Genomic DNA, 144,179 nt, shown 5'->3' on the forward strand with positions numbered 1-144,179 from the left:
CATTTGGACTACAGCAAGATTCCGCCCTTACCTATATGGCAGACCATTCAAAGTCGTCAGCGACCATCACGCGTTGTGTTGGCTAGCTAACTTATAGGACCTTTCAGGACGGCTGGCACGGTGGAGCCTCAGACTCCAAGAACATGACGTCATAGTAATCTACAAGTCCGGCAGAAAACACTCTGATGCCGACTCCCTATCACGCGCCTCCATCGATCCCCCGCCCCAACAAGACGAGGACGACGACGTCTTCCTTGGACTAATAAGCGCGGAAGATTTCACTAAAGAGCAACGAGCAGACCCGGAGTTAAAAGGCCTCGTCGAGTATTTGGAAGTTAACATCGACGTTGTCCCTAGGGCATTTAAGCGTGGATTGTCTTCGTTCATGCTATAAAACAACCTGCTCGTGAAGAAGAACTTGTCTCCAGCCCGCGCCAGCTACCTTCTTGTTGTTCCGTTAGCGCTGCGTCCAGAAGTACTGCGCGCCCTACATGACGATGGAACCGCTGGGCACATCGGATTCTCCCAGACGCTGTCGAGGATACAGGAAAGGCATTACTGGCCGCGTGTGACCACCGACGTCGCCCGTTACGTCAAGACATGCCGAGACTGTCAACGACGCAAGGCACCACCGACAAGGCCAGCAGGATTACTACCGCCGATCAAACCTCCCTTCCGACCATTTCAGCAGATCGGGATGGATTTGTTGGGACTGTTTCCGACGTCAACATCCGGAAATAAGTGGATCATCGTGGCGACGAACTATCTCACCCGCTTCATTGAAACTAAAGCACTGCCGAAATGAAGCGCAGCCGAAGTGGCGAAATTTTTCGTCGAGAACATCCTGCTGCGACATGGTGCCCCAGAAGTCCTCATCACCGACAGAGGAACGGTCTTTACAGCAGAGCTCACCCAAGCCATCCTGCAGTACAGTTAAACAAGGCACAGGAGGACAACTGCCTACCACCTGCAGACGAATGGTCTCACGGAGCGCCTGAACAAAACCCTCGCCGACATGCTAGCAATATACGTCGACGTCGAGCACAAGACGTGGGACGCGGTCCTGGCGCATGTAATCTTTGCTTACAGCGCGACGGTGCAAGAAAAAACGCACATCACGCCGTTCCAGCTGGTTTACGGTAGGAATCCGATTACTACTCTCGACGCCATGCTGCCGCACGTCTGCGACGAAGGGAATCTTGACGTCACCACCTATCTCCTGCGCACCGAAGAAGCGGAAGACCGACGGCCGACACTACAACATTCGACGATACTACGTCGAGTACCAGCCTGGCGACCGTGTTTGGGTTTGGACCCCTCTACGCCGACGAGGACTGAGCGAGAAGCTTTTACGCCGCTATTTCTGACCATACAAGATCATCAGACGCATTGGCGCACTCGACTATGAGGTCGTGCCAGACGGCATTTCGTTACCACTGCGGCACGGCTCACGACCTGAAGTGGCTCATATTGTGCGACTTAAGCCGTTCCACCAGCGCTAATGAACTTTGGGGACGACGCATAGCTGAACTTCGGACACTTTTTGGGTTGTCACCTTGGGCTTTGTTTTTGTTGTTTAAGAAGTAACCTTTTGTGTACCCGCCGTGTTTGCTCAGTGGCTATGGTGTTGGGCTGCTGAGCACGAGGTCGCGGGATCGAATCCCGGCCACGGCGGCCGCATTTCGATGGGGGCGAAATGCGAAAACACCCGTGTGCTTAGATTTAGGTGCACGTTAAAGAACCCCAGGTGGTCAAAATTTCCGGAGTCCTCCACTACGGCGTGCCTCATAATCAGAAAGTGGTTTTGGCACGTAAAACCCCAAATATTATAATTAACCTTTTGTGTTTCACTCTCCTGTTATGTTAGTAGCTTCCGGACGATGCCTTTTGAGAAGGGGGAATCGACACATGAACTCGCCTATGTTTTACGGGTGAGCGCTTTTATCGTCTGAGAAATGTTATCGCTCTGCGCAGGATGCATCCACATGTATCGGAAGTTTCTAGAGTGTTATCGATGCTTCTATCCGCTGTCTGTTGTCGCCGAACATTATGTAATCTGATTGCATGTATGCGGGAGGAGAATGGCGTTGAACTTTGTGGAAGGCACGTGGGTCGCAGCGGTCACTCTAGCACAATCGACGACTGATCTATAAAAGCCGATGCGCTTGACCCGCCGATCAGGTTCTGACGGTCGCCGACTGTGTTCGCCGTTGTCGCCGTTCTTTGAGGCCCAAACAATGAAAAGTTCCTTTCCTTGGAGCGCTTCCTAACCTTACGTGAGGCCTCCTTACAGCGAAGGAACGATGCAGGAAGCTAGCGTACTCTGAAAGCTCGCTACACCCGTCCTCACGTAAGCAGCGGTTGCCGCATGCCTGGGTTCGAGATTATCTCTTAAAATCTTTACGCGAACGCCATTATTCTATCAAAAAATTTTGTATCGTCGCACAATTTTTAAGTTGAAGAGCTGATATACAGAAGCGTGGACGCTTTTTTCTAGTTTTGTTTACTAAAGTTAAACAAGTTGCGCATTACAATGCAAAACTTGATGTGCTTGATCAACGCTGGCACGCCGGTTTCGTGCAACGCCTAGCAACACCTAGCAACGCTTTCATGACGCACGCGTGACTCAAACGAACATACCTGTCAAGACGTACCGTGCTCGCGCTTCTGCGCAGGTGGGCGACAGCGCGCATTCGCAAGCAAACGTCCCGTGGTTAAGCAGTGAGGTGAAGCGCTCGTTCAGGGTCAGGAGCGGCGTAAGGACGCATGAAGGTAGCTTTGGAGCTCCCTTATGCTGACGAAGCACCAAGGAAGCCTTCACCGAGGACCCCTCAGTAAGGAAGCTTTCAGAGTGACTTAAGATAGCCTCACCGCAATGAAGGCTTCCTTACTGAGGTAAGGAAGATTTCATTGTTTGACCCTAAGTGTAGCCTGTTTTTGTGGGCACAGGTTCGCCCAATTAAAGTTGGTTTCGTGTTTCACAGTATTGCAGCTGTGTTCTTCATACGTCACTCCACGTGACAATATATAAGACGTGCGTTCGATTCCACCTAGACTCGACGACATTTTATTGATTTTTTTTGTCCTAGAAGAGCGGCACATACCTTGTGGCACTTACTATTAAAATTGTCGGACGATCCCACCGCTGTCAAAGAGATGTAGGGTCGTCGGACGTTCTCGCCGCTTCCACCTTTTGAAGGAGTTGACGGTCGTACAGATGAACTCGGTGAACAGGATTTATTTACATATTAACATTTTGAAGAAGACATACATCGACAGTCTAGCGTGGCTCCCATATGGAGCCCGCAAGACTAACATACAGCAAACAGCTTACGAGCACACAGCTCACGAGTACATTTCGAGCATGACAACGAGCACTCAGCTCCCGACGACGAGCACCCTCTAGCACCCGGCAAACGCTGCTTATAAGCACTTGATCCTCTCTTGATTCCCAGTGGACGGAAACGTTCGTCCAGTCATCGTTCGACGTCACCGTTCGATGTCGCCGTAGATGACCCGCCCTTTCGGAGGAGGGCTCGCAAACACGTGTTGCACAGGTTTCAGTGCCGCACACACACATTTGTAAATGTCCGGCGCCGACGTCAGAGGCGCTTCGTAGAACTCTGCTTCGTCCCGGGTGGCGCGGCCGGGTACCACATTCCTGAGCTGACCCCGCGCCACGTGGCTGCCGGTTAATCGCAGTTCTCTGAAGTGCGCCCCGTCCGGTTGGATTGGAACACGTGCAGCGGGCTGAAATAGCTGGCACGTTGTCACCCCGTACGGCCGTTCCTAACAATACCCACTATCCAAAACTGCCGTCGAATAAGTTTATGACGAGTACCACAAATACAGCGTCACATGCCCATACCTACCGATTCCCTTGATAATTCCGGGAGACTTATGAATTCCGGACATTCCTCCTGATTGTGCGCGCACGGTCAAATCGCCGTAGAACTGCACCATCGCGCAACGAAATTCCCTCCTGTCACACAGTCGCATCGTAATTACCATTGTGCCCTAGGAATCTAGTGGAAGTCAGATTTAAATCCAAGCCATCTCTGTTTAGGTAGTGCAGACCTGACTCAGTTTGCTTCTGATCGCGACATGCCTTGAGGAGTGCGCGTGAGGGAGCGCTGAAAAATTGAGTTGCAGAATAACCGCTTCTTTATTTTCTTAGTCAGCTTTTTCGCAGTACTAACGTGTTACAAGGTGAAGCATATTGGGAGTGTAAAGGCGCCTTGGGCACGGGACATAGTACTTGTTCCTTAATTATAAACTTTTGCATAAGCGATATCCACTCACAGTACGAGCACCGGGGCGTATAATAATACTACTGGCAACCATTCAGACCTTCTTTCTGATGGTGCTGCAACACAGAAAAAAAGCGCAATTTTTAGTTTGATTGTTGCATTGTACTTTTCTTGTTTTCCCTGTTTTCGTGTCATTGTTCCGATCGGTATGTTGTTGTGAAGGTTGTTTCAGTATGCATTTGTTCCACGCGCGGTTGTGCATGTACAATGCGTCCTGTGCGTGAAGCTATGGGCCGTGTGGTCTTCGCCGTGTGGTGGCTGGCTGTACTCGTACTGATGAACTCTTTCCAAGGAACCATGAAGGCCAGCATAAGCGTCAAGACGCCCACCGAGTGACTGGAGACTTTCCGTGTTATCGCAGAGAGACCTCACCTGAAGCCCATCATCATTCGAGGAACGACATTCGAACATCACTTCAAGGTGACCCTAGCCTTCACCACAAATTTCTTCCGCAGTGTAGAAATATTATTATAAAATTTCATCTGTTTTTCAAAATAAAAGCTGTCCCACGATTATGACACTCCTTTATGGGAAATTTCAGCGCAGCTCGATACGTGTGCTCATTTCGCAATATATTCAGGCAAAGTATTTGATAAAGAAATCACCGTTCCCACTTGCAGTGGGCCAGTGCCGTCAGCGCCATCGCAAAGGGAGGGGCAGTATGGTAACGCTGGCATAGAGAGCGCCATTAGAGGTAGCTGTGGTAGAAGATGACAACAAACACCCGTGTGTGGCACGAGGGCCTTGCGCGGTTACGCTGAGGGACGCCGACGATCAACCAAGGAACAGGCGACTAAGAGCGGCGCTCTACAATATTGTATTGTTTAAGACGTGTGACTCGATGCGAATCTGTGTATTTTTCTAGGGTGCTGAACTTATGACCGGGGAGCTTAATCTGCGACTGCTCTGTGGCTCAGACTGGAAATGTGGCATCCTCTCACTTCGAGTCGTGCAAATCATGATGCAGGTTCAAAAATGCCGAGACAGGAGATGAGATGAAGCAGCTAATCGCCAAAAGTGTCGCAGAGTTTAACATCATACGGTTGTTGGAGTGTGGGCGAGGAGCGGCGTACCAGGATTCCAAAGGAAGTTTGGTTCTTGTACTTCTCACATAATTCAACTGAGCAATCATCTGCATAGGGAAAGGCACGACTAACATGCATTAAAGTAACACTTAAGAGAAATGTGGTATAAAGTTTGTAAACCGTTATTATTGTAAACCGTTAAAGTTACCGCTTTTAAAGATTTTAAAGTTTAATTGCCTACACCTGACAGGAATTAATTTGCCACGCGGCAACTTAGAATCTTTAAAAGCGGTAACTTAAATCTGAAACTCTCATATCATCAACCAAGAAACAAAACACATTAGGCCACCAGCTAACTTTAATTCTTAACCCCACCTACTCGTCCATTTCGAAAGAAATTTTGTTCCTGCCTACTACTCAATTTAATGTACTCTTTCAGGTTTTTACGTCTATACCAATTGTACAACCCCCTTCTTCCATGCACACTTGCCCCCGCACGCTTCTGCGCGCGTCACCCTCCTGTTTGTTATTCCGGTTTCGGTCCCCCCTCCCTCTCCCCCTTCCCTCCCCCCCCTTTTTTAAATCTATTTTTTTTTAAACCCCCTCATCAACACATTCCGAAGTCAATATGCCTTTTTCGGCGCCTCAACCCAGAGTATCGCCATTTCTGGATGCCGCCGTAACGACACCTACGATGAGCGACTGGGGCAGTGCCCCTTGAAAGACGATGCCGCTGTCTTTCAGTCACCCCATACATTGCACCGCAGACTCCTCGTCGCCATCCTAACTATTTCAAAATTACTCGACGTATTGCTGCTATGCTACTCAAGTCACTTTCAACTCATGGTTTTTTTTTTTGTGTCTGTTTTTCCTTTTTTTTGTCTTTTGTGTTACTCGCGCACTGACAGCTTGACAGGCCGTTCTAATGCCTCAAAAACATGCCGCCAACGACTCCCCCTGAATACCTCCTAACCTTTCGCATCCCCAATCGCTCTCAAGCCCCCGTATTTCTTAAAAAATTCAATTTTTCTCTTTCTTTTTCTTTCACTCTCCCCCCTCCCTTTTTTTGTCTGTCTTGGTACTGCCCTGGCTTCCCCCACCCCCCTGTCTTTCTCTTTTTTTCTTTTTTTCTGCTTCTATTTCTTGTCTTTTCTCCCCACGTGCCCACTCTCACGCTCTTGTCCCCTCGTCTTGGGAATGAAGCTCACAGACGTCGGACGACAGCGCTTGTTTCCTCTGGTAATCTCTCTCTTTAAAACCAGCCGCCAGCGACAACACCCGCACGTGACGTCACTGCATTAACCCTTTAAAACTAACACGCCAAGGATGACGAGGCCGCCTTTGACGAAGATAGGTCCTTTTATCGAAACGTTGGCGAGCCTTTCTGAGGCACGTTATCCCTGTTTACAAACTTTATACCACAGTGTGGTACTCCTTCTGTCAGCCCCTTTCTTGTTTTTGGACTTAAGAGAAATGAACACTCGGTTAGAGGTGGCCCTAAACGTGGGCATGGTTAAGCCATGGTGTCGCATTATTACATATTAAATTTTGGAGTATTCTCTTCTTATTTGAGCTTACGTAAATGCTGAGGCCCAACCTGCAGTATGCCTTGAAGTCTTAACAGTGTTTACGTTAATAATATATATCTTTATATATATTTCGGTTGTGTCGACGTATCTTTTTTTACAGGGAGTTGCTTTAAGCCCCTGATAACCGGTTTTGCCCCTGCTTTCCTTGCATCAACATAGCCGTATTTGTAGCTATATAAGGGGTAATCAGGGATCGCTGGGAGAGGCTTGCGTGTTGCGGAGGACATAAAGATAGGCTGACCACGAAGTATGCAAGAATTAAAAGAAGAATGTGTGTTCCAAGAGGTTTAAGGTTTGCACAGGTGTCTCGTGAACCAGAGTTACAGAAGATACTTTCCATGGCACGGCGACGACAATCAATCTTGCTAGCTTCAATCCTCTTCACGCGTCAGATTTTCGACGAGACGATTGCTGAGCGCTCCATCATTTTCATGGAAGATAACGTCATGCAGAACTACATTGCTGCTTTATATCCGCAGAAGCCAGGGGAGGGCCTGATCTACCATTCGAAGCAGCACACCATATCTGCCCAGTTCTGCATGCTCATGCGCAACACTCTTCAGCCTGGAGTCAAGAAACTATTTCACACAAGGTGAAGTTTACAAGCCATTGATTTTACGAGGCCGGAAGCGCTGCCGCAACGCCCAATAACGCCAACATACACGTTCGGTCCGTTTAGAAACATTAGCTGTAGTGGGTTTTTTTACTGCCCGAGTGTTCTATATGTTTAGGATTTGGAGGGCAGCTGCATTTATTTGTGTTAAGCCTGTGACCATATGACACAATTACAACAAAATCATCATGGCCATGAAATCTCATGCAAGGCACATTATTTTACGACCCCCAGTTAGCGTGCAGTGCTCCACCCAGGAGAAGTGAACAACGTTGGCGTGAAAGCTCAGGGCACGCAAGAAGATTAATGTTTAAGGAAAAGTTTCGATAAGCCGCATGACAAGCCGAAGGGAGAAAACTAGTTAAAGCTCGGACTGTACGACCTTAAGTGCACATGGGTGACCCCGGCAGTCAATCGTCTGTGGCCATCTACCATCAGCAATGCTGAGGTTATGCTTGAAAGGAGAGAATCATCGTAGTAACCTTGGAGGGTAGGAGTTTTTTGTAACATGGGGGCCCTTTTGTGGATTATACTTCCGTGCAGTCTACTTCCATGGTACTACTGTCCTGTACAAAAAGAATGCATAATGGCGCACCAGTAATCTCGGGTGTCTATAGCTTTGTCTCCCAAGTAAATGCCGTCACAATGGCTCCACTGGATCTGCATGCGGGGCCACAGTAGTCAACTCCTACCCAGGAAATACTGCCTGGCTCACAACACAAGAAATTGCCTGTTTTACCTTCAAAGGACCTAGCCCGCGGCAAGCGAAGTTTCCGAATTGAATCGAGTGCGAATACATGAGGGAACGTACCTTTGCACATCGAAAATAATATTGAAGGTTTTCTTATTTCTGAACGAAGTAAATTATAAAGGGTATTTTGAGTTCGTTACAAAAAGGACTAGTTACGTTATATAATACATGCAACGACGTTGCGAACCGAAAGACCTGTAACCTGCTAAACGAGGGACAGCTGAAAGTGATTTGGTACATCTTGTAAATAGCCGCAACGATAGCAAAGAACATCACGTTATCAAATGTACAAAGAGTGTTGTTCCCGTCAGAGGGGTTGCGTGCCATAATACAGTAGGGTTCCACATCGTTTTAAATAGATACAAACGCGGCTACCCTGAAACTAAATATTACAAAATAGTATGCTGTCTAGAATTTATCGCGACTGCAAATTGGTTGACGGTGGATCCCAAGCTATAGGTATCTAGCGCGTTCATCGGATACACTCGGCGCATCTAGCACACGCCCCGTATTCGCTGATGAAGGCCCCACTTACGTGCTTAGTGCTGGTATTGCAGCGGCGGCGGCAAATCGTCAACGTTGACCTGATGGCAGGGAAACCCACATTTTAATGCGAAAGCATTAATGCCCCATTATGCAAAAACGAGGCGTTGTGGGCGTCGCCACGGAGCGATGGTGGCACAAATTGTCGATGGCGCGAAGAGTAAAAACTCGTCAATAAGACTCGGGTTTACGTCAAGTTTTTCAGGGATGATGCTGTAAACAAAAGAAACCCGGGCCTCTGGCGGGCGAGAAGAGAACGCTTACTCGACGCGATGGAGGCTCCACAGATCTGGTTGACTGAAGGTGTGCTTGGAGCGTGCGTCATTGCACACGACACTTCGAAAGGTGTGGCCTAGTGCGTGCGTCATTGGGCACGTGATGACACAGCCAATCGGGAGGAAGTGGCGCCACGTCATGAGCGTATAAAAAAAATTGGAGGACGCTTAAGCTTCGCCTTCAAGAGTGGAACGCGACAGCGTTCCCGTCGACCCGCCAAGGGGTATTGGGCTACGGCGCAGCGACTACGCGCCCCGCATCGGACGCGGTGAGCGTCGAGCAACGCAGCGTTCGGCGCGACAACGAAATGTGCGCCTCAGCAAGCGACGCACGCCTGAGCCTTAGAAACAGCTCGTTTCTAAGGTAACACCGCGTTCACTAGAGGCGCTTTTGTACCGCTTTGAAGCATCGAACTCGTGGCTCAGTGGTAACGTCTCCGTCTCACACTCCGGAGACCCTGGTTCGATTCCCACCCAGCCCATCTTGGAAGTTGCTTTTTATTTATGAAGTGCCTGCCGTGATTTATCGCTCACGGCCAACGCCGCGGACGCCGACGCCGACACCGACGCCGACGACACCGGCTTTTCTGCGACACGAGCTCCTTAACGCTATCGCGTTAATAAAAACATTCATGTCCAATTAAACGCCACTGAGCAGTCCTTCGCGTTGTGAACTGTTCGCGGGCAAGCGAGCGCGTTTTGAGTTGACCTTACCGATGCTTAGTTAGAACGCCGCCGAGATGCGGGCAAGGAACGCGCGATAAAAAACAAACATTTCACCAAAGGGACCATAATGCTTTCGCATACCCACACTTAAGTAGCCTTAAGTGAATCTGCCGAATAGGTTTTCTTCCTGCTGTGATGACCTATCGTCGCACCTTGAAACAGATCTAGAAAATATAAGAGAGAATGAAAACAGCAATAAACGATTACCACTGCACGTATGCTAAGCTATGTTCGGGGACGGCAGCTCTTTATGTGACACTGCTGTACTGATAGAGCCACATTTCTATTGCCTGTTGCTGATAGCTCTAGGGGATAAAATTTTTCTGCCGTTGCCTGGTCTTGCCCTTGACGCAGCACACGCATGGAAACGAAGGCTGGAGTGCAAAGGCAAAGGCTACAGTAGTCTGCCAATTGTCAATCCCCCTCCCGCCCCCTCCCCTGCTACTTGCCCTTCAATTACTGCACGGTGCTCTCGCAGCCTGTAATAGAGACACAGTCAGGTTTTACCGATGTAGTATTTGCCGCAAGAAAGCGGTATCTCGCAGGCAACGTTTTTTTTTCTGCATGGAAAATGCGCGCGGCGTGCTTCATTCTGGTGCTCTTCCTCTCTCTTTCTCCCACAGAAAATAGAAGAAAAACCACGATGTGGATTTCTAAGGGTATCTCCGTAAATGACCGCAATTGCTTTTGATGTTCTGGCAGACTCTCTTCTGCAGTAAATATACCCTTCTATGAAATGATTGCAAAGCACTAATAGCAGCAGTGCTGATCAAACAGTAAGACCTGTTCTTTCGCTCCCAGATGTCGCTGGATGCGCGAGTCTGGACTAACGGAGCGTAAGCGGCTGCAGCTGCAGTTTCGTTCCTGGTACCTCATGCACCCACCGTCATCGCAAGTGCACTCGCTTTCCTCCGAAGATGCCGCAGCACTTTTCTACATGGTGATGCTGGGCCAAGCCGCAACTCTTTTTTGTTTTTGTCGGGGAATCGCTGTTTCACCACTTCATTTTCCGGACGCGGTAATTCCGTACACCATAATTTAGGGCATAGAACCTAGCCATGCAATGGCCGATTTGTTCGGTTTCCTTTTCACGTGCCTGTATCTGCTACATTCGCACACCTTCGCTTCATTGACAGCGTCCGTTCAAGGAGTACAAGGCCTAGACATATGTATTCGTTCACTGTTTATGCATGCTAATCTTAAATGCTTCAGGTTGCCTCCAATTGCACTGGAACTCGTCGATTGGTTAACACTTGGGAGCACTTATGCAGAACTTGAGATATAATGATTGTGTCCCGCGAGTCTAATGTTGACGAATCTCTATTTTCTATCCCGTAAGAGCGTTCGCCCGTTAAAGGTACTTCGTAAACAAGAGTGTCTCAGCTTTGCGCGTACTGCTTTTTATTATTTCCTTGATGTCCAACTCAGCTCATGGCGACTGACGCTTCACTTTTCATCTCGCGAAAAAAAAAATACAGCTCTAACTTGAAGCCTTACGCGTGCGCCACTATATATTATTACTTTGTTCGTCTTTTTCTTGTGAACAGTATATTTTTAAGAAAGCGGATGCTGCTTTGTTGGATGCCAGTATATCAACATGCACAGTCTGCTTGGCCTTTCTGTCGTTTCTCTACGTGCTTTCTCTCACCGACTAATAGCATGGATGTGAGCTGTCATCCAGGACAAATAATACAATGATCTGCGATCTGGTCACCTTACCTGCGTTTATAGTGAAACAGAACTGATTTTACCTGAATGAACTTTAAAGATGGTAATTTTTGCATGTATAAAGTGATTTGTAAGGCGCGTGTATCGAAATCAAGGCTTCAGCTACCATTGCCTCGTAGTAACAGAAACATATATCGATGGCTATGCTGGCTGCACACACTAGAGCCGATAACTGAACCTGGAAGACGTCATAGCATGCCACATTATAGGTATCACAGGTCAGTTTTTTTGGGTTAATGCGATACTGCTTGCCGAGTAGAACTCTCCATGAAAACGGATCTTATGCCGCTACACGTTTCTCAGATCTAAGGAGGTTATGCAAACTATGCGAAGCTCGCGTTAGTCAGCCATATTTGTGCTCAGAGTTTGTATGCTCGAGTGATTGAACTGAGCGATGTGCTCTTCCAACATTCCGTGTTCCCTGAAGTGATGAACCCTTTAGTTGGGTATCCGCTTACTCATTATTCGCGTTTCTTAATGAATGACAGTTTAATTATGCACCAGCGTGTGCTCTCTGCCATATTCTTTATTTTCGCAGGCAAAAAACGTAAATCACAATCAAATCGTCTAGCTATGAACTCTGTTGGTGAAAATCTATAGTACGCATAGCTCTGCCGAATGTTTTATTGCTCCATTTTCAAGCCCTGCGCCAGTCACAGCTCTAATGGCGATGCGTGCAAGGAAGGCAAGAGCGCCAGGCGGGGTACTGGTGCCAAGCTGTTGCACCTCGTAACGCTTCAGGAATTTTCGTGCTTCCGGATCCGCCCAGTAGTGATGACAAAAATTATTTAAACAACTTTGAGCTTAGCGAATGCGACGAAGCCGGTATTTTTTACCGAAACTTTCTGCGAGTGACGTGCGAGGGGAGTGCACGTTGGTTGTCGAAGCATGAATGCTGCGCTGCTGACCATGACTATGCAATTCGTTTGGAATTATAACGTCAACAGCTGCCCGAAAACACTGATACGCAATCTTAAGAAAAAAGTAAACAACGCCATTCGTATTCTGCTCCCAAGATACAGCAGGTGTTCCCCATCGCAGCTAATATGGCATATTTTTAATATTAGGATGCGACTGAAGTTATCAGCAACACCAACGCCATACTTGACTTTTGTGCTGACTGTGCGCTTTACGCTACCATTACTTATGTTTACTACCAAGTAGCGCATAATAACTTTCTTGCTGTCTTTTGCTAGGGGATTCAAACTTGGCCAATTTGAATTAATTTGAGAAAGCAGCGTACACTGGTTTCACCAGCAGAGAAATTTCACAGGAAAAAATTAAATAAAAACAGTCAATGAATTCATGCATCGTGGAGTCACTTTGACGACTTATCTAAAATGGCATAATCATATTAATCATGTCTGTTCAAAAGCACTTCAACAGCTTGGTTACCCCAAATGCACGCTGAAAAGAGTAAACTCACGGTCTATGGGAAACCAGCAGCTGCCCAGGGGGCGCTCGTGAAAGATGCACCTCCTCGCAGTGGGCGAGATAGCGCCGGCACTTTTAGTCCACCAAACAAACGCAAGACCAAAGGCATACCGGGGTTTTTAGATTTACGAAATTGTAACCTTAGCGAGTTTGGCGTGTTTTTCTTGTTCACTTCTCTCAGTGTGATTATTGAAATTGTTGGGGAGGCTACCCTCACAAAATGTTTTTGTAGAAAGTCTATACAGAGTCTTAAACATGTGTCTGTGAAGTCCATAGATTTCTATAGATATTTCTTTAGACCAGTCTTTGGACAGTCTGTGGACTTATGGCGTTGCACTTTTTGTAGGCTAGTCTACCTGATGTCTGAGTCTATAGACTGTGTATAGAATGATGAAAATTGATGCTTCTAGACAAGTGTCTGCAGTATCACTATACACAACAGTGTATAGGACCCGCAGTGGCTGTTCAGTGGCTATGGCGTTGGGCTCCTGAACACGAGGTCGCGGGATCGAATCCCGGCCAGGGGGCCGCATTTCGATGGCGAAAACACCCATGGACTTAGATTTAGCTGCACGTTATAGAACCGCAGTTGGTCGAAGTTTTCAGAGTCCTCCACTACGACGTGCCTCTTAATCAGAAATTGGTTTTTGCACGTAAAACCCCATAATTTAATTTAAAAATCTAAAGGCTCATAAAGTTCTACTTTAGTGGACTGAAATCTGTGAAATGTCTATAGGTGAGTGTTTATAGACTATAGAGTATTCTGTAGACCTGTCTAGTCTATGTACTTGTGGCCTTACACATATTGTAGATTGTGGTCTACAGACTGCCTATAGACAATTACTGTAGAGCAGTCTATAGCTAATCTGTACCGGGTGTTTCAGCTAACTTGAGCCAAATATTAAAAATACAAACAGGCACTACGTGTGTCGAATTGGCGCAGTATTGTTCTGAGCCATATGGAGCACATGATATTTTTCCGAATCCACCAAGCTGAGTAATTAACACAAATTGCTTAATTAACTTTTTAAATAATAACTCTTCAGAAAAGTCTTCGATATAGCAGTTATAGCGCTTGTGCACAAACAACAGACTATTTCATCTGTGCTAAGACAACTGCTCTTTTTAATTTTTTTCCAGCCTTTCTTTAAAGTGCGCGAAATGAAAAAAAAAAATGCCACTTGACTGCCGGCTAACGCGGCGCGATTTTAGTGCCATCACAAGTAAGTTGAACGTGTTAGCAAAGGCTGCTCCGCGCGCAGAGATCGATTGAGCAGGCTGTCGGTGACTGTGATGGGTGTTAAGTGACAAAGGGGACGTGCCGTTTGAAGAGAAAAACTCTTCAATGAAAATGCAGTCGCCACGTCCGAATGCGACATGGGACCGGTGGCTGCATGGTTTTCATCTCTGTCCTTCGTCTCAGTATCAGCCTGGCCCCTCCATCATGATTCTTCATTGGTTGGAAAAGAAAATGCCTGCGCTGCGTCAAATGCTGCTTCCACGTCCCATGTCGCATTCGCACGAGCGCCACACGGCGCGCATTTTTGAAACCCATTGGAATCGAATTTCTCGGCCGCAATTGGCTCCTTGGCGCAAGCTGCAGGAGGGAGCGAATCGCGGTGGAGGCTTTCAATCACGAGTGGGCTCGATGCGAACGAGTGGCCGGGTGTCAGCTGTCTTAGTATGCGGACGAGTGTGACGTGCCTGAACTGCGCACAGCCAATCGCGCCTTTAGCAGATCGTCTGTGCCGCCGTTCCCGGCGAGTCATTGCGATGCCGTCGTCTACGGACTTCGCGATCCGTCTTGTCGCGTGAATTCAGCTTATGGCATGCGCTGATCAGCTTTCCATTTAACGAGGAAGATAAGGCAAGAAAGTGCAACAGTAGGCTGCACCTTACGTAATATCCCTACTCAGAAGATATATGTGTGTTTCAATCACTTCCATGTGCGTTAAATCCCCCCCCTCAAAAAAAAAAGGAAGTCGCAGTTTCGCCCAAAAGGCGAAGCATCGATTACGATAGCAAATTAGCAGACAGCTATACGAAGTAAGGATGGTAGTTCTATCGGCAGCATAAACTTGCAAACATTCGTGCACTAACTGATTTACCAAGCATGGTGCCAGCGCGCACAAGCAAACATGAGCGTATCCCACTCGATGAGCGCGGACAATTGCTACAAAACGCTGGACGCTTGTGTGAGCAAGCGTGGCATGCAGCAGCGATCGAAGTGACCTCATTAAAATTCAACAAGAGGGGACACTCGGTGAAAACTGGCAACAGGAAACACTTCACGCCTAATGTTAATCACATCCATCAGTTGACGCGAGCATAGAAAAAAAAAATTGGAGGACGCTTAAGCTTCGCCTTCAAGAGTGGAACGCGACAGCGTTCCCATCGACCCGCCAAGGGGTGTAAGACAATGCGCTACGGCGCAGGGATCACTTACGAGGCGCCCCGCATCGGACTTTGCGCCCACCTATCACACGGAGAGCGTCAAGCAACGCAGCGTTCGGCGTGGCAACGAAACGTGCGCCTGAGGAAACGGAACGAACCAAAGAACTCGGTGTCTCGGAGGGGGAAACGATCTACGCCAGCCAAACGTCGTGATCGGCACGGGCACAGAGATAGATAGTAATCTAAAGAAAGGAACGGCGCTTGATTCTGCAACCCGCGTGGGAGCACGGCGAAGCGTCGTCAGGGGAGAGGGAGTCGGGGCCGCGACGCGCCTTGCACCGCTCCGCGCACAGCCCCAATGCGCGCATGGCGCGCCACCTGTCGGGGCAGCCCGTACATTGAGAGTAGGGGGTCTTCTGTGTTTGCCGCAAGATGGCTCTGCGTGTGCGGTAAGCGCCGAAGAAATGTAGCGGAAACGTACTTCGCTACTCGTGTAAATGCGACTTCTGGAAGTTACATGCTCATAATTACCGATATACACCGCAGTACAACTTTCTACGGCACGTTTTTAAGGCAACACCGCGTTCACTAGAATCGTGTTTGTACCGCTTTCAAGCATCGAACTCGTGCTTTTTTAAATTGCACACTGGAACGCTGACTGTCAAACCGTGGCTGGCTGAAAGAGGGTTCTTTGTTCCTTGGGGCACTCATTGTACAATTCGCAGGCGGGAGGAGACAATTGAACATGTCTTTCTGTATTGTTGGGATGCTGTTTTCCTCTGGGATGTGCTCCAGCGCACAATCAAAAAAGATTTCCCCCTAGATGCGTATGGGATTCGCTACTTGCCAATAGAAAGTGATGATGGTACCCCATTTGATATGATCATGCTTATGGCCCTGCATAGTATTTGGAAATGTAGAATGGCGGTAAGGCACACCGATCTCGATGCAAGAGCGGCTCGCCAGTATTTTAAAGAAAGCATACGGAACTTTGTAGAGGAACAAAAGTTGCTGGAGTGCATCCCAGAGTGGTTGCCACGTGTGGAATTATTATTGGCGATAAGGGAGTTTTAGCACAAGCGCGGCCGCACAAGTTGTGCGGTCGTTTTTAACATATTGTGAGTGTGCCTTTTGATTATTTGTGAATGTGTATTTTTTATCCGGGCCAATGACCGGCAATAAAGAAAAAAAAACTCGTGGCTCAGTGTTAGCGTCTCCGTCACACACTCCGGAGACCCTGGTTCGATTCCCACCCAGCCCATCTTGGAAGTTGCTTTTTATTTATGAAGTGCCTGCCGTGATTTATCGCTCACGGCCAAGGCCGCGGACACCGACGCCGACGACACCGGCTTTTCTGCGGCACGAGCTCCTTAACGCTATCGCGTTGAAAACAATGTGAAATGAACTTACAAAGTTGTATTTTTTGTATTCTTTCCCGATAAAACTAAAACGTTTTTCCTATAAATGAACTTGGACTTCGAGACCTATTTTTCTTGCGTCTCCTAGCAACAAGCTAGCGGCACGCCAGACGCGCCATATGATGCGTCACGCGCCAGACGTGCCACCGAAGCGAGCGAGGCTGGTTGGGCATGCGAAGTTCGCCTGTTCGGCGACCCGTCTCTATGGGATGTAACATATTTGTTGGGCTCCAGGCAAATTCTTGCGTTCCTTCTGAAACTTCGACACGGCAACACAGTACTATTGGACTATTGCAAGGTGAGAAATTTTGTGTGACAGTCTGCGACGCATTTCAAGTAATTTCGGCTTTTACAGCACGAGCCGTGACTTCTGACGCAGTTAGCGAAAAACAGCTCGGCCGTCCTGGCGTAGTTAATTGGAGTTAATGGCTCGTACTGGAAGATGTTTGCGACGCTTTCTATTAACTACAATATTATTATAACTTATTTCGGCAGTTCTTGGGAACACTCGCCACACCTGTCTTTGTGACGCAGTTAGCGAAAGGCGGCTCGACCATATGAAGCAGTTAGTATCGCGTGTACAGTCGCGATCAATTGGAAGGTGACCCGCCGTGGTTGCTCAGTGGCTATGGTGTTGGGCTGCTGAGCACGAGGTCGCGGGATCGAATCCCGGCCACGGCGGCCGCATTTCGATGGGGGCGTAATGCGAAAACACCCGTGTGCTTAGATTTAGGTGCACGTTAAAGAACCCCAGGTGGTCAAAATTTCCGGAGTCCTCCACTACGGCGCGCCTCATAATCAGAAAGTGGTTTTGGCACGTAAAACCCCAAATATTATTATATTATTAATTTGAAGGTGATCGCTCGAACGGCGACCAAAACTAGGAGCAGCGCCACGTTACGTCATCACCGTCGGTCGAGAGGGAAACATCAGATAGCTCCCCTCTCTTTTGTTGCTCCCTGAAAAGCTGTCACTCCCGTCACCGTTCACGGCATAACCTGCGAATTCATTTCAATTGCGTTATGAGCCTTTGCACGGAGACGTCATTGTTAGCCAAGATATGCATGAGGAAGCGACGCACACAGATCATTGCCATGAAAGGGAAACAAACGCAAAAATATGGCGAGTTGGTCTTGGGGGTGATGGCTGCAGCCTGGAAGAGCATAATAGGGGAAGAAAGCAGCGCAATTTTTGTCTTCGCCGTTCCGAAATCGGCCGCTATGCTGCTTGGAAGGCCCGCCGGTCGATGCTCGCGCGATTACCTTCAAATTGATCGCGACTGTACTGAATCTTAAAGCGACAAATTTTTGAACTTTTTCGGACCCCGCAAATTATTATTACTAGTTTTGTAACTTTTTGTGGTATTTTTCAAGCACAGTGGCCGCGCTGGGCGTTAGGAAGCAGTCAGCGAAAAGCAGCTCGGCCGTCGGCCGCACTGTTTCGCGTGTACTGAATCTTACTAGGACAAGTTCGTGACGCATTCTCTGACCCCCGAAATTATTGCAATTAATTTCGCTACTTTTTGGGATATTTTTAGCTGTGGTTGTGGCACAGCAAAAAAGCAAGTCGGTCGCGCTGACAGTTTGGCGTGTACTTAACCTTAGTGAGACAAGTTTGTGACGCTTTTTATCGCCCCGCAACATATACCTTCTTTCGTTTCTCACGCTTGTCGAAGGCGCGACGAGCGATTGCCAAGAGTTATAACACTCGAATGGGTTGCTTGCGCCGGCAGAACGCGCAAAGAATAGGGCCGAGGAGCTTCAAAACAAAGAACTCGACTGTTCTGAACGATTGAAAATTGACTTTGCACCCACGCATTTCTCTTGGGTGCGAGTACAAGGCATTCTGCGAGCGTCTAGCATGGTCTCGCTCAGAGCCTGTGTTGTGGCTACCTCTGTGTATGTAGTGTACAGTCGTCAGCACGTCTGTCTAGAGCGCTGGAAAGGGCCGCTTTTTCTGCCCGCGCGACGCCTACCGATAACACTCGATTCGACATACCTGCACCTGAGCATGCGCCGTTTAACTGGTTACACTGCCTGCTGCTTTATCGCCGCTTCGGTTCACAGCCGCGATTGCTAACGATCCCCGGTGAAGGCGCTGCAAGCCGCAATAGCGAGGTCGAGATAACACGTCTAGGAAAATTTTTTCATGTTCGAACTTTGACGCACATCATTTTCTTTGTCAATACATGCGCGCTTTTCGATGCGCAAACGCATTACTGCGCATTTGCAGTAGCTAGCAATGCATTTAAAAGCCATGTGCGGTTTCGAAAATGCTGCACACGGGTTTCAACGATGGCTCCGCGCTTGACGCTGCAGGAAAGGAAAGCCATCTGCCTAATGGGACGAACGATGTCTCAAAGAGCCATATGTGCAGCAACAGGGCGTCCGATGGCGACAGTGAAGAGTCCTGCAGGCCTATTACAGAGAAGGTCGTCTTGCTGATGCCGTCCGAAATCCACATCCAAGGAGGACCACGGATGAAGAAGACCGATGGATAGTGGCAGCAGCAGTTGCGGACCCCTTTCTCAGTGCCCGCGAAATTCGGGATGAATTTCAGCCGGGGCATGTTTCCACGGACACCATCCGACGCAGGCTTCACGAAGCAGGCATAAAGAACAGAGTCGCTGCACAGAAGACATACTTTCAAGGATCGCATAAGCAACAGCACCTAGAGTTTGCTTCAGTTGTGGAAGAATGGACGTCCGAAAACTGGAGGGCTGTAGTTTTTAGTGACGAAGCTACTTTCTGCACCCGCTGGGACCAGCAACAACGGGTGTGGCGCCCTGTGAAATGCCGGTAAGATATATATTCGTAAGACATTTTTTTATTGTAGCTAGACTTAGTCCCTAATGACCACAGTGATTAAGAAGGGTAAACGCGCAGAAATATAAGTCGGTAGGATTTTCATAGGCTGTAAAAAACCAGTGCACTTTTCCGCTCTAGTATTGCTTCTTAACGTTAAGGGTTCTTTAATTACCGCTTTAATCCACTATCTTGCAGGTACGGCCAGGACTATATGTTGAATGTGCGGTCCAGCGGTCGCACGTCAGTCAACGTCTGGGAAGCAATAAGCTACAAAGGACTTGGGCCCCTGCATAGAATCGAAGGAAGAATGACAGCTGCTTCCTACGTGGACATCATACAGACGGTCCTTGTCCCCTATGTACTGGATGGGCAGTTCCCGGATGGATTCTTCGATTTCCAGCAGGATGGAGCTTCTGCCCACACTACAAAAGTTGTTAGAGATTGCTTGTATAGCATCGACATTTATCCTTTGGATTGGCCGGCAAAAAGTCCAGATTTAAACATTACAGAAAACGTATGGGGGTGCATGAAAAAAGGCTTTCGCGACAGTCCGGCCTCACTACAGCGAACTCTGACCAGCTATGGGAGGCTATTCAAAGAGAGTGGGAACGTCTTCAGAGAGATCCGATGGTAGTAGAAGCATTTTATGACTCGCTCCCAAAAAGGATTTTAAGTGTGAAGGAGTTTGGAGGAGCCGCAATCGGCTACTAGGAGCCACGGACTTTTTCTTCCAGGGTAACAAGTGCTACCTGTTACTTTTTTTGGAAAGCGTCTTACGGGATTTTGTATTCGTTTTTTTGTTTTTCGTGCATCTTCACGCATGTGTATAGCTTTAATAAAGCGATCTGAATATCGGCACGTTCTGTGCGATGGTGTCTCTGAGCGTGAAAGTCAATCGGAGTGATCACAGTGTCTAATTCCAATAGCTCTTCGGGTTATATAATGATCATGCTCAACAGCACAGTCTGAGACATCCATAATATCCACCCACTTGCGACAACGAAAAATTGCCGACTTCTGAAAGCGAACTCGCACACAACGATAAATATGGAACGAAACTGCTGCGCATCAAAGTTCCAGGATGAAAAGATTTTTCCCTGACGTGTTATCTCGACCTTGCTATTGCGGCCAGCAGCGCCTTCACCGGTGATCGTTGGCGATCGGGGCTGTGAACCAGCATGGCGATAAAGCAGCAGTCTGTGTAATCAGTGTGGCGGCGCATGCTCAGATGCAGGCTATCTCGAACCGGGTGTTATCGGTAGGCATCGCGCCTGCAGAAAAAGCGGCCCTTTCGAGTGCTCTAGGCAGACGTGTTGACGACTGTACTATCGCGTCGGCTATGGCCAAGTTGTTTTGGAAACGCGCAGTCGCCCATGCATTTGTGCTCTTCAAGTGCAGGAAATAAAGCCCGGGAATGGTGAGTGCTTCATAATTTATTCTTCATATATCAATAGTACGACTTGGCATGGGTCGGGCATTTGCGAAGCCATGTATGTAAAAGCGAATTGCTTTTGCTTCTAATGTTGCCCATTCAGTCCTTTGGCACGTTTCGCCTCTTCACGCAGTATTCCTATAAGGTATAAATGCCAAAATTACACACCCGTTTAATTTGATTTCTTTTTTCAGCTGATGCCATTTGGTGGAGCTTGGTACGGGAACCACTGCTGCTTACCTCGTGCCAGAACATTGGATGAATGCTCGAAAAGCCGGGAACGAGCATTTGCACAGAGCGAAATAAACATTTCATCATTCAGAAGGCATCTTGCGTCTACTTTATGAAAGTGCACGTGACACAGATTCGATGGGGGCTTGAAAAGGTCGTTCGCAATCCTTTTAACTAAATAAAAGATTCCGCACTAATACCGCGCGCGATTAGCAGAAAAAACAAAAGCGCCGAGCAGCGCAGCCGGCGTAGCGCGTGCCAGCTAGCGTTCAAAAAACGAGAGCCCGAAACCGGAAGGAGTTAATCCCATCCGTTTGGTGCGCTACTGTCAATTCAGCCACTGGGCTCTATGGCAGTATGTGCTGTTGTTAAATGTCTTTCTCCATGGGGATGTTCGAGCGGTCTATCGATTCAGCGTAAGAGCGGCTAGAAGACGGCGCACGCAATGGTATGACCGTGTGCGGAGCCTGTTCTGGATACAGCGCGCACCACCACGCGCAGCCGTGCAATGTACACGCTTGTTACTACGCTCTGAGTAGTGGGAATTTACCGATCTTGATGGAAATCGTTTTGCGCCCTTCATACGACGGAAGCAATAAGTGTGGTGATAGTGTCGAGAAGCAATATGTGGCGCACGAGATTGAGCCCCGATCGTTAATTCCCCTTGCGGCCGGGTGAGGAATGCGCTGTTGCTGCCAGAGCACAACGCCGCCCCCTTCCCTCCCTCTTATCCCGCCCCATGGCCTTTCGCGCGACGGAACACAGCGCGTTTGCTCTCCGCTTTACTCCATCGCGCGCTCGATTGAGCCGCGATCGCCGGCTTCCACCGCGTTCTTTCACTCGCACGTGCAGCATACGACGCGCGGTGACGGTGTTATCGGCCTTGTACTTTATACGGAATGTCACGGCGGCGGCCGAAATGCGCCTTGACTGTCCCTATGATTGCTATCGCAACAATTGCTCTGGGCCTACTCTGGGGGGATATTACACTTAAAACTGAGCAGTTGACCGAAAGAAACAAGATAGCGGATATATTAGGCGATGCACAGAAAGATCCACTTGACCATTTTTCACAGCCCCCTCGGCTGATTTCTAGCGTAATCGACTCCTGTACAGCTTTATTGCCCTTGCGCCGAACACATCGCACACCGCTGCTACCTATTTAGTGCGAAAGCACTGCTTGGTTAATTCGTCATTTTGTCAGTGTCCGGCGGTGTCGCTAAATTTGTTGGTAGGAACGCTAAAATATTAGTACAGTATGTTGTAAATCGATGCAGACTATAGAAAAAGGTATTAATATATGAAAAGTGGGTATGTACACGTCTCCTGGTATCATGATCACCGTTGAGTTATTATGACATTGAGCTGTTTCTGCTCGTGTAGCTGCTGCTTGCGAGTCTAAAGTGACCTACGGTCAAGCAAATCACAACTGCACGGCGGCTGCGTTTTACAGCACTGAGAAACTGAGAGCTCGGTATGCCGGTATATCTGTAACATAATGGTTCCTTGTAACATCATGACTGCTTGTAACATGACGTTGTAATCTCGGTATCGCAAATAAAATAGCAGAAATTTTCGCTAACTTACGTGGGTTTGAACCACGAACACCACGGCTTTGAAGCGTGCGCAACACTACTATTCTGCAACCACGCTTTTTTGTGGATCCATGGGAAACAAAACTAATTACCATACTACAGAGGTAACCTCTCTATACACTCGCTCAAGACTGACGTGAACACATACATGCGTACAAGTGCATCGATTCCGGTGAAAATTTTTACTTGGTATACGCACTTCTTACTTAAGCTGAAGTTTTTCAAAAAAGCATCTAGTGTACGGAGTCCTTTACAAATGTCGATCACTCATATGAGAGTCAGGTAGAACTTTAGAAGATAGTGGCAATTGTTCCTCGCAGGCGGGTGCACACGAAGCTCCACCAATGGGCGCGCAGTCGAGACTCACTTTAGAGCCAGGTGAGTCACGGTGACCCTGCCGATGAAGTAGATGGCCGCCCGCGCTTCGAACTCGGCCGAGTCGCGTCAGCCGGGGGCATCAGCCCCTCGTCACAGTGAATTCCCAAACTTTTTGTGCACACTAAACATTTCAACACCCTTAAGGGTGTAAATCACATTGTCGTCAGACGAACACCCTAAGGGTGCTCTTGTCTACACCCTACATTTGGGGTGCAATTATAGCCCCCTAGAGGAAGGGTGTCCTGGAAAATAAATTTAGGGTGTAAGGGTGCTAGTCCAAATTAACACCCATCTGTATGGGTGTTGGAAGGGTGTACACCCTTTTATTTCTAGCGTGTATGGAAGGCAGGTTCGGCAGTACACGCCTTCAATTACTACTATGTACAGCGATCCACGCGCAACTCTTGCGTGTGCCAGAAGGTTCAAGTTCGGCTACCAAACGCACCGTCGAACAGCCGGCCTTGAAGCTTCGATGGGCATACACAACACCTATATTTATGGATCACATTACATATTAGTAATTCATGGTGTATATTGCAAAACCTGTCTTCGCTGCACAAATACAACCTAGCAAATTTGACACTTTTGAGCATGTATATCAACACCAACGGTTATCACGATTTCCAGATCCACATAACATGCAAACAGACTGGTGAGATATATGCTGCATTTTCAAGAAAAATGTAAATATATTTATTGCATGCTGCAATACAGAGTACAAGATATACATAAATCACATGAAATATAAACATGCACAATCACCAAACAGATCGGTAAGTACAAGAACATGTACATTTCCCACAAAGGTATCTAAAATATATGTATTTATCAAATCTGTTATTAGAGAAGAAACTGTATAGCGGCAATGAAAGAGCCTGAGTTGATCTCGCAGTGTTTTGGGCCACATAAAGGAATAAATTTTCAGTATTAGGCTCCAGTGAACGAAAATTCAAGTTTTGATGCCTTGAAAAAAAAAGGGATATTGCAAAGGTGAATTAGGGAAGCAATTGAAATGCAGAGCAAATTCACCAAAAAGCCACCTGTTATTATGTGCACTAATGTAATCGCTAAGCATTATGAAAAGTTCGGAAAGTCGATGTAAAGCATAACTGGCCAACATTTTTCAGACTGAAACAATACTTTCCAAGCATAGACGTGCTTTAAGTGAGGTTTAAGCCAGGAGCAGTATTGCTAATTTTCTCTTTCTAACAAGATTACTTGAGCACGAAAAATACGTAGAATTTTTAGTGCCTACATAGTTTGTCCTCTTTTTTGAAACGAGAGTTCTCTGGGCTAAAGGTGCAGTGTAGCGGATTTTGTAACTACAATTCCAGTTTCTATAAATTTTTGTTTTGTAACCCGAAGGCACTGGTACAATATGTAGTTTGAAAATAGGTTCTTTTCTTACTATAAATCAAGAGTGCATATTCCACAATTATTAGTGCCTGGGTGCAAAGTGCAGTAGGAGGCCTGATAGAAACAAACCACTATTGATTAAACGATTTTGCTGAGCACAAAATGGGGACAGTGTTTTAAAATACATGGTAAATTTCTGAATTCTTTGCACTTAGATGCAGTAATTCAAGATAAAGGCGTGCTGTAGCATGTGAGTATGCAAATTAGAAAATATGGTTTAATAAATTAGCGATACTCTGGCTACTAAAAGAACACAGGCAGTCATGCAAAAGTTCAAGTTAAATATCACACTGTTAACATTTGCCAGCAAATGGTCGTATCAAACATCATAAATATACTGAACAAGTGTAGTTTCTTGGGATAGTTTGCAATTAATGAGGAAAAATGACGTATAGCTTGAATGACAAGGACTGCGAGAGACGACAGACTGGGCTGACTTTCAACAATATTCTATTACGTTGCCACATCGTGTGTATATGTACAAAAGCTGGCATGCGCAGAAAATGAGTCACAAGGGGTGTGTAACAGCAAGTGATTGTACTAAGAACATCATCCCTTGAAAAAAAATAAACATTAGAATTTCTATCTGTTGAGATACAAGACTTCACTAGGGGTCAGCACGATAGAGGGGTCACTAAAGCACACACTACCCAGTTTTCTGGTGAAATATGCTTCTATAATTTCCTGGGTGACCTGTGTCTCACTAAAGCTTCCGTATCTTCAAAGAGGATACGCAGTCGCAGTCCCAGCATTGGATGCCGAAGTGGCCTTGAACGGTGTTATGGACGTTGTTATTGTGCACTCTTAAACAATTGTTTAGGCACCTGCCTGTCTGTCCAACAAAGTTACTGCCGCAAAACACGGGAATTTGATGAACCACATTCGTTGCACCTGTCACAAAACGTTTTCTGTGCCCGACAGAGCAACAACACTGACGTGATTTAGGCGCGTTTACACGCCTACAAAGCCTTGCCTGTTTTTCCAGGGCTGAGAAAAGGACTGATTCCTGCAGGTTGCCCAATCTTTTTTAGCCTATGGGAGACATCATGCGCATACGGTAGCACTGCAAACCTGTGCCTTCCAGCCGGCTGGTTCCTTGAGTGAGCAGGCTCATAACGGTTTGTGCACCTCATAAGCTCTTCTGCCATGGCTGAAATTAAGGCAAAAGGGTAGCCAACCCTAGAAAGGCGATCAACCTGTGCAGCAAGACTATCATGCATCTCGTGTGACCAAGATTTATTGAGGCTGTTATCGAGGCAACACTTTTAATACCTCTTTTAACGATATTTGAGTGGGCAGAGTTAAAGAGCAAGAGTGACTTTTTACTTCTTGGTTCGAAGCACCAGCAAACATGTTTGTTTGCGAGGCACAGCCTGAGATCTACAAAGCGCAAGGAATCATCAATGGAGACCTCATGCGTTAGTTCCAGAGGCAGCAGCTTTCTTAAAGATCTCCAAGGTTCCCGAAGCAGCAGGCTCGAAAGCGTGATCAGTGCAATCAATGCGAGGTAGTCGTCCACAAACCTTCACACTTTAACAGGAGACGCATCTAGGTGACCTTGAATGTTGCAATCATGATGAGCTAGATAATATCACTTAGTGGCGGCGCCAGGCATGATCCTGTACTAACACAATTCCTTTGTATATACTATAGGATCATGCCTGGCACCGCCACTGATTGATATTTATCTAGCTAATCATGAATGCAATATTCAACGTCACCTAGACGAGTCTCCCGTTGTCAAAGTGTGCAGGTTTGTGGACGACTACCTGGTATTTACTGATTGCACTGATCACGCTTTTGGGCCTGCCACTTTGGGAGTACTTGGAGATCTTTAAGAGCTGCAGCCTCTAGAACTAACAAATGATGGCCCCATTGATGATTCTTTACGCTTTCTAGATCTCAGGCTGTGCCTTGCAAACAAAACGGTGTGCTAGTGTTTCGAATCGAGAAAAAGTCACTCTTGCCCTTTAACTCTGCACATTCAAAGCTCGTTAAAAGAGAGATATTGTAAAGCTTTGCCTCCTTAACAGCCTCAATAAATCTTGCTCACACGAGATGCAACATAGTCTTGCTGCACAGGTTGATAGCCTTTCTTGGTTTGGCTACCCTTTGGCCTTAATTTCAGCCATAGTGCAACAGCTTCTGAAGTACACAAAACGTTATGAGCGCGCTCAGTCAAGGAACGAGCCGGTTGAAAGACACAGGTTTGCAGTGCTACCGTATGTGCATGTCTCCAATAGGCTAAAAAAGATTGGGCAACCTGCAGGAATCACAGTCCTTTTCTCAGCCCCAGAAAAGCTGGCAAGGCTCTGTAAGCGTGTAAACGTGCCTAAATCGCGTGAGAGCTGTTGCTCTGTCCGGCACAGAAAACGTTTTGCGATGTGTGCAACGAATGTGGTTTACCAAATTCCCGTTTTGAGGCAGTAAATATGTTGGACGGACAGGCAGGTGCCTAAATGATCGTTCAAGAGAGCACTATAACAACGTCCCTAACACTGCTCAAGGCCACTTGGGCATTCATTGCCGGGACTGCGGCTGCATGCCCCTCTTTGAAGATACGGAAGTTTTAGCGAGACACAGCTCACCCAGTAAATTACTGAAGCTGATTACACCACAAGACTGGGTAGTGTGTGCGTTAGTGCCTCCTCTATCACGCTGACCCCTAGTAAAGTTTTGTATCTCAAGATAGAAATTGTGATGTTTGTTTTTTCCAAGTGACCCTGTTCTTTGTACAATGACTAGCTGTTACAACACCCCTTGTGATTGGCTTTCATTTTCTGCGCATGACCCCTCTTGTGTACACACACACGATGTGGCAACGCAATAAAATATTGTTGGAAGTCAGCGCAGTGTATGTACCTCGCAGCCCTTGTCCTTCACGCTGTCATTTTTTATACTGAACAGCGAACATTAATTGATTCAAAATTAGAAAGAAATATAGTACAGATGTGAGCTGCAAAAATGCAACTGATGCAGCAAATGGCCTGTACCTTTCCAAAAGAAATAGAAATGTTCACGGTTAACCACGAGGTGCAGGGACTTCATTCTCTGAGCATCTTGACCAATAAATGCAGTGCATGGCATTGCTGGAATCTTGCATCCTGCATTAGCAAAATAAGAGAATCATGAGAATTCAGTCTATGCAATTACACATGTACTTTGTGGAAAATTTGATAAAGCAACAAGCTCCTCAAAGTAACAAACTTAATTAATGTGACTGAGCACAATGCAAAGCTCAGGCAACAGGGCAAGACAAGTGAAAGGTAGGAGAAATTTCTATTCTGCAAATTAAGGAATCGCATGTTACTGTGAATGCTAAACCACTATGTCATTGTGAATACAAGGCACATACAGCAGCAAAAACAAATAAATTTAGAGTAGCCTTTTCAGCATAGAAAATAAGAGTAAATAAAGTTTAAGGACTACCAATGACATCTCTCAACAACACACATTTGTGCAAGAGTGTGTATGCGACCTTAATACAACATTGACATTATGAAATCTGCAATATATCTCTGCATTACATTTTATAAGTACTGCAGCTGAGAACCTTACGGGATATGGCACATTAAGAGTGAGATGCACAAGGCATTAAAAATGACTGTTTTTACACAACATTATTACACTAGGAGACAAAGAGTACTGTTTTACAGAGTGCAGACAACATGAAAATGAGGAAATTCCCACTGGCATTCTCATTTGCCCTGCAATACATGCATCCAGCCCAACAATCTCCAACTCTCCAATGCAGTATATTAGACCCTTTCTGTATCCTAAAATTTATTGTGGATTTCTTATTTACTACTTTAGTAAGAATTGGCATTTTGGCATACTTTACTCGAAAATTTAGCATGTGTTGTCAACTATTTTCCTTAGAGCACGCTCCCTTCTTTTAATGGTTTAGCTTGGCAATTCGCTGACAAGTAGTATTCCCTTATTTAAACTTATGATCCTTCCTCATGCTCCCACTTCATGCTCTCAACTGTGATGCCCCTCCTACGCAGTTTATGTTAATCTGTGACTATTTACATGGTCCTTTCTGTAGCCTTTCAACTAGAGCCTGAAATTTGTTGTCTCCTAGAACAATCGTCTTTCCTGCCCAAAACATATTGCTCGGTTACCGCTCACGGGGGGGGGGGGTACTGCATATAGGTTTTCACATATTCAATGAACCTCAGAGACAACCATTTCTCATCATGTGTTGCCACTACCCACATGAGTCACAATGGTTGTAAATTGGCTACCCGCCCTCTCTCGCTTAAAAGTATATTTTGTCATGTGGAAAATGGCCACAAGCATTGCATTACATTGAATGAGTGCTCCCGTGCATGTTTTTTTCTCTCGTCTTGTAATGGCTAGGTTCAACATGGTCAAGTTTTCTGAAAACTGTCTAGCCTCAACCAATACTTTGTGTAGTTTCAAAATAATGAAACATTCATTTTTCAAGACTTGTCCCAAATTAAGCATGAGACATTTTCATGATGCAACTGAGGAACGGTTATGCTTAGAGAGAATGATAGGCCTGCTATATCCTGCAAAACTGTGTGAAATGAAATATGCTTGCAATTTTCATGAGCAGCTAGCTCAGTGCAAGAAATAGGCACCTTGCCTGCGGAAACGTTTTTTTAATGCTCCCGAGAGGTCCTGGTTTCTTGTAATTTCTTCAAATCCCTTGCAGTCTAGATTGCAATCCGGTGCATATTGATTTTGATATTGTATTCAAAATAAAAACAGCTGAAATTTTAAGGTTTTAAGAATTCTATGGGAATAAATTAAAGGTAGAAAAGTGTAATGCAATGAGCAAATAACAAGCTCATTGCAGAGTAAACAAATATTCCTTTCCTGCAAATAAATTGGTGGCAGGAAGGTCATACGAAATCAGCAGTGAATGCACAATAAAGAATATGATGCTGCAATGCCCCGGCATTCTGTGAATATTCTTGCACAAAGAAAATCCTCATTATGAAAGACCATCAAGAAAATGCAAATGTATACTTTGGATCAGCAGTAATACCTGCAGTATGCACTGTACCATCGGCAATATTTACAACCACACACAACTGCACATGATATCAAGCTTAGGCGGCCAAGGAGCCTCAGAGATATAATTTATAACTTGGCTAATTATATTACAACACACAACTATATCTACTTACAATGTTGTCTTCTCAACCGCTTTCAAGAAGACATTAGCCATCTGTCTGAAGGCGAACGCAAGTGGCTTGCACTTGATGGGGGGCACCAAGGCCGGGCGTTGTGAAATTGCTGCTACCATCTGCATGACCTGCGAGAAACGACGCTCTAAGTACAATATGAACAAATGCTATTAGAACAAAAAACAAGATCACTGGCAATGAGCGTCGTTTTCGTTTACAGAAGAAAAGCCAAGAATATGCACTTTGTGCAGCTTACTGAAGAAGCAAGCCTCCTTCCAGATGTTGGTAATGCATTAAGATTGTCACACAGCTGCATGCTTGTATGCTCATATGCTGCTGTTGCCACTATGCCAGCATGCTTAGCAGTTTATTATTTCAAGTTAAATTGATTATTGTGTTTTCTTGCGAATTCTTGGCAAACAGACCAGCAATGAAGTAGCTCACTTACACACATACTCCCTTTTGAGGAGCGAATTCACACACACGCACGCATGCACGGGCGCGCAAACACACACGCACACACAAACCTCTACCACATGAGCAGCTTCCTACGCTTGACACATACATTTTTTTTATCCTTTGACACTCCTACTGCTAAGGCATAAAAAAATCCTTTGTGTTACCAACCCCAAACTCCTCAACCTACACCTCCAGCTTAAACACTTTCTCGAGAGCCAGAACAAGCCTTCTAGCTTCCCCAGTGCTCCAAACTGTAGTTACGAATTTCAGTAGGGCTATAGGCGACAGCTCTCGAAGGGCATGCCAACTACCCGAAGACATAAAGCTTGTATATGATACCTCTAAAGCACAACACTTCAAGGCTCCTGAAGGCAATTGCTATATACGTAGAACGTCTCGAATAACCTGCCACTAAAAATTTCAGCAGTTGTCTGCATCAACAGAAATGTGGGCTAATGGGAAATCAACGTCTTTAAGATCAGAATTAGTGTGATGGCGAAACACACTACCAGATTTATTAATCATTTATTTATGCTCTGGATGTAACGTTCCTTTTACAATAACAACCAAGGATATCGATTCATCCGGGCATGGGAGGAAAAAGGACGAAGGAGGATACCTGACGCCTTCCCACTGGTCCTCCCGAGAAACGGCGCCTCATACAGCAGTTGTCCAGGGTGGCTTGAAACCAAACTCGGCTTTCAGGCGGGAACACTCGCTGCACCAAATCGGAAGTTTTATTGCGAGTAAAATTCTACCGGCCTTATGCAATATATACGCACGCACACAAAACGCACTCGCACGCACACACAAATATACGCACTCTCAAAGCGCACACACAAAAGCGTGCGCGCGCACATTGATAAACACAAACAAGCACACATACATGCAGGCAGACACGCTAACACGTGCACGCACACACAGCGACCCACAGAAGCACTCCCCAAACACGTACGCACTTGACACACGCAAACACGCCGGCCCATACAAACCGGTATGTACTGTACACGCGCGCACGCACGCACACGCGCACGCACACACACACACACACAAAGCGAGCTGAGCTGAGCGCACACACACACTAATCGAGCCGAGCGCGAGCACGCACACACGCACAGGCAAAGCGAGCCAAAAACATGCTGAAGGCGTCCGGCAAGCAGCAACAGCAGCACGCGACCGCATCAGGAAGAACCAATACCGCGCCGGTTCTTTCGAAAGGTGGCAAAGCCAGTCGTCCTTTTTCTACGCGACGCAAAAGTGGTCGATCACATTTAACTGAAGTGCGAACGACCGTATTACAAGAAGCCGTGCTGAACGCACAAGAGAATCACATCAATGAAGGCTCAAGCGCTGAGAAACAAAGCGTAACTATGCAGGCGCACCAAGTCCGATGTAGATTTGACAAACATTAGTCACACGAGACGCGATCGAGGTAGTTAACTTGCCCTACTAGGAGTGCAGCTGCTCTTGCTCTTACATTAGTGAATTATGAATTATACTACGAGATCACAGTGAGATACTTCTAAAGCGAACAAAACAAATACCAAATAAACGGGCACTTGCCTGAAAATTTCCATCATGCCAGTACTACCGACCTGGCACGTTGCAACTTCTCGTTTCAGCCTTCGTGGATCCATCTTCCAGTGCGTACGAACGCTTTGCTTTGAAGTGGGGCACGAGTAATACACAAAACACGGGCCACATCTTTTTCTACCCCGCGCACAAAGCTAATCACACGTTTAAAATTATTTCGCACAGCGCGAGACGCCAACGCAGGCGAAAACAAGCATGATGGCGCAGCTTCCGCCATCCCGTCCTGCCGCGCGCCAAAGTGACGATAAAGAGTCGCCTCGTCACTTCCGGTCGCTTTTCATTGGGCATGGGGCTCCCGCGCAAATTGAACGTTTATTCTGTCAGGTTCGCTTGCTCGCATGGCTGCCTGTTTGCTGCTGCTTCGTTGTGGTCTCTAACTAGAGCGGTGAGGCGGGTAGTTGCTACTACGTTTCGTTCCGAGCATTTTATTTTGGGGTGGGGGGGGCGCAGTCTGTGCTGCATCACTGAAGGTACAGTACACAAATCGGGACGGTGAGCGAGACGATCGGCGCTCTTCTGCTGCTGCGATTAGATTATTCGCTGCGTCCGAACGAAGCAACCTTGCGAGGTCACAGCGTAGTTTCAGCGATATCCTGGCTCGGTAAGGACGCTCACTACTTGGTCGGGCGACAGCCACGCGTAAACATTCATGAGGAGACTGAAGACTGCGTTTGCAAGCGCGTATGCTCTGGATAAGAAATTACAGCTTTGACGACACCAGCCCTTAATATATAGGCTCAACCTTACAAACTGTATTTGAGGATGCACTTAGAAAGCAGATCAGTAGCTTAGTAAACCTCTGAATAAATTAGGCAAGGTACGTGGAAATTCGGGTTTGAGAACTTCCAACGTGATCTCGCCTCTATAAGTCTTCTTTATGGATTCACCATGCAAATTGTACGTTGATGCCATTGTACCGCAGAGGCTCGTCTAACAGCACGTCCCTGTTTGTTCAGCAATGTATCCAAACAGCTTCTTCCATTTCGCCACTTTTTGTTGGGCTATTAAGGGCACCGAAATATTAGTGCAGAATTGTGCAAGTTGCTCTCGTGTTTTCGTTCTGCTACTGCAGTTTTTCTAGAAGTGTTTAATTGCATGTTAATATTCCTGTGAGCACGAAAAATAATGATAATTAGATTGCAAGTGAAAGGGCGTTCTTTTTCTGGATGATACATTTTTGGAGTGGCCGCCAACCAGTAACATCAGCATCCTTGAAAAAGGCGACAGTCACTTAGGAATGCGAAAACTTAATCCCTTCACGCATCTACACTTGCAATTGTCACGTGACCATGATACGTTAGTTCATACATTGTCACGTGTCCTTCACAATTCTACCTTAATCTCTCGTGATCCACCATGCTATAGTTTGTACTAACCTTAATGCAATTTATTCAAGCCTTATTCACATTATTTACCCATAATTGCTCATAGTTAACGTTGTTGTATTTACTACCTTCTGTATCACTACTGACGTCATAAAGGACGGTGATGACGTCACATTTTATTTATTTATTATACATACTTTCAAGGCCTAGTAGGCACAACAGAAAGAAGTGGTGAAAATATGCAATATTTCCAGTGCAAGGCAAGAATAGAAAATCAAACTGTAAGGCAATTTGAACGGCGACCTTGAATTAGTGCTGTCCCAAATTGAGACTGTAGAGACGGGAAGGCGGTTCCATTCAGTGGCTGTTCTTGGCAAAAAGGAAGAATGACACATCAATTTTGTGTTGATGGTCGATGTGAGACGAGAACTTGGTGTGGTGAAAAGATTTTCTTTACGAGGAGGGTTAAATTAGCATATTCCATGGAAAAGACAGAGACGAAAGTACTTGCGACGTAACCAAAGGTCAGGTTGACCTAGTGTTCTTTTCATGGACGTGACGATAGAATGACGTGAATAATTTGAGAGAATAAAACGGGCGGCGCGGTTCTGAATGCTTTCAAGGGAAATGACAAGATTGGAATGAGCAGGGTCCCGTATGGATTGTTGTTGCGGAGATCGCCAGCTTTCCTACCTCAAAGGCCATAAAATGCTTTCGCATTAAAAATGCAATACATACACACATTGCTCAATGCGTGGACGTGTACACGTTACTCAGATTTATGCATCAATGCTTTCAACACCCTTCAGGCGTCAGTTTAACACCCTTCTTCGAGCAAAGTCACACCTTATGCGTGGTATACACCCTTGTGATAGGGTGTGCTGGCCGTAAAGGGTGCTAAAAGGGTGTGGGCGTGGGTGTAGATGCAGAAAGCACCCCTTCTAACACCCATAAGGGTGTAAGAATGTTTAGTGTGTGGGGTTCTATCATACCGGAAACATTGCGAGCTTACGATGCACCATTCCTGCCACGTGTGTTTGTTTCAGTTTCAGTTTATTATTCTTTCGAGATACATGGTTGTTAAGAGTATACAGGCGAGTGTCCCAAAGTCAAACGACTGCAGCGGGGCTCTCGGTGAACAAGATTGGTACAAAATGATTAATTAATACAGCAGTGTAAAATTATGCAATATATAAGTAAATATTAAGTGAACGAAGTAGTGAAAAGGAATACATTCGATTTTTATGCAAGGAGTCATACATGAAAAAAGAAAATTCGCACATTATCAATCTCAATTATTATAACCTATTTAATAAAGGAAGTACACACTTTATATACAAAGTAAGTTAATCAGGACAACTAGTTATACAAAATTAAATTTTTAGGTTCACATTTGAATGCATGGAAGGATGATGATGCTTTAAGAGCATGGGGTAAGTCATTCCGCAGTTGAATCGCTTATCCGCCCTTATCCGGCGAAGAAAGATTACAGCGAGCATCGCTGACGCTGTTCTAAGCTTTGTCTGAAAACAGGACTCCGCGGTGACACAACACTGCAAACGAACATCCGGTGCGTTTATTCCATGGTGTGTCTAGTGTCGTAGGGCCCCTTAGTTGCGTAATTAGCAAAGCGATAAAGAGATGGCACCACTGTTGCCCGTACATATATCGGTGCTCGCGGGAATAAGGCGTCTTGCGTCTTGTGTGGTATGGGTTAACATCTATGTCGTTCTTCTCCTGATCGCACTGCTGGCCAACACTACAATTTGGCGACGAGGATCGGATCCGTTGCACTTTCGCCGCCGCCGATATTCGTCGCCACCCCGGGCACTCCAGCCATTCCATGGCCCCGCTGGGTACGCCTCTTCGAGAATTTTCTTCTCGCGTCTGGAGCTGCCGACCTGCCTGCGCCCCGCCGCCGAGCTTTCTTCCTACACTGCTTGGGGCCGGAAGGACAAAGCATTTTCGATGTGCTCCCATCACCAACGGCACCGAACGAATCTGCTTCAGCCGCTGATCCAGCGGACGCCGCGCTCTCCGAGCAAGACGCCACAGCGACGAGTTCCCCAGACGCATACGACGTGGCCCGCGAGACGATGGCTCGAAATTTCGCGGACACGCGCAACATTCGGCTAGAACGCAACCAATTCCGCTAACGCCGTCAGCTACACGGTGAGTCCATCTCTGAATTCGCCCTCGCGCTTCGAGAACTGGCTGCCTCTTGCGATTTCGGCGAGCAAGCAAACGAAAACATGTGCGAGCAGTTAATCACTGGCGTTGCATCTCCGCAGTTACGTTCTCGGTTGTTATTGGAAGGAGACGCACTGACTTTCGACCGTGCAGTTGAAATCGCGCTGCTTCGTGAGCGAGCTCAGCTTGAGTCTGAAGCCTTTGCTAACCCCATTCAGTGCATCATACAACAGCCACGCCAACGTGACGCTTTTGGAATAACCGGACAAGATAACCGGCTTTTTAGCGACAATGACACACGCGTCCCTAGTCAAGCCCGCGTTCGTCATGCTCGCCCGCCAACTTCAGACACGGCCACCGCCTTCGTTCCGTACAGCGGAATTTCAGGTGCCTGCGGTAATTGCGGCACAGCAGGTTGTGACCCGTCTGTGTGCCGCGCTCGCGGTAAGACCTGCTTCGCATGCGGCCGCCGTGGTCACTTCATGCAAGTCTGCCGTAGCGGCCGCAGCGCACGTGGACGACGCCCGGCTCGCGTCCACGAAGTAGTTTCTGAACAGGACACGTCAGACGACATCAGAATTCTCACTGTTTATGAAAATAAGCCCACAGGTGTCTACATTGAAGTGGTAGTCGCGCCAATCAACTCCAAATCGCAACCGCGCATTGTGAAGTTCTTGGTCGACACTGGATCCGCTGTGTCAATTATACGGGAACAAGAATTCCGAAGCGTGTTCGAAGACACGATACAATAAACCAGCTCCAAACTTATTTTGTTGGACTTCCAACGCCGGAAGATTCCTGTGCTGGGACAATTTAAAGCCGGAATCTCATACAAGCAAAAAACGGCCGTTATAGCGATTCATGTCGCACCCGGAGGGACTTCTTGGTCTGGACGCTGTGCAAGCTCTATAACTACATATTGTGGGTGCACAGCTCCGTTGCCTGCACACGGCTGCCGAAGAAGGTTCAGATGCCATGCTGGAAGGAGCAGCTAAAACTACGCAGGAACAACACAGTCCGCTAAGTCTACCAAAGTTCGTTATGCCAGCTATAGGCAAAATTTTGCCATTTGTTTTCACCAGGCCTTGGACTTGCCAAGGGCATTCAGCACAAGGTCAGGATAAAGTCATCAGCCTCTCCAGTCGTGCAGAAGTTCAGACGTTTGCCACTTTCTCTGCGCAAGCCAGTTAGCGACGAGCTTGAGCGCCTTCTTTCTGAGGATGTCATTGAAACGGTTAACACTTCCGAGTGCGTATCTCCTATCGTTGTAGTCCGCAAGAATGACGGCAGCATCTGCGTCTGCGTTGACTTTAGAGAGCCTAACAAAGCGATTGTAGTTGACAACTTTCCCTTGCCCCATACGGAAGAGCTGCTACACTCTCAATGGAGCACTCCACTTTTCAAAGCTCGATTTAGCTTCTGCCTATTACCAGGTGCTGCTTCACCCAGATAGCAGAGACCTCACTGCTTTCATAACGCACGATGGCCTTTTTCGTTTAAAAAGGGTGTGCTTCGGACTGGCATCAGGCCCAGCTGCGTTTCAACAACTTATGACAACGGTCCTACAAGGCTGCAAAGGGGTACTGTGCTACCTAGACGACATCATTATCTTTGGCAGGACTGATAAAGAGCACTTGAGAAATCTGGAGCAAGTTCTTCAACGCATCTCTGGAGCTGGACTTAAGCTCAATGAGAAATGCGTGTTTAATGCATCGGAGTTACCATTTCTTGGGCATCGCGTCAGCTCGGAAGGAATAGCTTCCCTTCAAGCCAAGGTTGATGATAGCAAATCGTTCATTTTAAGCTCGGAAAACGAGTAGTAAATGTTCCGTGTGCATGTAAATCAGCGCAAAAGCCATCCAGCGCTGCTCTTCCCGAAGATAGAGCAGATGACGAAATTTAAAAGTAGGCGACGCGCAGCTTTGTAGAAGGCACTGGGTTATTTTTCTCCGGTAATTCGGCATTTTCTGAAGCATTCCTCTCACGAGAGCTTTACTAAACCATTCATAAAGATACAAAAGCCTTATTTATACCCAGAATTACGCTTTCTATGAGCACTATTTTTTTGTGCGGGACTATTTCTTTAGTCGCGGAGGCAGTCGGCTGGTACGCTTTGGTCATCTGAGCAGAGCCTCTCCAGTCTTCTAAATTTCTACCCGACTGTAGATTCCCACAGACTATGTAGGCCCCGTAACATGGTCAATCGCCAGTATTTATACACAATAGAAAGCTAATTTTGTATGGCGTGATGTCAACACCCTTTTTAAGCGTCAGTTGGAAAATGGCTCAAAAAATATAGCTCTGCTAGTGTCTATAAAGAAAAAATGGACCTGTAGTTTCGGTGTGCACATAATCGGAAGTGTTTCTGATCCTGCCCAGCACAAAGCAGCCTCTCGAATTTAACCAGGTTTAGCAAAGAAGTGTTGCCGAGTGCTATTTAAAGGTTTTCTTACGGGAGTGGAGCACTCGCTACGGACTTGCCTAAGTACATCCTGTATAACTATCCTGTAAAGCAACCTATATAAGGCGCCCAATACAAGGTATCTAGGAAATGCGGGTGCAGTAGTGCAGTAGAAATCACTTTGCGACTCGGGGTCAAAAAGTATTCGAAGTAAAGAACGACAGAAAGCTGAGCTAGTTGGTAAGGATTCACTATGCAAAAAAGAAGTGAGGCGTGCAGACAGGACACAAGAGTAGAGAAGTGGACAACACTTCTCGTGTTGTCCACTTCTCTACTCTTGTGTCCTGTCTGCACGCCTCACTTCCTTTTGCATTCGAAGTAAATCTGATCTTCAAGAAAAAAATATGGTTTTACGACCTCCTTTAAGAGCCAGAGCAGCCTGTGGGATATATAAACAGCAGATGACATTCACAGATTAGAAAGGTAATGAATTAATCGGAGCTGCCACAATTCGCGCGATGAACTGGTGGCGAATGCCTGAACAGGTGAGAAGTTACCTGACGAATAGATGGACTAATCCTATATAGGCTACCCCATGAAAATGGAGGAAGTCATGATCGGGCAGCACCAATTGAGAATGCGAGCTAAAAATACATGACACAAATATGCGATGAAGTGCTTGCAGCCGATGTCTCGAGCAGTGCAACATTTGCGGTAATTACATAAGACGGGCCACTAAGAACGCATTCGTGACTTCAGCAAGACTGAGTATGGACAGATTGCGCGCCGCCACGAATTCGCTTTAAGATCTATTTGTCAAAACATGTCCCCATCCCAAGAGGATTGCTATTTCGATATTATGAAAGTGGTACTCGCAAAGAACGCAGGTCGTCTTTGTGTTGAATGTTTGCGAAGAGGAATCAAAGCAAAGTTTTCTTTGGCTCTGCGCCCGGCTTTGTTGGTGCTAGCTGCTCACTGCTGTTTTACTATGGAGACATAGGTCTAGCACCGACTATTCCCTTCTCATTATGTACAACAAATTACTGTACCATCGCCAAGGACTCGACCAGAGACGAGGAGTGGAAAGGAGGAGGGGGCAATCACGTGTCCAGTCTGCCACCTCCTGGTTACACCAATGGCCATTTATCACCTATCCCATTGCCCGCTACACACTACGCAATCACCGCAACCTCGTGATTCATTGTGACGCAAGGGACCCATCAGGCACGTATCCTGGATTTTTTTCGGGGGGGGGGGGCGGTCCAACCCAGGGCAACTTTCCTATGCAAATGAACGGAGGGGGGTACCTTTACTAGTACAAATGTGAATAGTGCACTCCGTTCACCGTAAAGACGCGTAAACCCGCAAAAGAGAAATGAAATAAGGTGTATCTCACAGGTACGCCTGTGAGATACACCTCTCCGTTACTTGACAAACAGGGAACCACATCAAATGGACTCGCGCAGGAACAACACTGCTAAAAAGAAGTAAAGAAGCGAAAGCGTAAAATAAAGATTTGTAGTAGTGTTTTTTGAATGAGCTCTGGAATAATTATAGAGAAATATATATTTGCGGAACAATCAGAGGTTCCTTTCGATCCCTAGATCACTGCTCTAACAAGTGCAAGAACCGACTCGTAGAAAGTTGTGTAACGATGCGCGGCCGCCAGTGCCGTACAACCACGTAGAGCGCAGGACACTGCGGTTCTAGAGGTACTGTGCCCACCGCAAAAGGATAGAAATACCACTCCCGTAAGCACAGCAGAGAAGTGGCTACGTCAGCCGGCTCGACTGATAACTGTAGAAGCGTGATTCAAAACACACGGAATTGTTGTCCGTTTGCGGCGGCGTTTTCTTTACTTTCTTTTTAAATAAAAGAAGCAATGGTTAAATTTGTTAATTTTCGCTTTTCATTCATATTTGGCTGTTGCATCGGCACTCTTCCTTAGTAGACTGCTTAATTTCTCAACCGCCTTGAGGCTCTTGTCCTCAGTTGCCAATTTTGCGCGAAAAGTGCTGCTATGAAATGAAGGGAAAACGAGATGAGGCAACGGATGAAATTCGTATTGTCTATAGATTTAGCGGTTATTGCAGGGCTTCATGATAGACGCTGTTTTGCATGATTTTATTTTCTACCTTATCTAACCCGTATCACGGTTATATGGTTCCGATGATCTGCCAGCGTCGCGGAGAGCTGTCACTCGAGGAGCAAAAGAAAAAGCAAAAGGAAAAGTTAAACGCAGCCGGCGTTTTCTCCGGCCACAACTCGTTCCACGAGCATACAAACCAGCTCACTATGAACCGAATCCTTCCTGGTTCCTGGATCAGTCTGAACCTCAGTCCCTGGATCAGTCTGAAGAAAATTGACTTAACGAAGCAACAGCGATGCGCGTGATCGTTGAATACATGGTGACAACTGAACGTATCTCGGTTTAACCACGCGGACACCGAATCGATGACAAAATTGTCCTTCATGCTCCAGGAGATGCCGATAGCTACTGCCAACCAAAAGGAGGGGAAAAGGCAGCAAAATGTTAACCGCCGAATAGCTGTCAGGTCTCAAGATTGATTTGGCGACAGTTTAGAAACGTGTGTGAGGAGTGGTGGCATCGGAGGGGGAGGTATGCCGCCTAATTTCCGGAGAGATGGGGCCCCCGAGCCCCCCCCCCCCCCGCCCCCCTTGTTACGTGCCTGGGCCCCATAGATGCCGCCACAAAGCCGTCGTGGCTTTCAGTTTCTTGCGTTGGGGTGCAAGGACAGAAAGAAACGGTCTGACGTGAAGAACTCACCAACGGAAGCAGTTGACTGTGTACGTAAATGGCAAAACCTCAATACACGTTAATGACTAAACAGGACATTGAGCGCGATAGAGGTGTGCGCTGGAAGGAACGTTTATACAGTTTTGTGCAAAAAGCTTCAGACAGGCACCAAGCGAAGGCAAGGCACACAATTTTATCAGACTAAATCACATTCACACGACACATACAATGGCTAACTGCCAACAAAGGCTTGCATGTGTGTTCCGTTTTGTTTGTTCTTCCCTCAACTTTCTCGTACTAGTAGAGAGCTACTAAAATGATGTGCCAACAAGGCCGAAAGCGCACCTTTCCAATGTATAAGTGTCAAGGTTAAGAGCGCCTTCATCGCAAAGGGAAGCACGGCGCAGAAAGGCATTTTAAAAAATCTAGGCTTTTACGGGCCACAACCACGATCTACATACGAAGCGGATCGCAGGGGGGGAATCTGCAATAATTCTAACCAATGGGGGCTCTTTTACGTGTACCGAGTGTGCCATCCACGGTGGCTTTGTCATCTCGCCTCTATTGAGATACGGCTGCCGCAGCCGGGGTCTCTGCGTCCTTGGGCTTAGCAGCACATCTCCAAAGCCACAACGTCACCACGGTGGGTGAAAAAAAGCACACATATGTCTCAATAAAGTTTTACCATACCATACCATACCATACCACATGTTTCTTCCTAAACGTGAAGGTAAACAGTGATATTTGCATGCGAACCAAAATGAATATTTGGCAATATCGAACAGTGAATTTTCGAATAAAATACGAATACATGAGCAGAAAGAAGCATGGAGAGCATTACGCACAGAAATGGAACGAAGATGCGCGGCCGCCATGAACAGTCAGCAGCAGGGTGAAAATAACACGCGCATTCGAAAAGCTAATCACATTTCATCATTTGCGTTGCTATGGTCGCTCATCTATGCTTGTATGAGCTGTCTGGTGGCGCCGCCTGTGTCGGGGCCGGGTTCGCGACGCGACAATAAAGGCGCTTGATGCTGCGACGCTCAAAGGGGCAGACCTGTCTTCGCACGCGGCGTTCGAGCTGCCTCAAGATTTGACATGGTGTCAGAAGTAGCCGAATGAACGCCTTCATTCGCTTTCATCGACGCAGAAGAATCCATGGCCAGGAAGCACCAGACTTCCTATTCCAAGTGGCTCGGTATTCTCTTTGGTAAGGCAACGCATTCGGCTTCACCAATGCTGCACCTTGGCCAACTGAGAAAACGCTATGAGTGCTACGCAGCTGTGTCCAGTTTGCCAGATTTTCGCCGATGTGCAGATATGCTGACTTTTACACTGTATGGGCCCTAAAAATCGTCTTTTCCCGGATACTTTCTCACTTTCTGCGGATGAACCGCCATCCTGCGAACCATCCTCTAGCATTTCACAAAGCTCTTTGCTCACTCGGGTACGAGCTCGATGAATGTTCTCGCTTTCACAAGCGTACTCAAGAATAAGGCGAAAGCGTTGACGCTTACTGCGCAGAACTGTGCAGGCTAGTGAAGCGTTGAAACTTCCCTCGGCCCAAGTCAAAGAGCGTCTCGCGAGGCAAAATTTTGTAGACGGCTTAAGAGGCACTCGTTCCTTGAAACAGCTATGCCGTAACTCCAAGCTGACGCTAAAGGATGCTTGGACACGAGCGCGTCAATGGGAGGATGCCAACCAAGAAAAAGCGGCGAACGGAACTGCATAAGGTTCAACGTCCGTTCAACAAGGCGCAGCCAGGTTTCACAGGGCCCTTAGACGCTTGGATGCCAGGTAGCGAGACGCGCCGCCCAGGATGGAGCGCTCCGGCGACACCACTAGCTCTTTCTGTGGCCGCTCACTGCATCCACGTTGAGAATGCCCAATAAGTGCGTCCCTCTGCAATCACTGTCGAAAGAAAGGTTATTTCGCTGAGGTATGTCGCTCCCGCAGATTAACGCCGACCAAGCTCTCTACTATATGCCTGGATACTGTCGTGGTGCCTGATAACGCAAAGTATGTGGACGTCACGGTAAACTATTATACTGCCTCTTTCAAGGTTGACTTTGGTGTGCAAGTCTCGGCAGTGCCAGAAAGTTTCCCTACTGTGCATTTGCAGCTTGACAAAGGGAACAACCTGTTCACAGGTCCAGGTGGTCAACCGCTTCGAGTGCTTGGATCGTACGTCGCCCAGCTCAATGGGTGAGGGAGAACAACTATTCAGCGACTGTATGTGGTACAGTCTCTTTCTGCTCCACTACAAAGTTTGCCAGCGCTCCAAGCATTCAAGGTTGTCAGATTTCTTGGAGGGGTAGCGACTGCTCAGCCGCCGCATCATGTGGAACTGTTCAAATGCTTCGGCATACTGAAGAATGAGTACCAGATCAGACATAAGCCTGGCGCCGTATTATTCTCACTTAGCGCTCCTAGACGAATCCCGATTCCATTGCATGGAATTGTCCGACAGGAACGGGGCATGATGGAAGCCGATGGAGTCATTCGTTTGGTTGATAAACCAATTTTTTTTTGTGTGTGTGCAGAATTCGTTGCACTTCCAAAGTATTCAGGTGGTTACCGACATTGCGTCGTCCTGACTAGTTGAATGAAGCTGTGCTCCGGGAGCGCCACATGTTGGCAACCATTGAGCTAGTTCTTGTTCTTCTAGGCGTCTCAAAGGTTTTCTCTAAGCTGGATGCTACGGTCGGCTTCCGCAAGATCGAGTTCTCTATACAGCCTCAGGAGCTAACGACTGTCGTCACGCTTTTTGGCCGATATTTCTTTTGTCGCCTGCCATCTGGTATCGCATCAGCTCCAGAATATTCTCAAAAACAAATGGCATGGATCCTAGATGGTCAAAAATGGGCAGCAAATATGATAGACGACATCCTTGGCTTCAGTCATAACAGAAAAAGAGCCTAATGCCATCTTCGAGCAAGTCCTGCGGCCTTTCCGAAGCAGGTGTAGCAAAGAAAAGTGCCACTTTGGTATGTCCGAAGTGTATTCATTGTGCGCAGTCGTCTCAGCTCATGGCGTCAGAGCCGTTCCAGCCTAACTGAAGGCTTTGAATACTCTTGAAGCTCCCAAGGACATCGCTAAACTTTGCCGACTTCTCGGGTTGGTGAACCATTTAGCCAGGGTTTCTTGCCGGCATCTCCGAGATAACAACTCGCACGGGCACTTTTGAGCAAGAAAACACCCTGGTCGTGGCTGCCTTATCAAGAGTCAGCCTTCAGCAGAATCAAGCTCTTAGTATCAGAGAGATATATGGGGAAGGGCCAGCTTTCCTGTGCCACAAAAATTTCGGCGGACATCAGTTTTTTTCTACTGGGAACTGTCTCACTTCTAACGCAGACCTCAGGAGAACGTCTACCTATAGAGTTTGCTTCTGGCTCCATGACAGCCATTGAACAAAAGCACAGTCAGACAGAGAAGAGAGCCCTGGCGGCGACATGGGCAATACGGGGATTTGATGAGTTCGTACATGATATTAATTTCGTTGTGTAAACGGACCATCTACCACTAGTCGCGCTGTTGTCAATATGGAACTCAATACACTTACTCCTCGTATCCAAAGAATGCACCTCAAACATATTCACTGTCAGTGCCCCACGTACTATGATCCAGAGAAACTACTAACAACTTAGGACGCTGTCTTGAAGATACCGCCCAAGGTTAGCTGTTCTCTGGTCACGGCGAAATTATTTGCAACGGAAATTGTTATCAGCGCATCCTCAACGTTGCCGTTTACTCCCGAAGTCATTATGAGGGCCAAAGCATGGGTGGGGAGTATACATCGCTAATATCATACACCCAACATCCTTCGCCTAAGTAGAAGAAATTGCCATGGCACTTAGCGAAGTATGCTGGCATGGCTAATTCACAGTCTGTGATGGTTTTCTACTCAAAGGCCAATGCATAGTGGTTCCCACTTCCTTGGGACCTACAGTTCTGAATTTACTGCACGGTGGTCATCAAGGTGTAAACCAGTCCAAAGCTAAAGCCTGAGATTCAGTGTGGTGGCCAGGAATTTCAGGAGACATAGATTCTATGGTGGCCAGAACGGAGCAGCCTAGATCACATATCACAGATGACAGCCTATTACATTCGCACAAATCCAGCAGATGCACTTATTTTCACACCTTTACCGGGTCGCTGATGGGAGGTTGTTGCTATGGACGTCTTACACTGGCGAAGGAAAAAATTTTTGCTTGTTGTGTATTACTACTTTCCCTTCTCCGAAGTTGTTACCCTTCCATCGTCAACAGCTTCTACGGTGGTCGAGGAACTTAAGAGCATGTTTCATCGGCATGGTATCAGGGAAGTCGTAAGATCAGATAATGGTCCACCATTTTCCTCTCATGAACTCAAAAAGTTTGACAAAGCCTATTATGGTTTCACCCTCGTGACCAACAACCTACGCTTTTCTCAGTTGAACGGAGAGACAGAAGGGATGGTCCGCACAGTGAAGAAACTGCTTGGCAAATCGAGTGAGCCACAACTGACTTCACTCAGTTATTGAGCTCACTGCACTGCAAATTTGAGCTGAACAAGTCGTGTCGCCTGTGACGTGTAGCGTTACCAGTCAGTCATTGCCGAGCGTAAGCGTGTCCAGGAGAAAGCATGGCACCCCGAAAGAACGACGCGGAATCGTGCTCAACTAGAGTGGAACTGCGTACGATTGCGTGTACGGCTGCCACAACCGCTACGGAAACACCACCGGTAAGCTCCCAAAGAAAAAATTTTAAGGATTTCCTGGGAAGTCTTACGAGAAATAGCAACGTGAGCGTTGGATACGGGCCGTGCAACGGGCGACGTAAACAACGACGCTCTTCATTTTATAGTGCTTTTTCGCTATCATTAGCGACGCGACGATGGCCGCAGCCAGAGTTGCGGCGCGTTTACAACATCCACGGCATTCAGACTTACATGTGCAACTCGCACCCTGAATATGCATAGGGTACAAGGACCTCTGGGTAATAAAGATCTGACTGCGGCTTAGCTCAGCTAACCGTGTATGCGCAAAGCGAAAGCTTTGTTTAGCCTGGTGAATTCTTGGTTTCACTTGCTAAACCTTTGATTTAGCTGCAATTATTACACTTCGGTACACAATCATCGGTAAGCCAGGTATGACGGCTGTGCCTAGGTCGGTGGCTGGACATCATTAGGCTTCGGTAGACACGCATCGTTTCACGGTGCGACACCTGTTGTGCCACAGGAGGAGCACAAGTAATAAAGATGCAAAGAGACGCCGTCGAAGCACAAACGAACAGGGCACGAACGCAGTCACTACTGATCCCGACATTGCGAAGCCTGTTGCATTCCGGACACTCTCCAGTGAAGCAGCTCGCCAGCCGATATCCGCGGGGTGGTCAGACTCAACTTGGCGACGATTGCTCAAATCCTCCCGCTTCCGTTCGACGTCTAGAAAAGACAGACCGGCCTTGCCCTTATCCGTGGCCAGGCTCGCACTGACTAGGCGAGCGCGGCGTTCCTCTTAGCTAGGCGCGCGGCGAATCACGTGGTCAGGCGACGACCCAACTTTGGATAGCGCATGCGGCAAGCCGGCAGCGGTGGCGGTGGAGCTCGGCGCGGCAAGTGACGTGATGCGTATCCAAGGCGAATTGTTCCCAAACCAGCCTTCGACATTCAAGTTTCTCCATGAGTAAGCAGCAACAGCTGAAAAATGCTCCCGTACTATGCAACGACTTCTTTTCGTCGTCATCAAGCCCTCGACAAACATCACTTGCTAAGCAACGCATAATAACCGAAGAATTCGCTCGACCCATATGCGCGAGCTCTTACCAAGTTTCGATTCCAGAACGTTCAGCTATAAAGAAACAAGGGTCCGAAATGCAGTGCCACGACACCATCCGGCCATCGAAAAGCCCATGGGTATCTGCTGTAGTCTTGGTGAAGAAAACAGATGGTAACCTGCGTTTCTGTGCAGATCATCGTCGGCTGAACAAGATGACCACGAAGGATGCATACCCGCTCCCACGGATAGACGACGCATTGAACCGGCTCTGGAACGATAAGTGTTTTTCATCAATGAATCTCACTAATGGTTACTGGCAAAAATAAGTTGACGAGAGCGATAGCGAGAAGACTGCCTTCATCACGCCGAAAAGCCTGTATGAGTTAAAGGTCATGTCATTCGTACTGTGCTCGGCACTTGCAGCGTTCCAGCGCGTGATGGACCCACTATTTGAAGGTTTGAAGTGGCAGACCTGTCTCGTCTACTTGGATGACGTCGTTGTTTTATCTTCGAATTTCGACGGTAGCCATGGCAGCGACGACACGCTACCATGGCTACCAGGCCGGAGCCTGAGTTCGAGCCACCAATACCACCGTTCCGGTCAAGCTACGTCGGCGCATGGTTGGCGCAGCTTCAGGCGGCCTATGAGCTCCTTGAAGATCTGCCGCGGGATCCCCAACTCCCCCTCAGCGCTGCATCGCTTGGCGCACGCCCCTAGACAAACGACGACAGGCTGTGCTGTACTTCCACGGCGCTAGATACTACCCACTTCCTGACGTTGAACGCGCGGTACGTCGCACAGCTCCTCAAATACGCTGAACAACGGCACCCAGAGCGCCCTTTCCCGTGCCTTCGTAATCAGGGCCGCCTTCCCTCGACCTGCGCTGATACCGGCTCGTGGACCGACAGACGCACTACTGCGTAATTCCCGGCCTCATTGCCTTTATCGCCACTAACGATGTCACGTGAGAGTGGTGACATTGCCGAACCAACACTGGCTCCCGTACCTCACGCCGTCGCGTCGGTCTCCAACATCGCACCTGCCACTCGGACCCCAACCAATGATACACTCTAACCGCCCGCGCCCTCCGCTGAGCGAGCCTCCGAGATGGCGCGCATGTTCTGTATTTTTCCGGCTCCGCTGCCTTGGACCGTGTCAACTGGAGCTGGGCCGCAGTACCTAGAAGCCACCGAGCGTGATGTAGCTGCAGCAATGATCTCCGTCGCTTTCCTACGCAGCCGCTCCTCTCCTTCGGCCCATTCGCTGTTGGTCCCCTCTGGCGCCAGCTCTGGCAGGTCAGACATTGGAGCCTGGGAGCAGTTGCCGAGCGACGCGGACAGGGCAGATCGTGACATCATCCTCCCGTTTCGCAAGTCCTGATAGTGTGTTGCATTCACCCCTAATCCTCTCCTTCGCGTCGTGCCTGCACTGGAGCTCGTCAACGAGCATGAATCGCCTGGTGCTGCCATGACTCTCAAAGATTTTCGGCAACCCGCGCCGGTGCCATCATCGAGAGTCGTCTGACGACGCCTATCTCGCCGTTTTTAGCGCCACTCGTGTCCAGCACTACTAACCGTGGTAAGACCCGAGCTCAGGCTGGTGCGCGCCAGATCATCTTGTAGTGACAAGGAAGATGTCACACGCAGAAGCCTCCAGCTTCCGACGTCAACCTTGAGTCGAGCAATACCGGATAAGCAGGCGAACAAGCTGAATCCAACAGGGCTCACACATCTGCGGCGGCGTTAGGATCAAGCTTGCGGCTTGTCGTGTCCGCCACCAAAAGCGCCCAGTCCCCGTTCGTTTCGCATGGCGTACGCTAACTGCTAGAGGGGGATCTGTTTTCACACTCTTTGTCAATACGTGCTATGTACCTTTCGTCTTGTGTGACACTCCCAGCCTCGTCCACCGGAGAAATTTATTGCTGCTCTTCGCTTTCCACATGCTCGCACTACTTGAACTGCCCATGGATCTTTTTGACACTTGGCTTTCCCTAATTTGCTTTATCGCCGTTCCCTCTGGGCGGGGGGCCCTGAAGCGCCCACTGACGCTCTAACGCGTGGTGCTTTGGCCGGCGCCCGGAAGAAAATAAAATTGCCTGGCGTGTGCTCGAGGCGCAAGCTCGGTACGCCCAGTGCCATTCTGGAAGGGTGCTACGTTGCTCGGCGCAGACGCTGCAGCCGCCGCTCCGCGTACAGCCTTTGCCCTTCTGAGACGACTGAAGGGCTCTTGGGCCGCCTTCATGTCCATCCTACAAGCATAAACGACGCCTGTATTCACAACCAGTGCTCGCCCGCTTCGACGAAGACGCCGACACCGAGATCCACACTAACACAAGTAACCTAGGCCTCGGCGCCATCCTATTCCAAACTAAACACAGATTTGAAAGGGTCATTGCTTACTTCCGCTGTTGGCTGTAGAAAGCGGAAGCTAATTGTTATACGATGGGAAAAGAAAGCCTTGCAATTATTTGACCTAATAAAAAATTCCGCCCTTACTTTTTGGGAGGCCGTTCAAAGTCGTAAGAAACCGTAAGGTATTGTATTGGCTGGTAAATTTAAAGGACGCTTCAGGTCGCCTCGCACGACGGAGTCTGCAGGCTCCAGAAATTTGACATCACCTTCGTCTACAAGTTGGGAAGGAAACACTCCTATGGCTGCTGCCTATCACGCGCATCCATTGACCCACCGCCGCAAGTCGACAAGGACGATAACGCTTTCCTCTGAACAATATGGGCGCGAGACTTCGCTGAACACCAGCCAGCAGACCACGAGCTTAAAAGCCTCGTCGAGTACTTGCAAAGCAACAGTGACATTGTCCCTAGCGTATTTAGGCGAGGATTCTTCGTTTTCTTTGCATAACGACGTCCTCGTAAAGGACTTCTCAACAGTACGCGCCAACTGCATTCTTGTGCCCTCAGCACTGCGTCCACAGGGTCTGCACGTCTACATCACTATATTACCGCTGATCACCTCGGATTTTCCCGTACGCTATGGAGCATACAAGACAAGTGTTACCGGTCGCGCCTGACCGCCGACGTCACCCTCTACGTCGGGATTTGCTGACACTGCCAGCGACGGAAGGCACCACAAACAAGGCCAGCGGGAATGCTGCAGCTTATCGAGCCATCTTGTCAACCATTCCAGTACATCGAATTGGACTCTTGGGGTCATTTTCGACGTCACCATCCGCGAATAAGGGAATCGATATGGCTGCTAACGATGTTACCCGCTACGCCAAAACGAAAGCCCTACCCAATGTTAACGCGACAGAAGTGGCGAAATTCCATGTCCGGGTGGAGCTTACTGAAACCATGCTGCAATACAGCCAGACAACACCATAAGATAACCGCTGACCACCTGCAGACGAATGGCCTTACGGAGCGCCTAGGACGCTTGTCGGCAAACATGTCATCCAAGTACGTCGATGTCAAGCACACGACCTGGGATGCGATCCTTCCCTACGTGACCATCGCTTACAAGATGGCGGTGCAAGAAACAACCCAGATCACACCGTTCGAGCTGCATTATGGAAGGAACCCGACGAGGACTGTCGACACCTTGCTGCCACACGTTGCCAACGAAGAAAATGTCGACGTCGCCACCTATATGCAGTGTGCCGAAGAAGCACGACCACTGGCCCGCCTGCGCACCAATAACCAGCAAAGGATGGACAGCCGACACCACAATCTTTGACGACGTTACATGGGATACCATCCCTGCGACCGTGATTAGGTATGAACTCCGATATGCCGACTAGGACGTATTGAGTACCTTTTGCGACGATATCTCGGACCCTACAACTTCATTCGACTTATCGGGGTACTGAACTATGAGGTCATGCTAGACAGCATTTTGCAATCACAGCGACGCCACGCATGACCTGAAGTCGTCGACATGGGGCATGTTAAGCATTTCGACACCCTCTGACGAACTTCTGGAAATTGTTTCTTCGTTGCTTTGTTCTTTACTTTACTACGGCTACTTTTGCTTTTCGCTCTTGCATTTGCAGCATCGGGACGATATTCCTTAAGAGGGGGGCACCGACACGTGAACGTGTTTATCATTTACAGGCAACCGATTTTCGCTGGCTAACAAATGTGAAACGTAATCTCTCGGCGCAGGACACGCTTGCATGTATGGGAAGTTTCTCGAATGTTATTGATAGTTTTACCCGCTGTCTATGTCACCGAACGTTGTGTTATCTTATTGTATGCACAAAGCGAATTTTGTAGTACTTTCCTGAAGGCACGTGCACGCTAGCGATTACGCTGGAACAATTCAGCTACACAAGCTTCCGTGAACTTTTCTTCATCCCATTGTGAACAAGGCTTGCGTAGGGAAGCCGAAACGTCTTTTAGATTTAATCCTTTTTTAGTACTTCTTTTGGTTGGTGTCCGTCGTTTTAGTGCTTCAATCCAACTAGTCGTGCTTAAAAGCTGATGCGCTTTACCCGCTTATCAGATTTTCGATGATCGACGCCTTCGCTCGCCGCTATTGTTGTGCTTGCTTGAGTGTTACTTATTCTAAAGGGTACAAGTTCGCCCAATATCGACTTAAATTTGTGATCTACAGTTTTGACAATGCATCGTTCTTCGCCGTCACTATAACGTGAGAGTATTTCTATTTATCTTCATTCATTAGGCAGAACAATCGGGGTTTCATCGTCTAAGACAGGCCGCGGTTCGGTCTGGCGTAGCTGTTGAGGTGCCTAATTAAGCTCAATGTTTGACGGAAACCCGTCTGGTCGGGATTGAACATGGTGAAAACGTAGACTATGCCGACCAAAAGGAAATTTAAAAGAAAAAAAGACGTTCCGGCTCCCACATGGGAGCCTTGTTCACAGGTAAAAGAAACAAATGTGTTCGAGCAGTTTCTTTAAATAGTCATGAACACGTGACGCAGGAAGTGCGCATACATTGGCTGCAGATTGTCGTCGCTCCTGTTGAGAATGTGTAGCGTAGCCTTAATGATGAGCAATCCATGAAAAAGGCGTCGAGATAGCCAGTTATTTCTTGCAAGGACACTTGCCTTCCCCAAGTCAATTGCATGCCTGCTTGAAGTGGCATGCTCAGCCAAAGCACTGGATTTCACATTTACTTTTCTTACGTCATAGTTATACTGTTTAAGACGCCTTTCAAAGTCACCTGTTTCGCCAATATACGCGTAGCCACAATCCGCACATGGCACAACGTAGACTACACCTGGGAATTTCTCTTTTGGTAATTTGTCCCAAGAATTGACGTGCCATTGTCGTAGTCTCTTGTTTGGAATGGGTGCTACTTGAACATTGCAAGAACGCTGAACATGGCTCAGAGCTTCACTTGTGGACGGGATATATGGTATTCCGGCGCGCTTTTCAGCAGGTGCAGCATAGGGTAACTGCCATTGTCGTTTCACAACATCCAAGAAAGAAGTTGGGTATTCACAGGCGGGATAGTTCTCGCCGTACCACGCTTACGTCGGCTGCGTAGTCTTCCTGTCTCGTGCAGATTTTCTCCGCGCAACGTAGAAGCGTGGAAACCACTGCCTTTTTATGAGAAGTAGGTTGCATAGACCCGAAATGCAAGTAGCGTCCTGTGGGAGTTGACTTTCTGATAACTTCAAACCACAAAGTGGACCCCTTTCTTTCAATCAGCATATCAAGAAATGGGAGGTTGCCGTCGACTTCCTCTTCCACCGTGAACTTGATCACTGCTGCTACGCTGTTCAGGTGCGAAGTGAACGAGTGAACTGCTTCTTTGTGAATGATGCAAATACAGTCGTCCACGTAGCGAAAAAATGCCTTCGGAGCAAGTCTAAACGAAGAGAGCGCTCGACTTTCAAATGGTTCAATTGTAAAATTAGCGGCCGTTAGCGATGTAGAAGCTCCCATAGCTGTTCTGTGGACCTGTTTGTAGAAACGCCTTTGGAGCGTAAAGTACGTGTTTGATAAACAGAACTGCAACAGCTGAGCTCGTTCCGGGGCATCGACATGCGATATTACGGGTAGAGTTGCATCCGACTCCAGAGTGGTCATGCATACATCCACAGCCCCTTGGCGCTTTATTGCAAAGCGATTTCACATCAGAAGAGACTATGATGTCATCTTGATCCAGTGCGACGTCAAGGACTTTGTCTATCAAGTCATAGGAGGTGCGGATGTGAGTGGCACGTTGTCCGACACAGGGCGAAATTACACGATGTAAAAATCCTGATAGATTGTGGAGGGGGGAGCGCATAAAACCTACAATTGGACGCATGGGGACGCCTGACTTGTGAACCGTGGCTAGGCCATACAGAACTGGGGTTGAATCATTGTGACAAAATAATGTGAAATACAGTAACTTGCGTTCTGGGGGGACCATGAACACAAATGTCCACTTTTCATTGATGTCCAATTATGAAATACAAGGCACAGTATCGTGGTGGTTTCACTTTTTAATACCTATAGCATTGTTTGTACTTCAGCCATTTTCAGCCTGCGTTTCTATCTATCTATCTATCTATATCTATCTATCTATCTATCTATCTATCTATCTATCTATCTATCTATCTATCTATCTATCTATCTATCTATCTATCTATCTATCTATCTATCTATCTATCTATCTATCTATCTATCTATCTATCTATCTATCTATCCATGTGCCTTTGAACGTGGCCTCAACGATGAGAGTGAAGGCTAGACATGAATCGACCCCAAAATCCAAGGACGTAACATGTATGCGTAGGTGAATCATGCCCTTCTGTGGACTGGTCGCGTCCCCATAGGAGTTGAGTTTGTAAAGCGCCAGGTATGGTGCTGAGGTTGTCAAAATTCGCTGTCGTACATTTTCAATATTGTTATTTTTCTTGTGTTTTGCCTCTTTCCGCTTTTTTATTCAGGCTTTTTTCAATGCGTCCGCATTTCTTGCAGTAGTTGCAGGAAGCTGTCTGAAACCTGGAAGTGTCCGGACTATGTTGTGCGTCACAAAACCAACAGCGTTGATTATTCCTTTGGGTACATGTACTGGAGCTGCCTTGCTTTTCTGTCTTGCAGAAAGTGCTGCTGGTCTTTTGCGCTGTTGCGTAATCAGTGGCTGTTTTACCGTGAAGTTCATCATGTCGTTGGAAGAGCTGTTTTACCGTGAAGTTGGTTATGCCAACCCTGCTGAAGACTTCAGAAGGTTGAGGATGAAAATGAGCTGTGAGCATCTCGACTATGTCCTCGTGATAAATTTGGCTGGGCTGCTTGGGGTTGTAGTAGTAGTATAAAACTTTTATTTAAAAAAAGAAAAAAAAATCACACTCAGGTCCAGTGGGTGGGTCCCTCAGTCCAGGGCCCCACTGGCGATCGCGGCACGCCGGGCTTGGTCGAGAAGGGCCAGTTGGTCCTCCCGCACCGTGCTGGCTAGCCACACCTCCCACTGCCTACTGTTGAAATTTTGCCCCATAAGGGGTGATTGGATTTCTTGTGGCCGACTCTGGCACGACCATGTGATATGGTCAAGAGATGGCCGCCCTCCGCACCAAGGGCAAGTGTTGGGATACCGGGTGGGGTGTATGTGGTGTAGTAGGAGTAGGTGTGGGTATGTACGGGTTTGTAGTCGGCGCCAGTCCCGCATTTGCGCTGAGTCCAAGGATGTGTCTGGAAAGCTATACCGTTGCCTTCCTCGTCTCTGTGCCTCCAAGATATCTTTTGCTGTGATCGGAGATTCTACGAGAGTGCGTTCCGTCGCTCGGATGCTATATTCTCGAGCGAGGCGGTCCGCCCTCTCGTTACCGCTCACTCCGGCGTGCGCCGGACACCACGTAATAGCGTGGTGTTCCGTGAGATTTCTTCCTAGGATTTTGACGGTGAGTTTGGGCAGGGTGCCTGCCATGAAAAGGCGACATGCCGACTGCGAGTCGGTTAGTATTACCGCAGACCGTGCTCTATTTTCAGCGTCACGTATAGCCAGAGCCACCGCAGTAGCCTCTGCTGTGGCCACCGACCCTGTTCTGACTGTTGCGGAAATAGTAGTTTGTGCGTTTGTGGCTACCACAGTGAAAGTTTTGCTATCCTGTTTGCACGCGTCCGTGTAATAAACCTCCGGATTTCTACCGAACCTGCGTTCGAGTGTCCTGGCCCGTGCAAGGCGCCGTTGTCTATGGTATTTCTCGCTCATGTTTTTAGGGATTGGGGACACAGAGATCTGCGCTCGTATGTTCGGTGGGAGTAGTTCTGTTTGGTCGTTACAATGTGCCGGTCTGAGTGGATACCCTAATCGACGGAGAAGTGTTCGACCTTGCTCCGTGGAATTGAGCCTTTCTCGTTGAGCGATCAGTGTTGCAGCCACGAGTTCTTCAAACGTGTTGCTAATACCCATTGCATTAAAAAGGGCCGTGCTAGTGCAAATCGGTAGACCAAGCGCTGCCTTATAAGCTGTGCGTATAAGGGCGTTTATTTTAGTTTCCTCTGAGTTTGAGACTTTTTGGAAAGGAAGGCCAAAGGTTACACGGCTTATGATAAATGCCTGTACGAGCCTTATCGTCTCTTCCTCCTTGAAGCCTTTTCTGTTTCTTGCTACTCTGTTTATCATTCTAGACACGCTGTTGCATGACAGCGCACACAACGTCGTATGTCTCTTGCCCGCACAAAGTTAGCAGATGACCACGTATATTAGAAGCGTCTGTATTCTCATTAGCTTTGAAAAACAATCGAAGGCTCCCATACCAAGCTCTCCAGGAGCCGGAGCTGCCACTGAATATGGGAAGCTGATCAAAGCCAGGAGTCGCCATGTTGATCCTTGACGTCGGTGAAGTGCCGGTGAGTCCATAGTCTTCCTCGTCGCCAACTCTTACCTCTCTACAGCCGTGGCTGGCTGCCTACAATATATATTAATTCAAGAGAACAGGAGCATAATAACAGACAGTATTTTAGGCGTAGGAGCCTGCACTGGCTCGGGCCGTGAGACACGTTCGGACCAAATACGCCAGTGCCTTCGCACGCGCGCCTATTGTTCACTAGGATTGAGGAATGGGCGAGTTGGTATTGCTTTCGAAAACTGGTTCAGTGCAAGAAAGAAGGAAAAGAGCGCCGACTTCAGTCAGTGCTCTCTCGTCGCTTCCTTTCCATGTTGCGCTGTACCAGTTTTAGAAAGCAGTTCGTCGTTGTCGTCTTCCGGTGATATATCAGTATGTGCTCCTGACCGTGATACATCATGGTCGTTCCACTGTCGTAATTCAAACTTCGTGGTATCTTACTCTCATCATGCTGTCACCGTCGCGCTTTCTATCCCGACTCAGTGGCCTACGTTGTCCACGAGCTTGGGCCACTGTACTCCGTTCCATACACAACAGTCAACGCCGTGGAAGCTACACAAGAAGTTTGGTCAGGAAAAGACCCTATTGCCACTGGCAAACAAACACCCTGTTATAGTTAGACCAATGACCTTACGCAGTGCCTCTACAATACCCTCGCCGACATGCTCACGATGTATGCCTGCGTTGAGCGCAAGGCGTAGGACGCCGTGCTTCTTACACAAATTTCGCCTACAAAAGAACAGTACAAGAAGGAACGCTCATGACGTACTTCCAGCTGGTTTGCGATAGAACCTCGCGGCTGCGCTTACCTCGGTGTTGCTGAACGTCACCGACGATCGACGTGGCTGCCGGTCTCCAGTGGGTTGTAAAAGCCAAGGTACTGACGTGCCTGAGCATTGAGAAGGGTCAAAGGAGCAGCAACCACACATTGAAACCTACGACGATGCTCTGTGGAATGGCTCGGGGTCAATGTTCAACACCAGTGCGCCGACATGGACTTTGTGATAAGATTCGTAGAGACAGGTACGCGATAGCATAGGTGGTGTCTCTCTTGGCATCTTTAAATGTGCGTGATCGAGTGTTCATTAAAGCGAAGCTTTCTCTGGGAACCCTCCCACTGCGGCGCCAAGGTGCTTCTGCATTCCTGCCGAAGCGCTCCACGCAAGACATTAACTAGTCGGCTTACGCAGCCATCTATCCTTACAGAAGGGACTCATTCTGTTCCCCACGAAATCACGCAATGAAGCCACCAACGCTGACTAAATATCTTCGCTGGATGGAGAAAATGTACTCCTTAAAGCACGTGATTCCCTTATTAAAGCGAACCATATATTAGTCTTCCTCACCACTGCAACCATTGAGGAGAAGTTGCACTTAGAACGTCAGCAACATTTGTTCGGGCTGCACAAAATATTCCAACGCATCGAGACGCGGGTCGACGGAGTCGTACCCGATGGCGCTGCAAAGTCGCAGCTTTGCCACGTACGACTTGAAGACTTGGCGTTGGCTTTGTCGTTCGCTTTAAACACTTTTACGAACGCTAACGAAGTGTAGAACATTTCCTTATACAATTTTTTATTCCATCGTGATGGCATTTAATGCTTATTGTCTGGGTTTTGATGTACCGTTTTAAGCATTCGGACAATACTTTCAGAAGAGGGGAATTTCCACGCGCCGTTCGCTACTCTTTGCCGCTGACCGCTTTGCGGAACTGTCGCTCTTATGGGTTACAATATTCGTGCAATGCACGCTTTCTTCGGCCAAACATTTCTGAACATTGTCGGGAATACTGTAGCGGGAAGGCGTGTTTGACCAGACTGTGCGTCAGACGGGAACGCCGCTGTACACGCTCGAATACACGTGAGCGCCAGCGATTGCTCCGGGCTGTGCGATTACGATGGTAATGAAGAGATGAGCTTGAAGCTGCCGATGATCACGCTCGCCGCTATCATTGTCGCTTAAATACTCATTTCGCTTCTGTCTCAAGGTCACAGAACGAATAGTTATATTTTTGGTAGGAATTTTCTGGTATTAGTCATGATTTTGCCCCGCCACCACAGCATGACTATATGCACTCTAAATTCGTCGCAATCGGCTACCTGCGGCCAGATCCGCGTCAAAGAAAAATCAGTAATGCTTAGCACGGTTCGAGGTTCCGAAAACAACTATCAACAGCAAACAGTTGGTAATAAGTTGGACATGTGAGCACAAATTTAGGATAGCCGCACTTTCGTGTTATGTTTAAACTTTGCCAAGTAAGCATTTACGGAGCTCTGTAAGCACTGGCTCATGCCAATAGGTACTACCTTGTATATGCTTAGGAGGACGATATCATGATTACTGAACCGTGAGCAGCTTTAAGTTCTATAACCTTGCGTTTTGCAAAAAAGAGCTGTGGTAGAATGAACACGTTCCACGCTGGCTACCTTAAGAAGTTCCTCAGACATCTCAGCAGCGCCGTATTTCTCCTATACTTGGAATATTTACAGACGAAGTGGTCGTAATAGATTACTGATCGTATAGTTTTGAGAAACTGCCGTGCATGCTTCCATAGTAATTAACATGGATTCTCGCTTTAATAACCCTTTTCACTGCATTAATAAGCGTGACAACAGCGTCACGCACAGCCAAGTTGCAGTTGCGAATAACAATTGAGTCGCGCACCTGTTTAGTCGCCTCAGTCCAACAATACGGGTTTTTGTCTCTCGCAAGGTGCAGGATGATTTACAGCGGCGAGGCGGCGCACAAAGCGCAGAACAAGTAATCGACTGCAAACATGAGTCACCCTTTTCGTCTTCGCACGCAGAGAGATTTCCCCCCGCGGAGCGTTTCACGCAGTGCACCACGCGATGAGGACGCGCCCGCTTGTTGCGTCGAGGGGGGCGTGCGTTCCTCGAAAAATTGCCTGTTTTCTTGATGGCGGTGGCTGCCTCGATATCGATTACGTGCGCTGCGTAATAGTCGGATGGCACGTGCCGAGCATTTTCGTACTCTGACTTTCAGCGGAGGTGTGCCTGCCGAGAACACCGTCACGTTTCGCGTTTCCCAACCGGCTTTAGTAATTATACGAACTTGCACTTTGCACTGTCACCGAGTCACTAACTAGATGATGGAATACCCGCCGGTTACCGTACCACACAGCAAAGGCCATTTTGAGTTTATAAAGCACTTCTAATTCATTAATAAAGTGCGGCATTCTAGGTGACCAGAGTGCTATATGAAAGGGCACAATACGAAAAAAAAAAGCCATTCAATGGGGGAGCCCCAAGCGTGTCAGGCTATTAAGAACTGGCACTGTTCATGCCTAAGGCCTTTCTTAGAAAAATCGAAGCTACGAAAAGAATATGAATTTACAAACTGCGACATTGGTCACACAAGTTATTTTATGTCGTTCTTTTTGCCTTCGTCATTTATCATTCTCTTCATCCATCTTCAGTACCCCTTTGCCTTTTCCCCTGTGTGGGGCAGCCAACCTGAGAAATCTACTGTTTACCTTCCCGGCCTTTTTCATTACTTTTATTTATGTCGCTCTCTTTCTCAAGATTGTGTGAACACGGGCTGCTTTCTACATAGCTCTGTGATGTTCGCATTAGCGTTGTCTTTTTTTGTAATAAGCCAATTTATTGTTGTGAGTTGATTCCGTGTGCTGTAGAAACTTGGCGAGCAAGTGTGGAAGCTTGCATTCACCTCTATGAGCATTCGCCAGAACACACGAGTACGTGTAACCTGCTCTCAATGAGGAAGTTATTTTTGCGAGATTTTTGAAACTCCCCCGAAAACAATTCGTTCCTTGTGTGTAAACATCGCATGAGAGAGAGAAGGCTGAGCGTTGTTCTCAATATTAGCCCAAGTGAACAACACTATAAATCTAGAAGACACACCGCGTTTATTTATGTTTCACATACAAATCGGTGGTTATTTTTAGGGGCATATTGCACAAATATGATAATTAAAGTGGATTGCGCAGCGAGGTTGGACATTATTTGCACGATAAATACAAATGCTTACTTGAGAAAATGAGGCAATGTCCCTAAATAGGCTTTTAACTAATTACTTTGCGGCATATATTGCACATATTGGAATGTACAAAGTGTAGCCAGGTACTTCACTAGGCATATCAACTTGGAGCGAATTGGAATTATGACACTGCTTTTTAGATTTTCGGCGTTGAATTTTTGGAGAAAATGCACTGTTGCTCAACTTACTTTTTTAACGAAACGGCGTTTTAACCACTGATGCGCCAAAGTAAGTGCAACACCAATAAATTTTACCAGGCGCATTGGAAAATGAAAACTCGAAAATGGTGTCATCTTGAAAATTTACTTCAAGGGGATACGCCTTGCAAATTCAGTGGTTATTCGTTAACTGTAATATATTCCGTAAAAGACGTAGCTAAAACCTAATTAGGCAAGTCTGGTAAGTAGTTGAATATAAATTTAAATTTGTAATCCGAGGTATGTCCGTCTTTTGGAATAACACAACTAAATGGCTATAATTGTCCTATCTGCTGCATGTACTTAAAGAAAGAACTCTGTGTAGTCTGAAACATCCCCTGGTATGCATTATGTTGAAGCAGAGAAAAGGGAAAGGCCAATAAAGTGCCAGAAAAACAAAAGCCAAGACTAGAAAGAAAAGTTATATAAGCAAGACTTGCACCAGCACTTGTAGAGGAGATATGTGACACATAATCGCCTATTTTATCCATGGGATCCGGAAAACGATGTCAGCTGGTTGTCAGTGACACATTCCCTAGCCGTGCTTAAGCACAAGTAGCTCTGTGTCTGCGAATCGTTTTATTGCTTTTCTGGTTAGCGCGGTTTCTGTGCTGACTTCCCATGACGGCTTCCGCATTGAAATACGTGCAAATAAATAGGCCGCCACGACTCGCCTTCTGTTGCATTGTCTCATATTGCCCGATTAGAATGTGCGTCTTGGGGACATAAAAACAGTACCACAAAAGGGTACACTTCACGAAGCTGCACGGAGACCACGCTCAACATTTTTCGGTTGCTTCATGTGTATCGTCCCAACTATCCTGTCAATCAATCCATCTGCGTGTGGTTGGACACTTGAACCCTGACCTCCTTTCCTGCTCCCTGATTGGAAGCCACCCTGTGCCGTCAATCATCAAGAATCGCTTTTATAGGGAAATAACCTTTTAAATGACACAGTACCTAATTGTGCCTTAACTTTTTTCCCTCGTGAGAACCAATGCACGCTCTTTATACGCTTCTAATTTTTGTTCGTTAAAGCTTCCTGATTACAGCATTTTACCTCGAGCTTTCCTCATAGATATCCTTATGCTGCATGCTTCATCAGTGTTTATTCCTTTTTTGACTTAAATACAAAAGTGATGTTCTCCCCACCATGTACTCATAATGTCTTTCTTTAAAGGTCACGTAGCACCGAGATGACTTGACGATGGCCTCGTGGATGGCCTCATGGAGGCCATCCGAATGATTTTAGTTGACATGGGGACACTGTCTGCTCGACGAGCACTTAAAAGTGCTGGACGCCTTAAACCCAGTGCTTGAATCCCTCAACTAGAAAGATGGCTACCCATACCCCATCCTTCCGAAAAGAAGTCAAGGCAGCGTCCGTCATCCAGTGGAACGCCATCACGAATTTCAGATTTCCGTCAGTATGTGTACACCAATGTGTTTCCACTCATCGTCATTTGTGAGCCCAACTTGTCGAAACCAATCAGACTGTCAGGGTACGAATGTATCATGTCATCAACAACCTTTCTTCGAGGCGTGACATACGGCAGCTGCCTCGACCTTGCTTTCGTCTCCAACTCTCTCGCCAGACGTGTGAAGTGGTTTGCAGATATTGAGACACATGGGAGTTATCACATTTCCACTTATCTGAACATCAAAGGCTTGTCGTCTAGACCTGACCCACGGAATACCATTCGGACGATTCAATGGGCTAACTTCAAATCTGATGTGGAAGATGCCTGCCGCGAGGGCCTACCCTCTGGGTTAGAACAAGCAATTAAAAATAGGATGCAAAACGCCACTCGCACGCTGACGATCTCTTACACGCGAAACGACTTCGACATAGAGTTAGAGCGGCTTCGAGCACTTCGTCGCCGGGCGGAACGTCGATATCGGCGTACAAAATCAATCCATGACCTTAGGGGAGCCAGGAGGATGCAAAAGAAGATTCAACGCCGAACGGATAGATTAGCGTCGGAACGTTGGGCAACGTTTTGCCAGACACTCGGCCCCCGCAAGCCACGGTCTCACATTTGGAAAACGGTGCGAGGTCTGCGTTCCCTCGGGAACAGCGTTTTCCATTCAAGGCGCCCGCGCTTTTCCAAGGGCGGCAAGACATCGATGTCGCAGAAGACTTTTGTGCGCGGATGGCAGACCAAGCGACACGTCCAGATCTTCCAACCCGAGATGACGTCCCCCATTCCCGTGATTGCCGCATGGACCTTCCTTTTACAATGGAGGAGCTCGAGGCAGCACTAGCTCTCTGCAGGCCCTCATCATCTCCGGGTCAAGATGGTATATCATACCGAGCCTTGTGCTATCTCGGAGAATCCGCACGGGTAGCATTGTTGAGTCTCTACAGCACCTCATGGCAGGAGGGAAATGTTCCTGACGAATGGAAAGTGAGCCACCTGGTGCCAATCTTGAAGCAGGGCCAATCCCCGCTAGAGCTCACCTCTTACCGCCCAATAGCGTTGGTCAGCTGTGTATGAAATATAATGGAACGGATGATCCTTGGCCGCCTGGAATGGTACCTTGAACACTACAAGATTTATCCGAATTCCATGGTTGGTTTCCGACGTGACCGCTCTTCCATCGACAATGCAGTTGATCTCGTTTCATATGTCCAGCACGAAAGGTCCCGTAAACGTTTATCTGCAGCTTTATTCTTAGATGTTAAAGGGGCATACGATAACGTATTACATGAGGTCATTCTCGATGCTGTTGTGACGGTTGGCCTAGGCGGTCGAGTATTGCAAATTACCTATCTGCAAGACCATTCTATGTGTTAACTGACGATGGCCCAACTACGCGACGCTATACTGTGATGTTATTGGGTGCAGGATCACTCCAGCAAAAGGCAGAAGCAGCACGCAGAAGCACAAACACACATGAGACTTGTATTAACGTACACAACATATATAAACGGCACACACACGCGACACTTCCCCAACATACCTCAGATGACATGCAGCTATATACTTGTAGCAGTCAATTATAATCGGCCTACAGTTCAGGCAGAAGCGCGTGTCGCCGTGTTGGAGACCTTGTGGAACCGATGTCGGCCAGTGGAGTCGGACGCAGCGTCGGCCGGCCGGGTTGGACAGCCGCGTCGGACGGCCGCGTCGGACGGCCGGGTCGGACGGCCGGATCGGACGGCCGGGTTGGACAGCCGCGTCGGACGGCCGGGCCGGACGACCGGGTCGGACCGCCTCGCGGGGCTCAGGTGGCCGGCCGCACTCACTGGGTCGCGTCCGCAGCTGGTGGAGTAGCCCTGTGGCCGCTCACTCGAACGCTCGATCGCCCCGGTTCGGGACCGCCAGCCTTCCTGGGCCAGTTGCCCAGCGGAAGAGCGGGGTGAGGTAACTTCTCAGCGGGCGACAGCGTTGGCTCGGGTGTGGCGCAGTGGCGCGGGCGGCGATAGCTCCTATGGGCCAGATGCCCAGCGAGGAAGCTCTTTTCCGTCGAACGCCGAACCTCGCGAACTGCTCACGCCACGGGGCCACGGGCCACACTCTCGCGCCACGCTTTTTGAGCGCCACTGCCGACGCTCCCAAATTGGTGTCGATGATGATGGTGGTCCTCTTCGCCACCGCACGGCGCACTGTCTTCATATGTTTAGACTTCGCACTCCCGCGTACCATATATTAACACATATACCAGCTGGGGCGTTCCTCAAGGCGATGCTCTCAGCCCGACGCCATTCAACCTCGCTCTTATTGGGCTTGCTGAATACTTGCCACCTACCACCAAAATTTCAATATACGCAGACTACATCTGTGTCTGGACATCGGCAGTCACACGTCCTCAGATACGTGCACGGCTTCAAAGAGTGGCTACTTAGATAGCGAGCTACTTGTGTGAACAAGGTCTCAGCATATCACCAGAAAAATGCGGCCTAGTGGCATTTACTCCCATACCAATGACCCCTGTCATCTTAATCAATGAGCGGACCATTTCTTTTGTCAGAACCCACAGATTTCTTGGCGTAATTATCGACCGGGACCTCTGTTGAGCCCGCACGTGGCCTACATGAAACGTCGCCTGACAGCAACCTCCAAGTTGTTTAAATACTTGACAGGAAAGATGTGGGGGATGTCAGTAGACGCAATGCATAGACTCTACAGAGCTCTCTTTCTAGGTTTTTTAGATATAGTCTACCTGTACTGAACAACACCTGCAAGACAAATATTCTTGTTCTGCAGGCAGCACAAGCTCAAGCACTCAGAGTTTGCCTTGGTTTGCCCACATGCACGTCAACAGAGGCAACTATGCGATTGCTCGGGACCATCCAATGCAAACTCACATAACGGTGGACGCCCTGAGAACACACATCAGACATTTCGCACGTGCCCCCTATCACCACCTTGCAGCACTGCTTTCAGACAGGCACCAAGCATCATTCTCTAAAACTATCGTCAAGTACAACGACAAACTTCCCTTGGGCTTCACCGCTGCATCTAAACCATCGATACCCACTTGGTGTCTTGTCAGCCCCACAGTCCATCTCAGCGTACCAGGAATTGGGAAATAGTCTGAGCTGTCGTCGCCGGTGCTGAAACAACTGTCTCTGCTTCTTCTGCATGAGAGGTACGCGGACAGTGCACATATATATACTGATGGTTCGACAAACATCCAGTGTTCGTCCAGTGTTGTGGTCGTCCCAGTAAGAGGTATTACCATCAGCTTTAGGACTGACCACCCAACGACATCTACACCTGCGGAACTAGCTGCTCTTCGCGCTCCACTTTGTTTCGTCAATCGGGACCCCGCAGGGGCGTCTGCGTCGGCAGGCGTTTGGTGTGTTGCGACACCACGTACCCCAGCACACGAGCGTTGGACCCTCCCGCGTGTAGCCGTGAGCGGCTTAGCCGTGTCCGGGGAAAGGGGGATCCTGGAGGTTGAGCCGATGCCAAGTGTTCGGACCTATAAGGCCCCCCGGCGGAGGCAACACACCTCTTTGGCCTCTGCTTCACGTAGAGAGCACCCCCTGACTGACCCACCCGGGGGAAATTGGTAGTTGCCTTTTCCTGTCTCTCTCTCCCTACTATCTTCGTCTTTCCCTTACTTTCCACCTTTCCCGTCTTCTTCTCGCTTCCCCTTTACTTCCAATTTTTTCTAGGCAGCAAGGGTTAACCTTGTGTGAACAGCCAACCTAGGTTATTTCATATTTGGTTATAGTGGTAATGTGCAGCTGGCGTTTGCAGGCCGTGTTTCACAGGTTCTCCAGCGTCCCTTTGTAGGACACCACGGTGGGTGGCTGGCGTTACTGCCCAAATATCACATATCTTTATGTATAGCTCCTTTCGTCAACTCCCTGATCGCCCTCAGAAAAGAGGGCGCACCGATGAAGTTTTTCAGTTTTTCGGACGCCAAGTCCACAACTTCCCACGTTTTCATGTAGTTCACTCGGAAAAACCAGGCAAACCAGTGCGCACCATTTCACCTTTCCTTGTATCGAAGACTTTGACTGATGTTTTTGGAGCCGGTTATAAGGTGACCAGGATGGCAAGCGGTGATCTCCTCCTGGAGCTCCGCGATTAGAAGCAATACGAGAAACTGCCTAAGCTTGTGTCATTTGGGGATAACCAACTAACAGTAACCCCGCACCGTACTATGAACACCACCCGCGGCGTTGTGCCGGACGATGACTTGCTGGAGCTCACTGAGGCTGAACTCTTGGAGGGCTTCAGTGAACAGAATGTATTCAATGTCAAAAGAATTAAGATGAGGCGAGGCGGCAAATAAATCCAAACCAAGCACTTGATCAATTGTCCTGCCCGAGTCAATCGAGGCAGGGTACATCAAGCTCCGTGTTAGGCCATATGTGCCCAATCCGCTCAAATGTTTCAAATGCCAACGTTTCGGCCACAGTTCGCAGAGCTGCCGAGGCCGTCAAACCTGTGCGAAGTGCAGTGCCCATGAACATACTTCTGAAGCTTGCAAGAAGACTCACCATTGTGTAAATTGTGAAGGGGAGCACGCCGCATACTCGCGGTCGTGCCCATCCTGGAAAAAAGAAAAAGAAATTGTGACGATAAAAGTAAAGGAAACTATTAGTTTCAAGGAGGCACGCAGGCGGGTATCCCACCTGCCCAAAAACACATTTGCCGAAGTGGCGCGTCAGGGGGCAGCGCCACAACGGTCTCTGGCGGCTGTCCGTCTCACACCCAGTGAGGCGGCAGAAACGCCATGCGCCCCCCCGGCGGCTGCAACTAGCGCTGCTACGCCAACCCCGCAGAAGGGGCCATCTACCTCCGGGCAGGTGACCTCAAATGCCTCGCCTAACGTGCCGAGGCCTTCACGCCAAACAAAACGCTCTGAAAAGCGCCTGCCCAGCGCCTCGCAAGAGGCGATGGACACAACCACCAGCAAGACGGCGCCACCAGCGCCTAAGGAGCGACGAGGCACTCTCGATCGCTCCAAAAGAGACAAAACTCCCGTCACGGCGCCTGAAAAAGGCCCGTGAGCTAATCCTTATCTCTTAAACACACAGCACCCAACACAATTATCATAATGGAAACACAAATACTACAGTGGAATGTATGAGGACTTCTACGTAACCTCGACAATATTAATGAACTGTTACACAAACATAATCCAAGGTTGCTGTGTCTTCAAGAGATACTTCTGAAACCTACAAACACTAATTTTCTTCGTAATTACTCTATCTTTGGGAATGGCCGCGACGAGGCTACCGCCTCTGGCGGTGTAGCAATAGTAGCCCACAGATCTGTCGTTTGCCGACTCGTCGCCCTTAACACGCCACTCGAGGCAGTGTCAGTTCGGGCCATTCTATTTCATAAATTAGTAACAGTGTGTTCCATTTAAATACCGCCAAACAAGCGTCTCGAAAAAACAGACTTTTATAACCTTATTGACCAGCTCCCCGAGCCTTACATACTCGTGGGAGATTTTAACGCACAGAACACAGTGTGGGGAGACTCGCGATGCGACACGAAAGGTCGACTTATTGAAAATTTCCTTTTAACCACCGGTGCCTGTCTCTTTAATAAGAAGGAACCAACGTATTATAATCCACACCATAACTCGTACTCATCAATAGACCTGGCGATCGGATCCGCTTCCATCTTCCCTGACTTAGATTGGCATGTAATTAAAGACCCATTCGGAAGTGATCGCTTCCCAGTAACGCTGAACTCCGTAAACAAACAGGACTTGCATCCACACTTTCCTCGCTGGAAACTGGCCTCAGCGGACTGGGAACGTTTTAGGGAATCCACCCACATATCACAAGATTTTATAGGTAATTTTACTATAGATCATGCTGTTTCATACTTCAGTGCTTTTTCATTCACGCCGCTGGAAAGTTCATTCCTCAAACAAGAGGCACTTCATCCAAAAGACGGGTCCCCTGGTGGAACGACGATTGTAGAGAGGCGCGGAAGAGACAAAGTAAAGCTTGGAGCAAACTACGCGAAAGTCCTACAGCGGAAAATCTTATAGAGTTTAAACAGATTAAATCGCAGGGAAGAAGGACACGACGACTGGCAAAGAGGGCAAGCTGGCAGAGGTTTCTGTCTGGTATAAATTCGTATACTCAAGAATCTAAAGTACGGGATCGGCTGAAAAGGCTTAAGGGGCGAGAAATTCATCCGTTGCCCCTCGTAAACGGGGAAGCAAACCGCTTGGAAGACCAAGCTGACGCCCTTGGCGAACACTTCCAACACGTTTCCAATTCCAACCATTACTCCAAGGCGTTTCTAAAACACAGACAAGTAGCAGAACACAAGGCTATCGACCGCAAATGCAGACAGAACGAACCCTTCAACGCGCCTTTTAAAATCGCCGAGTTGAGAGCCTCCCTGACTGCATGTCAGAGCTCCGCACCTGGACAAGACAGGATCATGTACGACATGATTAAACACCTCCCCAGTGACACTCAAATTACTCTGCAAGCACTTTTTAACACAATATGGGCTGCGGGATACCTCCCTACAGCATAGAAAGAAGCATTGGTTATTCCGATTCTTAAACAGGGCAAAGACCCCAAATTAGTAACAAGTTATCGCCCGATTGCCCTCACAAGTTGTATACGCAAACTTTTTGAAAAAATGATAAACCGTCGACTTTTACACTTCCTTGAATTAAATAAATTTCTTGATCCGTATCAGTGTGGTTTTAGAGTAGGACGATCTACAACCGACCATCTAGTGCGCATGGAAGCAAACATTCGAGATGCCTTCATGCATAAACAGTCCTTCTTATCCGTGTTTCTCGATATGGAAAAGGCGTACGATACAACTTGGCGCTACGGTATCCTGCGTGACCTATCGACGCTGGGCATCCGCGGCACTATGTTAAACATTATAGGAAGCTACCTGCAAAACCGTACATTCCGGGTGAAGATAGGTAATGTGCTGTCGCGAGCATTTATACAGGAAACTGGGGTCCCCCATGGGGGCGTACTGAGCTGCACGCTCTTTGTAGTTAAAATGAACACGCTTCGTAAAATATTACCCCCATCTATTTTTTATTCCGTCTACGTAGACGACATACAGCTAGGTTTCAAATCCTGCAACCAAACAGTTGCTGAGAGGCAGGTACAACAGTGTTTAAACAAAGTCTCTAAGTGGGCAGACCAAAACGTGTTCAAAGTGAACCCCAACAAAAGTTCTTGCGTTCTTTTTACCAGGAAAAAAGGGCTTGCTGCAGGTCCCACTGTTGACATATATGGACAACGAATACCCGTAAACAAGGAACACAAATTCCTAGGTGTTATACTTGACTCCAGGCTTACATTTATCCCGCACATAAAATATCTTAAAGAAAAATGTCTTAAAACAATGAACTTATTTAAAATCCTATCCCACACAACATGGGGTAGCGACAGAAAGTGTTTATTGAATCTTTACAGGAGCCTAGTTTGATCACGACTAGACTATGGTGCCGTGGTTTATCACTCCGCCGCACCGAGTGCGCTAAAGATGTTAGACCCTGTTCATCATCTGGGTATCCGCCTGGCCACTGGCGCCTTTAGAACAAGCCCTGTCGAAAGCCTATACGTAGAGTCAGATGAGTGGTCACTCCATTTTCAGAGAACATACATCAGCTTCACCTATTTTCTTAAAGTGCGCCTAATAAGGAACATCTGTGTTTCACGACAGTAAACGACTTGACGTGTGAAACACTTTTCTGTAGCAGACCCTCCATGAGACTTCCTTTGTCACTGCGTGTAAGAGAACTTAGTGAAGAAATGGATGTCCCGATATTCGAACATCGCCTAATGGCTCCTGTTAATCTATTACCGCCCTGGGAGTGGCAGGTGATAGAATGTGACACATCCTTTGTAGAGGAGAGGTCTCGAAGCACGCTCCTGAGCTTGAAATTGCTATGCATTTCCGAGAGCTTCAATCGAAGTACTCCTGCTACGAATTTCACACAGACGCGTCCAAATCCCATGGTGGCGTATCCTGCGCTGCTGTTGGTGACTCTCTTTCTGAATCTGACATTTTGAACCCCCTAACAAGTATCTTTACTGCAGAAGCCTATGCAGTACTGTCTGCGGTAAAACATATAAAGACACTGAAACTTGACAGAGCAATAATATTCACAAACTCGTTAAGTCTTGTAAAAGCACTCATTTCTTTACAAAAACATACAAGTCCTGTCTTCAATGAACTCACACACACTTATGCTACAATGATACACAATGATACACACACTTATGCAACATCTACTTATCACACAGACATGTAGCAATATGCTGGGTCCCTGGCCATAGAGCAATCGAGGGAAATGTGCTTGCTGACGAGATGGCCAAATCAATGGCATCGCAGGGTACTCTTTCTGCTGCAGTCCCTGCCACAGACATGAAGCCTTTCCTCAGAAACAAACTGCGAAGCCACTGGCAACGCTTGGGGGACGCAGAAACGAGTAATAAGCTTCACGTAATTAAGCCTAAGTTAGGTTTCAGGAACCCAACAACGAAAACACGAAGAAGAGACCTGTTCGCTTGACTAAGAATAGGACACACGTTCGGCACTCGTAACTTTCTCCTTACCGGTAACGAGCCTCCAACCTGTGGTAGATGCGGCGACAGGCTTTCTGTCCTCCACGTCTTCCTGGAGTACCGGGAAGCCGGAAGAGACAGGAGGAAACATTTTCCTTTTGCATACAGCCATCACGTTCCTCTGCATCCGGCCATGTTTGTTGGTATAGAACCGCTTTTTAAGACCAAAGAAGTCCTCGCTTACTTGAAAGATGTTGTGCTACACGTGACAAACCAATTATTCCGTAGTACATCCTCTTTCCAGAGGATACATCTACGATAGTGTTCATTGTATAGCACAGGCCTCTAGGTCCCTGGCTTTCAAGGGCTCTGGTGAGGCAGAAGTGCTCCAGACATTTTAACATCTCACGTATTTTATATATTGCATCATTCTTTCTCAATGCCTTCTAATGTTCATAGTACATACCAATAGTCATTCCCATAATTTTATTACACCTACATTTTATGGAATTTGCATCAACACTTTTAGGCCCCTTTAGAGCCACGGCACATAAAGATCACAGAACCCATCTGTCCACTGCGAACTCATTAACATTGGCATGGCGCTCTTTGGCCACACCTGGCCCTTGCGCCATTAAACACCAAACATCATCATCATCAAACGGGAACCACCTCGACAATGGTCAATCTTCAGTGACTCAAAGGCAGCCCTACAATCTGTGCTATCAGCTCTGCGTCCCGGGCCATTCGAACAGCTGGTGCTCGGTATTAGTTGCCCACTCCATACATCACATGAGAAAGGACATCACGTGACGTTTCAGTGGCTGCCAAGTCACTGCGGCGTCATAGGAAATGAAGACGCCGATAAAGCCGCTCGGACAGCTCTTGAAGACACAGAGGAAGAGGCCATACCACTTTCATGGTCCGACGCAGCCAACAGACTCCAAGTGCTTGCACGGGAGATCACGCTCTCTCTATGGTGCACACCAAGCAGCGATACCAACCGGAGAAATCGTCAACACGACCTGCCCTCCTTGATGCATCTCTGTATGCCAACTGGACTCCGCCGAAGTGAGGCCACCCTGCTTTATCGCTTATGGCTTGGGGTTGCCTTCACGAAATCTTACTCGTTTCGCATTCGGATGGCCGGCAACGCTCTCTGCAATGCCTGTCTTTGCAAGGAGACGCTGGAACACATTCTGTGTGACTGTCCTGAATATAATGTTCATAGACAGTCCCTGGCGTCCGTTCTAGCGCACCTTGACAATAGAACATTGTCAGTTGCAACTATTTTCACATATCGCTGACAGAAGACATCGCAGCTGAAGGCGACGAAGGGGTTACTTCGGTTTATGAAGAAGACGGGCTTGGACAAGCGGCTGTGACAGTGATATCACGTACCGCGCAAGAGCGACAGACTGTAACTAACGATGTGTGTGCCGTGTTATGTGCCCCCTATCTCTTCTCCCCATCTTTCATCCCCCAATCGCGCTCCCATGTGTAGGGTAGCAAACCGGTTAAGCTAAAGTGGTTAACCTCCCTGCCTTCCCTCTCCACTTTTTTCTTCCTTCCTTCCTTCTTTAAAGGTCGCTAAAAATGTGCAGTCAACCTTTTTTTTAACCTCCCATTACTAGAAATAGATTAAAGCATCTCAGAAATCGCAAAGCGTTTGTTAAATTACCGGAAATTACGCAACTATCAGCCTCATAACAGCGACGTGATCTACCACTATAGCAGATCAAGCGTGTGACCGTTATCCGTCTTCTTTTAAAAAAATTCATTATTAGCACTCGTCTACTTGCACAAACTTGCTAATCTGACAGAAAGAGTGAGTGTCTATGGCACGTGCGGCAGCAGCTCTTGTTTTTCGCTTTGGACTCGTGGTAACTTTCACTGACAAACGATCGCACACATATTGCCTACTCTGTTAAACCATCAGCATTGTTTTCTGTATTACTGCTACTGCGTTATCTTTCTCCAAGCTTCTGATGAATTTTGAGGTTGCGCGGAAAAGAAAGCATTCACTTTTTCCAGTATAGTTTGTTAAGTATTATACTCTGCATGTATGGTGGTGTCATTGAATGTTTGTCGCATACGAGCATTTCGTTTTGTCTCTGTCAAGTGCAATTAAGCGGTACAGGCGCTATCAAGCCTTTTGTGGCTTTCAGTCGGTTCCCCCAGCATTTTGTGAAAAGCTGGCAATGTACCAGAATGCGGAAATGAACATGAACAAAAAGTATCTTAAACATTTTACTGAGGTTGCGACTGGGGACGACCTTTATGTTGTATTACAACCATATATATTATATTACAACTATAACATGTGGCTGGGGCCAAACATTGCAGAGCGAGCTTGTTGACACACTCAAAGCCCAATAGGCTCCTAGCCAAGACGCTGGCTGCCGTAAGGACTTGCCGACTGCAAAAACGACTGCTCTTTGTCTGGGAAATGTGCACTTGCCAACAACAAGGCTATATTTGGCGGCTTTGACTAAGCGATCTCTGTGTTCTCACGTTACTCGTTTCGAAATAGAGGTAATCGATTGCAGTCTGTTTTTCTTTATCTCCTCATGACATCGCCAACGCTTCTTGCAACGCACGTGGTAGTCGGTTTCGATGTATGCCGCACGTGGAGCTCTAGGCGTTGCCAAGGAAAGTCTTTGTCATCGTAACCCATGTCAATTTTGTCGTTGACCTTGTGGACACATACGTGTGATGCAGTAAGAAGCACGTAGAATTTTTACTTCAAGAACAACTTGTCTTAGACAGCTGTAGTGACAATTTTAAGCGTCGTGTTTCTAAACAACCAACTTCTTTGTATACTTAATTTTTGGACATACCCCTCGTAGACCTAATAATCGCCGGCGTATGTAGCAAAGCACATGAGAGGTGATCTTGAATGAAATATTGCGACAGTCGGGAACTCAAAATTATTTGCCAAATTGCGTGAAGATGGAAATTTCGAAATTAAGAAGTTTTACTACAAAACAACCAAAAACCTTTAGTCCAAGCCACCATTTAAAATTAAACACATACTAACTACCTGATTCCCCCTAACAGCTCGAAAAGCATAAAAATTGTATTTGCTATATTCAGTCAAGAAACTGGCGGAACATATTAATGTGCAGTGCAAGTTTCTTTGCAGTTCAAAGCACTTCGTTCTCAGAGGCTTCTGTGCTGTACATGTTCTTGAGAAGACCCAAGCTTAGGGCTTGTGAACAGCAACACAGAATGGCAGAAAATGTTCGAATAACCTAACCGAAACCTGTATTTTCGTCGGCGGGAGTGAAATCGCGCTATGTGAATGTTGACACATACAGTGTTGTGTCTGTTTTATGAATCCTATAATTCGCGACGTTTAATGCTATGCGCGCATTTTTTAATACCCATAGTACCAACATGGATTTAGGGCAGGGGGGAGGGGAGGGAGCAATACAAAAGATACAGCACGTGGTGGCCGATGTAAGCAGTGAAATATGTATGAAGTGTGTCACACACAGAACTGTAGGATAGAATAAACAAACAAGAGGAAAGGAAATGAAGCTAACAACAAGATGCGCTAAGAAACGTCAAGCATGCGGCAAGGAAAATGAAGGTAATCTTAGAGAGCTTTGATTAAGACACATAATGTAGAATAACAGTTCACAGTCTTTACGTTGGTAGTACGACTTAGGATAAGCGTCACTCCACTGTTCGCCGTTTCTTAACCATTTCTAGGATGCGCATGCTAGGTGACCTACACACTAATAAAATTAGTCAGTGCTGGTGCATAAAAATAATGACATAATAACTACTTGCCACAGAAAGTAATAATCACCCAACCAACAACCGCCGACCTCACGAACAATGAGCACCTGTAGATACTGTGGCAAATAATGGGCCATCACCCGCATTGATGGTTCTGACGCTAACACTTGCGTCTGCTCCTAATTGATGCGACCACGCTTGGAAATGTACAATAATGTAACGCAGATGCAAGGTGTCCTATGACTATGATTTGGTCGACAAATATCATTCGTCGCCTTAGTCCTTGCGACATCGTTGCGTCGACGTTAGACATCATTGCACGTACTGCGTGTGCGTGCTTGGAATTGAATGAAAGGCTTGACTAAAGCTTCGCCTGGCATAGATTCTTACGCGTCAGTTTGATCTGCACATTTTTTTTTTCAGTAAGAACTTATTGGGTTTGCTGGTGATGTTTATAGTGATGTATTATTAAAAATAATTTTTGTAACAGGGCGGTTACAAATAGTGACCTAGCCTGGTTGAGTTATTCAGGTATATGCTATACGTGCTTTTGATTCTAGAATTTGTGTACATCTTCTCCCTAATGCTTGCTCTTCCTCAAAACTTCACTATCTACCGTGCCTAGCCACCTATGGCTGTAAAGGATGCGGCCGTATCAATTTCTTCCTTGCTTCTTTTTCCGCCAATACTTTAAACGTGTCTTGTGTATCTTGACTGCTGACCGATTGATGCTTCAGTCTAGATTCGGATGGGCGGGTGGCTCCAAAATTTCTTTAGATTATCCGCAAGGGAAAGTGAAACAAACATATCTTTAGCGCTTTAAAACAAAGTAAAATATGAATATTCCCTCTATTTTACTCATGATTTCTCTCCCTAGAGGGGATGCGCAGGCGATAGTTTACGTGCAAAAGCTTAAAACTAATTGTGCGTCCGAGCTACAGCAGCCTTACGGGTGTTTATTTGAGCTGCGCTCATGATACTGCTGTCAATATTAGAAAATCAGAGCGACGGAGGAGAAAGCTTTTGACTCGATAAATAGGAGTTGTATAACTGTCGATCAATCTTTACATGATAGCTCCTACATAGTTAATAAATATGTAGCGCTCTCGATATATTCAACACGTTTTGAATCAATGTGATTGGCAAGTATCAAAATATAGTAAACACGCACAAAATGAGAACAAAGTTCGTGGTTTTTGCAGATCTGCAGAGCAGTTCGCGGTGTACAGATGACACCAGCGAACGATGCGTAGAGCGTCGGCACTTATATTGCATTGAATTCAGGATTAGCACGTCAGTATTTTCACAGACATTTCGGAACTAGCGATTCTAATAAAGCACAACCTCTTTGTGTGAGTAACCACTTAGAAAAGAAAAAAAAGCTTCCTGGACGATGACAGCACGCGTTGCACGCTTGTACATAACCTCGCCGCCCCTTATGTAATGCCTTCGGGCTTTTAAGGGAAAAATAAATGAAATGAAATGAAATGAAAGTCAAGGTTTCGTTCATGAAAGGCCTAAACCAAGCTATTTTGTTTTCGTTTACCCCTACCTATTCCAGAAAGCGCAACCTGCACTCTATCTCGTGCGTGATGTGCCAGTGTAATCGTCAATTCCGAGATTTGTTTTTACTTCGTGTCAAACGGCTGCCTCGTGTCCCGCTTCGCGGACCTTGCATGACTGGAACGAGACGTTGTATTGGCACGACTGTCACGTCGGTTCACTTAGATTCAGTACGCAACGAAAAGCAGCTTTCAATGGCTTCCAATAGTAGCCTCGGGCAGAGAGCTAGCAGGTCTCGCAGGCTGGCCTCTCCACGAAGCGAGGGTGTTTGCGGCCTTCCAAGGCAATGCCTGGTCTCCCGCCGGCAAGTGCGTAGAATGTGACGTGGAAAGACTCGTTGCGCGTGTTCTGCGTACCGGGGTTCGATTGGGCAGTCTGCCCGGTGAATAGGGCCGTGGGTATTTACAGACAGCGCTATCCGATGCCACCACGCGTGCCACGCTTGTATATAAACTCGCCGCGGCCTCTCGACTAAGCATCATCTGACGGACGAACAGTTCCTCGGCAGGTAAGCATCGCTCCACCATTAGCTCGGGCTAAGCAAACTCTTCGTCTATTCACGACAGCGTGTTTTATCTAAGAACTAGAATATTTTCTTTGTGTTGACGCGTCAAAGGCGGCCTTTATTACCGTTTAAGAAGAAAATAAGTACAATAACTTTCTAGCACCAAATGCGTCGTTGCTAATATTGTTGCTTTGTCAAACGTTCTTGGGCCGGAGCGCAATGCCTTGTTGGTTACGGCTATGGTGTAAAGCGTGAGAGCAATTTTTTAACCTAACTGAACGTTATATGAACCAAAATAGCCCTGACAGTTGGAGCATTGCTATGTCTGATGTATACCGAGAGCGAACATTACTGCTCTCAATGGGCGAGTTAAACATCCAGTTTTTATTTCTTGCATTTGGTTCCTCAGGAAATAATTTGCTCGTTACTATAATGTGGCTTTTCGAAAGAGCTCATACTCCCATCTGTATCAGTGTTGTGCTAACCCATTCTATCAAAAGAACTGTACCGGGATATATCGAAGAAATGATAATAGAATCTCTCCATTCACGATAGAGTCCTGAAGTGTCTAACACTGCCGAAATTACTTGTCACACGAGCGCTAGTAAAACAATCACTGTTCTGAATATAAGCTAAATATTGACATCAATACCCAGTACGCAGATTTAGCCACGACGCAATTATGCTGCAATTTCTGATGTCGACAGAAATAGGGTATATGTTCATTGCAGTGTTAGTGCAGGGTAACGAACGCGAGAGATAAGCAGCCTTCCAATGTGGTGTGCTTCACAGCCAAACGTTTACCTGCGTGACATAGCAATCTCTATCGACAGGGGCAGATGAGTGGCTGTATTATGTGAACCTGTCACTTCCGTAAGCGTTAGAAAACAGTTATGCTTGCTCGTGTGATAAAAATGATACACAACTTCAAAGAACAGTCCGCCCACATCAAGGGTACTCGCTCCTTAAAACAAGCAGTTTTACAGCTGGAGAAATTTTATCAGAAAGCCGACAAGCGAAAAGACAGAATTAAAAACAAAGGAAGAAAAAGAACATGGCCTTAAAGATACGCGTGTGGAAGGAGGTGGAAAGTATTTTCGTTTCATTGTGAAAAATGATAACCCGGACACACTATAGAGGAACCCTGCGACTTTGCTCACCAATTTCGAAAATCTCAGGTTAGAAACGTGACTAGACTAAAATACTATTTTAAATTTGGGACAATTCAACTTACTTATAAGACCATAGGACACTTCAGCTAGAGTACCACATGGCACAGTATGCATTTGCTTAAAAAGGCGAGAATTCCTTGGTGGTTCCACCTTTATCGACAGTACCATGACAGCCACATGTGTTGTGTGAAATTACTTAAAGGAGTGGCCACTATATTAGGAATCATGACATGCATTTGTAAAGCCACTTGTCCGCAGAAAGTGTCCATAATAAACAATTTTGCATGTTCGCGGCGTTGAATAACATGAGAAAGAATGCAAATCAATAAGATTACCGGTGGAGGACACACACTCTCCCCACAGCTTCAGCAATTATTTTACGTAAATTAACGGAATTCTTGACGTAGTCGCTTGCAGGAAAAATAATTAGTATTAGATTATTGTCGTGTTAGTGCGTTTGCCTTTATCTGGAATAGTAGGGTCCACTGAGAAACATGGAACTTTGGAACTTCATGCTCGCATATAACTTACCTTTTTCGTCTCACGACTTTGTTTTCCAACCATCGCAGATAAACATGATCAGCACCAAGACCCTCCTTGTCGGACTCCTCGTCCTGGCCCTGGTGTTCACCATCGCCACGGCACAGTACGGAGGCTTCGGGGGCGGCGGACGCGGCTTCGGCGGCGGCGGTCGTGGATTCGGCGGCGGTGGACGCGGCTTCGGTGGTGGACGCGGCTTCGGCGGTGGTTATGGTGGCGGACGTGGTTTCGGCGGCGGACGTGGGTATGGCGGCGGCTTCAGAGGATGATTCCCGGTTGCCACGATAGCACGTCACTCTGTGATTTGACAGCACCGAGGCCGAGTGGCGAACCAAATGCTGCGCGTTGTGCTGAAAGAGACTTGCGAGATCCGGCTGGACCTGTGATCGCGGACCTCCGAGAAGTTGATGTGGCTCTGTTGAACATGGCATCGAATAAACATTGCCTTCTGTGAGTGGCACACACATATGTGCAGTCTTATGCGTGCTCACTCTTTCATGTGATGGTGGCAAGGAGAGCTGTAGAGCCTCGCCGAACAGACTTAAACCATTCTGTGGGCAGGTTTTTTTTTTTGTGAGACATTCATTCGGTGGGACATGATTTTCTTAGTTTTTTTTTCCAGCCCATGAATTCTTTCCGAGACCTCATATGCGAGAAGAGAAACCACTAATATTAAAGCTCGTCGCAACATTGCCAGCGTATTAACAAGGACGGAAGGTATTGAAGAGGCAGAGAGAAGTGGTGTACAATGGCGGACCCGAAGATCCCCAATTCTTCCCAATCCAGGTCTCTGAATACCTCCTGTAAACACGCTGTGAATAGCATTGGAGATATCGTATCTCCCTGCCTGGCGCCTTTCTTTATTGTAATTTTGTCTAGAGCTGGTGCTGATCAACCAAGAACGACTTGCACGTGGCTTGGTCCCTTTGATCTTGCATTCTTGCATAATAAATCCAACCACATTTCACCTTTCATCGTAGTAACAGTATAAGCTAGCATAGGATTACGTTGCCGTTTACGCTTACCTGATCGGCCTCCTCCCTGTTCTGCACCTTTGCGGCGTCGTCCCTTCAATCAGAATGCGCAACACTGACTAGATAAGCGTCCAAAGCACGACAAGTGACTGAGATGGTACGTGTGTTTTAACCACCTTCTCTACACATGTGTGTAGGGTTCAGCGTTTTTACTTTAAACCGAACAAAATTGTAAAGGGTATGCGGAATTTTTGGCTTCTTCTTTTTTGTTGGAATTCTGTTTTAGTACAAAAACCACAGCGAAGGCAAATTTGTCGTAGAGCTAAAATAGCGCTTGCCTTAAAGCTGTGAGCCACCCGCGCTCCGCATCAGGCTGCCTCGGCGAGATGAAGGTCAGTTGCCCGCCTAGAAACCTGCACACTTTATTTTTATTTCCGTCGAGTTTACCTGTAACGGTGACGAAAATGAGGAACCGGGAAGGGTGCGGGCATCAGAGGTGGGTAGGGTAATCCTCGAAGTCCTCGTGCGGCGGGGGAGAAATTTTGCGAGTACGTGCATGATAACGCGAGGTCGCATCAGCCCTTTCTTTATTTTCTTTACCACATTCATTTTATGGCTGAATATGACGTACATTCTTATAATCACTGAATAGCCACATCCAACGCAGCCTGTAGTTGTGCCGATGCTAGATAAAGTACTTGTTTAAAGCTCTGTTGTTCTTCGTATTCAATGCAACTACACCGTTGAAGAATGTGCTGTCATACAGTGCGTGTCGACGTCACCGAAATTGGTGAACCAAATATTAACAGAATAAAAAGGTAAGTTCGACTCGAAAACTTATAAGGCAAAAAATATCGGCGAAGGTTGATCGAATAAAATTTGCTCACTGAAAAATAAACCGAATTTTCCAGGCCATCTCCCGTTTAATGTTGACATCAGTTGTCATTAGCATTACAGCAAGTTGGCCTTGAAGTGGTTCACTGAAGAGCGGCACATCCCTTGTGGCACATGACCCATGTCCCAAGTTGGCGAAAGGTTTATTGAACAGTGGCACAGACCAAGTTGTACATATCCAGTTCTCCAAGTTGTCAGATAGGCTCGTTGAACAACGGCTAAATACCCAGTACCATATAGCCCGTGACCCAAATTAGCGTGATAACGGTTAGCGATATCTACAGATAAATAGACAGATATCATCTAAGACACGAAAAGTGGCTGAAATGTCCTAAGAATGCTACTCGTAGCAAACAGTCACAGTCCTGCCCGGCACACGCAGAACACTCGCAGCGTAAGCTAGACGAGTGCCTCCATAGGAGCTCCCTTTTCGACAGCACGCACTAGAGGGTTCTTACCTTGTGATGAGGTGGTGGTGGTGAAAAAAATTTATTATTCATTAGGTATTTACAGAGATTTTAATGAGTTAGGGCCCTTTTATTGGCCCCCCCCCACTATCAATGCTAGGTGCCGTAATGTGTGCCGAAGAGTAAACACAGGTGGCGAGACCCCACGGCGCACATGACATATGCCTTGTCATACGATACGGTGCTGTTGTAGTTGTTCTTGACGATGATGATGATGAGCATTTATTTGCATCCCTTTGAAACGAGGCAGTGACCAATCGTCACCGAGCCTGAGAAAGCACACGGACGATTTAAAACTTCAAATCCCTAATGACCATAGTTATACGCGAACACATTAGGAATTGAAAGAAAAGAAAAGCTACAAAGAATAGGTAATTTCAGCGTTTACATCCAATCCAGGCGGGTGGTGAGCACGAGGCGCACAAAATTACGTCTGGCTTAGCAGGCCTAAAAATTTTCGTTTTCTTCAAGAAGCACAATCAGCACAATGTCTCGATACGTGCTGCCGAGGCGTCATGCTACCATGTATTAACGATCAAGGGAATCACTACAAATGCTGAGTGCTTTTGCTAGCGACATGCTTCTGGCCCGTTACACGATATCACGCAAATTAACCTTCCATTTCCAACTAATTACGTGCAATAAGCCTTGCTAAGTTAACACCACGAGGCGCACAGCGCGTTTATCACGCGTACAGGCTTCATTTGGCTGCTTTTAATCTTTCTTGCAAAATAGCTGTATTCTCGGCAAGAACTTGTGGTTTACATTGAGTTATATGTAATGACCGAGAGTTATTTTCTCTTACAAAAAATAAAGGAATAATGAGCAGCCGCTGAGCATTCGCGTTATTTTACGAATGGCTTCTGTTTCGCTTTTGCTCTAGAGCTGGTCGAATTCATTCAGACAGAATTAGAGAAACACTAACTCAGCAACCTGGTGTCTCCCGTACCTCATGCGCAACTGGTGGATCGAAATTACTTCTGGTCATTAATAGCATCAATGTATGCCAAGCTAAACATTGTGGCCATATGCCCATGCACGTAGCTTAAGATTATCCGGAGACTACGAGTCAGTTTGCTGCGCACACATACGGCACTCCGTTGTCTCCGCCTCGCTCGATGCGCGCCGAATACGCTAAGACGAGGTGTTCCATTTGGTCCGTGTGATGTGCGCAAAATTAGACCAGGCTAATGTTAGCGTTTTTGATAATGCCCACAGCGGAAAGTTTCCATCTTTTTTCGGGGGAGGTCTGGCGCCCAACCAGCTTTCCGAAACCCCCCATATATATATATATATATATATATATATATATATATATATATATATATATATATATATATATATATATATATACGCAGGAAAGAGACGACGAACTTTTTGGGAGACTTCTTTTTCTTACTTAACGTTTTCGGCTGGTGGACCAGCCTTCGTCAGAGTACAGTGTACTCTGACGAAGGCTGGTCCACCAGCCGAAAACGTTAAGTAAGAAAAAGAAGTCTCCCAAAAAGTTCGTCGTCTCTTTCCTGCGTATTTTACGTCGGGTCCTGCGTGCTAAACTTTGAAGAAAACCCCTATATATATATATATATATATATATATATATATATATATATACGTGCGTTTGTGTGTGTGTGTGTGTGTGTGTGTGTGTGGAAAACATATATACATCTTTTCGGGTTACCGCTCTTCACCGCCTAACAAGGGTTATGGTTCAGCACGGGACGCGCCCGCATGTATCGACAGTTTCTCGTATGTTATCGATGTTTCTCCCCATTTTCCCTTGTCACCCAATCTTGTGTAATCTCATGGCATGTGCGACGTGAATTGTATCGAGTTTTCGACGACTCATGTATAAAAGCGACGGGCTTGGCCGGGAGATCAGATTTCGCCGATCGCCGATTGTGTGAATACAGTTTTTTTTCCGATTCCCTTGATAAATTAAACTCATTCTACCTTGACGCCAACTATGTGGCAAGATGTACCCGGAAAGGTACAAGAAGGATTGCAATTTCTGCAAAACTCAGTTAGCCATGCTCCAACACGTCATTGGAGTATGAGATTTCATCAAGGCAATCCCCCCACCTCTTACCTGCACCACTACCCTGCCCCATCCCTCATCCACCCTTACCGAGCGATGGGAGACCTTGCTAACCAGCACCGCCTTGGAAGACCAGCTCGTCCTGATCTCCAAGGGCCAGGCGGCTACGGAAGCGTATGTGTCCCGTGAAGAGGGAACCACTTCCATCAACGGCGTCTAAGTAGATGTCGAGCTCGGCTCAATAATCTTGTTTCTCTCTCTCTCTCTCTCTCTCTCTCTGTGGTGTTTGCCTGACTTGTGAGAATTCTACTGCTTTCCATAAAGCTTGAACTGAGCGCACTCCAAAGCATTGCCACCAAGAGGAAAGTCTAGGTGGCATTGAGAGAAGCGGAGAAGGAGAGAGGAGGTGAAGTGTCGCGTAGGCGAAGGCGAGCTGGGCTCACCTCCTCTGGCAGTTGCTACGGGCTCTGTGTCTGCTATGGGCATGCCGGGTTCCTCTTGTGGTCGAAAGACCGAGCGCCACGAAAGAAGGACATGGCAGTGACGCAAGCGGCGGTAGGCCTAGTGCGAGTCCAAGGCTGCAAAAGGTGCTGGCTTGGCGTGTCCAGGAGATTTCAGAAGAGGAAGAAGTAGAAGGCTAAAATGAATAGTGTGAATAGTACATTACCAAATAGATTGAAATACCGGACTATGCGTTTCCTCCCAGTGGCTTACCATCTTTCCTAATGGCACTTCATTTTTTATAAAGATCGATAAACAAGCTATTAAATATTAAAAATAAGCCTTCAATAAACCCCCACACTTACACAAATAGGAAGCATTTTTAAAACATTCGAACAAGAACGGAAAAGCACTCATATGCTTGTACGTAGCCCGCGCTCGTGAAGTCAACCGTCAATGATACTTTTTCGTTCATTCAACCCCTTTGCATTTCTGCAGTTTTTCGCCGATGTTTGTTGCACGGCATTAGCTAAACGTCACTGCGACGAAAGCAAGACCAACTGGAGTACACGCATGCAGCTCTGACTTTGAACAAATTACAATTGAAAGGAACAGCATGCAGCATGTACACGGTGTGTTTTGCACAACATGTGCATATAAAAAAAGAAAGCTAGAAGTTTGACTCTTGGAATGTAATTGCTAAATTTTCTGCTCAGGTGGACACATCTTCAAAGAAAAATAAATGCATTCGCTAATAAACTAATTACACCAAATAACTTCCGAATAACCAATATTTCCATAATGTTTACCAATATTTGCGGTACACGTTTACAACGGAAAGTGCAACGGACGCGTCATAACGATATATTTCTGCGTTTCTACATTTGAAGACGACGGCGTGCACCGAAGTAACTGGCGCTAAAATATTCGTCATAGGCGTTGCAGCGCAAAGTGCCGCTTACGGTGCAACTCAGTTGGTACGTATAGTGCGCCATGCCGCACGGTAAAGTGCTATACCTAACTAAACCCTGCCGCTGAAATCACCATGCGTCCAATAAAAAGCAACGCAACGCGCCAGTAGAAATCACCACGCCGAAAGAAAGAATTTTGACGGCAGCTTCATGTTACGTCACCGTTTACGCCACATAGAGGTCGCTCGCATAGCCACGCTTCGGCTTGCCACGTCAGGTAAATTGAACCAATAATAAGAGGCTAGTTCTTTCGGCCACAATGATCACTTTAATAGGTGAAAACCCACGACCAAACTTTTATAAGAATTCCCATGAACTTTCCATATAGAACATGCAGTAACAGTTGATTATTTACCACTTAAGAATGTAATTAGTTTAATGAGTGAAAGAATTAGAATAGCTTTTCTTGCAACTGGCGCCCGACCAGGCAGAGAATTCATCTGTAGTGACACACTTCTAGGAAATTTTGTAGGCTTGTTTTAATACAGTGTTCAACAAAAAATACATCCGGTATAGACGCAAAATTTTATGATATCCAAACCTGTGTGCGTTTACTACTGTCCGTCTTCTCTTCCTGGCACTATGAACCACAAATAAGCCCAACTAACCACTCAATTAGCTGAATTGTTTGCATTGTTAATTTACCTATCTCTCGGGTTTTTCTTTTTTTACTGCATTCACAGACTTAGTAACGGATAGTACATGCGTTTTATGCATCCATACTGCTCTTCTTTTTTTCTGATGAAGACCAATTTTTCCGCCATAGTCTATACACCTATGCAGCTCCTGAAAGATTTCTTTGCTTTTGTTGAACCAGCAGTACACGGAAAACTTTAGTCTGTAATGCTTTTATTAGCTTATCTCCGCTTCTTTAGGAATATAATAATCTAAATATGCACCTTACTTCAGGGAATGTAGGAAAAATAAAGGTTGTTGCTTGGCTAAGTAGTTAGTTACGCTAAATGTAAGGCGCAACACAATGTATTCAAGAACCTGCAGGGAAAGGTATAAACTGGCATCAATTTTCACCGTTTTGAGAATCCTTCAACTGAACTTGTGGGAACGTGCCTAAATTAACGGCTCTATGAAAAATTCAAGAGTAAAAACTTTGCGCCACGACGTCTGTCTCCGTTGCCTTCTTTTTGTACGCTGCATTAAATATTTCCTTCAGCATCGCAAAAGAGACTGTGTTCCATGTTCCTAATAATTATTGAACCTGATATTTCTTTGCGCGCAGTGACAAAGGCTGCTTGGCAAACAAAAAACATCATGGAATGAACAGACAATGGCTATATTTCAAGATCGTTGAGCATTACGGAAGCAGTATTTCTTTCGAAATTTTAATTATGTAGACTAATTACGGTAGCCGAGAAAGAAATACGGGAGTCTTGACCCAGCGTTTCCACAAGATTTGTCGATGATTTGATCTACCGTCTTCTTGAGGGCAACAGCTGCTTTTGCTTCGCAGCGTTTATTTAGCTCGCTCCCCCAATCCCTCATTGTGAGAGGAGAACTAGGGTGTGTGTAAATTAGAAACGTGGAAGTCGTAATGATTAAACACGCGAGTGTTTTGGCGCGACAGTGAGAAGTGGTGCTATCGGCTTTTTCACGTAGTTCAGGTGACGAATATAGAAAAAAATGTTCCCCTGTAAACAGGCGTTGTCAATGGGCTTAGCTTTCCCAGAAAACAGGAAACCAAAACGGGAAAGAATTGTCTTGCGTAATCAGGCGTCGTTGATCAGTTTAGTTTTCTCAGGAAACAGGAAATCAGCAGACATGTTTTAGGAAATTCACAATAAAAACTGCGGCATAAAATTAAGCGTCAAATCGTCAAAGAACTGCGGTATATATACAAGCGTTAGAATGACAGTCGATACAAGACAGTGTCCAGTCTAGTTGCACATTGCGCTTCTTGTTTTCTTTTTGCTTACCTCGATCCTTACGCAACTTTGTCCTAATTAAAACATAACCATGTAATATAAAGATCCACCGTTAATGCTTTTTTTCTTTTATTTTTCTGCGTTCAAACGTTTATTCACTCCTTTGTCTCGAGCTTTGAAGAAAAACAAAGAATCGGTATTTCTTGTCATGATGCAAGCCGTCCTTTCCTTATGCCAAGTACATCCTTGGAATTTAGATAAAGCTGATCGTTGAAGAGCGCCATATGTGCAAGTAATTTGGGTCTGCCGCCAGCTTCTTGATCAGTAGGCTAGAGCATGCATGTGTCACATTTATCAAGAAAGAAACCGATCAATCAACCTCCTAAAAAAGGTTGTTGTGTCTAGCTTTCTTTGCAATACTGAGTAGCAAGCGTCCTGGTCTCTCCGGCAGCCTCTATTGACATCACCACTCGTGAGTTTTACCGCATCAATGTTTAAGCTGTCTGAATAGCATTAAGATTATATCCATTGCATTGCTTCAATTGTAAGCTATACTGTATTTTCATATACTAGCCAGAGGTTCCGCTACCTTGTTTCATCGTCTAGAGCAAGTTATCTTCAGCACCTTCAACGCACCTGGCTACGACAGCGCAGCCAAGCACCAAGCGAGCTCAAGCATCTCAAAGTGACATTTCGCAGAAGGTCCCTGTATCATTGGATTTCAGACTTAGGATTCCATTGCGGTTAGCGAAATTCCATGCAGCTAGCCATGAATAAACACATCTTGAACATAAAGATTTGATAGCAAATTCCTGATGCACTGGTGGGAAGAGAAGGGGCAAACCATTTGCTTTAAAGAGGCGAGCAACGGGATAGCGTACAAAGATATTCTTGGAAGTACCATTTGAACGCTGCTTGCTTAGCACGACTAGAATTGAAGGTAAGTAATACAATCTCTGTCTTTTATGTACAGAATGAAGAGCGTCGTCTCCTGGTGATGGGTGCTTCGTCCCAAGAAAGTGAGTTTAGAGCGGTTATTATAGTGATGACTGGCGTCTGTGCAATGTTCTTGTCAAGCAGTAACTTTGCTTTGAAAATGATGTCAGTATTTTCGTGGGCTAGCAGCTATGAATGGGCAGAAATATTCAGAAGCAGGATAAATGAGAGGAATCAAACTGCTCACCTACCAAATTTATCCCCGAAAGGAAAAGGTGCCAAGATGCACCACGATAACGAAAAGCACGGTTGTCGCTTGCAGGACTTATGGATACTTCTCGAGCCTGCAACAATTATTCACGCAACATCATAAAACGACCCGCTGTAGTTGCTTAGTTGCTATGATGTTGGGCTGCTAAGCAAGAGGCCACAGGATTGAATCCCGGGCACAGCGGCCGCATTTCCACGGGAGCGAAATTCGAAAACCCCGTGTGCTTAGATTTAGGTGCACGATAAAGAACCCCAGGTGATCCAAATTATTCCGGAGTCCCACAGTGCGGCGTTCCTCATAATCAGATCGTGGTTCTGGCACGTAAAACCCTATAATTCAGATTTTTTAATATCGCATGTTGACTATTTCTCGCTGTTACGGGCATGTGTTTGATAATAGAAGCATGGCACATCAGCGGCGTATCTTCGAATTGATGTTGTTGCACCGCTGCCACTGTCGAAGTGAACACATTGTTATCACTCGAGGGGGATAGTAGGTAAACTTTCTAAAGCGATGGCGGCGAAACTGACGAAAGATAAAACAATGCAGTCATGATGACATATTGACGTCTTTATTGTGCCAGTGAAGTCCAACACCTCTTCTACATACACTAGCTGAGTGCAGGAGGTTTTTCCTGTGTTCAAACAATGTCTGAGATGCCTGGCATTTAGTCACGACACATGTAAGAGTAGTGAAACTTTGGATGCAAACTTTCACCTTCTGGAGCATCATGCTTGAGTAGCGTCCATGTAAAAAAAGAGCCTTTCCCATAGTGGCAGCAGGTACATACTCATGGTTCCCCCATCTCTTCGGGAAAAAAAGTCATACATGCTTCTCACAACGAGGGCACCACTGGGCACATGGGCTACGCCATTACATACCTTGAATTAGGCTAACGTACTGTTTGCTGAGACTTGCGGCATTTGTTAAAACTTCCGTCCAGACATGTCTTGATCGCCAGAGACGCAAAGCACCACCAGGGAAGCCAGTTGACCTCCAGCATCCAGTTTGGGTACCAGAAACACCGTTCAGACGTAGTGGCATGGATTTTCTAGGTCTAACTACAACTTCTATACTACCGGCAACAGCAGGATTGTTGTCGCCGTCATCTCACTTGATTTGTTGAAAGGGTTGCTCTACATCGGTGTAGTTACAGCCGCCATCGCAGTGCAATTTTTAAACGAGGCCGTCATTATAAAGCATAAGTATATTGAGTACTGCATTTACGGGCACGCTTCAAGGCACCGTTTCGCGAATGAGTGGTACCACTCACCACAAGACAACAGCGTGTTACTCACAAACACATGGGCTGAGAGAACGCCTGTACAGGCCCTCTCGGGTATGATGAGCTTGTATGTCAAAGTTGACCGCAAGAGCTAGGATGATATTTTACCGCATGTTCTTACGCTTACGACACGGCTCGTCAAGATACAGCGCTAGTGACACACGTATGCCTCGTTTGTGGCAGTGCTGTTGCAGCTGATATTTACACAATGTTCCGCAAAAATGGGCGGGGGGGTAACGATGACGAAACGGGGGCCGATGAGTTTAGGCAACGCACAGTGGAAGCCAGTCAGCTTGAACATATGCCCCAGATGTCAACAGGACTACGATGTCCCACAACACGATCTTTGGCACAGACCTACCACGTACATTTCCAGTGACAAGGTGCGGGTCTGGACACCCATCCGTTTACGGGGGCTCTTCTCGGAGCTCTCGTGGAGATGCTTTGGGCAATAAAAAGTTCTGTGCGGCATCACTGACATGAATAGGATCTTGTTCTAGACAGACCTTACTGCTCAAGCCTGCTCCACCTGTCCCATATTAGACACGTGTTTGGCATGAAACGGTATACTTCCTGCGCAACATGACTGTGCAATTTCTATGTACAACTTCCGGTGCTTTGAGCATAAACGCAGTGAAAATGGGAGCAGATCCCAGATCCATATTGCCATGTTTATGCATTAGGCCTTGAAGACGACGATAAAGTAGCGCTGAAGTAGGACAACAGGAAGATGGCGACATCGTGCTTCCTGCACGATAAAAAAAGAGTTGTTATATTTTCTGCACACCGTGTTTCCTTCCTCTCCTGTAACGCCCCGACAAATTTTTTTTCAGAGAAACACGTCCGGAGAGCTTCCCACTTTTCAATGTGTATAACGTGATAAATACCCCCATGCTGAAAAAAGGAAACTTCTTTGAGATATTCTTTGATTATAGTACCCTAACGGCCCATACGGACATTGCATAGGGCTGGCACAGTAAATCAGTGGTAGATACAGTACACGCATCGTAAGAGGTAGTGCATGATGTTACGATAAAATAAAGTACGCAAGTTGAAAAACAGAAAAAAAAACATAAAAGGACCACAACATCACATCCTAACCGTTGAAGGCGTCTATAGCCATCAAAATGGGTGTTACAGAAAATGTAGTTTACCTGGTTACTCCATACAAGGAAAATGCTTGTTATAGGTACATACACCAGTAGATATTGCATGCAACAATGAAAGAAGTGCACAACCCGAAAAACATTCTATGCAGTGCAAAGAACTGGGTGCTAAACTACAACAAAACCATTTCGGCAAGGAGCATTAAGATATGGCGAGAAAAAAAGAGTCAAGTAAGAAAATTAGCACCAGAACGCACTGACCTCTAGAACGAAAGAGCAAGAGAAGCACACGTGTGCACGTTAAAAAATGCTTTAGTTTTGCTGGAAAATGATCATGACTTAGAGCAGATACGATTTATTTCGTAACATATTCCAATGATGCATCCCGAGAAAGAGGGGCGAGTGACTGAAGAAGATAATGCACGCAAGAACGGACCGCACTCTTAAGGGATGATTAAGACGTGGGAAGAAACGATGGGCGGGCCTGATGTGGCATGCGGTGAAAGATGACCTGCAGTGATAAAGCTTGTCAAAATGGGAAGGAAGTCTTTTAGTGTTCGATGTTCTAAAGAGGCAATATTTATAGATGTTTTAACATGTTGTGCTAGGCGTCGGTGAGAATTTTTCGTAATGAAGCGCGCTGCTTTGTTTTCGACTGACTCCAGTTTGTTTATGAGGGATGACTGATGCAGGTTCAATACAAAAAGCCCGTACTTGATTTATTCAATTTGAATTATAGGGTTTTACGTGCCAAAACCACTTTCTGAATATGAGGCACGCCGTAGGGGAGGACTCCGGAAATGTTGACCACCTGGGGTTCTTTAACGTGCACCTAAATAAGTACGCGGGTGTTTTCGCCTCCATCCAAATGCGGCCGCCATGGCCGGGATTCGATCCCGCGGCTTCGTGCTCAGCAGCCCAACACCATAGCCACTGAGCAACCATGTCGGGCGTACTTGATTTCTGAACGAACGACTGCAAATAATTTAGTGTCAATAATTTAGTGGACTTGTTTGCCGAGTAAAGGCTACGCCTCATGTAGCCAAAAGTTTTGTATGCGCTGCTAACGCTTCAGCGCTAGAATCGCTTCGATGTGTTCATTGCATGAAATGTGTGAAGATAAAGGAATTACGAAATATTTTACTGTGTGTGCATCTGCAGTACTAATGTCGTTCACCAAGTAATAGATAAGCCTAGTGTTAGTAGCCCTAGTGAAAGTTAGAGCCCTAGTTTTTGAAACATTTATTGCCATTTGCCACCGTTTACACCACTCGATAATTTTCGCGAGGTCAGATTGCAAAGTGTCAATGTTGGAAGGGTTAATCATTGGTGTATAAGTTACGCATTTATCTGCAAATTGTCTTACGGTAGATTTAATATTATTGCTGCTGTTGACGTATAGCAGGAATAAAATTGGTCCCGATACAGAGCCCGGCGGCCCCGCCAGTTTTGCTAGCGATCGCGGAGAAGAAAATTCATTAGTTACAAATTGGTCGCCGCTTATTTAAGTTACTGATCCAATTCATAGTGCGACTGTTTATAGTAAAATAGCGCAGTTTCATTATTAAATGGTTATAAGCTACCTCGTCAACAGCCTTTGCGAACTCGATAAATGTGGCGTCTATTTGGGATGAGTTGGTAATAGCTTGCCACATATTAGAGAATAGCTCGAATAACTGCGCCTCACATGAGCGACCCTGTTGGAACTATTATTTGCTAATGAAGAGAAGATTGTGCTCTGTTTGGTATTTCATAATTGCTGATGATATCATGTGTTCTAATAGTTTACATGAACTACTGGTCAGTGAAATAGGTGTGTAGTTAGAGACAGGTGATGGGTCACCGGACACAAAGACTGGAATAATTTATTTTCCGTTATTCAGGAACGCATCCTGATTAAATAGATTGTTGAAAACGAGAGATGAAAATGCGATATATCTATTTATTTATTCAATACTGCCAGCCACCATTTGGTAGCCAAGGCAGGAGTGGAACAAGCATACATCGGTGTACAGCGCGATGCAACAAAATGCTCACAGGTTTAGTTATTTTTAGTAGCTTTGAACAGATTCCGTCTGAACGGAAAGCTGAGCTGTTAGAAAGACGATGAATAGCAGCTTCAGTGCCCTTTCGAGTAATAATGACTTCACTCCCGTTGAAGGTAACAGAGCTGAAGTCAATATTAGCGTAAACAGGAAGTTCACTTGTAAAAACAGATCAAAAGAAAGAATTTAATGCAGTAGCGACATCAGATGCTGGAGGGAACTCGTTGTCTCTCATTATAAAAATGAAGCCTGATGATGATGGCTTGGGGTTTATTACATCCCAGAAATATTTTGTGCTGTTTGCTAACATACTAGAAATATTATGGTTGAAAAATTTGTCTTGAGCTGCTTCATTTTCGGTTTTGCAGAACTTCCAGCCTCATCAGGCATCATCATCATAGCACTTCCAGGCATCATCAGATGTCGACAATTTAGCTTTTGAATAAGAGCGCTTTTTTAAATAAATAAATCGCCTTATGTTAGAGGTGAACCATGCGCTTCCAGTAACCGTTATTTGTATTCTTGGAATGTACTTTTCTTTAAGGGCAGTCAGCTTGTTACAAGCAATCATCCAGTTATCATTGCTATCAAGATCATGCGTGGCGCTGAAGAATTCTACCCCAAAAGACGAGAGCTTGCTGATCATTTCAGCATTTGCTCGCACATAATTATAAATTCATATAGGAGGTTGTGGCTAAGTACTGCACCACGGTGGCCAATCCTGCTGTGGTGAGGAAGTGCGTTACCGGTTTCGGTCAACGGGATCAGGCCACACTGCAGACCTGCACTTTTATCCCCACACGGATTTCTTTTTTCTTAATCCGCTGGAAAATCGCGCGGCATCGGGATTTGAACAACGGTCCTCTTGCACGCGAGGCGGATGCTCTACCTCTACGCCACGGCTGCACCTGCAAGTATGGGAGAGTGCTTTGCCCTGCAGTGGACGTAACCAGGCTGATGATGATGGTGACGATGATGGTGAATCATAAATTGTTTTCTTTTCTTGTACACTAGTTTTACGCTTTAGATCGTATTCACAAGGGAGGACGTTGTGCTTACTAATGCAATCTAACACATAAAAATGCACATTGATTGGTTCAGTGGTCCAAGATCCAAGACATAATTCCCTCGTGTTGGCAAGGAAATTATTTGGCGTAATCCGTAGCGTGAAATGACGTCAAGAAAATTCTTACATTCAGCTTTCCTTGGGCCACCTTCAGCTGTGCCCGGCCGCCAGTTCATTCCAGGTTAAGTAAAGTCACCCGCAAGAATCATAGGTAAGCCCGAAAATTGTGACATACAATAGTTAACAATTTGTTCAGGCATATAATGAAGGTGTCCTGTGAGTCTCGAGGGCGGTGACAAACCGGAAAGGCACATGTCACGCAGGAAAGCTGAAGCATGACCCACAAAATTTGAATACAGGTACCCGTGTCAAGTAGGAGCGCTTGGAATTTTTTCTTTAGTGCAATTATAACAACGTCGCCTGGCGTTTCTACCCTTTTTTTTAAAAAAAAATAAAATGTTCAGGAAAAGATAATTCATTGCTGGCCACATCGCACAACAGAAGTGTCTATGTTACTAGTATGATATGGCGATCAGCTTAAACTAGACGTCAATTGTCCTTCGGGGCAGTCTCGTGGGTAGGGATAAGGACAAGTTCATTGCTTGAAGGATCAAGGGGCAAAATGCCGTTACCCGTTATAAGTTTATCAAACTGCAACCTATATTTTGCGTTCTGCTGGCGCTTAGCGCGCGCAATCACGAAGCATTTTTCTGAATAATTGTATTCGTGCTGAAAAATCTCCCTCGATCCAGACGCGAGAGGTTTCCAGTTCTTTTAGTTTGAAAGTTATTTTCATGATATAGCTTTTGTCTTTTGAAGTTCATAAATTTATCCACAATGGGTGGAGTGCGATCCGGTTTACATTGATCGACTCTATGGGCTCGCTCTACTTCATCTCGTAAGAATACCTTGGTTTATCATGACAAATTCAGAAATAAATTTTTCTGTACCGCTCCACTTTCACCAGCCTATTCGGGAATACCCTTGAAAGCAAGAATATTTCACCTCATTTGATTATTCAAGTCATCCACTACGAGGCTTCCTTTTTGAGTCTGTTCCGCTCTATGCTCGTCAACTGCACTTGAGATTCTTGAAGAACATAGCCAACAGCCGTAACGCCTTCGCTTAGCTTGTAAACAGTCTCAAGTCGTTGCTCAATTTTGGATAGTCGCCTTTTGACGTCTATCAAAGTAGTGTGGATGTCTTTAACTTTATTTGTCACTTCTCTGTGAAATCGTTAGTTTCACACTGTCAGTTCCTTCACTAATGTAACAAGTTGGTCAGCCTTATCCGAACCCGGATAACCTCAACGTCACCCCCATATATTAGTACTTGCACCTTTTATGTGTAAATGCTTGGTGAATGTGTGGTGAATGGTGTGGCACCAACTCGTGTCATATTTGGCCATTTCAGAGTGCTGGCAAGGTCGCGGAATACAGCTTGAACCCTGTGTTAGCAAAGTAAGCTGCTAAAATAGGGGTATTCATGCAGGCTTGAGCGTGACTACTGGAGACTTTGCATGATGTCAATACCACTTCGCTGCTTTCGCACGCAACCTATGGAGCACTCGTGAAAAATGATTAGCCGCATATGCGGTAACCTTTAGGCGTTCGCATGGTCCGTCCTCGGTCATTTGGGGTGTGTTAATGCGCATTTCGCATATTACAATGTGTAAAAGGACTTTGAGTGTTTCTGTGAGTGCAAAGGTAAACTCCCTTCGTTACCTGCCTAATTGCCTAATTCTGGTCGTATTTTTCTTTTTGTGCTGTTTTTAGCAGCCAAAGCAGCTGTAGGTCTGATTGTGAAGCAGCGCCAAAGCGACATGTTACTGCGGATGATGCATCATAGAAATAATATAACTGCTACTAGGCTCAAGCAACTTATTGCTAAACAACAATAGATTGCTTTGTTTCAAGCCTAAGAAGCGTAACTTTTTCTTTTTCTTTCTTGTTGGGGAAATCCGGATGGCCACGGGTTGACTGCGAGGGCAACGTAGTTCAAGTCCTTTCCCGGTGTTGTTATCATTGCGACACAGGCAGGCAGGGAAAGGCCTGGGACATCCGGAGTGTCTGCAAATAAAAAAGGCAGGATGCTTCCACCGGCGAGCATCAGCGAGAGACAGTGACGACCCCAGCTCTGAACAACCGCATCGTGAGAAAAGGTAAGCATTGCCAAAACTTAGCGCCTAGACCGCTGTTAAAGCTGACGTTTATTGTTGCATCATTTTCTATAAGGTAATCACAAAAATCCACTGCGCCAATATCTTGCTCCTTTATATTCCCTGTCAAATGTTCTTTGCTGTAGACATTAGATTTGAGCTGAGGCCAAAGATCTTTACATGGTTTCAATCAATAATTGTTTGTAGATTGATGTGGCATCCCTGGGTGCTGAATATTCAGCAGTGTGAACCAGTTAAAAAAGCTGCAGAAATATTGGCTTCATTTTGAGGAATCCTTCGCATATAGAAGTTTTATTTCAATGTGCAATAACCCTTTTATCTTCACGTGACAACCGTTGCTGTCGGAGTAGTCGACGCTCAACAGAAGCTTCGGCGTAAGCAGCGTCACCCGCTCGAGACTACTAAAGGCGTGAAACTTCTCCCTTATGGCAGGTTAATATTGGTTTTCTGGGTGAAGTTCACCAGAATTGATCACACTGCAGAAATTAGGGCCTTTGCTTTCAGCACGTCTGGAACCGATCACCAACTCCTCGAAAGCTGGGCTTCAAGCCTAACATTAAGATGGATTGTCTGAGTTAGAATTTAAAAGACAGTGTGAATTTTTAATTCTATAGTAATGCCTGGAGTATTTATAGTCTTTGTGCCTTTGTAGTAAAATTAATTGGAAGAAACTCAGGTATTATTTCGTCTTCTCTATTATAAAACAATTTCAAAAAAATTTTATTAAACGCTCGCTATGCGACACCCATATATGGCATTAGAAAACAAGCAAACAATGTGTACTTGATTCTATGGGTGTTGCAAGTGCAGTTCAAGTCCTATAGGTGCGATGATACGATGTGCATCGTCTACTGGGCTTTTAGCTTATCCATTAGCTTTTCCAGATCTTCCAAGTTCAGCACGGTTAGGCACTGTCGTTCGAGACATTATGTTGGTGGCACTCTGTGAACATTTTTTTTAATAGACTGATAATTACGGAAGCAGGAGATCCCTTTGTATGGGGCAGCAAAACATCCGAGTAGACATCAAGGACGATCTTTCACAATATAAATAAAAACAGAAGGAACGGGCACTTTTATTTGTGAAAAAGGAGCTATTGTTTTGAGATGTTGGAATATTTTGAGTCATATCACGCACACCTGTACACGTTGTACGGATGAAGAGGTCAAAGCCAGTCAGCTTGGAAACACAAAGAAAAAGAAAAGAAAGAAAATATTACATTAACGAGCACGTGTAGATACAATATGACCCATATAGTTATTGCACCTTCGGTGATCTAAAAAATAATGCTAGCTTCATGTCAGTAGCGTGTAATAACACGAAATTTGCGAATAATTTTTCAAGGAGCGCTATGTTATGTTCTTCCTTAGTTTAACGCGTAGCTTGGCTCTTGTTTCTCGCCAAAACAATGTTGCGATATAATAGTGACCCGAGTAATCATTTTAGTCAAATTCTTAGATGAAGCAACACAAAGCTGTAAACAGCCACTTCAATTAGTTCCTTGAAACCAGCACACCCTCTGGCCTGCACGTTTCCGCCGCGCACCTTGGAAGTGTAGTAACAACAAATAGGCGCTGGTTAGTAACATATAGTTAGGTGTAGCACTATGAAACGCTATCTGTGAAGCACGAGAATGATCTGCAAAGGTGGGATAATTTTTAAGCTACTTATTACATTATGTTAATATGGTCACTGGGGAAGGGTATCCGAACAGAATTTATTGCGAACGATGTAGAGGCAAGGCCTCCCGGAAAAATGTTTAATTATATTTTACGGAGGCTCAAGTGACCCCACTGTATGGGAATTCTGCAGCCGATTCTGCAGTCGTTTCTTGACTAAAAGAGGCGTATGGCGGAGCCAATATGAAGTGCGATTGCACGTACTAGGAGAAACATTGTATTTGGCGTGTACAATGAACGTACTTACATACATGTGATATCCTGTCATCCCGCACATGCGAACGACTAGGCATTTTGGCACCGTAACAGTTTTTGGAATTAGTTTCTGCAGTTCACACATTATGACCGTTCCATTGCACCTCTTGAACTGAATTTATTGATTTAATGATGAGCAAAATTAATACCTTCGGCGTGCTTGCATCATACCTTGTCTTTAGAGTATATTTTACAGGCTAATTGAAAAATGTTATTATGTACTGAGGTGACACATGGCCTCAGTAACGCAATTTTCTAAACCTGCGTAGGCGGACAATTATGCCTTAAAAGGGTAAGTGCAGATGCTGGCGCTATGTGATGAGCTCCCCAGTCATTCCAAGGCGAATTCGAGCAAAAATAAATTGCATAGAAAAACAAAGAAAAATACTGGACAAAAAGGACGTTCCCTACTTTTTACTATTGGACATAGATGTTAGTAATATTGCTAGGCGAGGTCCAAAAAAGTTAATTACAGAAACAGCGCCAGACATACACGAATGAATCAGTCATTTTATTTTTTTTTATTTGAAAAAGAGACCGATGTGGCGGATGAAAGCTTCAGTTTGACAGCTTCATGAGCCCGCCACCCCTGTTGAAAGGGTTCACGGCACCACAAACCCATAATTTCAGAACGGATCCCCAAAATAAAAGTCACAAGAACCAAATTTTAAAAAATATATGGTCAATATGCATACGTTAGCGAATTACGGAGTCATGGCAACAAAAGTCAAGTGTAGCTTGATGGAAGTGCCGGTAAAAAAAATCACAAAATTATAATGATTCAAAAGACATGCTGTATTCTTGAATTTAAACGCGTGCTTGGTACCTATCACGTTTCACGTATCCTAGTCTCGTAGCTTTGCCCTTTCTTTTCTAAACAAGTTATCTAGGACAAATGCTTTAAATTTCTTTAATTTCAATTTTAAATTGCCCACCTAAACTATAGCACAACTGCTAGTTTCTAGGGACATGAGCATTCGTGAAAGAATGAACAGTTGACGTAGAAAAAGGATAATAAGATAATACCGAATGAACCATGATCTGCATTAGATGATTTTTTTGCACGTCGTTGTACTCCATCGTGGAATTATAAATAACCAATTTCACCTGCGTCGAAAGAAGTTGTTTCAGGCGACCAACTATTCTTCTTACCCAGGCATCCGCATAGTTTACATGGCTGTTTGAGGACATAATGGCAGAGAACACGCTTATAGGCACTGCGAGGGACCGACGACTTCAATGCAATGACTATTTGAAACAATATCTGCATGTTGAGGGATTTCATTGTAATACGTGTCATAGCATATACCTATGAGGCCGTGCGTGTTATTACCGGAAATTAACATCCTTGTTTTGTTGGCATTAAAATAAAACTTGCGCATCATTTATTGCGCACTGCATCATTCATATGTAAAATAAACAATACGTTACCTTATATACTCATGTGAGGAATTCCACCAACTGCTTTGTTAACACGGGACCTTGATTTATTAGGTTCAGCGATTTGTTTCGAAAGGGTTGTTTCGAAAGGATAATGTTTTATTAATTGTGCAGCCATGGGATGCCGTAATAACAGAGTTTTTCATTTCAAGTTCATGGTTAAGTAAATCGAACAACTTAGCTTATTTTATAAGCAGCACAAAGGTTATCGCTTTCTTTCAGACTTTGTGAGGATATGTTATGCTAGTTGATAATACTAATTCTCAGGATTTATCTTTTGCGAAAGCTGAAATCAGACCCCGTGAGCAGATTACACATTTCCAGAATGTTTGATAGCCAGAAGTGCATTACCTTTTCAAAGGACTATGAAAAATTTGACAGGAGAAATATTGGTCTATTATTTCTAAATTCATTATGATTTACTTTTTTACTTCATTACTGCTTTCTTTATCTGCATTTTGTGCTAAGAAACAGCGGGAGCCAAACAGGCATTGTATCTTCTAGCGAAAGTAGGTCCTATAATACCAGCGACATACTTCATCAGCGGCATCTGTATGCTAGTTATGTCACTGTTGCTACTGTTATTGAAGCTTCTAATTATTCAGAAAACTTCAGTTAATATGACAGGGTTAAAGAACAGATTTCTTATTTCGTTGTTTCAGGCATTCGCACACATCGGATGAGGCTTTGTAAATTGTCACATGTGTGAGAAATTGAAAGCGTGGACCAACTCAGCGGCGCAGAGCTGCTCACCATTAACACCCAATTTTAACGTGTCACTTTGTGTGTTGTCGAGGTTCAGTAAAGTATTTAACCTTTTGCATCATATAGTCATATTTTATTATTTGAAAAAGGCGAATAGTATAGTCATTTCCTGCTCTCACCGAAGTAAATTATTTCTGAAGTATATGAAAACCGTTAAGTCTTCACGACTATGCGAGAAGCTATAAGAAAGCAATACAAAAGGCTCTTTTGTTTATCTCATTGCGTGGTTCTGGTGTTATTTACGGCTTATGAATTTTACCACAAATATAGCAGCCATACGATGTGCGCCCAAGAAATGTTCAACCACCGGCAGCAGGCTGACGCCCGCTACGTCCCTTGCAATTGCTACGACCAATTGCAATGCATGCTCACTGACCTGGAGAGGCAAAGCAGAAGAGTGGGTCTAAAAATTAATCTGCAGAAAACTAAAGTAATGCTTAACATTCTCGGAAGAGAACAGCAATTTACAATAGGCAGCGAGGCACTGGAAGTCGTAAGGGAATACATCTACTTAGGGCATGTAATGACGGCGGATCCGGATCATGAGACGGAAATAATCCGAACAATAAGAATGGGCTGGGGTGCGTTTGGCAGGCATTCTCAGATCATGAACAGCAGGTTGCCATTATCCCTCAAGAGAAAAGTATATAATAGCTGTGTCTTACCAGTACCCACCTACGGGGCAGAAACCTGGAGGCTTACGAAAAGGGTTCTACTCAAATTGAGGACGACGCAACGAGCTATGGAAAGAAGAATGATAGGTGTAACGTTAAGGGATAAGAAAAGAGCAGATTGGATGCGGGAACAAACGCGAGTTAATGACATCTTAGTTGAAATCAAGAAAAAGAAATGGGCATGGGCAGGACATGTAATGAGGAGGGAAGATAACCGATGGTCATTAAGGGTTACGGACTGGATCCCAAGGGAAGGGAAGCGTAGCAGGGGGCGGCAGGAAGTTAGGTGGGCGGATGAGATTAAGAAGTTTGCAGGCATGGCATGGCCACAATTAGTACATGACCGAGTTTGTTGGAGAAGTATGGGAGAGGCCTTTGCCCTGCAGTGGGCGTAACCAGGCTGATGATGATGATGATGACGTCCCTCATTCATTCCAGCCTAGAAATAATGAACTAAGCTGTTTTTATACTGTTACTGCAAGACCATTTAAACTTTCCAATACATTGAAATTAGAAGAGGGCAGAACAGTCACGGACAAGTTTGAACGGCCCAAGCGCACACCAATTATCATGAACCCACTACCCGACAACAGGTCCTTTAAGTTACGTTTCAGTTATAGCTTAACCCTACTTACATTTCATCGTGAAAATGTCGCAGACTGCGACACTTCACGATGAAACTGAGAGGGTTACATGCAAAAAGCGCATTGCAACGTAATCAAAGCGCAGCATCGTGGGTCCTCGTGAACTTTCTCTTTGACCACTTGAACTAAGACGTAGCGAAGCATAGTATTGGCAAACAATGAAGACAAAAAACAGGGAAGAGTAGATAGACACGGACAAGCGCTAACTTCTAGTTAATCGTTATTTTAAAATGACAGGATCATATACACTGAGAAAACCATATGCCAAAAAAGGTAGCTAGTAAGAGATGAACAAAACCGCATGTCCACCTCCGCCCTACGGCACGTCAAATGCACAATCGAGACACGGGAATGCTATTTTTTTTTCTAAGGAGGTCGATGGGACCTCACGCTGATTGCGCACATTGAATTTCAATGTACTTATAATAATGAAATACCAATTACGCACTCTCATGTCTAACAAAACAGCTTCCTCGCTTCTTCGTTTTCATTATTTCGCTTTTTTTTTCTAAATCTACCGACCTACCTCTTTACCACGCTATCGTTCAGCGAGCTTTGCTTGTGCCATTGACGAATTCCTGGCAACTCTATATTGCAGCACTATGCAATAGGTGCGCCGTGTGTTGGAGTCACATCCTCTTAAAGGTAAAAAAAAAATATCGCAAACCGGGCGGCATATAAGTGGTGGGTCACACTAGAAATCTTGACGACGATAAATGAGCCTGTCATTGCGTCTACGCTACCTGAGTTCAAAATGAAGTTTCCGATTCGTTAATGCGGAAAAAATCTTGTAGGAAGCCCACAATTTTGGCTTCGGGCTATCGTTGCGGGGCTTCCAATAGAAAGCTACTCTTCGTATATATATATTTCCAATACAACAAAGTATTGCCTCTCGTACGTTGCGAATACATTGTCAGGATTCTCATAGCTGCGTCGGCTCATGGTATTCCTTGTTAAAATATACTTCAGCTGTCTTGTTATTTTTTCTCTTACTTTGGTACAACCTGACGATAGTATCGGCTGCCGAAAGCAAAATTAAAACGCTACTACAAGGGCAACGGTATGAAATCTGTACTTACGCGAAGCTATCCAATCTGGAAACGAGTTGAAGGACGTTTCTCTTTGCGTTTGTGTGCGTTCTCATGTGGCGCCCTTGGTACATAATCGTTTTCCGCGTTCTGCGCCCTAGCTTCGGTGGCTCAGTGAGAAATACAGTCATGGATATTGGCGGCTAGCCTTGGAGTCATGCGTGACACCCTGTACAATGTGTCGCATGTATATAAGCTCAGTCTACGCGTTGCATTTGAGAGTCATGATATCCTAGGTAAGCACAACTTTCTGGCGCTACTTCTGCCAGGTTATGCAAATTGCTCGTGTCATTATTAAGATATATAAGCACGAATGAAGCATATTGCATATTACGAGCTCACAAGAAGCTATGTGGTTATGCGATGCCGTTAGCAGATGTGAAATATTTGTGCAGTGATATTGCACTGTAACCGCAAGGACGGCACGCCATCAGATACACCCATGACTACTGTACTGTCCATTTTAAGGTCCTCGGGCGGTGAAAAAAAACGCTAAATTGCATGAAAACGTAATAAGCATGTTTGCTGTGCACTACAGATCAATTTGTGAAACAATGTTGTCCTTATGATTTCCTCCGGAGCTGGTCGGTGTCCGAGTATAATGCAGGAGTGTCATTTTTAATGTATCATTGAGCTCTGCTTAATGTATTCTTAATATAGAAGCGCTCTTAAGGGTAACCGGCTATATGAAATAAATTTGTCCACATAGACGCTCCCTCTTCATGCTTCTCTATAAGGGCAGTGAAGCTTTCATTTTGTTATCTCTGTTGACAAACAAAACAGAAAATTTGCAAAAATTTGTACTCGTCGTGCATCCTTAGCCTATTCTTGCCACTAAAACCAACGAATGTTTTCTTCAGCTTGCTCCACACTATTGTTGAGGAACTGTATGAGTTTCTAGCAGTACAATAATTTCAAAATCGATTACGCATTTGATATCACTTCGACGTGGCCGGGATCTCGATGTGTTTTAACTCCGTGGCCGTTCCAAAAACAAGGTTACAATTGTACCTGCGTTCTTTGCAATGGCAACATTAATTGCCGTATACAAAGCCCGTCAATTCGAGGTCAGAGCCATTTGTGAGTCGCTAAACACGTTGTCTTTCAATTCTTGGTTTTATGTTTTTACCTAACGCACGGCTGAGAATTTTCCCATGCCGGAATACACCATGGCACGGGGACAGAGTAGAAGAAACATAGGAAGTTTCCGTCATTGAAAAGTGTCTTTCTGCCCGATGCAAGTACTGTGGCTGCTTGTGAGGATTGTGTCCGGGCCCGAGCGTGATCTCCGGAATATTGAAGAGGGAGCAGAGGCCCCCCCCCCCCTCCTACACAAAGACCTAAAATGTCATTACCACAGTTTTGTCACCCACATCATTTGAAGTTTATTTTCACTTGACCTTTTCACTTAAGATGTTATTGTGGCTAATGCCTTGCTGTAGCATTATTGGTGCGGACGTGCACGGCCTTTCATTCACACTTATTTCTGTAAACGCTATTGTACATACATACATACATACATATATATATATATATATATATATATATATATATATATATATATATATATATATATATATATATATATATATATATATGTGTGTGTGTGTGTGTGTGTATGCGTGTGTGCGTGTGTGTGTGCATGCATGGAGTTCTGAACTCTGGTCTGGCCCATTGAAGCTAACAGGTTACAGTTTAGTCACAATTTTCGTTTGCAAATCGGGGGCCTGCAAGCCCAGGAATGGAAGAGTTATTGCTTAAGCAGATTTCCTCTTTTCTCCTATTTTCGCAGCCCCATCATGATCAGTACAAAGGTCCTCCTGGTCGGCCTCCTCGTCCTGGCTCTTGTCTTCACCATCGCCGTGGCTCAACATGGAGGTTTCGGCCGCGGATTCGGCGGGGGACGCGGATTCGGCGGTGGTGGCCGTGGATTCGGCGGTGGACGTGGTTTTGGCGGTGGACGCGGATTTGGAGGAGGACGTGGATTTGGAGGAGGTCATGGCGGATTTAGAGGATAAATGCTGCATTCCACATAACACCTCCCGATGAGGGGCCGATGTAAGGTGCAGTCCGGCGGGTTTGTTACAGGCTAGAGGGCCGCAATCCCGCGGAATACGTTCCTTTCGAAAAAAAATGCATCTGCGAGGCCTTACAGAAAATAAACTTTGCCTTCTTCAACTGGTGTTAAGCTTGCAGTTCTTTCTTGTCTAAGAACGTTTTCAGCTCTTGATCACGGGGCAGAAGGTGCTTCAATTTTAGAACTACACTCCTAGTGCATTCGAAACAAAGAAATCACAACATATTCAACTACATCTTTACCATGTACGTTCTCTGCCCAGAAGAAAAAAAAAGATTCGCGTGTCGATTTACTACTTGTTCTTTACGACGCCGTAAATACAATGCGTCAATCCTCGCCTTGTTATTTAAAGAATCCAGAATATTTAAGAAAAGTGGGGCGAAAATGTTATGTTTCTGTCATCTAGAATGCGCCTGAAATGAATGCTTGAACGTCCGCTATAGGAGAGATATTGTACATGTCATGAAAGCTATGCAGAATGAAATTATGATTGCGCTGTAACTACAGTTGCTGCCCAAAACATAGTGATCACTACGTGCTCCGGCTCCTGGATATGTTTTTCGCGGCTGACATACACATGAGTATGGGCTTCAGGATTAGCTTATATTACTCTGAGGGAGCCGTCGCAAATGGCGAGCGTTGAACACCACCTATTCGCTGTCCGACGACTCTCTGCGCACGCTGAAAATAAATCTTTACTGATGCAGTTCCGAGGTATATGCATGGAATAGGTGAAACAGCTTTGATCAACAAATGCAAATTTGCTGATATTTTGAGTTCGAAAGAAAAAGGTAAAAGATGTGAATCCTATGACATTTTATTTTGATTTTGATTATGATACAAACTTGACAGTCACTTCAACATGCGCTAAAGAGGATGAAAGCTAAAGCCTGAACGCTCACGTGACATTAATTAAATTATTTGACATTCTGATTCGAATGCGTTGTTACTTCAAATCACTCGTTTTCTCCCATCATAAGTCGTGGGTTCCAGTGCCTTATTTAACTCTACTCTAAATAACTGTGCCTTATTTAACTTTGCCATAATGAACTCCAGAGGTCGTCGGTTCAAATCCTACCAATGGCTGAAGGTTCAGCTCCAACCAAAGGTCGTGGGTTCGACTATCAATAGTGGCATCATTAACTTTGATGCCAATGAATTTTCGTGCCTCTTAACTTTGTTCGCGTTATTAGGCACCACCAAAGGTCGAGGGTTCGATTCCAAGTAGAGGTCGTGGGTTCGAGCGCCTTAATTAACTTTGCCCTAATTACCAGCAAAAGTCGTAGGTTCGACTCTTACCATACGTCATGGGTTCGGCCTGCAATGGTGGCACCATCAATTTCGGTTTCATTGGGCTTTGGTGCCATAGCGCCGGACAAAGGATTTTTCGTCCCATGAGCAACTTAAGCATTTCGACTTAATGATCAAAATCGCCGATGCGGTTCGCAGCCACTATGACCACATATCGGTTATTGTGAACAACAAAAATCGATCTTGTGCACAGTTATCTATCTACACAAAAGTGCCTGCGTTGTTTGAATTATTTCTTCCGCTTCAACGGGAGGCGTCTCTAGTAAGGCGCGTTGTTTTGAGACATAAGTCTCACCAACTGATGAATCACTTAGGGCAACTGACAACATTTATGCGTGAACAGTGGCTCACTCCGTTGCTAGATGACACCGGAACGGTGTGCCACATATTTTTGGTTGTGGAAGCTCGAACATCGATCTCACGCTGGGTATCTCACGTAATTTCTTTCTAACTTCTTCGGTCATGGAACACGGAAGCACAACAGACTAATACAACAAAACATCAGAAGAAACGCGTACTCATCAAAATACCGGTAATGGTAAAAGCTTTATCTCTTCAGGAAATTACTCTCATGAAGCAGCTACCGCTATGTTCGAGGGGACCGCAAGTACCACCGTCCTGTCCAACCTCTTGAACCGCTTAATTTCCCAGCACTGAACAGTCTTTCATAAACTCCAAAGCTCCACAATATAGAAGGGGTTGGCATCGGCTGATGACATGAGCTCGCATCCCGGTGGCGATAGCAACAAAGTTTTGTTTCTTCCCCTTCATATATGGGCAACGGCGTAACTGAGGATGAGGGCACGACGACGGATTGATAACAGTGGCAATGGCACTGGTGACGAAAAGTCGCCGAAACACGGCGAACCTTACTTTTACTTGAGTTAGGAAGGAACAGAGCCACCTAAGACGACCACGAGAGGGAGAACGACATAGGGCAAGCGCCATTCTGTGCCTATGGCGTGTTGGCGCTTGTCCTGTGCCGATCTCTCTCTCGTGGTCATCTTAGTTGGCACTGTTTCTTCCTAATTCAAGTATGCACCATCTAGCCCAAATGAATGTTGTTCTGAACTAACTAACCTTTTTCTCGCTGCAGTAATACGTTTGCCAGATGTCGTCTGACAGGACCAGTCTCTGAACCACTGGAATTCGCTCTAACCTGGAGTCTTCCATGGGGATAAAAGGTCCAATATCCGAAGTTCTGTGATTCTGCTTCTGCAGCGAATGCCTATCCTGTACTTCCCACATTCGTTGAGACCAAGGCGGTGAACTTCAAGGACACGCGCATTGGGCTGCGTGACGGGCAAACATGAAACACTCACGGCCTCGACGATGATGAAATTTTCAGCAGGTAACATTTCAATGAAGCACAACAAAGAGGGATATTCTATAAGTAAATTCGCGTAGGGTAGTGTTAATAAAAAGAACAGCTGCTGAATAGATTTTGTCGTCGAAACTGGTGCTTTCGTACTGCCCAATTACGTGGACATCTTTTCGGCTCCGTCTGTAACTACAAATTCATCGGTAATTTTCCGGAAAAACTGGGACATAGTGTGAATACTTTTTTAAAATTTCTTTTAGGCTTATTTCCAACAATGTTTTGGGCTCGTTTGAATTCGAGCTATTGAGATCGCGCTGTACTTGTGGAAGTGAATTTTACAACTCGCCAACCTGATGGCTATATGAGGGGTGCGCAAAACATTCCACAACTCGTTTTCCAGTGTCCACATGAACTGGAGCTTCATGATTACATTTATACTTGTGCCCATTCTGCCATATGGCAACCCGTGTGAATAAAATAAAAAAATGGATGCTATCTATTAGGAGTGCGCGTGTGGCCAGAGATGGCAGCACAATGTCACGCGGTTGCGAGCTGACCATCCTGCTACGCGTAAACGTCATGTTGGCGCCACCATGATTGGTGCTGTTTCGTCGCCATACGTATTAGTCTAGTTTAGTTTTCACTGGTTCTAAGTGTCAAAATCAACGATGTCGTCGGCTGCCCAGACACAAGCCTTAATTACAACGCAGACGGCACTACTTGTCATTGCATAGCAATTAAGTCCAATGGAACAAAGCTTCATGCGTTGCCGGTACAGCGGCTCCTTCTGAAACGCTTGCTCAGGTATTACAGCGTGTCACTATGGTGATTTCATGGATTTGCTTGAGAATGGGTTATAAGCAATAAATTGAGATGCCCTCGCACAAGGCATTAGAAGTCACTCTTCCAATTGCGAGCAGCTTCCAGGGCATATTTCAGTCGACAAAACACGGCAGCCTTGAACAACATGCACATATAAACTACATATGAAGATGCGCCTCTAAGCTTCCATTCGCTTACCAGAATCATAACCTATAGTACATAATTCAACCGTACCTTCTTTCTTTCCTTTACTAGCTGCCTTTCAGGCGTCGTTGAAAGCCGTAGGTGTGGTGCCGCCTATTCCTCTTGGGCGATAATTGCGCAAGAAACGTCGCACATTCTGCAAGCAGCGAAAAAGAAAAATGCAGTGGCATCCGCTTCAATATTTCCAAAATACGAAAGTCCTTGAACAGGCTCGCAAAAGACTCCCCAGGCATGCCGGTGGCCAACAACTTAGGCACGGCGTCTCACATACACAGATGTACTTAAAGCGCACATGGATTACAAAGTGCAAATTTCGCTTAAGTGTTCATTGCCGGCTTCAGCAATGCAAAGCCGGAAAGGGTACGTGACAGGAAAAGTAAAGGCCTACAGTCAGCGAAGGTGGGGAGGCAGCTAACGAGCTTTAATTATCGAGTATGTTTCTTGAGCTTTTACAGAATTTTCACATATCGCCTGTGGTAGACAGCACCGCTCTAGTCATCGAGCTGGATTAGTCAAGGATGCAGATATCACTTGTATGATAAATAAAAAAATATTCGATGAATTCAAACGATATTACTAGTTATGTTTTTAAGCGAGCACTTTAGGACACACGTGCCTACGAACTATAGCAGGTGAGTTCAAAGTCGGATCTACTTGTAACGAATTCTAATGATCACATCAGCATCGAGATGTTCATTGACAAAGTGTGCGACGAAATACCTTTACACATTTAGCATACAAACGGTGCATTTTCACTGCAAGCTTGAGAGTGTGTATCTGAAAACTGGTACCATCCTTATCATTCGTTGCATGTGGATATGCCTCGCACACTGACAGGCTGCAATTATTTGATCGCAATATGTGCCGGAAAAAGTTAGTAACACTGTTAATTAGAGAAAGTTTGTGTTCATTAGTAATATTTACATTAAAATGTAATGTGCGGGTAACCTTCAGGGATCCAACTCAAGGGTTCTAAGTGCGATATCTGCCAAACGCAATATTAAAAATTTGGTACAGATAACAAATAAAACCTGTCGTATATAGTATCAGATGGGCTACATTAGGCGAGCACAAGACACGTGTATTGTTTCCAGTGTCCATGACGATTGGTTGGAAGCTGGGCTGTAATTTACTCACGCATCATATGGTTTGTCGTTTAGTTCTCAGTGTCGTTCTATCTTTCGGTCGAGATTTATTTGTATCCAAATCGTTTATAAGATTCACCCTAGCTGCCACAGTATCTGACGCGCTTCATTATTCTCCACTTAAATTGACATAATCAAATAAATCGCGATAATTGTCCTGCTGTACGATTGTACGACTGTAAATTAAGGTATTCAGCAGAATAACTTAATGGTTGCCTGAGGTTCTACTCGGAGTAAAAAATAATTTAGATGATCAGTTCGGCTAAAGGACAGTTATTACGAGGGCAAGTGAGAAAGGATTGGCCCATCTTTCTTATTAGCCAAAATAAGGTGCATACAGGTACAGTTACAAATATACGCACTATTATACGTATCTTGCACTATTTCTAGACATAGGCCCCACACTGGTTCAGACCTTTATCCCGTCACTGCAATAAATTTTTGCATAATTCGTCCAGATAACCGTGGAACCACCGTCGGACTGCTGTCTTAGCTTCATCGTTGCACGTGAGTCGCCCTCCTGTCAGGAACTCCTTCAGCGAACTTAAAACATGGAAGTCATTAGGAGGCGATATCCGGATGGCATGGTGGGTAGTCCAGCCTCTCCCGGTGAAATGACTGGAGCTGGTCGGCTCATCTGATTGCCACACGTGGCCTCGCATTGTCGTAGAGAATAGCCTCGCTTTCCGCATCAAGAATCCTTCGGTGTTTGTGTTTGATGGCAGCCACCAGACAGGACAGTGTGCAACAACAACTGTTGGCTGAATTTCCCTGTGGATTTCTATGGGCGTTCATCCCTTGCTCCATAGAATACGAATCACACTTCATTGCTCGTACGCTGTGAAGATGTGAAGCACCGCCACCATCTCGAACCACGGACAGCAGTGCCGCGCCGGGTAGCTACCGGCAGATAAGGCGAGCTGGTTCAAAAAAGGCCCACTGCTGGGAATGGACATGTTGAATTTGCATTTACGGCCGTAATTTGGCTAAAAAAACATAGGGGCAAAAGCTTTCTGATTCGCCTTCGTAAAAGGGGAGTAATGAGTGGCGCTTCCGCGCTAGGGAATGCTGTGCGTCCTGCAAAAAAACTTCAAGCGGCGCCTAGGGTTGAGGAGACATTGCTTCAAGTCTTTAGAAGATGCTGCCATACGACCTGTTGCAAGGTGCTTACAAAGCTAATATTTTGTTTCCAGCAACGCCGGGCACAGAAGTGTATCATCAAGCTAAAGAAACAGTATATGTAAAAAAAAAGGTTATGGAGAACCGAGAACATGGGTACGTTAAAGCGATAGCATTGCCGGGATGGGGATATGCTTAACAAGTGTTTGCACTTCTGTTTGTAGAATACCATGCATCTTTTGTTAGCTCGCTGATGTCAGCTCAGTGATAAGGCGTTGAAGGAGTGCTAATCGGCGTAAGGAGACGCAGTCGGTGTCATCACCCTTTCACTAACCCACCTGTACGCTGTCTTCTCGTTAGCCAAGAAAAAAAAGTCACAGGCTAGCGCGGCACACGCAGCGCAGTCACAGCGTAAGCGGGAGACGAGGCTCCGTAGGAGCTCCATTTTCGGCACCATGCACTCCAAGGTCATCGCGGTGAAGTCACTTCGCGTCGTTTTTACGAGAATAATCTTAACCGTCCGACCGGCGTCGACGGCGAGCTGCGGCTTGTCCTGCTCTCTGCACAGCTCCCTGCTGAGCCCGACGTAGCCTGGTTGCAGGCCTTCTGCAGCAGCGGTTCGTACCTTGCGGGCAGGCGCCATAACGTGCACTTAAGTGTAAACACAGGTATGCAGAATACGTGACGCACATGTCATATCACTTGACCAGTGGCAGATTACGTTGATGTTGATGATACTGATGGCTTAGTGGCATCCACTTCGAAACGGGGTGGTGACAAATAGTCGCCCAGCCTGCATGAAATAACCGGCTCCAACTACACGCAGCATGCAACTGCTACATATGGGGATACCTGGTGGAATATAACGGAACCGCAATGCAAAGTTTGTACGTATAGATGCTACATGGTACACATGTTGCGTGTCAAATGGCGCGATGCGATGCTAATAACGACGACGATAATTCAATGGCACAAGCTTTGAAACGGGATGGTGACACCCTAGCCTGCTTGAATTAATCAGGTATATCCGACACATGTTCTTTATTAAATCAATATTGAAACATCTCCGCAAGCTTCTTTTTCTTCCTCAAGACTGATCAGTTCACCTTGTACCGCAACTTATGCAACTTCTGCATGGCGTGCCACCTGGTGCAATAATGGACAACTGCAATGGAAAGGGCGCACGTATAAGGCTACGCGGCGCGCATCTCACATCGCAAGGCAAGTGGCACGATACGATGCTGTCGATGATGATGATTTATTGGCATCGCGCTTGAAACGGGGCAGAGACATAATCACTTAGCCAACTTGATTTAATCAGCTACAGAATATATTTTCTCTAGCAATCTTGTACACATCTGTCTCCCTAAACATTTTTAATTCCTGCCTTTTACCGCTTACTGTGCATCTGCTGTATGGCGTTCAACCTGATGCAATTTTTCTTGTGCCGCTACTCGTGTGTGTGCTACAGGGCGTTATACGTTGTGTAATACTATGCAACTGCACAGGTAAATGTGCCCGTATCAACGCTACGCGGCACGCATGTCACATCGCGTGTCTCCCCGCGCGCTAGGACGAGCTTATAGGACATTTTTCGGCTGCTTGCTAGAAGCGAAAACATTTTTGTTTGAGCTGCACACTTACATGCTGCCAGTTAAAACATAACTTCAGGAAAAAGAATTATATGTACCATAGAATACAAATTACAGACTTTACAATCAATCCGAGACAATAGAACATTGCTTTATTCTTTGCCGCGACGCATTTCATTTGTGGTATATCTTGCAAAGGACTACAAAAAAAGACCTTCATCTCGCATCCTAAGGTATCTGGTTTTGTTCCTTTCAAAAAGGCAGCCATTAATACACCATATGATTTGTTTATGTTATTAAGGCTCTATTCATTATGACAGACATGCCGAACCACCTCGCTCCACAGGGTCTGTCTTTCGAGACGAGGCTGCTCAAGTGCGTAGTGTGGTTGCTACCTTTGATCCCGTCCCTGAATGTATTTCGAATCTGGACGCTTTCGTTCGTATACCCCAATTTCAAACTTTCATTGGACTACGTAGCTCGTGTGTATTTGTTTTCCATCTGTGTCCAAATGTAACGTAACTATCTTCGAATGACAGTATACTCATAATTCGATGCAATAAAGGACAGAACAAGCGCTAGCGGTGGTTCAGTGGTGGAGCAGCTGACTCCCACGCAGTGACCCGAGTTCAATCCCGGAGGGAACTCGCTAACTTTTTCTCTCACTCCCAGCAATAGCTGCCACGGATACCGGACACCGGCGGTGGTGGCGGTGGCAGACACCATCGCCAACCGAAACGCCTATTGGAGCGAGCCCATAACAGCTCACGCCGTAGACGATATGAACCCATGGCACGGAGACACAAATAGGTAGACACTTATATAAACGCCAGAAGATTGACTTGCGTATAAGCATTCACCTGTATGTTATGCACTACATGGCAAGCAGAGATGGAAGAGAACGGTACTATACCAATGTCGGCGCGCGAATTTGCTTACGCGCCGCTTATGAACGCAGTCTGGTCGTACAGTAAAGAGTGGTGCATTTATTTATTTAACGAGAATTGAAAAAAATAATTCGTATACAAAGCAGTGCAGTCTTCTAGTTGATCTAATAACCGGGCAGCTTGTATATGACTGAGGAAGTTCCAGTTGTTTGTCCCAGCAGCTCTGCGCTTGTGATTTCTGCGTTCATGACCTACACACCCGTGGCCCCGATGTCTTGGAAGAGCTCAGCGCCGTCCCATTCCGTACGCGTACGGGCTCATGCCTCCGAACGGCCCCTTGTATATCGGCCGCACGGGTACAGCGGCGTACACTGGTTGTGCGGGCTGCGCGGGTTGCGCGGCGACTCCGTAGGCGGGCCCCATGACTGGGCCGAACTGGGCGCTGGCCATCACAAGCATCAGGGCCAAAACTACGAGCGCTGCTATGATGATCCTGGGGCTAATCATGGTGCCTGCGAGGGTAAAATAAGCAAAGTATCTTAAACATCACCAAGTGGGGCCAAATAGTTCATGCGTATTGGCCGTTAGCTTTGCTAGCGTATATCGACGGTCTGAACGAGAAAGCTGGAGAGGTCATGGCGCATCAAATATTGGCAGAGAACCCCTTTGCTACTGAAAAACAAGGGCACAAAGTCTGGCTATTCTGTGCCTAATACCGTTATTTAGGTTGCTGCTGCTTGCAGAACCGGTAACAGTGCGTTCGCATGAAAGGCATCCTATTGTTCTAAGTTTAAACACTGATCAGGAAAGAGCACGCCCATTTATTCTGTTATCAAGCCTGTGCAATAGATACGGACCTGACGAACTAACTACTCGCCGAAGCTTCAAACAGTAGAGAACAATAACTTTTCGGTACAGAGCCCCAGCCGATTGCAAAGAACGAAAGTGTTCTGTATTTGTAAAGGAAATAAACGTATCAATCCTGTAGAATAATTGTCTGAAATGCATAGGTCATTTATTACCGAGAAACACGACTGCGTCTCGCGTACATCCGAGCGTTGTATCTTCTACTGTTGATTGGAAATAACTTTAGTAATAATATCATAGTTCTCAAGAACTACTCCGTCGGATTCATCAGCAAATGCAGCTGAGACGCGGATTAAATATAGCGATGGTAATATTATATCATGCGCTCAGCTCCACTATCGTGCTGCGTTCTGGGTACGCGTAATCAGGGCACAACTCATCGACTGAACAATGTAGCACTGGACTACCTGGCCACACATACAGAAGGCTGGGCTTAAACTTAATTGCGCAAATATGTCCTTCCTTCTTATCGAATACGCACACAAAATAGAAAGCAAACTAGAATTCTTTATAGAAACCGTAGCAAAAGTAAAGCTTTAGTCAGCCCACTACGTGAGTACGTTCTTTAAAGGTACCTTCGACAGACTGTTTCGAAGCTTGAAAAATAAATGTGCACGACAGTTTTCGCAGGAAGAAAACATATTGTATCTAAGTTTATCAGATTGTTTGGTGTTTTTCATACAAAACATATAGTTATATCATACGCATATTTTAAACAAAACAGGTACACTCAAACAATACGTTTTTAGGCATTTGTTTTTTCCAGACTCATTTTCCTTACAATGCAGCAGCGTTCGATAACGCCTTGGGTGCACAGCAATAGAGCCGAAGAAAGTGAATGTTTGGGGGCCCTCAAGATAATACACTTGCGAGAGAAAGCCGCGCTCTACAATAACTTCATGAGGCATTGGGCGATGTCGAGGCCATTCTTTGATTATTTCGCACGCGAATTTAGGCGATAATAAAATTACCACGTTTAATTGCGCCCATAGCAACTTAACTAAGTCTTCATTCTTTATTTTTGCAGCCATATTTACTCGTCAAGTTAGCACTAGTTTCTGTACTGATTTGGTCATTGACCTAAAAGCACATTTGCAAACCGTTGTTATACATACCCGCGTTCGGAGTGCACGTTCCCCCAAATTGCTAAAGTTCTAGCAGAAGAGCATATTTCGTGAATATTCATTAAAATAACAAGGCAGCACTTACAAGACACAAAGCAAGCACTTGGAGCCTTGTTAGCAAAAATAAATATAATGGTGTGTGAGTTATTAAATGTGTATGGATGGCAGTCGCTGTTTACCTAGAGTATCTGAGTATGCTTCTTTAAATTTTATCGTTTGCACTAGTCAATATGTCAGTTATAGTATTCTCTGTGGCAGGAAGCCTACACAATTAATGACAATAAATGCGTTGTTTTAAACGCAACTATGAAAATGCATCGACAATCTCGCAAGTCATTTGCTGTAACACCATTCGTAGCACCGCTGAATATACTGCCCTTCGCCGCACACGAGCAAGAACATAAGGGAAGCTCACTGGGGTTCCAATTTCAGTTTAAGGAAAACGTACTGTTTAGCCACTACAAGCGCTAGTCTCGGATGACCGAACAATGAAAAGCTGGCTTATACGCACCTGTTCAAGAGAGCTGTAATCTGGAACTGCTTTCGAGGTGCGTCTCAGCTCCTTATATAAGTCCATGCGCCTCCTTTCTTTCCCTCAGCAAATCAAACCGTAAGACGGCGTTACTCAAACTGAGTCACAATCAACACAAGAAGACAAGCACGCAATGACTGTACGTATAATGCTGCGCTGAATAGTTTTGTTGATCCTAGAGCTTACGAGGCGTGTTTACTGTAGGGGGGAAGGCGCGAGCATCCCCGTGACGTAGTTAACAATGTCCGGCTGCGGCGAAATGCCGTCGTGTTGAAGGGAAGCTGCGGAAGCCAAGGGCTGTTGTCCGGGTCAGAATGACAGCCGTAGTGATCTCACTTATCTTTATGGCGCTTTTTTTAGTGTGCTAGCACTCTGTAAAGCATTTGAAAGAGTCAAATAAGAAAAAAAGAGACTGGACCCGCTTTATCACCTCTATATAGATAATAATACTAGTGCGTCTGTCTGAGGTTGCTTTACGACATCAGGGAAAATGCGTTGCTGGTGCAGTCCTGTTTTCCAGTAATGTGACACCGCAGTTTGCAACCAGCAGGTATGAAAGGATGTGATGCTAGCGGTGTATATTGTCTGTACTTGAAGAAAAACAGGGAACTGCACTTGTCTGCAGAGGTGCATGTTGGAACAAGCTATAATGCGTGGGAAAGAAAAGAAGATTTTGCCTGGCCACGAAAATTGCAGTGGCTGTAGAATTTGCTTTCCTGCAGTCTCAGCAAAGTTGCGGCCGACGCTCGTGGTGTTCACCCTTTGGCGATAGACAGGGAGCAGCAGTGTCGGCAGGACTTAGAAATCCAGAGGCGGCCAGCTGCACTTATACCGGATGTAGCAGCCGGTCACTTTTGCTTGATTCGCACCAAATTAAGATAAGAGGAGGATTCTGTTGGTCAATGGCAATAAATACACTTAAAGCTTGAAGGTCAGCCATGTTGTTGCAGGAGCATCCACACCAAATCATTAAGAGTGAACGTTAAGGAAAAAAAGAAGCTGACCTTTCGCCCGAACGATTAAGCGATCGCACCCTGATACATGTCGACCTAAATGCATTGAAATCTCTTGAAAGCATTTTGAAAGCAAATCTATTTTGCAAGCGATCTTGGACTTTGCTGACCGTGGGTGCTGGTGCTGCTTGCTGCTGTCTTGGTGAGTATCTCATACAGAGAACAGCACGCGTATACCTAATCGGTTTATGTAGCCCTGTCTGTATTACCTCTAAAGCTATGCAGGTGAGAGGCTATGTTGAAAAAACAAATATGCAACTCCAAGCGCCCAATCGTTTTATATTCCGGACATCTCTTTTGTCGTTTTGTCGCTTGCTAAGGAGGGCCGATCCTGGAGGCAGTGCAATAAAAATTGTGCAATGAAAAAGGCCAATCAGCGAAACAGTGACACCCTAAAATGCCATAGTCACACGACTCGCTTGGTGGGGGTCTCCGGGTCTTGCCAGTGGCAGGGCCGTTATCAGTGTGCTACAAAACGTGGTGCAGGACATGCGTTAGATTTTCATAAGTATTATAATTGGCCACGCTTTGTCTCAGGAAAGCGCTTTAGTCGTGTTAGCTTACCTAAAGTTAGAAGGTTGCTCCTTTACTCTACATCGAATCTCCTTCTACCGATTACAGTAATGTTACTGGTTTGTAAGAATCGCCAACAGTCAATGAATTCTGCCAACGGAACCCACCATGTGCCTGCTAATTCTACACTTTTTTGTCTCCACCTTTCTCCGACCATCTTGTGTGCTTTAGTGCCTTTTGCAGTCGTTATTTTACTCTTGCAGCCCAAGAGTTATCTGTTATCAATGTCGTCTACGTTGGCTAATGGAAGCAAGAAAGCATGTTTTATGAAGAAAACATCGCCCCAGGGTATAGCACACGATGAAAGGCCAAGCACGTAGCATTAATTCTTCATTATAAGTCCGTTGCAAAGGTGCAGATTATCGTATCCATACATTACCTTACGACTGCGTCAATCGGTTTAACCTGATCAACAGCAAGACACACGTGTATAGCTTGAACTTCCTAGGCAGGCACCCAAGCTGAACATATTCATTATCTGGCCAGGTGATAAAGACGGCGTCACCTCTAGCGCGTCAAGGCGCGATGGCGCGCAGGAAACTGTTGCTTGAAAATGGCGGTAACTAATGACCTGACCACGTAGCTGTAATCTATCTAACCCTGTCACAGTCACAGCCCCGGCGTCCGTCAGGAAATAGCTTTCTCAGTAAGGAAAAGCTCTCTCCTGAAGGACGCTAAGGCGTCGGGTGACCGGACGGATTACAAGTGTGTGGTCCTGGCCTTGTACTTAAGTCACGGCACCGCTGAATAAGGCGAGGTGCCACTACAAAAAATGAAGCGCGATGGAGCAGGCAATTATCTGGAAGCAGAGAGGTGTTACATGAATTCTATAGTATTAGTTTCCCTTGCATAGAGAAAGGGCACGAATTCACATGGCAAGCACCTGTCACGATAAGCGTAATCGCAGGAGAAGGAACAAGAAAGCAAGGGTAGGAAAGGGCATAGAGTTCAACCATGCGAGCCTCCGGTTGCCACCTTGCGCCGGGGCTAACAGGCTGCTGCCAATGGCGTAGCCAGAAATTTCGTTCAGGGGGGGGGGGGGGCTGGGTTTGTTACTCAGCCTCCTCCTTATAGAAATAGTCGAGGGATGAAATACATTAAACATTAATCATAACTGTGTTGCCATTGCCACAGATGCTGCAAACGAATTCTTGAACACTACGCACTTTCAATACAAGTAAAATATCTGCTTTTTTATAAAAGAATATACTCCTATGTCTCAAAATTGTGCCCCAAATAACTGATATCAATGCTTCCATGTTTTCTGTATATTTAATAAGCAAAGTAAATGTCGCACGAATTTTAGAACGATATCAGTTTGAAACAAGCAAAGCAGTGCATGCCTCTGAAATGAAAAATGTAAAGGCCATGACACGCACAAGTTGAGAACAAATATTTGAATGAAAGTTCGTTTGCCTCCCGGCCTTTCTCTCATTTGCATCTCTCTCTCTCTTTCTAACTCTCTGTGTCATTCAATAACCTTGTTTACACTTTTGTACAAATGCAATAACCAGGGGAAAATGTCAATGACGCTGTCCTCCGTTAGAATGTATTGCGCAGGAGCAGCTGTCACCGGTCGTGTATTTCGAGTAATTGCTCCGAAGTTATAGTCAAAACAGACAGCACATATAAAAAGCAGGAATTCTGCAAAATATACAAGGGCGAGTCAAATGAAAGTGAGCCATTGCGAATATATGACCCACGGGGTACATTATTTAAAATAGTCTCCATGAGCATTTAGACATTTGTCCCACTGACTAACGAGTCGCGTAATTGCCGTCTGATAAGCCTCTTTGGGTTGCTGCTTCAAAAATCTGTAACTGGCTCTACGTTATCGTCCGACACGAATCTGGTTCCCTTCAGCAGTTTTTTTCAAATGCTCCCAAATGTGGAAGTCACAAGGCGACAGGTCTGGGCTGTATGGCGGATGTTCCAGCGTTTCCCAGTTGAACTTTGCCAGTTTTGTATTAACCACATCAGCGATGTTGGGTTGGGCAATGTCGGGGAGCAAGATGATCCCATTGCTCAATTTTCTACGTCGTTTGTTCTTGATTTTGCCATGCAGCCGATCCGACGTTTCACAATATCGGAAACAATTAATAGTTTCTCCAGGTTTGGCAAATTTTATCAATAATGGCCCCTGACGGTTAAAAAAAGTCAACAACAACTTACCGGCAGAAATGATGGCCTTTGCTTTCGTTAGGGCTGGTGAATTCAAATGTTTGCAGTGTAAGCTTTGCCGTAGTATTTCAGGCTTGTAGTAGGGGCACCATGATTCGTCCCCGGTCACATTTGCAGACAAACAGTCGTCACCCTCATCGTGATACCGAATTAGAGGAGTCAATGCAGCACCGAACCTCTCCATTTTCTGGCGGTTGTTCAAAATCTTGGGCTTCCATTGCGGACACAAGAGCCGATAACTGAGATGTTCATGAATTATAGTGTGATCCGAACCATGATTGATGTTCACACGCCCTGCCAATTCATCGATGCTTACCCTCCGTTCTTGTCTAATCAGCTTTCGCAATAGTATTTGGGGTGATTTCATGGTGGCTTTGGCCCGGCCATGGATCGTCTTTGCAACTTTCACGTCCTTCTTTGAACCGTTTGCTCCAACGCTTCACACTGGCCATTGAAGTGCAATGTACAACGCACACGGCAGCCGTACGGCGACTAATTTCTTTTTGGGAAACATCGTCATCTGTCAAAAACCCCACCACACCACGCTGTTCAACTTTTGGAGTGTCCATTATGTCACGCAACCATGTTCAGCCCAGTGTATGAGATCATTAAATAGCATTCATCCTCACCCCTGCATGTCACTTTTGTAAATGAGAGATGCCTCTGTGCTATGCGCATGCCTCGCAAATAATGAACAGAACCATTATTGCGCGGGGCCGGTTGGCTCACTTTCACTTAACTCGCCCTCGCACATTAGAAATGCGAATATACAATGGTATATTCAAATGTGAAGATACAGTTTGATCAAAGGGCAAAAAAGTGTCACTGGAAACAAAGTTCACTGCGCATATACACAAAACCTCCCAACAAGATATTTAAATATACGTATAAGTCTCCATTAAATCTACGTATCTAAGAGGAAGTCACGATATATGATGCGTCAAACACGGCAAAAAAAATGTTGCGCAACCACAGATTCAATGATCGCAGCCCCCCTCCCCTCCCTTTACTTCCCCAATTTACCACGCGTGACGGAAGGCGGCGCGCTTCCTCCCCGCTTTTCTCACTTGCGAACACAAGACTTTGCCACCATTACCGGCTCACCCATGCCGCCCCCCCATACTCTTTCACTCGCACATAGAGCATGCAGCGTGCGGTCACAATGTTATCGCCCTTGGACTTTATTTATACGGAACATGAGGGCGACGATGACGGCAAGAATGCGCCTGGAGTCTCCATATAGCTGCTATCGCAATAATATAATAATAGTTTACGGCAACTGGAGCGTCCCGTGGTTCATTACTTTCCGCAAAAGAAGTAACAAAATCTCACTTTCACCATGCGACAATTCGCTACGCTGCAACAATGTCTTTTTTTCTTTTGAGGGGCGGGGGCGCCGAAATGAAATAATGCAAAGGTAAGCATGTTGGCTACAATCGAATGCCTATTTTGGGCACCTAGTGTGGCTACCGAAGGAATATCGAAGAAAACGTGAGACGTTTGGTTCGCAGAGAACCACACGCGTACTGCTCTGTATGCTACACCGGTGAGACAAAATTTTCCGGAGAGGTTGTGCTCAAGCGAACGCGTTGCAATCCGTCGAGTCACCGCAGTGCTGGCGGCGAGCGACAATGCATTGTTTCTTTTTCACGCCTGCTAGCCAGACAGCGTCCAAAACTCTACCAGGTGAAAATCCAGTCGGCCAGAGAAAAAAAAAAAACGCGTCATCGAGGAGGAGGAGGAGGAGGAAAAACTTTATTGCGCCGCGGGGTGGTCGATTCAGCACAAGAAAAACGCATGCGCTCTGTCTGGGTGGATCGGCAGCCCGCGGTTAGCGAGCGAGAACAAAAAAAATAAATAAGACAAGAAAAAGAGGCTCAACGTGTCCTCGCGATTAAACGTCCAAGTAGAAAAATAAACGAGAACTTAGTTACCTTTGCTGGTGTTAGTTTCTTAACATGGATGATTTGGCGCAGGGGAAAAAGATGTTGATATTCTTTTCTCTGACATGACGGCACAAATGAACCACCTCAGCGCTTCGTCTCATCGCACCTTGCTGTGTGCTTTGTGAACTTGTCTGACAGTGAGTTGATTCGGCGTGTCTGTTTGTATGGTCCGATGTACGACTTTAGAAATGTGAATGCAGGTTTGGTGCCAAATGTTTATAACAGCAATAAACCCACAAATTTTTGGAATCGAACATCTAATGCACGACTTTGGAAATGTCACTGCACCTTTCGCATCAAAAGGTTATGGGAACTTTATGCCCATAAAGTTTCAGAATTGAAATCCAAGCGTTCCGTGGAATCCGCGACCTCCGCGAGATGCTATGACGTGCATGCTCGCCATCAAACACGCCCTTGAAACTCTGTGTTCGGTGGGGCTCCTTGCATTACGGTATGCGACTCCCGACGCATGGGCGTTGCCACGAAATCCTGCCCGCTTTCGCAATGTTCGCGCTAAAATGTCTTTTCGAGCGTAAAAAGGACCTTCTAGAGAAAATACAGCATGATTTCTGGCGCCGGGGGTTGTTTTGGTCGGCGGCGCATGACAGCACGAAATATTTTTTTTGGGGGGGGGGGGTTGAAGCCCCAATAGCGTCCCCCCTGGCTACGCTCCTGGCTCCTGCATCTTGTAGTGAGGTCAGTGAAAATCTACATAATTGGTGCAAACCAGTGGCAGTGACAAATTCAAATATGCAACATTGCTGTGCTTTCATGTTTCTAATGAAATCATGTTCAAATCATCCGTTACGTATGCGCCTCACGGTGAGACACCTTGGGCATTGCCACAAGGAGGCTTACGCAGCGAGCAAACGGAAATGTCAGGCCTGCGCAAATAATTTTCGTCTCTTTCACCTCGTTCGCTTACATTTGGGCCGGTTTCGTAAGCCCTGAATCCTTCTTTAGCAAAGATTGCTTGAGCTAGTATTTATTTAAAGAAGTGTGCTACAGGTATCCAAACTCTCGGAATTTTTCACGCAACAAACTTCAAAACAGCGTGAAGCTCGGGCACTGCCCCATAAACTATGAATATTTATATAACATCTAAGGACAAATCCAAGAAACGTCGCAAGTGCGACTTACACACTGCAGTATGACCAAAGCCCAACATTGGCATCCATCCTTGTGCACTTGACTAGTCGCTGTCTCTCAGGCTGCTTGATTTGTTCGTGTCTCTTTTTCAGGCTGACTTCATTTTAGTAGCTCTATAGCTCGAAGTAACTTGAGGATTCTAGTGCAATAAATGCTACTGGCGTCGGGTGGCCATCATGCACCACCGCTGGTACTGTTGCGAATGACACCCCTCGTGGTCAAAGCGCCTAACCTTGTTATTTGCACCAGCAACGCGGACGGCCATCGCTAGTGAACCTTCCGTCATCGCCTTGACTGACCGCAGCCATTCCGGCTCCTCGTGTCTCGGGAAAGAATGACAACACTAAACATTAAATTTTAAAAATGCTAAATTGCCTCACTTTCCCGATTACTAACAGTGTAACAAGGAAAACACGGGAAGGCGGGAGTCGGAAATTCAAGACGATGATCAAAACGAGAACGAGGTAAGAGCGGGAGCCAAAGTTTGGACATGTTGGCTTGTCTTTTTCGAGGCAACATATACATAAAAAAGACACGTCCACTTGTCGAAACGTGGGCTCCCGCTTATAACTCGCTCTCGTTTGGCTCAACAGTATAACAGTACCACATATTCTGTGGGAGAAGTGGGCCCAATCATAGCACTTCGATCTGTGAAAATTTCAAGTTACCTGTAATTAGACGCAGCAGCTAAGCGCGCAGCTAAGGGGTTAACCCAGGAGGATTTCGGTCAGCGGCCCCAGAGAATCTTCGGACATTTACGGGCTCCAATCAATTCCTATACTCTTGGAATTGGAGCTTTGTAATTGCAATTGCGCCAGGCTTAACCCACCGAACTTTTATCCCGTTTTCCCTAGGCCAGTGGGCCCTTCCGATGAGAAATAAGCAATAGCCATTGTATACTGGGAAACGGAGCCTACGCTTATAAACCTTGCGATGATCACAAGGAGTTACCATAATCCCCTCGCGCGTTCTCGAAACCAAGTTCATGCAAGCTAGACTAAAAAAAGTCATTGCCCTTCCACTCTGTACATAAGGATGATCAGCGAAGCAGTGAATATGGACCCCTTAATGGCAAACTGCACCTATGCAGCGGGTCGGCGCGCTTTTCCACTTTCTTCTGCCTCTGCCCACGTATGAAAAATTGTTGGCCTATGTCCATGGAGACAAGATCCGCCAGAAGCTAGCCATAAACCGCTTCGCTATAAATTCTAGCACCCGCATTTGCCATACGGTTTTTCCTCGATATGTCTGCTGCCACCGATGCTTGGCCAAGAGCTCGAGAACGAGAGCTGAAGAGAAGAAGAACCTTGGTGCGCAGGCTGGCAGGGTCCTTTTGAAGACAACAAGGCCCCGCAGGGGCGTCTGCGTCACCAGGCGTTTGGTGTGTGGTGACACCACGTACGCGAGCACACGAGGGTTGGACCCTCCCGCGTGTAGTCGTGCGCGGCTTGCCGTGTCTGGGGAAAAGGGGATCCTGGGGGTTGAGCCGATGCTGGGTGTTTGGACCATTAAGGCCCCCCGGCGGAGGCAACACACCTCTTCGGCCTCGGCTTCACATAGACGGCACCTCCAGACTGACCCACCTGAAGGAAATCGGCAGTCGCCTTTTCCTGTCTCTCTCTTCCTACAGCCTTCGTCTTTCCCTTACTTTCCACCTTTCCTGTCTCCTTCTCTCTTCTATTTACTTCCTTCTTCTTGGCAGCAAGGGTTAACCTTGTGTGAGTAGCCAACCTTCGTTATGTCATATTGGGTTATAGTGGCAACGTACAGCTGGCGTTTGCAGGCCCTGTTTTTCAGGCCCTGCAGCGTCCCCTTGTTGGACTCCATGGTGGGTGGCTGGCGTTGCTGACGAAAACTACACGTCCACACATGGCTACTTCCTTCCCTCCACTACCTGATCGCCCTCAGAAAAGAGGGCGCACCAATGAAGTCTTCCAATTTTTTGGCCGCCAAAAAGAATCCTTCCCGCGTTCCCATGTCATCCATTCTGCAAAAGCAGATAAACCAGTAAGAACTATCTCACCCTTCCTTATTTCAACGTCACTGACTGAAGCCTTTGGTCCTGGATATAAGGCGTCGAGGATGTCAAGCGGTGATCTCCTCTTGGAGCTCCGCGATCAAAAACAATATGAAAAATTGTCAACACTAGTGTCATTTGGGGAAACCCAAATAATTATAACCCCGCACCGCACGATGAACCCCACCCGTGGTGTGGTGTTGTCTCTGACGATGACTTGATGGAGCTCACTGAGGCTGAACTCTTGGAGGGCTTCAGTGACCAGAATGTTATCAATGTTAAACGAATTAAGATGAGGAGAGATGGAAAAGAGATCAAGACGAAACGCCTGATACTCACTTTCGGCTCAAGTGTCCTTCCCGAGTCCATCGAGGCTGGTGATATCAAACTTCGTGTTCGGCCATACGTTCCCAATCCTCTCAGATGCTTTAAGTGCCAACGTTTCGACCACAGTTCACAGAACTGTCGAGGCCGGCTGACATGTGCCAAGTGCAGTGACAATGAACATTCCTCCGAAACGTGCCTGAACACTCCACATTGTATCAACTGTGACGGCGAGCATGCCGCATACTCTCGCGCCTGCCCATCCTGGAAAAGAGAAAAAGAGGTTGTGACAACCAAAGTCAAAGAAAACATATCTTTCAAGGAGGCACGTAGGCGGGTGTCATACCTGTCTAAGAGCAGCTTTGCCGATGTGGCGCGTAAGGGGGCAGCGTCACAACGGCCTCCGGCGGCTGTCCGGCCCACAGGCAGTGAGTCGGCAGTTACGCCATCTGCCCCCGCGGCGGTTGCAGCTAGCGCTGCTCCGTCAACACAGGAAGGGGGACCATCGACCCCGAAGGTGGGCGCAGCCGAGGCTGCCCCAACCTCCCCGGCCCCTTCCAGCACCGGCAACAGCCTGCGCAGCCAAATCGCGCAGGGTGCCCCATCGACCTCTGGGCTGGTGGGCGCAGGGGTCTTCCCCTCCAAGGCAGGACTCTCCCTTGTAACTTCTCGCTCGCAAGAGCACGTGTCCGGCGCCTCACAAGAGGCAATGGACACTACACCTGTCCTCATGGCGCACCAAACGCCTAAGGAGCGGCGAGGCTCCCTCGAACGCTCCAGAAAGGGCAGAACCCCCGTTACTGGGCCTCGAAAGAGCTCTGTAACCTAAGGCATCACCTCCGTTTCCATACACACAGCACTTACTTACTTTCAATATGGATATACAAATTATTCAATCAAACGTTAGAGGTCTTCTTAGGAACCTTGATGAAGTGCAAGAGCTTATCCAAAAACACAATCCAAAAGTGCTTTGTCTGCAGGAAACACACTTAAAACCACAACACACAAACTTTCTCGGACCATATGTCAAGTTCCGCAAAGATCGCGATGATGCTGTCGTATCATCTGGCGGTGTTGCCATTTTTATTCATAAAAGTATTTCCTGTCAGCGTTTACAGCTACAAATGCCCCTTGAAACAGTGGCGGTTCGTGCTGTTCTCCTAAACAAAATTATCACTGTGTGCTCGCTCTACATACCCCCCCATTACAATTTAACTAAACATGAATTTCAGTCCTTTATAGATGCATTGCCAGAACCTTATATTGTTCTTGGCGATTTCAATGCACACAGCTACCTTTGGGGCGACCCTCGTATAGATGCGCGAGGACGACTTGTTGAACAACTCCTTTTCTCTTCTGGTGCGTGCATTTTGAATAAGAAAGAAGCCACATATTACTGTGCTGCCAACAAAAGCTTTTCTTCAATAGATCTCTGTATAGTTTCCCCGTCTATACTGGCCGACCTCGAATGGGAAGTTGCGAGCAATCCTTACGGGAGCGACCACTTCCCCATACTGATCAGAACACCTAAAAAAAACGAATATCTACCACAGACTCCTAAGTGGAAGATTGATACAGCTGACTGGGAGAAATTCCGAACTCTCGGTAGTATTTCATGGGATGACATGTCCCCGTTAGGAATTGATGCTGCTGTGGAATATTTTACAGCCTTCATAATAGATGCCGCAACTAAATGTATATCACAAGTGAATGAATTGCCATGCAAACGGCGTGTCCCGTGGTGGAACGACGATTGTAGGATCACTCGTACGAAACAAAACAAAGCGTGGGGATTGGTACGCGCCTCCCCCACTGCGGAGAATCTTATCAATTTTAAAAAAAGTAAAATCCCAAGGCAGGCGAACCCGCCGATAGGCCAGAAGAGAGAGTTGGCAGAAGTTTTTATCCGGTATCAACTCCTATACAGATGAGGCCGAAGCCTGGAACAGGGTTAATAAGATTCGAGGGCGGCAAACATATTCACTCCCTCTGGTAAACACACAGGGCGATACACTGCAAGACCAGGCAGACTCACTTGGGGAGTATTTTGAGAACGTGTCAAGTTCAACAAATTATTCGCAATTCTTCCTGAAATATAAACAAATAGAAGAATGCAAGCCACTCATCAGAAAATGTCGACAGAATGAGCCTTACAACCGTCCTTTTGGTATTGCCGAATTTAGAGCTGCCTTGAGCGCATGCAAGAGCTCCGCACCAGCATCTGATCGAATCATGTATGAAATGCACAAAAACTTACACAATGATACGCATATTATACTACTCACACTTTTCAACACCATCTGGGATGCAGGGTACCTTCCAACCGCATGGAAGGAAGCCATTGTGGTCCCTGTTTTGAAACAAGGCAAAGACCCTTCCTCAGTGGCAAGTTGGCACTTGCCCTCACAAGTTGCATTTGTAAGGTGTTCGAAAAAATGATAAATCGGCGTCTCATTCATTTCCTTGAACAGAGCAAAACACTTGATCCCTATCAGTGCGGCTTCCGAGAAGGGCGCTCCACAACCGATCATCTCGTACGTGTTGAAGGAAATATCCGGGATGCATTTATACGTAAACAGTTCTTCCTATCGATATTTCTCGATATGGAAAAGGCGTACGATACAACGTGGCGTTACGGTATCTTAAGAGACTTGTTAGAAATGGGCATCCATGCTAATATGCTTAACCTAATACAAAGCTATCTGTCCACTCGTACCTTTCGGGTAAAAGTCGGCAATGTACTTTCACGTCCTTTTACGCAAGAAACGGGTGTACCCCAAGGAGGCGTGCTCAGCTGCACGCTCTTTATCGTGAAGATGAACACGCTTCGTGCTTCATTACCACCAACCATCTTTTACTCTGTCTACGTGGACGACATTCAAATAACTTTCAGATCTTGTAACCTCGCAGTATGCGAGAGACAGGTACAGCATGGCCTGAACAAAGTGTCAATGTGGACAGACAAAAATGGATTTAAGATCACTCCTAACAAAAGTTCTTGTGTTCTTTTTACAGGAAAGAGAGGCCTGATCCCAGATCCTTGCTTAGAACTATGTGGACAACAGATACCTGTAAACAAAGAACACAAATTTCTAGGTGTCATACTTGACTATAGGCTCACTTTCATCCCCCACATTAAGCACCTTAAAGAAAAATGTCTGAAAACAATGAACCTAATGAAACTTCTATCCCAGACCACGTGGGGCAGTGACAGGAAGTGTTTAATGAATATCTATAAGAGCCTCATTCGATCACGACTATACTATGGGGCCCTGATCTATCATTCTGCAGCCCCGAGCGCGCTAAAGATGCTAGATCCGGTCCACCATCTAGGAATCCGACTGGCCACTGGCGCTTTCAGAACGAGTCCCATACAAAGTTTATATGTAAAATCAAATGAGTGGTCACTTCACCTGCAGATAACATACATCAGGCAAACATATTTTCTGAAAGTCCACTCTAATCCTCAACATCCGTGTTTTAATACCGTTAACGAGAATACATATGCTACACTTTCGAAATCGTCCCTCCGTAAGACAGCCTTTTTCGCTGCGTGTGAGGGAGCTTAGTCAAGAAATGCATGTCCCACTTCACGAGCTCCGCCTGATGCATCCAGCCAAGCTGCTACCTCCTTGGGAGTGGCCGCTGATACAATGCGATATATCTTTCATGCAAGTTACAAAACATGCTTCAGATATTGAAAATCAAATGCATTTCCGGGAACTCCAGCGCAAACACTCCTGCACGGAGTTCTACACAGACGCATCGAAGTCACACGACAGGGTATCCTATGCAGCCGTCGGTCCATTCTTCTCGGAATCCGACGTACTGCATCCTGAAACTAGTATCTTTACGGCTGACGCCTGCGCAATATTGTCGACCGTGAAGCGTATAAGCAAATCAAAACTCAAAAAATCAGTTATATATACGGACTCCCTAAGTGTTGTGAAGACTTTGATATCGTTCTGTAAGCACAAAAATCCTGTTAGAACTGAACTCTATTCCGTCTTAGGTAAAGCATATGTATCTAACCAGCATGTGATTACATGCTGGGTGACTGGCCATAGGGGCATCCAGGGTAACGTTCTCGTGGACCAGATGGCCACATCAATTTCATTGCATGCAGTTAATCCTACTGCTTCGGTCCCTGTCCCAGACCTGAAGCCTTTCTTAAGAAGGAAACTGCGAAACCACTGGCAAAGTATATGGGATGCAGAAATAAATAACAAACTGCACGTGATAAAGCCACAGTTAGGTTCTTGGCCCTCCGTAACAAAATCACGGCGAACAGATGTCCTATTCTGTCGCTTCAGAATAGGACACACATTTGGCACGCACAACTATTTACTCACTGAAAATGATCCTCCAACCTGCGGTAGATGCGGGCAGAGGCTGACCGTCCTCCACATCCTCCTGGAGTGTCGGGAAGCCGAATGTGAAAGAAAGAAACATTTTCCCTTAGCATAGCGGCAGCACATCCCCCTTCATCCTGTTACGTTACTCGGCCCAGAACCTTTATTTGACACCAACGCAGTCCTAAGTTTTCTGAAAGATTTTGTCTTGCATGTCGTTAGCCCCACATGTTCGTAGCGGGTCCTCTCTTCAGATGATGCCGCTGTGATAGCTTTTTCGTATAGCACATGGATCTAGGCCCTTGTGTGTCAAGGGCTCTGACGAGGCACCAGTGCTCCAAGTAATTTTACCATCTCATATATTTCCTATTTAGCATCATTCTTATACGACGGATTTTAATGTTCATAGTATTCGTCATTAGTCATCTCCATAATTTTATAGCAAGTAGATTTTACGCACTTTACAGCGACAATTTAGGCCAGTTTACAGCCAAGTCACATCTCCATAATACATCCTCAACATCACCACTTGTCATGGCACTTTTTGGCCAAACCTGGCCTTTGCACCATAAAACACCACACATCATCACGTTCTAATAAAACATGCTCCACAGTTTCCCTAGCTTTGTCGCAGCCAAGCACATGCTTCTTCGTCCTTCTTATATCTTGCTTTAGTGTTAGGCATCCCGATCTCGCTTCGAAAAGTAATGAGCTTCCCTTTGAGTTATCATAAATTGTTTCTTTCCTGATTTTGTTTTTTACTCTTAAGTAGTTACTCATGGCAGGTTTCTTTTCCATTGCCGCCACCCATGAGATTTATTCAGCGTCACTGACTTTCCGCTTGACGTTCTTTGTTGCTATGTTGCCTACCCTACAGACCGCATACTTGCTTTTAAACTTCCTAGTTCTTTCCTCTACTGTAAATCAATGTTTTTGATACCTGTACAGATACCTGAACACTCTCCCAGCCCATTTACTTTCTTCCATATTCCTCAGCCGTTCCTCAGCGTATTCCAAGAACAAATGAGTTATAATCCAAACGCCTACCTATTCTGAAGCCTTCCTGAAGTTCTCCCAAAAGGTGAATATTTTCTGCCCATGCTTGCAGCTTTAAGTTGATTGCCTGCATTGCTAGCCTGTATATTATCGATGTAATGGTCAATGGTCTGTACGAGTGAATCCTATCTTTCTCCCCCCTTTGCCTTTATGACCAAGGCGTTTCAGCACCCTTAGCGGCGCCGGGAAGTTTCATCGCTCATCGCGCCTCTCCCTTGCCCGGCGCAGATACGCCGCCTGTCACACTGCCCCCTTCTAGCCACCATAGTTAGATACCGCGGCCGCCGGGGGGTGGAGCCCTGTCGCCGCAATGCGGTAGGCGAAGCACCTACAGGCACCGCCAGTGAAGCCCCACCGGCGTTGCCCCGCTCGTTCGGAAATGAAAACCTTGAGGGTGAATGGAAAAAAATGTGAATATTGTGCCCCTTGGTATATACGCTCAGAGTGCCTTTTAGAGCGCAGCTCTTAGGCGCTCCTCCCTGCGGCTAGCGTCGGCGTTTAAGGAGGTTTAAAAAATAACTTCTGTAGGGGAGATAATGCCTTAAAGGTGAACGCGGCTGCCTCCATCTTACCAGGGGAATCGATTAACTTTGGCATTTGACGGATAATAGGAAGCGCTTTTTTATCACTTCCAATGACTTTCATAAGGCAAATTTAGCCGCACAGATGCTTCTCGATGTGCCTGTCTGTGTCGGATGTTTTAGGATGAAGCTTGAAGGTCTTCGCAACTTGTATGGGAGATCAGGGTGCCACTGCTCAGCCTGTGGTAATATTTTAGGCCTAAACAATATTGTGCCATTTTCCAATTAGTCTAAAATTTATATCAAGCGATCAAGGGAAATTTAACTGCTTTAACTTCACGCTTCCTAGTGTGCCTAGGGTGGCTTCACTTCTGCTGGTAAGAATATGCGAGGGCTGTCACCCTAGATTTCCATATATAACCGCCTTGGAACGAGCACCGCGAAAGATGAAAGCGAACGCGGAGTGTAGCAGGGGATGAAAGATACAATAAGGAAATCGGAGGAGGAGAGCATGGCAAAATATGGCGAAAGCGTGAGAACAAAGGCGTAGAACGGCGACGATGGCTAGGAGGAGAGTTATTGGGTTTTGATTTACTTGTGCTTCACAAACGTGGCTTCATAATGCGGATGGTAATTTATACGGTTTTTGTTCATACCAACCAGAATAGTGCCACCGTATTTTGGATCGATATGGTGGTTCCACTATATTTGTTTCGTCTCACGTTAAGTATAAGCGTAGCTTTGATCTTTTTCTTAATGTAAATTCCTACGAACCAGTATGGATTGAAACTGACTTACAGCCAAATTCTCATAATCTTAAGAATCTTGTTCTTAGTTCTGTCTAACACTCCTCTTATTCATCCATCCCTCGTTTTCTGAGTGAACTCTTCATGTTTTCAAAAACTATCTCTTCAGTATAAGCAATTCTTTATTGTCGGAAATGTTAGGATTAATTTACTTGACGCCAATAACGAGTCTAATCGCTTATACCGACTGTTTTTCAGGTTTCTGACTTGAATTATTTATTTATTCATTTATTTATTTATTTACACAAACTGCAGCCTCAATGAGACTATTGCACGAGTGGGATAAACAACAAACCTACCACATTTAAAAACAAGCCTGCGTGAAGTGTTTCAGCAGTAGTGAATGGATGTTGCCCAATAAATAATTCCAGACTTCAATTGTTCATGAAAAAAAACTCTTTAAAGGAATCAAATGCGGGCAAAAAAGGTTGAGATATTTAGAGTATGGTGACTGCTTGTACATGAGGGTTTGGAAAAAATCAAGTAGTTATCTAGAGAGGAGAGGCGAGGAAAATTGATTAACGTGTGAAGGAATTTTAGGCATTCACCTTTGCGACGTTCTGCAAGATGAGTGAGACCAGGTTGGGGAAGAGAGTTAGAGAGCAAAAATTTCTTGTCATATCTGCTACAAACAAAACGCACTGCCTTTTTTTTGCCCTTATTCTAGCATTTTGACGTCACAGTGTTTGTATGGGTTCCATACAACGCAGCCATATTCGAAGATGGGGCGAATGAGGGTTTTATGTGTAAGAAGTTTAGTTCTTGAGGAGCAAGACGCAGCGTACGATGTAACCTAGTCTTTTAAAGGCCTTGTTACAGGTGACATCAATGTGTTTCCACCCCGAAAAATCGGTTGTTAGTAGGATACTTAAATATTTGAATTCGAAGACCCTCTTTAAAGTAATATTGTTAATCATCATCATAATCATCATCATATGAGCCTGTGTTATGTCCCATGCAGGACGAAGGCCTCTCCCTGTGATCTCCAATTACCACTATCCTGCGCCAACTGATTCTAACTCGCGCCCGCACTTTCCTAATTTCATCGCTTCACCTAGTCTTCTGCCGTCCTCAACTGCGTTTCCATTCTCTTGGTACCCATTCTGTAACCCTAATGGTCCAACGGTTATCTAACGGGCGCATTATATGGCCTGCTCAGCTCCATTTTTCCCTCTTCATGTCAATTAGAATATCGTCTATGCCCGTTTACTCTCTTATCCAAACCACTCTCTTTCTGTCCCTTAACATTATGCCTAGCAATCTTTGTTCCATCGCTCTTTGCGCAGCCCTTAACTTGTTCTTAAACTCCTCTTTGCCACTCTTCAAGACTCTGCCCCATACGTCAGCACCTGTAAAATGCATTGATTGTACACCTTCCTTTTCAATGATAATGGTAAGCTTCCAGTCAGGAGCTGACAATGTCTGCCATATGCTATCCAACCCATTCCTATTCTATAAATTTACTCCTCATGATCAGGGTTCCCTGTGATTAATTCACCTAGGTAAATGTACTCCTTCACAGACTCCAGAGGCTGACTGGCGATCCTGAACTCTTGTTCCTTTGCCCGGCTATTCATCATTATCTTTGTCTTCTGTGCATTAATCTTCAACCCCACTCTTACACTCTCTCTGTTATGGTCCCCAATCATTTGTTGTAACTCGTCTGCATTGTTGCTCAATAGAACAATGTCATCGGCAAACTGAAGGTTGCTGAGGTATTCGCCGTCGATCCTTACTCCTAAATCTTCCCAGTTGAATAGGTTGAATATTTCTTCTATGCACGCAGTGAATTGCATTGAAGAGATCGTGTCTCCCTGTCTGACACCTTTCTTTATTGGTATCGTCCTGCTTTTCTTGTGTAGAATTAAGGTAGCTGTAGGACCTCTGTTGATATTTTCCAAGGTATTTACGTAAGCGTTCTGTACTCCTTGATTACGTAATGCCTCTATGACTGCTGGTATCTCTACTGAATGAAATGCCTTGTCGTAATCTATGAAAGCCATATAGAGCGGTTTATTGTACTATGCGATTTTCTGGATAACCACATTAATGACATTGATGTGATCTATTGTAGAATATCCCTTCCTGAATCCAGCCCGTTTCATTGGATGAGTAAATTCCAGTGTTGCCCTTCTTGTATTGGAGATTATCTTGGTAGAAATGTTATATAATACGCGGAGTGAGCTAAAGGGTCGGTAATTTTTTAATTCTTTAACGTCTCCCATTTTGTGGATTAGTATAATGTTTGCATTATTCGAGTTTTTGGGACCCTTGCAGTCGATAGACACTTCGTATGAAGAGCCGTCATTTTCCAAGCATTATGTCTCCTCCATCTTTGATTAAATCAACTGTTATTCGATTTTGTCCTGTCGCTCTTCCTCGTTACATGTCTTGCAAGGCCCTTCTAACCTCATCGCTCGTTATAGGAGCAGTTTCTGTGTCCTTTTCATTACTGTTTCTAATGGAGGTTTACTGATTCTTCGGGGTATTGTACAAGCCAGTATAGAATTCTTCCGCTTCTTTTACTATATATTCGAGATTGCTGATGGTATTACCCTGCCTATCTTTCAGTGCATGTCTTGGCTTTTCCTATGCCAAGTTTCTTTCTCACTGATTTCAGGCTGCGTCCATTTTTTAATGTTTCTTCAGTATTTCATGTGTTATAGTTTCGAATATCACTTATTCTCGCCTTGTTTATCAGTTCTGACAGTTCCGCGAATTATATCTTAAGTCTTGAGTTGGACACTCATTTTTTTGTCGTTTCTTTATTAGGCCCTTTGTTACTTGGGAGAGCTTGCCAACTGGTTGCCTTGACGCCTTGCCTCCCACTTCATTTGCTGCCTCTGAAGCTAGCCTAGTTACAGTTTCATTCATTATCTCTATGTCACCTTCATCTCTCTGTTCTAAGTCTGCATATTTGTTTGCAAGTACCAGCCTCAATTTGTCTGCTTTTACCCTTGCTGCCTCCAGGTTGACCTGTTTCTTCTTGACCAATTTTACTCTTTCTCTCTTCAAATTGAGGTGAATCCTAGCCCTCACTAACCTATGATCAGTGCACTTTATCCTACCTATCACTTCTACATCCATCACTATGCTTGGATCAGTATAATCCAAGCAAAGTATGAAGTCAATTTCATTTCCTTTTTCACCATTAGGGCTTTTGCAGGTCCGCTGTCTGTTGCTACGCTTCCTGAAAAGGTGTTCATTATTCGAAACCTAGAATTCCTAGAATTTACGCCGCAGTTTCCAACTGCTCCTTCACCAGCCTGATTTTCCCCCACTTTTGCATTCAAGTCGCCCATTACTATAGCCTACTGAGTTTCCACCTTGCTCATCGCTAATTATTCAATATCTTCAAAGAACTCATCTACTTCATCATCATCGTGACTACATGTTGGAGCGTAGGCTTGTACTACCTTTAATCTTTAGCTCTTATTAGGTTTCATTACGACTACAGCTACCCTCTCATTAATGCTGTAGAATTCGTCAATGTTGCCCGCTATGTCCTCATGGATTAGGAATCCTACCCCGTATTGCTTCTTATCTAGGAGACCTGTATAGCAGAGGACATGTCCCTTTATTCAGCAATGTATAAGCACCACCAGTTCTTCTAGTCTCACTAAGGCCGATGATATCCCAAACAATGTTTCATAGTTCGTTAAAGAGTCCTGCTAAACTAGCCTTACTCGAGAGGGTTCGGGTATTAAACATTGCAAGTGTCAGTTCGCATTGGCGGCCTGTCCGTACCTAGAGCTACTTAGCACCCTCTGCTACGTTACAGGTCTGACCACCACCATGGTCAGGTGCTCCGCAACTGCTAGAGACTGATGGCCGTTGGGTAATTGAGTGAGTCATTTGGGAAGAGTGGCCGAACACTGCACCAGGGAGGATAATGTTTCTCCTTGCCTGATCTCTTACTTGACAGGTACTTTTCAACTTTTCTTGTTGAGAAACAAGATAGCTGCAGAAGCTTTGTAGATATTTCCCAAGATATTCGCGTATACTCCCTGTACTTATCGAAAACGGAATACCTCCGTGACTGGTGGTATCTCGATGAATCAAGTGCCTTTTCATAATACATGAAAGCCGTATAGAGAGGTTCGTCGCACTCCACCGATTTCTCAATTACCTCAATGAGGACATGGATGTGATCAACTATAGAATAAATACATTTCCTGAAGCCAGCTTTTGTGCTCTTAGTTGATTTGAATCCAGGGTTGTACTGGTTCTATTGAAAATTAGCTTGATTATTAATGTATGCAATACTGAAAGGAAGTTAATGGGCCTATAATTATTCAGTTCTTTAACGTCAACCTTCTTATTGATTAGCATAATTTTGGCATTGTTCCAGCTTTCTCTTACACTTAACGTCACGAGGCATTCTGCATAAAGAATCGCAAGCTTTCAAAGTATACTATTTACTGCGGCTTTGATTAAACGGACTGTTTTCCATGTTATATTGCTGCCTTTTCGGGCAAACGCCTTGCAAAGCCCTTCTATGTTGATTGCTAGTTGGACAAGGTGCCTCTATATCGTATTTACTACTTCCAATAAAGGTTGCGTCGCTGCTCTGGGTACTACAGCTGTGAAAGTGCGATATTTAAATTCGTTTACATGAATAATAATAATAATACATATTATTCCTTGTTTTATTATGTATTCGTTAACTTTTACTGCGAGAGCACTTACAACTCATCGTTATCTTCGCCATATGGCAATGAACAACGAAACTTTACTCAGTGGTGTAGCCAGAAATTTTGTTAGGGGGGGGGGGGAGGCGGCTCACGTTGGAGCTCGGCCTCGGTGTTCGAGCGCCGATCTCGTGCCCTCCACTCTTGATGAAGATCGGGATGTCATTATCTTCCTTTCTTCATTACATTGCTGAATTCAAAGCGCTTAAGAAAAGTGTTCAGTATTGTAGCGATACCTGTGATACAGTGGCTGAATATCACAGGAAGGTCAAAGAACTGATGAAAAAAATGAAGTCATTGAAGACTAGCAACCAAGCTCTTCAGGAGGAAAACCGCAGGCTAACCGACCGAATCGAAGACCTCGAACGCTATTCTCGAGCAAACAACATTGAAATTAAGAGCGTCCCTGCAGGCTATAAGCCATTTGAAGCCGTCACGAAGTTGGCTGAAATTATCGGTGACCCTGTGACCGAAAGTGACATTGATTTTCGTCATAAAGTTCCAATCGGAAAGGGAAATAAAAAAAAACATTGTCGTGCGGTTTGGGAGGCGAGAAAACCATAATGCAGTCCTTACGAAAGCAAAAAAAATGCGGATCACGACTGCTGCGCTGGGGCAAGGGAAAGCAAGTGCCGTGTACATTAACGAACATCTCATCCGAAAAAGCAAGCAGATACTTGGCGCTGCAACATCAGAAAAGAGGCAAGTGGGGTGGAGGCACGTTTGGACCAAAGACAGGAAAGTCTTCGCACGTCGAGAAGATGGCTCCCCTGTGCTTCAGCTCATCAGCCTCGATGCCGTGCAGCTCATGACAAACAATGCTGAAGAGCCATGATAGGCCTTTCAGAGCACTCCCTTTCAGTCCCAAGTTTAAATCTTATTTTCTTGTTGAGCTAAGATGGCTGTTGCACCGAAAAACCTAAAAACACTGCGAAACAAGAACTCCTCAGCCTTGCTTTATCTTAATGCACGATCATTGGAAAATAAACATGATGATATAGATTTGCTCATTCATTCTACTGGTGTTCACATTGACGCCGTAATGGTCTCGGAAGCTTGGTACTCCCGACAAAACATTCCGTTTACGCGTATTGGTTATGAAACCTTCGTGCTAAACCATCCGCAACGCCGGGGCGGTGGCGTGTTGCTGTTGGTTAGTCGCGCTCATCACGTGCAAGTTCTGGAGGAATTCTGTCTCAAGTGATAATTTTGAAATAGTAACTGTGCCAAACGGCTCCAGGATAATATCAGTGGCCTACCGGCCTCCTAACGCTCGTTGTCAAGACTTTATTTTTTTGAGGCAGTGTTAGAATTTGTATCCCATAACAAATATGTACTACTTCTCAGCGGTGACCAGAACATAGATTTGCGATCTGTTTCCAGCATTAGTAGTGATATTCAGTCAATTCTTACATCTAGTGAACATAAAGACGTTATAAATGAACCAACCCGCATCACTGACAGAACATCGAGTCTACTTGATCTGTTTATCACAAATGCAGATTGTGAAATTGCTTCAAGTGGAACACTTTTGTGCGATATTAGCGACCATTTTCCTGTCTTTGCTTTTATTTCTGGTGGAAATGAAGAAAAGTGTGAACGTAGCAGTCCTGTGCACGCGCAGGATATTACAGATCGTTGTTGTCTTCATGCCTTTCGAATGGAAGTTCAGATTCATGATTGGAGTCATGTTCTATTGTGTACCGACGCAAATACTATGTACGTAGCGTTCATTGTAGATTTTAAAGCTATATATAACAGACATCTTTCAGATATCATAATCAGAAAATGTAAGAACTCTCGAAAACCTTTGATAAACACTTCCCTTTACAAGCAGATAAATTTGAAAAAACGACATGTACTGGGAACTTGTGAAAACTAAAGCCATTGACAGACTTAAGGCCTTCAAGGTGTTTAAAAATGAGCTCAACGCTAAGCTAAATGCCGCGAAAAACGTGTATTACCAAGCCTATTTTAACGATGTAGTGAGGAACTCTCCTCTGTTCTGGAACCGACTAAACAGTCTTATAAAACATACCAATCTTTCTAATGTTAACAGCATGCTTGTGAACAAAGGCATTGTCCGCGTAGCATATTTTCCAAATGTTTTGAATGATCATTTGATATCTGTTGGAGAGCCTACAAGTTGCAAGAGGACAAGCATACCCTCGATTCATAAAACAGCAGAATTTTCTGGTAGTATTCTGTTTTTTCCCACAAGTAAGAATGAAGTTAAACATCGTTTTATAGCCTGAAAAATTCCAAATCACGTGATGTAAATGATGTGCAAGTTAGGCCAGTCAAATTCGTTATAGACATTATTGCGCCCATTTTAGTTGAAATCTACAACTTTTGCTTCGAAAAGAGCTGCTTTCCGAAGGAACACAAACGCACAAATTTGCTGGCGAAGGATTTCATATATATGCAGCTTCTGGTGTATAATATGCACCAGAAGTCCACTGCAATATAGCCAGCCACGTAGACGAAAACCTCGCTCCAGGCCGTCGACACTGCACGAAAACGGCTTAGTTTATACCTTTTTGAGGCTTCTCCGAAATATAAGCACTCGAGGCACCGAAGGAAATCTAAAAGAAGTGTCGCAGTACAAAGCATATCGTGATAGTTACAAGGCACAGGCTCCGGCCAATTGTTGGGATATTGTATGAATTGGGATATGATTGTACTAAAGGTAGGGCGGGGGGGGGGGCAGCAAGGTATAACTTAAAAGAAATTGAAAGAAAACAACATAGACATGCCTTATTCTTCCCTGTTTCTAAACCAATAAATGACTCAATAGTCCACGCTGCATTCCCTTCTTCCACTTTCTGTTCATGTTTGCCTTCGCGCTGTTAGGTTATGTTTTTAATAATAATGATAATTTATATCTGTATAACGCATGGTGCATTCTACAAGGAAAACATGGAATAATCATGTGAATAAAATCTCAGATAAACAATGTTTACGGCCAACATAGTGCATGATATACGCAATAAACGTCCATTACTATATGCGATGTGAACAGGTGCTCTATCAGAGTTGTGGGATGAGGAGCGTTCAGGGAATCCCACAGACGACTTAGTCTTGTGCAATTCACTACTTACAGAGTGTCGCTGGGTAAACGGATAGTGATAACGCATACTTTTTCATATGCTCGCCGCAGGAAACCATGGTGGACGCCAACATGTCAGTGCATACACCGGTACAGCCACTCATACTCACTAGCACTTCGCTACGTGACATCAGCCAACACGTCCCCAAAGGTGCCAAGACAAGGAATGTCACCGGAACCAACGTTTCAACAAGAGGACTTGCCTTCAACTGGGCTGTAACTTCTTTTTTTAGCAGCGTTTGTGTACGCGTAAGCCGCTCTCACCCATCTTCAATGGGAGATAATAAGCTGGCGCGTAGAGTTGTAAGAGAAGTTGTAGTTCAAGTTGTAGCTGAAGATGAAGTTTCCGATAACACATTGGCGCTGCAGCATCAAATTGAATTGTGGTTTTTAAGCATGAAACCTCTTTCTTCCTCTGGTGCGTTTTGCCAAGGTTTCTATGTATTAACTGATGGGTTGCCACAATATAACTGTGTTATTCAGTTATAATAAATGCACTGAATATCACGCGGTTTTATTAGCGGGTTTTGTGCTTTGGAGATACCTATGATCTGAGTGCAGCCGATGCACTCTTTTTGCTTCGAACCGATATAAAAGAAGAATGCATAGACCTTAAAGAGAAGAGCCATTGGCATTTATGCATGGCGAATTACAGTGTACAGGAAACTACCTAAAATGATCCATTTATTAGCTGTTTAAAATTGGCTTTCGAATACATAATGTAATTGTCAACTTAAGGCAGGGCAGTAGTAAACTTAAATATGTCTAGACGTAAGCACAAATGTAGCGCGAAAATCAGCAAGAAAGATACATCGGCATTCCAGTTAAGAACGTCCAGAATTGCTGGAGTATCCCTCCAGGATACGGCAGTGTAGTGCGAATGTGTTTCATAGTACGCTTGCGCGTAAATCATCACTCATGCGCAAGTTGCAATGTAAAGTCCGAATTCGGATGCGCTACTCACTCTGCCGTCGCGCAGTTTTAGGGCTTTGTGATGTGTGCAAGGCTTCATAAAGTGTGGTTGCGTCGGCGTGTGTGCTTCGGAGGCCATCGAAGGCGATATTGCACCGGGTAATTGTGTAGCAAGGTGTTTGTATTATTAAAACACATCCCATGCATTTCAGACAAAAAGCTATAGAATAATAATTGCCAGAACCCATCTCACCATGACTGTCGGCGGTATGCCTTTAGCATTGAATCAACATAGCGACACAACGTTATTACCACCATCAAAAACGAGTTATGTACGACGCGTGTGCTGCATGGAGATACCTCTTTTGTGCTTACCTACGAACACTCAGCGTCATCTAGCGTCGCTTCCAAGAAACCCGGGGTGGCATTCGACATGCATGGTGTACCAGTGCGTGCAAACCATGAGAAACGCTTCATGCGGCAACCGGACTCCTCTCTCGCACTTCTTTCTGGACACGCTGGGCCATCTAGTGGCGTGGCCGAGAAGTGCCTACGCGGCCTCTGAGAGCAGATGCATGGCGCGCCGGTGCCTGAGAACGCTGAGGATATTTCCCTCGCTTGCCCCACACTAAGTGGCACATACTCATTGAGCCATGTTCATTGAAGCGGGAAACATACCCAGTGTGTCCATGGCGGAACTAACTAAAGCGTTGGCGTGAAATACTTTCTTTGAAAAGTGGCACGTACTCAGGGCATTTGTGGCGCAGTCTGATAAAGACTCGGGTTGTTGTCCTTGAGGAACCTTTGTTACGTGAGTTCGTTTAAGCTCAGCATCGAAGAAATTTAAAGGATGTTTTTCCTCACTGTAGAGCGGCACAATCACACTGGCACATACCCAGTGACTCATGTTGGCATCAAGGAGGTTCATTGATGACCAGCACAGGCTAAGTGGGACATGCTCAGTAAAAGATGTCGGAGTGGAAGAGTTTCATCGAATTGCAGCACCTGCCCAGTCCCGCATGTACAGTGACATACGCGGACGTTAAAGTGGTTCTTTGAAGAGCAACGGATATACACACATTGCCACATACCCAGTGCGCCAAGTTGGGCTGACGGTTGGTTTAAAATCCTGTTTCCTCAATATAAAAGGTCAATGCGCTACTCATTCGATCACGGGCAACCTAGTGACCCAGGTAAGCGTGAAAACGATCAGGTACAAACATGCATCTATAGCTGGCTTCCGGAAAAAGCATGAAGCACCCTAAGAATGCCTACTCATTAAAAGGTGGCGGTTTCCGCTGTGAGATGCTGCTGCATCTGTAGGTCAGATCAGAGCCGGAGTTCACAACTACTGGGCTGCTGAGTTTCCTTTATTAATAATAGTCCCCCCGCGTTCTAAGTCCAATACATTTTAAAGCGTTATATTTTGTTAGTTCATTGATTAGCTTCCCGTCATCGGCGCCGTCCGCATATATATAGGTAAGTTAGAAAGGCGACATAAACGCAAAAGGTGCTTACGTTGGTGGAAGCGTACAGGACGCTGCATGCGCCTCTACGACTGAAACACGGATGTTTGGTGACGTGACGCAAAGCTTCGTTTCCTCTAGCACCACCAGACGGTGTTGCCATCCGCGCACTACGAGCGGCGAAATCAAACGACTGCGCCGTCATTGTTCTTTCGACGTCATTTCTTTTTCGTCATTTCATCTTAATGATGCTCTCGTCGTTCAACAGCAATTGTCATCATTGTGTCGTCATCATACAATCGTTGCGGCACCTTCATCGTGATGCCATCATCGTGCTTCTATCATCATCTTTCTACCTTCGTAATCCAATTCTCGCAATGCCGTCCTCGTCACACCATCATCATCACGCCATCGTCGTCATACAGTCGTGCTGATGTCATTTCACGTCGTCGTCGTCATCATATAATCGCTGTCACGCCATGTAAAGCCTTCGTCGTCATTCCAGCCTTCGTCATCCAATTCTCTTCCAAATCTCACGCCTTCGCCGTCATGCGCTCATGATCATCCCACCTCCTTTAAAGACCACATATTGTCTTCATCATCCCATCTACTTATGGCGTCGTTGTTCCGCTGCCGTCCTTATACCGCCGTCCTCATTTCGCGGTCTCCATACAGTCGCTCTCATGCCTTCGTTGCCACACCGTCGTCGTCATGCAAACTTGGCCGTTCATCGTCTTCACCGCAGCCTTCTCAGCTGATTGTTGTCATATCATCGTCGTCATACACTCGTCATCATCCCATTGTCCTGAAACCTTCGTTATAATGGTGTCATCGTTATACCACCGTCATAATTTCAGAGTTGTCTTTCATTGCCGTCTTGCCGCCGTCGTCACAACACATTCGGCTGCGTCAATCTATGCTCAGAAAGCCGGCGAGCTCTCAGGCATAGGAGAGTAGCGTAGTACCTTAAACTAGGACGCTATCAAACATCCTTAAACTGCAATGTTATGCCGGAGCTATGACCCTTCAAGCTCCACGCGAGTCGGAGAGCTCCACATCCTGAACGAAAACGTCAAGCCGTCTCCACAGCTAACGCCTAAATGTTCGCTAAAGCACGTTGGCGGGCTAGTTCGCGCTGCAAATGAACCTGTGAGTTTTCTCTAGCACGCGCCGTGGTGGCATAGTGGCTATGATATTGCGCTGAACCCGAGGCCGTATTTTGACGTGAGCGAAATGCAAAAACGCCTGTGGACCGTGCGTTGAGTGCGCGCTAAACAACCCCAGGTACACACAATAATCCATCCTGCTAGGGCACGCCTCAAAATCGTATCGTGGTATTGGCACGTAAAACCCAAGAATATGTCTGTTAATTCTAGTTTTTCTGTGCAGAAAATTTATAACGCCATTGAAGCTAACATTTTTCGCATAGCAAGGAACGCTTACGACAAGCAGTAGTTGATGATCACGGTTGTACGAAATTTGCACATAAACCGATTGAACTACCTATGATTCTGACGCCATACATTTTATTACTCGTCTCACATCACCGGTACTTCAAAGGGGCTGGTTGTACACCCTCCACCTCGCCCCCACCCCCCCCCCCCTCGCAACCCTTAGCGCACTTTATATACGGCCTGCATTTTTCAGGCCAACGTACGCTTCTGGCTTTACCGCTGGAAAGAGATCAGCGTGCGCCAAACCGATGAGCGTCTGTGAATCTATAGTGTCACCGCCGCATCAACATGCAGATCTGGCGTCGGCCCAGTGCTGTGGCATGCTGGTAGTTTTTTTTTACTAGCGTTCACACAATTGAACGTAAAACGATATGAAAAAAAATAAGCTTTGCGTGTGTAGTCAAAGACAATTCTTGCAGGAGCCTTTCATGATTTTAAAACACGTGTATCTAGTTTACTGGCATACTTAGAAAAGGAACCTACTTTACTTCCCTGGCAAAGCTGCACTCGTTTTGACATCATGTTTCGCAGAACGATATTCTGCCAGAGCTTATAAACAAGTGGCATATCAGATCTCAAAATACCATTTAAATGTCTCATACGTTTTCCAAAGCTACCCTAGCGGGTTTTGACACATTTGATTACAAACCTTCGTTTGAGGCACTATACACCGGCTTCTAATAAAATTGGTATTCCTTCGAGCTCAATTGTTGCGTGCAAGTGTCGCAGCGTTTCGTCGGAACTGCTGTACACTTATCGTTCAGAATTCTCCTTTCCTCACAGTTAACAGCCCTTAAGTAACTCTCAGTACCTTACATTGTGTATGGCGCTAAATCTCTCTCTCTCTCTCTCTCTCTCTATATATATATATATATACATATATATATATATATATATATATATATATATATATATATATTTACATATATATATATATATATTAGAGAAGCCCCGTGGCTAACTGTCTTAGATAACTTTCAGTTTCTAGTTATAGCCCTATTGCAAAAATCAGCGTTTTCCAGTGCCTTCCAGCGTGAAAACAGCGCGTTTTTGGACACTGGATCGCACTGGGGACGCTCGGACTCACTGGCACACGAGCGAGAGCGCTGAATGAGAGCTGGGTCACACTGGACGAGACGCTGGTCCCAATGCCATGACGAAGGGGCGCACTGGTTTGTGCTGTACAGGCGCTGGTTCTCGCTGCAATTCGGTGGTTCGTACTGGAAACTTCGCTGGTCGTGTTTGTGCCGCGCTAGTTGCAGTACGCAAGGACTAACGCTCCTGAATATTAAATGCTTTATAACCCGCCGTCGTTGGTCAGTGGCTATGGTGTTGGGCTGCTGAGCCCGAGGTCGCGAGATCAAATCCCGGAGTAGGCACGCGACCGGGCCGAGTTCCTCGGTCGCGCACGCGAGCTTGAACCGCCTTCACCGGCTCACCCGCACGCGCTTTCCCTCATACGGAACCTCACAGCGACGGCGACGTCGACGGCAGAAATGGGCCCACATAATTGCTATTGCAATAAAATGGCGCTGCAACAAGCACCGCCTATAGTGTAGAATCTGGTGTGTGCGAGCAAACTCTCCACAATGTTGGATGCAGCATTGTGCGAATGACTATTTCACAGTTTCCATCGCGTACTAATACAACATGTTATTGCGAAAATAATTCGAAGCGCAGCGCACAGCCTTTTCCCGCAGCGCCGCGGTAGGTTGGAAACATAAGCGGACTATTTGAAGGAAGTGTGGCAGTTGCTGTTTCATTAGAGTACTTAAGGTAGCACGATTGTAAGGATGCAAATTGGGCAAGTTGCTACACCTTCATTGCTTGAGGAAGAAATGTGGAAATAAGTACAATGGAGAGAAAGGCGCACGCGTTTTTCTCGTTGCTGTCGTGTTTCCAAATGCACTAAGCCGTCCAGAAATATAGCTATTAGATGTCTGAACGGAGAACTCGTCAATTGCGGCTATTTCATGCGATTTGGCTCGCCAACGTAGCTCTAATGCGCGCCTTTTTTAGCTTAGTTTCTTCTTACGCCGGCACACGTAATAAGGCAGCAGGATGCCACAGCGTATTTCTGGCGGTTACGTAGTGCCCATGCTGAGGCACAACGTTCGCCTCCAAAACAGTAGACGCATCACGCGAAATGAGCATTTGGCCTCGAGCGCCGTTCCTTCTCGTTGCCTTCCCAAACTGTCACTCCCTCGTCGGATTCACAAAGGGTTACCGTAGCCGCCTTCCTCTCCACCCGAACGCCGTAAATAGAAGATGGATGACTGCGAGATGCTTCGAGAGCGGGCGCGAATGCAAGCTGTAAAAAGCCACGGCGCAATACGTGGCGCCTGCAGCAACATGGGTCTCGAGTGCCGATCTTGCGCGGCCAATCGATGGCGTGCCGCGAGCGGTAATTGCAGACGCGACAACAACATAACGAGCCGGTTTGGCCCGCGGCGTACTTACACGCGTGTCGGCCCTCCACGCCGTGGGCGAGCGGCCAGAGGCACCACGCTTTCCGTTCGCGAAGGACGCCGGCTTTCCGAAGGGCAACGATCGACCGGACACGTGCCGCACGTCCGGACCATCGCCGCTGCACTCGGCGGCAGAGCCACGGGGCTCGTCTGTGCCGCTTCCTGCGTGACCGCGATAACGCTCAGCGTGCCCGCTGGTCCATGGGAGAGGGTTTTGCCCAGGGCCAAGGCGATGGCGCTTTATTTGAGGCCCCGGAGGTCGACGGACACGGCTAATGGCTGCAGGATGCATCGGCGTCGCTGAGCTGGACGAGCGCCGTGCGCCACGTGCGGATCACCGACGTAAGCAGCTTGTTTGTACCTTTCTCCCTCCTACCTTCTCTCTCTTTTAACCCCATCCCCTCCACCCTGCTGGCGCTGAGCCATGTTCCCGCATGGGTTGCAGAAAATAGCGCCAGCCTTTTCTCCTTCCCCACAAGAACCACTTCTCTCTGGGCGACTGAACCAAACTGTCGCTCGCGCATGTGTACACGCTCCTACAGCGCCGCATTTACGCCCGCAGGTCGGTGGTTGTCGGAACGTAGCCGCTCCGAAAACGCTCGAAATTAATACGAAGTTCTTGTTATGAATGTCCCCTGGAAGATTAATTTAACCAAACATTTTGCAGGTCTAGAAAAGCTGCGGAGTGACGACCTTCATGTAAATTAGCAACAGTGGTGTGCTAAGGGGTAAGTATTCTTGTCGCGTAACAACGTATTTCTCCCAGCTAAATATTTTTTTTTATTTCGTGAATTTACTTAAAACGTGTACTGTATTTCCCTTCAGTTTACGATTACGTTGCTCATTTCGCTTATGCCGTTACATTGCCGCAAAATTAGGCGTTCGCAACACGCTAAACTGCCAGCACTGGCGTATGATTACGACTCGGTGCTGTGGCCATGCTGCGAGACGCTTCCTCGCTGTAAAGAATCGTCTCCTTCGCTCCTGTTGTATCCCATCAAACTGCTTAAAGGTGAACCCCTTGGATGCGTGCAACCCATTGATACCGGCCAAATTTTTTCCGAGCAGCAAGATTCAGCTCGACGCGACCTCGACGTCGTCTGTGCTCTTAATCCTTCTGATGTACCGGCTGCCGACCTATTCGATGCGTCGATCGCAGACGGACTGTCACCATTTGAACGCTCTGCTCTGCTCCAGCTGCTCTACCAGTTCCGTGACTCTTTCGATGTTGCCCAACGTGCCCTTGGC

The 144,179-nt window shown here is 46.0% G+C and overlaps 2 long non-coding RNA genes across 3 annotated transcripts; one reads left to right on the forward strand and one right to left on the reverse strand.

Annotated features, from left to right (window-relative positions):
* The first annotated feature begins 35,358 nt into the window (after nt 1-35,358).
* LOC142580056 (uncharacterized) lies at nt 35,359-102,070 on the forward strand. Of its 2 annotated transcripts, XR_012827550.1 has the most exons (4): nt 35,359-35,373; nt 85,433-85,478; nt 93,204-93,329; nt 101,685-102,070. It is a non-coding gene; the product is annotated as an uncharacterized LOC142580056 (long non-coding RNA). The 2 variants fall into 2 exon arrangements; XR_012827549.1 differs by lacking the exons at nt 35,359-35,373; nt 85,433-85,478 and having other exon boundaries at nt 89,601-93,329.
* Nucleotides 102,071-110,449: 8,379 nt separating this feature from the next.
* Nucleotides 110,450-113,189, reverse strand: LOC142580057 (uncharacterized). The gene is made up of 2 exons (XR_012827551.1): nt 112,873-113,189; nt 110,450-110,882 (listed from the first exon to the last, which is right to left on the reverse strand). It is a non-coding gene; the product is annotated as an uncharacterized LOC142580057 (long non-coding RNA).
* Between the last annotated feature and the right edge of the window lie 30,990 nt (nt 113,190-144,179).

This window comes from Dermacentor variabilis, chromosome 4 (genome assembly GCF_050947875.1).
Source record: "Dermacentor variabilis isolate Ectoservices chromosome 4, ASM5094787v1, whole genome shotgun sequence".
Taxonomy (NCBI): Eukaryota; Metazoa; Arthropoda; class Arachnida; order Ixodida; family Ixodidae; genus Dermacentor; species Dermacentor variabilis.